The 110709-nt window shown below is 40.4% G+C and overlaps 1 protein-coding gene across 1 annotated transcript; it reads right to left on the bottom strand.

Annotated features, from left to right (window-relative positions):
• Positions 1-13325: 13325 nt before the first annotated feature.
• On the bottom strand, positions 13326-80924 carry ttpa (tocopherol (alpha) transfer protein). Its single transcript, XM_048246336.1, is given in 6 exon segments — positions 13326-14243; positions 14383-14397; positions 14399-14494; positions 79753-79946; positions 80079-80232; positions 80562-80924. Coding segments are annotated over 6 exon segments (873 nt in total). The 5' UTR covers positions 80784-80924; the 3' UTR covers positions 13326-14051.
• Between the last annotated feature and the right edge of the window lie 29785 nt (positions 80925-110709).

Here is a 110709-nt window from a genome sequence, read left to right as displayed (position 1 = left end):
TACAATTTAACTATTTTAAAACCTTTTGTAGAAATGTAGGCTAACCAACTCATTGTCAATCATTCAGAAGATAACTATTGACAATGAGATATTAATTAACACAGAACAACATTTTAGAGTACTCTAAAAGAAGACTACACACCTGCAGCAAGTTGTGCTTACAATTATTACAACTATGGTATGTGGGGTTGGTCCATATAGGCTTTGCATTGCACATAGATGTTATGAAAAACGTGCATTTTTCTTTCAGGCTGCACTCAAAATACCAGCCAGACAGCTCAGTCTCATAACTGTAATCATTATAAAGCTTGACAATCCGTTTGGTAAGTGAAGATAAAGATCAAATAAATGTGAATTACTGGCAATGTGGCCATATTCTGACCCTGACACACAGAGGGGATGAACAGGTATTTTACATGAGTGTCGCATCTCAAATTGAGGGTGGCGAGACTCTAGCCTTCAGTCTTGAATTCATTGTCACTAAGGTATCTCACAAATTACGAGTGCAAACAGTCATACAGTAGTTTCGGTCTGTAATTCTTTGCCCTCTGCTGCATCTTGAATAAATTATTGTGGACTGTGAAATCACTAACATTACTTTACTTTAGTGAGACATATCATAGAATCCTGTGTAGACAGCCGTTTCCATTCCAAGCTGTGACAATTGAAATGCAAGTTGGAATGGCACTAATACCCCATTCCCCACATTTATGTTAAAACAATCAAAATTCTTTTAAAAAACATATCTGGTATTGTTATCAACAACTAGGTCTATAACAACAGATGCATTAGCAGGTTAAAGATAACTTTCTGTGTGTAACATCTAACTGATTAACTGAAATATTGAGTAATTCATTCCTGTTTTGAAGTCAGTCACATTTCAAAGAAAACCACCATGTGACACACACACACACTAGGGTTGCCAACCGTTCCGTAAAATACGGAATCGTCCCGTATTTGCAAGGAAAAAGATGTGTTCCAGATTGAACTGATAATGAACACATTTTGTTCCAGATATTGAGAATCAACTCGTGCAAATCCATGACAGATCAGTATTATAAGTTAGACTATGAACGAAAAATACACGATTTGTATGAAATAACAAACCTCTCAGTTTGTCTGTCATCACTATCCCAACAGAGAATGCACTTTTCATTTGAGCCACTGCGAGTCACGTATATTACGCTGATAGCGTAGCGTGAGATGACATGTCTTGTCATGAATTTTACAGTGCATCTGTGCAAGATAAACAAATAGGCTAGCCTACTTGCTGCAGAGACAGAAAAAAGCCAGAAATAAAATAAGGCTTCACCAAATTCAGAGCTTTTGGAGCAGCTTGCTATGTTCAATATATTTTTTTCTATGACAGCATATCCACCAGTTCAGTTTTCAGAGTTATTTGGTTTGAGTATAATAGGCTACAAACAGTTATTTCTTTATCAAGTGTTTTTGCATCGAAATGATTCTTGTTTTGCACCAGATAGAAAATAAGTAGGCTAGTGGCTATAGAACGAAGGTACATTATATAAAGATTTTAGTAAATAATAGCTCACAATTTTGTAAAATGATGCACTATTTAGTACAATAATACATACATAATTTCAACCCCCACACTAACTGAAGTGGATGCCGGTGTACTGAAGTGTATTATCGAAACACCCCCACTAACCCCGTTCCTTATTTTCATATCAGAAAGTTGGCAACCCCTAACACACACACACACACATGCAATTACTCTGAACTTTTGTCATTTGATACAACTGTTATAAGCAATCACAAGCATTCTCAAATCATCTCTTCAGCATTTGGCAACCATAACCTCGGCATACCTTCAAAGCTGAACACAGGCTGGAAAATGATAATAAAAAAAGTATATTAAACAAACTTAGATCACTAACGGACATCTCAACACTGAAAATAAATATAATTTGTTTTAACAGTACAGTTTTTCCATGTTTAAGGTAACATATTTAAAAAAAGAAACACCTAGCCTACTATTTATTGTGTCCTAACTGATGTTTAACTAACTTATGTTACAAGTCAAAGGCTGCAATGTAGCCTAAACCTTCTCACAGTGTTAGCCATGCTACACACTGTACTCAAACAATTGAACATTGTGTTCCTGTCGACCATGCACCTTTCAATGTGGCCATTGGACCACAACGTAGCCTACGCTATAGCCTACGAGTTGGTCGTAATTGCTACATTTATGTAATAAAAACGTATGCCCACAGAGACTTAGGCCCATAGCTTAAACTAAGTTGAATAGTCTTTAGTAATCTTTATATTTTAACATCAACTCTCGTTCAATGGGACCAGGAAAAGGGGCGGGCGAGCTTCGGTAGAAAGTTATTTAATTAAGTCAACACCGTTCGATGTGGCCATTAATATAATAATAAACATGTAGGCCCACAGAGACAAGCTATTAACTTTTACACTAAGTTAAAGATATTGCCTAAACCAAATATTTTCAACGTCAACTTTGGTTAATAGGACAAGAAGGGGGCGGGGTGAGCTTCGTTGGAAAAGTTATCTAACTTGTAACCCAAATAAGTTCAATTTAACTTCTCGCCTACTAGGCCTCTACTCCTATAATTTCGTCAGATGATTTTTCGGAGGTTCTAGAGTTCTGCAATCGACCCTCGCTCCTACAAGCTGATCAAAGTTCCAATTACTGAGACTTCGTGTTTAGCCTATAGCCTACCGACTGAGTGATGACCACCTATGCTACTGCATAACTTGACTCCTTTCTTTGAATAGGTAAACCAGTTAGGCAACCCTGTTACAAAAACTAGCTGTGGGGGTCTTCCTCTGAAATCGAGACGATAACCAGCCACGTGTAACCCCTCCCCCGTTATCCCATTCATGACACGTGAGCATTCACGAAAACTGACAGAGTAATGTCTTGCATAGGAATCACGGAACTAGTAACTAAATAACAATTCGTCTTTCCACAAAGCAGCTGCAAAAGTTATCCCTATAGCATACAGGCGAACCGCCAAGGACGCGACATTGCAAATGCAATCATTTTCTACTTCTAAACTAACCCTGTTAAATATGGCCAAATCTCTTTAGTCATATCCCAGGTCTTAATCTTTTAAAGTCAACTGCAGATAAAATAGCGTAGGCCTGCTGCATTAACCACGGTAGAACAGCAACGTAAGGCTATATAGCCTACAAGTCATTTGCAAACAGACCTCTCGTCGCCTTAATGTTGACTACATGGAAGCAATGGTAAACCCTTTTTGTCTATAGCCAGTTAGAGTGATACGAAATCAGAAAGATTGTAGTTTAAGTAGGCTAACAGAAGTCAAGAAATTAGCCTTTTTTTCCTTGTGTAAAACGAAGGTGAAAATAGGCTAACAAATCTTTATTAAGTATTTAAGTTTCAGAGGCCTAACATTAGCACTGAATGTAGCTCATTGGAATAGGCCTAGGCCTAAAATAAATTGAAATACCAACCTTTTTTCAGACCGTGCCCTCGTGCATTTTTCTTCTGTGCCATGGTTTCGTAGTTTCGTTTGAAATTCGTGAATTTGTCAAATATAAGTGAGTGTAAATTCTTAAAAGAACGTAACCTCTAAAATCAAATCCCTCTGCCTTCATAAATCGATGCCCATAGCAACCCGTTCGGTTTTGAGTGACTCGGTCCACAGCCAGTGTTAATCTTACAAAAAATCTGTGGGTGGAGAAAAGTGAAAAGTCGTCCAATCCCAAAAAAGAGATAGTTGCCTTATTCAATCGTGTGGATACCCGCAGGATAAAACCGCCCCTTTATCTATAGCATTTCCAATACTAGAACGTGGCAAGATGGAAGTCATGTATCGCGAGAGTGGCCGATGTTTAAATTCCCAACAATCCTTCGAAGTTATTATGTAACATTCGCTGTTTACGGCTACTCGCCCAAGACGTTGAACATTTTGGATAATGAACTAGGCCTACATAATGTTCTGCATTCGTTTTTTTTACAAAATGGTGATATTGGACCACTAGGTTGATCAAGCAGTAGTCTATTATCCCCATTCCACACTGTCAGGGATTTTAACCGAGGTATGCATAGGCTAGGCTATATGTTGGTTACATGAACAATCACACAGTTAGCCCAGTAGGTTAACGTTAGCCTACTTGTGGACCACCGATGCCATTGTTAGGCTTTCGATATTCTCAGTCCGAGCTTCCTTCTTCTGCTTGGGTCGAAGGGTTGGTGGGAGTAAGAACCTTGCATTTTAGTACTTTATGTACAAAGAACAGAATGTTACAGAGTAGCCTAGGCTTTCTTGAATGCCCCTCCCCTTTCTCTTGTGGTTACAAGAGCGCCTTTCGAGCCAGACTTTTTAAAGTTATTCCTTTATGTTTGCAAAAGTCTCCTTTAACGAATGCATATCTAGGCCTGGTCTAAAATACCCAAACACGTATCTAGGCGAAACGATAGTCGCCCGCACGCACAGCCATAGCCTACAACAAGCCAACAGTTTAAACCCAGATTTATAGGCTTTGCTTAAGTCACGTTTACATGGACAGGTTTGTTTTTGTCATTCCGATTAAACTATTCCGATTGAAGTCTGAGTCGTCTGTTTGAAAACTTCAAATATTAAGTTAGAACGCAGAATGCACGATTCGTAGGCCTATTAGGCTAGATAAAGGGAAACTTTGCTGCTGTCATTTATCCCTCTCGGTTTGTCTGACATCACTCCCTAAAGAGAATGCACTTTTCGTTTGAGCCACTGTGAGTCACGTATAGGCTATTACCCTGATAGTAGCGTGAGATTACATTTCTTGCTCCGAGTTTTACAGTGCATATGTGCAAGATAAACAAATGCTCGCCTGCTTGCTGCCATGCGTCACTATGGTTGAAAGACGGGGGACTTATCCCCCGAGTTGTAGGCTGTAACGTGCGCGCCGAAACATCACACATTCAAAGGGCTCAAATGAATACTGGTAGGCCTACAATAGCATGAACAGGGACACCATGTCATTAGTTTTTACTCTCGCAATATTGCTGATTATAGTCTGCCATGACTGATATTGTTGCCAGTGGCGACCCCAGAACATGTTAACAGGGGTGGCCAAATGAGGCCATTGCTGTCGTCACCCCCCATGTCATGAACTGTTGTAAATTTACATTAGGTATTTAAATTAATGGTAAACACTGAGAAATATAACATAGGCCTATATTAGTCTTTTGAGAGTTAGGGTTAGGGTTTTCAGTGTATTTTTTACTATTAAGCTTTTATCTTGATCATTGTTGGCCATCTATGAAAAGATTCCAAAACTATCCTTCATTGTAAAGCATTTTTGTTCATCTTTTTTTATTATTATTTCGTTTTCCAAGTAATTTCAATGGGACAGTTCGGCGTGAATTCCCTGCTACAGTTAAGCTTTTTTTAAGTTGGCAAAAGTTTGAACTTCTAGCCAACTAGCTCCGCTGGTGGGAAAACGCATGGGACTCATGAGTCGTAGCTAGCCTGGGTGTTCCCATGCTGCCTTGCACGCAATTTGATTCACGCTGCTAAGGCAGCCTGGAGACCATGGAGCAAATTTTCGCCTCAGATAGGGAACCAATCACAGAACAGGGGGGAAAGCAAGACGATGATGAGCTATGCACAGACGCATTTGATAGACATCCGTGGCACCCAATAAACGGATCCGGGCATTTTTTTCAAATACGAGAAAATGAACGTTTGGTTCCCAGACCACGTCTCATTGAGAAGTGGTGGTGCTAGCCAGGCTAAGTTGTAGCGCTATCAGAGAGGATTAAAGCGGAGCTTGAGCTAGTAATCAAGGATCTTTGGCGCTATCCTATTGCAGTGCAGAGGGAATTTGAAAGACAACTGTTTATCCCGCCCCTCGGACTGTGCACTGCGTCTGCCACTGGTCTGGCTTGTCAGGCTAGGATTTGAGTACAGAAAATATTAAATTAATGCATGTTGGTTTAATAAACCGTACAGACACACTGTATATATATTTAATACACCTGATTCCTGATATCCCAGTGGTGGACATGCGCAGAACAAAATTATTCATACCCCTGGCAAATACTGATTTCATGTTGATTTTCTCTTGACCAATATGTTTGTTCTGACTGAAAATGACACTGTCACATGCCAAAAGATTGCAAGACAATGTGGGATAAAGATGGAATCCAAAAAAGAAGTGTTTTCATCTTTTTTATGAAAAATGGCATGTCCAAAATTATTCATACCATTTTGAAATAATCCATGGAAACATCTTTATTTGCATTCACAGCTTTCAAATGGTTCTTATAATAGGCTACCTACCAAGCCTCTCCATGGCTCCACGATGATTCTAGACTGCACCTTTTTAACAGCAATCCGGGTTTTGAGTCAGGAACAATTATTTGCCATCACTCTGGCCTTGTGCTCCCTTTTTTGACAGTCTGGACATGGCTCTGCCACTCTAAAATATTGATATTGGTCTCTGTTAACCATTTCTTGTCTTGTTTGGCTGTATGTTTTGGATCATTGTGTGGTTTAATGGTCCTATTGGGGCAGGTCTCTCGGCAGACTGCCTGATCTTTTCCTCCAAAACTCTCAATGTAGCCTTGTTTTAGTGTTACCGTTTACTCTGAGAAGGTCGCCAGGTTCCATTGTCTGAAAAATGAATACAGAGTAATGCTTCATATCCTCATGTGCTGTTTCAGCCCCCAAAAAAAAATAGGCCTAATGACGCCCCCACTTGCTGCTGAGACTGAAAAAAAGCCAGAGATAAGCCTTCACCAAATTTAGAGCTGGGTCATTCCATGTCAAATCAGATAAGGTTGTTGCTGCACTGTCTCAGATTTTGTTCAAACCTTAAGACCGTAAGAAAAACTAGGAAAGGTTTTCTCTTCTCTTGGATTGATGCAAAAGTCAGGTTTTTTCCCTATGCAAAATGGTAGAAAGGTTCACAAAAGTTCACAAGGGTTCAACCTATGCCTGCCCTCGGCATTCTTTGGAGTTCTCTCTCCTTTGTCCTGTCTGGGTGAACTGACAAACTCTCAAAAGATAAACTGTTTTCAATGCAAATTAATCTGGCTTCTATCTAGAAACCGGTCTGATAGCCTTTTGACCTATGTATATGATAATTGAGTTAACCTCACACCTTGGATGGTTTTCAATGGCTTACCCCCGAAACCCATTCTACGACCGTTGGTGTTTTACACCTCACCTGGTGCGAAACCGTCTGGCCTGCATCAGAACTTTATCTTTGTTGGAGATATCACTCATAAAATTCGGCAGGATTCATTTCTTACACCTTGTCTATATCATCAATGGGTCCTAAAACCAAGGCCTGGGAAACATTTCTGTGCAAATCTTCTGTCTTCATATCTTTTTCAGACCTTGAAATTCTTTCATTTTTACAGCTTGAAAAACACATACCATGTTTGGCCATCTAGACAAATATTTTCACTAGCCTCCCCAAATTTTCTAGGGTTTAGTAAAGTCTGTACTAAATGTCTCTAGACTTTCGAAATGGCCCTAGATTTCGGAAAAATGTACATTAAGTGTGATTTTGAGAGTATTAAAAAACAAGGTATTATTTGGTATCAGTCACTATTTTTTTATGTCAGTTTATGAATGTTTTCCCACAATTTGAAGTCTCCATAACAAATGACCATGACAATGTTTGTATTTTTGTGTAATTTTCATGCAACTGAAATGGTATATGGGATAGCTAGTAGGGCCATAAAAATCTATGTGGAAATAGCTCTGTGATGATGCATCATCAGTGATGATGCAGCAGCAGGGTCAAGCTTAACTCCTGTAAGATCAACCTATAGAGATGTCCACAGACTCTGTCAGGAGGCATATGTATGATACACAATCACTTGTGAAGTTCTGGATAAGTTGCCAGACAGAATTTCCAGAGCTTACGCTCGATGGTGTTGGCGACTTCAAGGCATCAAGGCACATAACCTAACCCTTGCCTAACCCTAGTGCCTTCCATGCAGCGCTGCCTGAAAGACAACGGTGGGGGCACACCAAGAGCTTAGAGTAAAAGCATACTGCTATGTACTGCTATCCATTCAACACTTAAATTTCTCACGCTAAATGAGTTTTGAGCTACAGGGACCAATTTCAGTGCAGAATAGCTTCAATCTACAATATAGCCCATTTTCTATGATGGAATTGCTCATGGTAGCATGCGGCTCTTTGATCTCTCTTATGCGGCTCAGCTTTTGAAAATAATTAATGAGTATTTAATTAAAATATTAAATTTTATTTTAGTTCTTTCATTTTCAAAATGTAATATTGTAGGTCTATCTGAGTAATGTAGCCTATATACATTTCCACCTCACTTGACTCCGTAACCGTAGCCTGCACAATATTGTTACATTCGTGGTTCGTTGCCATGTCAATATCAAACAAAATCACCGATTTCCCTCCATTTCAGTCAACGAGAACACTTTAATTGTTATTGTTGATGTGTGCGCTTGCTGTAGACTAGATAAAGAAAATGTCAAAAAGGAAACGTCAGCGACCACAGTTTGCGAGTGCGAACACAAGCGGGCTGAAATGGGAAAGTTTCCATCCGAAGACTGATTCTGAAAACGCGAAATGAACTGCCCGTTATATAGCACACTGCAACGAGTTAGTATTGCTGTGTTAACCCTGTTCGGTTCCACTTGCATGTGAAAAATCTTTCTCACATATGAAAAATATAAAGACAAACCTGCGCTCACGTTTATTAAGGGCAATTCCGCGCAAAACTGTCACATCCATAATGCCAACAATGGTATTTCGTTGCCGTTATGGATATGACAGTTTTGCGTGGACTTGCTCTTAATTGGTGACAGCCTCAATTCTTGCATGAAACTTCACCTCACTGAATATGAGCCAGGCAGACTCCTAGCCTGGGTGTTCCCATGCTGCCTTGCGCGCGATTTGATTCACGCTGCTAAGGCAGCCTGGAGACCATGGAGCAAATTTTCGCCTGAGATAGGGAACCAATCACAGAACAGGGGGGAAAGCAAGGCGATGATGAGCTATGCACAGGCGCATTTGATAGACATCCGTGGCACCCAATAAACGGATCTGGGCATTTTTTTCAAATACGAGAAAATGAACGTTTGGTTCCCAGACCACGTCTCATTGAGAAGTGGTGGCGCTAGCCAGGCTAGCAGACTCCAAGGCCATCACCAAATCTAATCTCTGGTAGGCCTAATGTTCAATTTCGCCAATGACATGTCAACGAAAATTGAGTGTTGTGTTGTTAACTATGATGTTAACACTGGAAAAATAGGGGGTGGTGTTTAGCCTACATGGGAAGCCTAAGGCCTATACTTCTGTCATTCCACTTAACATTTCAAGTTACTTGCACATTACTTTTAAAACGAGTAGAAAATGTATTTAAAAATCCTCTGTTGAATGAAAGTAATAGGGACAGGGACCAATTTTAGTGCTCAAAGGTTAAATCAGAAATATAGCCTATGGAATTTGAAATTAGAAAAAAAACGCCCATTTTCTACGATGGAATTGCTCATGGGGGGTGTCATGTGAAAGAGGGGAGACCCTATCCATATGTGGTGGAATTTCTCACGCCAAATGAGTTTTGAGCGTGGGGACCAATTTTAGTGCAGAAAACCTTAATAATCTGACCCCCCCCTCCTCCCCAAGTGCAATATATGCTGATTTATTTAATAGTCAAGTCAAGTCAACTTTATTTATATAGCACATTTCATACACAGAGGCCATTCAATGTGCTTTACATAAACAAAAGCAAACAGGAATAGCCGATAAAAGCATAGAAGGGCAATAATAGAATATAGAATAAGGTCAAAGAATAGTTTAAAAAGTAAAGAATAATAATTTAGAAATTATAATAGAACGTCCACAATTGAACGGCAGAGCCTACATACAAGCGGAGTTGAATGAAGTTAACTGATGACAACATTAAAAAGAACCAAACGTTTAGCGGTCATGAAATAATACCATACATGATAAGATGTCAACAAGCAGGGAGATAATGAAGATCAGTAGTTCTACTCAAACTACTTGTGCACATAGGCTATGGAAGATTGGTCAAATCTAGCAAGTAGGAAAGATGAATGATGTGAATGTGAAAGTAAGACATTCGAAAGGCCAACGAAAGTTAAGGTTGCTTTTGATACAGTACAAAGACACAAAACTGGTGCTCTAAATAGCGATTCTGTTGTCTTTGAAAGGTTCTCTTATTGATGCATTTAACTACAATTTGGATTAACACCTGCTTTTACAAGGCAGAAGTTTTTAGACACAGAATAGACGTGTGCTTTCACAAGCAGTTTTTGTACATACCGCGCAATGCATAATTAGGCACTCTTTATGCTTCCCCTCCCATTTCTTTACGCTAAACTCCCACTTTCTCCTGGATCCTCCCATGAATGCATGTGCATAACACGAAAAAGCGCAATTTGCCATTTTCAGCTCCCGCGAGACTGAGGCAGTCTACACTTTGACCTCATGCAGCCTAGCCTGTTTGTACATACCTTGCAATGTTTTTACACGCACATTGCGAAACAAATATGCCTGAAGTGGGCACAAAAGCGTTAGTACATCTGGGGCCGTACTCACAAAGAATTTTAAGGCTATAAGTAGCTCCTAACTGGCGAATTTAGGAGCAACTCCTAAAAATAATGGGCGTGTCACTCCTAACTTTAGGACTCCTAATTTGTTTCACTAAAAGTAATTCACAAAGCCTTTTAGACCTAAAAGTATCACCTAAGTCTAGGACGGCTTAAAAGAAGTTGAGAGGACTCCTAACTCACTAAGACCTATTCACAAACAGCTTTTTGTGGCAGTTCACGTTGCGATGTTTTGAAATCCTATGCGGCTACAGGAGCTTCCAATCGCGAGGGAACAATTTTGCATTGTAGGCATAACTAACTGATGCAATAAGGGCACCAACAACAACCAGAACTACTCATTGTCAACATGTAAATTAAATGTAACGTTTCATTGTGAATCAAATTAAAATGTTCTCCTCTTTGTAAACATAGGCATAGGCTATGGTGACAGATTAATTTAATAATGTTACAAAGATACTGCATCAATCCGTATGTTTCATTAGGCTTACTAGACTATTTGTTTTGCCTTACTCTTGATTCATTTAGGCTAGGCCTTTTTATTCAGTTATTCATCATCTTCCGTCCTTGTGTAGCGCATGCATTCTCAGACCTGTCACCTGTCACTCATCATTGTAATGGAGGTGTTTGGAATCATTCCCACGTTACAATCATCAGCCAATCAAGGTGGTCACTTCAGTCAAGCTCGTGCATGAGTAGTGACGTCATCCATAGCAACGAAGACTCACTCTTAGTTTAGGAGTTGTCATTTTTCCTTACTAAGAGTAGGTCTGAAATAACCTGACCCTAGCAAGATGAATGTCGTTTCGCTTAGCTCCGCCTAGCTTCACTCACATCCATCTGGGACCTCTAACATTGAGAGTGATTTCTCCAACCAACTTTATGGTTTAGCCAATCAGGACGCAGGGCGGGAGTTTCATAGATGTGACATAGCGTAGAAGCGACTGTGAGTCTGTTATTAGCGTCCGCGGGTTGGCTTCGATGTGAGTGGTTGAAGTAGCACGTCAATAGATGACGGACAAGTGGCTTATTCAATCATATGCAAGCATTTTTTGATTAGGCCCAGCCTTCTGAAGCAACACTTCAATGGATCGGTTCCAGATGGATGAGTAGAGCTAGGCGGAGCGAAATTCATCTGGCTATTGCCAGGTTAGGTCTGAAAGGCTTTGTGAATAACTTTTAAGAGAAAACTCCTAGCTAAAATCTTTTAGTGTGATTTAGGAGTACTCCTAGTGGTAAGATAAAAGGCTTTGTGAATATGGCCCCTGGCCCTCTGAATCTTATCCTTAAGTTCAGCCTTGTTATGTTTGGGCAGTTGCCAGACAAGATCCGCATTGTTTCATTAAATGTAGATGTTATTTTTATTGGACATAAAAGATCAAGCACAAGTTTATATTGTAACTAATAAGGCATACTATGAATCACAGCTCAGCATAGCACTTTTTTTTCTGCCTCTGCCACCTCCTATAACCAAAGGTATTGGTTATATTACATGTTTAGATAGCAATTGTAACAGGTCTATGCATATGAAACTTACATAATCTGATGACAGGGTAACGACGAGGCAACAAAAGGCTGGAAAGGTTATGCAGATTTGGGGGAAAAAACATTTGTTTGTTTTTAGTTCTACATACAACAATTATTAGCTGATTTTGTCCTTGAATGAAGGAGAAAGGCTCAATGACTGCCTATGTCTGTGCCGAATCATTTCAACAATAGTAAATGCAATACATGTAATACATTTCAGGACTTTTACTTTTTATACTTAAGTACATTTGAAGGCAAGTACTTTTGTACTTCCACTCAAGTGGAAATATAAAAGGAGGACTTTTACTTTTACTGGAGTAACATTTGACCATGTGTATCTCTACTTTCACTCAAGTACAGGATTTGTGTACTTCGTCCACCACTGCATACAGGTTTCAAGACCTGTCATTGTATGGGCTCAGGAAAACCTCTCATAACCATTGTCTATGTGCACAGTTTGATACTCAATTCAAAAACTGCAGCCAAAATTGTAACAGGCAAAATTGTATTGAGACATGATACAGAATATACCACCGTCTTATCTGGGCCTGAACTTGTTTAAAATGGACTGAGGTAACATGGTAAAAGATCCTAATTCTTTTTGGAAATCATGGACTCATCTGGGTTAAAGAGGAGAGGGCCTATCCAAGTATCCAACCTATCCAACTTGTTTTAGTGCTCTAAACCCATCGTCTATGACGGTGTGGAGGAGCATTAGTGCCTACAGCATAGGCATCTTGCACATTTGGTAAAGCACAATCAATTCTGAATGATGTATACAGGTTTTGAGCAACATATACAGCCATCCAGGCAATGTCACCTGTCATCACCCTGTCATCACTAGACCTGTGTGGTAAAAAATGACAGACTCCATTACTAGAGCATCCAAGAATTAGGCTACACAATTGAACTTGACCAACTGTATTACAAGAACGTAAACGATTAGTGGCTTGCAAAGGAGAAAGATGAGGTTCTTGGTGAGTGGTGCCATGACAATACTGCAACAGTTAGTCATTTTGCCTATCAGAGCACAGTGTAAAAATACATTTGCCTCTTGCTTTTGGGACAAACTGATGAGTGAGGCCCAGATATGGGTTTGACAACATCTTCAATGCCATGCAAGAAAAACAGTGCCCTCAATGTCGCAGCCAGTGGAGCAGGAACCCTGACATTTAATGTAAAACCTGGATGTTCCTCATTTCTGTTGCAAGTTTTTAAAACAGGTTTAGAACACTGATTGTTTGTTGGTTTTATTTTCACAGGTTGACAGGCCTCAATGAACAGTGGACAGTGATGGTCTACCTTTAGACTAGCATCAACCAGACATCACCAGACACCAACACTGAAACTTGATTTCTCTTAATTAATATTTTTTTACAGCATGTAAGCATGTACAACAAAAGCTGGATAGTCAGACTAAAATGTTTGAACCCAAGGCCGTTGGCAATGCCAGTGAAGTTAATGAATTAGAATTCCTACATTTTGCCTGTTTTTGTAATTTTGCAATAATCTTTGGCACATCTGTTAAAAGCTTGATATGGACAAATAGGAGTGGTGTATGAAACGGACAGAAAAGGGATCAATCTTAAGACTGATTGTTGATATGGAAACACATGAGAGCCGTTAAGAGGACAATATGGGGGTGATCTGACAGGACGCATTTGTTTCAGTGAAGTTGGCCTTTTTTATGTTGTTTTGTATTGGCATTTGTTGCAGTGAAGTTGGCCTTTTTTATGTTGTTTTGTATTGGCAGTAAACGTTTGGTGTGCTGCTTATGCACCCAGAGCGCCTTGTGTTTTCTGCGCCTGCTACGCCTCGCGTTTTTGCAGAGGCGCCCTGAGAGCCTTGAATTGAAAAAAGTTCAACTCAAAGTGGAAAAGCGCCCAACGTCATTTGCGTTTTTATGAAAACATAGTGCACCTCACGTTTTACATGGCAAAGCGCCCCTTATGCTTTTTTATTAGTTTTTTTCATGACTCCCGCCATTAATAGACAGTCTGTGGAGAAGTTCCTCTGATTCCATAATGAAGCGTACCCACTCCTGACACAACTCCTCTATGGCAGGCCCAGTACCACCATACTCTGGAGGCAAGATGGAAGGGGGAAAGACATCACATAGGTTCTGCATGAATGAGCTCCCATGCATGTGAATCTATGGGAGAGAGAAGGATGAGGGTGAGAAGCAATAGAGTAATCTTTGATTAGGCTATCATGATTTAGTATCCATTTCAAGGTATCAGTGTGACACTTTAAAATAAAGTTAATAGTAGTGAAATTATATGAGTCTTTACCCGTGCTTTGATTTTTTTCTGGAAGGAATGGTCTGATCATTGCGAACACTGGACGGAATAAGACAGGTTCATTTACTAAATGGATTCCACGCACTTTCAAAGGGAATGAGTCCTAGGGAGGAAAATGAGAGATTAACAGCATAACTTAAGTAGAGTGAACCTCCTTTGTTGGCTGTAGTGCATTTAAAATTGCCATAGAATTAAGGAGAGTTGAATGAACATAGCTGATGTTCTTCTGAGTACAGAATTTTCACTTCTAGTTTTAGTTTTAGTCTTAGTTTTAGTTAACTCTAATAACCCTGTCACTGACATCCACAAAAATGCATACCTTCCTTTTTGGATTTGACCAGTGGCGTAGTTGTGTAGTTGTGCTGCCCTCCTTTGTATGCTGATTTGAACATTTCTACTCGGAACACTATGAATTTGAGCACATCCAAACAACATGAAAATGGCCAGTGTTAGCTGGGCTATCCTGAGTTTGTTTATGTGTCTGGATAGCAGAAGCGAAAGAGGCTACAGCACTCGTAAAAAAGAAAGTTCAGTGTAATGTTTGCTGAAATTAAATTAATTAGATTGAAAATGAATCCCAGTCAACTTCAAATTCAGTATAATATATTGCAATTGAACTGATTTGCTCTGATACATAAATTATCCTTACTGAAAATTTTGCTCTGTGCACTCTCACTTTCAGTTATCTCAATTCAGTTTCAGACCGTGAAATTCAATTTCAGTCTACCGAGACAAAAACAGCTCGCTAAGGAAGAGCAATCGAGTGCAGATCAATTGTGATCACAGCATGGGAGGCCTCCGTCTCCGTCCGTGTATGACTAGAGTGTAGCGTGTAGCACTGTAGATCAGGGGCGTCACTAGGATTGAAAGACAGGGGGGGCTTAGCCCCCAGAGTTGTAGGTAATGTGCGCGCTGAAACATTTTCATCACACCTTTTAAAGGGATTCAATGAATTGAAGGATATACTGGTACAATAGCATTAACAGGGACACCATGTCATTAGTTTTCACTCTCGCAATATTGCTGATTAAATTGCTGATTAGGCCTACAACAACAGTCTGCCATGACTGATATTGTATGTTGCCAGTAGCGCCCCCAGAAAATTTTAACATACAATATCAGTCACGGCAGACTGTTGAAAAACACAACGGTGGTTCCTGCTTTGGTTATTAGTCAATATCAAAACTCATTGAGAGAGAACAGATACTCGGATCGCCCCCTATTACCACCAGTCCCGTGTTTCCGTCCTCTTACGTGTATGTGTCACTTACTATTCATTTCTATACAAACCAAGACGGCGGATTCCTAAAGAAACACAAGCACCCACACCATAAGTGTATCTAAATTAGCTATGTACCAAAAATTACATTTTACCGTGACTCGAAGAGCTATAAACAGTCTTGTAAGGCTGCGTGTACAAATCCGCTTGGAGCTCCAGTGGAATTTTGAAGTAGCAACGAGAATTCTCAGTCTAACCGTTCATGTGCCGTTGAAAGGGTGGAAGTAGACGACCCACCAGGCCAAAACTAACCTCTGAGCGCGGTAAACAAAATCGGATATTTCAGGCAGGAAAAGCCCCAGTAAGAAGTCTTTTTAGTCGTGGGTCATGCAAACAGTGACGTGAACAATATAAAAACCAATAGTGACCTCTCTCCAACACCAAACAGGAAGGGGCAAAGTAGGCGACAGCTGTAGCCTATGTTATTTCATTTCTTATAAATTATTAGTCGGCTATTCCACGTGACAGAACAACTTTATATCTGTTAGGAATGTCACACATGAAACAATGCTGCAGAAACACGAAAAAATGACTTTGATATGAGTAGGCTATCATATGAGTACCTGTTGATATGTAGTGCACAATGGAAATAATTTAGTGGGCCTAGCAGTCTTGTAAATAGTGACCCTGCATGATCCCTAGTTGTTGCAAAATCATAGTCTGTGACTAGTCTGTGACTCAACAACTCTATCACTTGTCTTTATGGCCACCTTACACCAAACAACTTTGACAAGATTTGGGAAAGATTCTTGAAAGATTGGAGTCTTTTGAGTAAAGCTTGAATGGGGGGCATTAGTTAAAAGACTAAATCTTGTCAAATCTTGTCAAAGTTGTTTGGTGTAAGGTGGCCATAAGATGTGAGAGGGTCTGAGACTAGTTTTTCAAAAATCTTTTCCAAATCTTTGCAAAGTCTTTCAGTGTAAGGAGGGCATCAATCTACAGTGGACTTATGGCCACCTTACACCAAACAACTTTGACAAGATTTGGGAAAAAGTTTTGAAAGATTGTAGTCTAATGCCCCCCATTCAAGCTTTACTCAAAAGACTCCAATCTTTCAAGAATCTTTCCCAAATCTTGTCAAAGTTGTTTGGTGTAAGGAGGCCATTAGTTGACTAAATGTTTCTCCAGAATTTCCGATCATTGGAAGTATCCATCAGTCTGTTATGGAATGGTATTAAGGTTTGAATATGCCATACAGACACAGGTTTAACAGTTGTAATACAAAACATGTATTTTATTTTATTCTTAATAGAGAGCCGAAGTCACACCCCTTCCGTTAGCCACTATGGGACCTATCTTTCAAAAAATTATGAACGGTAGTCAATGGGGAAAGATAAATTATGTTCTGGTCCCGATCGACTTGTGCCTCAAATTTTCATGTAGACATTTGCAGTTTTTTTCAACCGAGTTAGTTTGATATTTGATATTCGGATAATCGACAGATATTCTTTTTTTTTTAATGCGGCCGGTTTCACCCCGTGTTTGCAGACACGTAAACACTGTAAACAGATGACCTGTCTACTTGCTCCCAGCCGACCTACTTAGGGACCGTCTATAAAGTACCTTCTGAATTACCTTCATAGTCTTTTTTGTCAATAGCTTTGACATCATGTGACCTAGAGACTCCAAACCAATGCCGAATAGTTATCTTATATGGGACTAATAACACACACCTCTTCTTATAGTCACTGTATGCACACTGTATTTTACATTCATATTTTAAAGAAAATACATTATTTCCCATAAGAAACGGTCTCCTTTTTTTCAATACCTCACAAGCCATGTGACCTAGTGACTCTAAACCAATGCAGAATAGTTATCCTATATGGGACTAATCTGACACACCTCAAATTAATATGATTTTTGCACATACTATTTTATATTAATTTCTTAAAGAAAACCAAATTGTTTCCTATGGAAGCTGCTTTGTGCTCAATACCTTCAATATACTGGGTCCTAGACAACATAGATCAATACAGAACTGTTCTGCTATGGGGTACTTATCAGACACACCTCAATATGAAAAAATATTGGGTAAGGCTATTTGCACCCCTGGTATAATGCTATTCATGTTACGTGGTATGTATGCTATTCATACCCTGGTGCAATTAGACGTGAATTCTATTCGTACCCCGGTGCACACAGCAATGTGTCCTATTAGTACCCCGTCTGGTACAAATATCAATGTATGCTATTTGTACCCCGGTGCACACAGCAATTTGTTCTAGTAATACCCCGTCTGGTACAAATATCAGTGTATGCTATTTGCACCCCTGTGATTTATTCTGGCATATTGATCACACAATGTAATAATAAAAAAATAAAAAAACAAGCAACATGTTTTTTTGTTGTTACGTAACAGAGTGTGAATAGCTCAGCTGTGTAGGCCTAATAGACAGTCTGAATAAGGTGTGCTGTTTGCATCAATGTATAGTTAGAAGTGAATGCTGTTCGTACCCTGGTGTATATAGTACTGTATGCTATTTACACCCTGGTGCATGAACTAGCTAATTGTTGCAATCAAAACTTCCATTTGAGAACCGATTTCTTGTTCAAATTGCGCGCCTTCTCTCCAGAGACGTTGGTACACATGCACACTCACTCTACCAAAACACATCACACGGGAATCGAACCCAGGTCTCCCGCATGCTAGCCCATGTCTGTGACCACTGCACTATCCTCTTCCACAAGTAGATAGTGTTTGCGGGTAAACTTATAGTTTATAGGCCTTATATTCATTTGAGGTGTGTCTGCTTAGTCCCATAAAGGATATTCTGCATTGGTTTGGTGTCCCTACGTCACTTCCCTTGGGGGGGGGGTAGCCTCATGCTAACGTCGGCGCACATTGCCCGCCACTCAGTCCAGTGCGACAGTACCGCCAACTCAAGTGGGGTGCACGCCGCAGGAGCTCACTCAACGGGGAGACACGCTGCTAGCAATCCAGTACGGGCGTGCTAGCAGCCACGTGGCCGTCCCCGCTCGTCACCAGCTCCCTCTCAGCAGCCGCCCTCAGGCTGCACTTTCCGCGGCGTGTCACCGCGGCACTCCTCCCTCCCTCCTGGGCGGGGCCCTAGGTGGCCTTTTCAACCCGTCGACACTGTACCAAGCACCGGGTTCGGGGGGGTCAGATGAAGCTGCACCAACGCCACTCCGCTCCGTCGTTTCACCAACCAGGACAGACAGGCACCGACTCCGCAGCAACCGGACCGTGCTGAGCTCTCCCGCTGCAGCTACCGTCTTCGGCGTCCCTCCTTGTGTTGCCTCCTCGCAGAGCCGTCCTGCTCTGCTCCCGGCCCGTTCCACTCCCTTGCGGCCTCAGCGAAAAGGCACGACCCCCGAGATGGCCATGCTATCGAACTCCACACCACAAACTTTTTTCAAAAGGCGCCGGCCAACAGGCCAACTAGAACGGGCGCCCACACAGCACGGTGCCTCTCACACGCACCCAAACGTTTTAAAGTTCAGAGGGCCTTTCCGTCGAAGCTGCCCCACCTTCGTGAGTTCGCTGCCCCCAGCGGCTCCGCCAACCGTCCGTCGTCCAGGAACTTCTTCCTCGCCGCTCTCCCTCGGCTCTGCTCACGCGTCGCGGCTCGCAGCGGAGTCAGCGCCCAGGCCAGCGTCGTCTTCTCCCCGACCGCTTCTTCAAGCCCCTCTTCCGGCAAGATCTCCTCCCATGGCAGCAGGCAGGTCCAGGCGACAGCTCCTCTCCTCCGGCGGCAGTAACGATAGAAGGCCTCAAGCTCTTTAGCAGCCCTGACAAGGGCTCTCTCCCGATCCTCTTGCGTAGGCCTCCACCCAGTGGTGAAGTCTCCCGCTCTCAGCTTCTCTCGCTGAGCGGAGGCCATGTTCGAAAGTCGCTTTTGACACCAATGTAACGATTTGATAGCGACACACACAGTTGTCCAATCAAAAGGTTTATTAGCTGAGAACAAGAGCAGGGACACAGACACAGAACACAATACACACGGGGCAGGTCAAGTACACACACACGCTACACATACAGGGGAGGACGCAGCCCCACACACAAAAAGGATCACACACGAGGGAGAACTAAGAGGGACACATGTTACAATAAAGACGCTAACTTTACACTTATAACTTAGAAATACAGAAATAGGAGAAATACAGACATAAACCCCAATTGTTCGCTCCCGCATCCCAGCATGCCCTGCGTGGGAGAACGCTATGCAATGTCTTGTGCGCCGACGTTACAATATATTATGGGTCATCCTAAAGTTAGGAACGTTTATTTAGGATTTTGGTGACTTAAGACATTTCTGTTATACAGCTTTACTATCTGAAGTTAGGAAAAAACTGACTTTGGAGTGGCTGTTCTGTAATGACTTTCTAAACTAGTTACCATAGTTACCAAACAGATAAGGATTTGCGAGTTTCTCCATACGATACAGCGGCCACTGCCGCATCGTCTACCCACTCCGTAGGGGTGAATAGCCTTGGGTAGCGAAGTACAATATTGCAATCTGACCTCCTGATGGCATTTGTCGTTTTCCTCCCAAGTTAGCCTCTCTATCCTCTTCTGCCGTGTTATCCCAATGAAGCTAACTAGACGTAGCTAGCCGACCGGAAGTTTAAAGACGACGTGGAATTTAAAAAAATGGGTGAGGCTGAATAAGGTGTTTAACCTGTTGAGGAGTGAATTCTTTAAGACAATGCCGTTCCCCAGAGAGTGAATTATTTTCCTGGCTCCTTCTAGAATTCTATGCGAACATTCTATAGTTCCAGTGTTCTTTAATGCCAGAAAAGTCCCTGTGGGTAATTGTTGCGTCATGTTATAGAACCTTTTTCGAAAACGTTCTAATCACATATTTGTGATCGTACTCCCAGGGGCCCAGCTGCATCTGATTACATATTTGTGACCGTACTCCTCAACAGGTTAATTACGTTGGTGACAAACATCGTTCGAGACGAGAGATGTAGTCCACTGAGCCGATTCGCACAAAACCAACATAACTTTTTAAGTCTATCGAACAACAGTACTTTCTTGAGGTGAAAAATTATCTTTTAAATTCACACACATCATATGTGAAATTTGTGGCACAATACAAATGGGAACAAAAAATAATTGTTATCTCTCCATTAACTCCCGTTCATATTTTTTTTGAAAGATAGGTCCCATGGATCGGAAGTAAAAGGGCGTGACTTCGGCTCTCTATGTCAAAAACACTGACCGTGGCTTTTCACAAAACAATCTCACATAAAATAGGCCTTCTCTCCCTGAATAATATACATGCTCCCTGAAAAAAATATGCATTCTCCCTGAATGATATACAATGATTTGATATTCTTTCAAGATGAAGTACAATATTATTGAAGTTAGGGCTGTCGATCTATTTAAAAAAAAAATCTAATAGTTACATACTCTGTGATTAATTAATCTAAATTAATCTCATGCATCCATTTTTGCTATGAACATCTAAAAAACAAGTATGGCAGATGAGTGAATCAATGAAGAGCCAAACCAACATAGACTGAAGTGTAACGTCTCACTCTTTTATTATAATTTCCCCTTTGGCTCAGGCATCAGCATATGCCTGGTGTCAGATTTTTAGCATGATAAATACAAATGACTGAAGTTACCACTCACTGTCAATGACATGTGCAGAGTAGGCTACCCTAACACCAAGGTAATGTGTGGAATACCCCCTATGATTTATCATTTTTTGGCCATTTTGTGGCAGATTTTAATTCACATAATTACTAGGCTGTTGCCTTTTCTATACAGTAGGTGGCAGTTCAGGATAAGAAATAGATAAGTTCAAAACAGTAAATAGTAGGAAAACGAGACAAGCAGCATAGCCTACAAGTGCGAACGGAAACATAGTTTGTGAAGTTATTGGAATGGAAATAAATGTAACCACCTTCCACATACTTTTGAAGACATTTTGTTTCAAGTGTGCAACACATGTAGTCAATTCAGTTTGTCGGTTAGTTAGGATAGGCTCAGCAAAACGTTAGCAAAGTTAACTTTGACAAGGCTGGCGGCTAGCATTATTATCATCATGTAGGCCTACCCCCGGATTGTTTTGCATTGAGGTGCTACTTGACTGCTACGGTAGGCAACGGAAATTCTTTACTGCTGAAATAGTAGATTGATGCTCCTGTCAACAGTATTGGTCTGGGCGTTCTTTTTAAAACGTAGGCTAAATGTTTCATTCAAAGCAGTGCTTTCTCGTCTGCATGCTTCAGTCACGATAGCCAGACTGCACTGGGTCAAATGTCACTATGAAAAGCGATTAATCAGCGTTATTTTTTTTTGACAGCCCTAAAAATAACCTTAGCGTGTATGCTTACCTTTGCATGTATTTCTGGATGAGTCATCTGTAAATGTCTCTTCAAGTTGGTGGTGATTTTTTGCTCTACACCGTTTACAGGCGGTCATCCTTGTTGTGATATGTGAAATGTGACCAGTGGGGTATTCCACAAAGCCGGTTTTATCACAAAACCTATAGAGCTAAATTTGTCTCAATAATATTTGTATATGCGCAGAGGGGGATCCACAAATATTTCTTGATTTGCATGTGTGTTTTGATATCTACAAATAAAAAGATAATATTTGTAACTCGTATATTGACTTTTTACAAATATGATGTGCATTTGTAAATAAAATGCCATCTGTTAAACCTAAAATTTCATTTGTGAAATGTGATACTGCATTTGTGGATCACCAGCACACGCATTCTTCGCTTTCCAAAGTTACGTGTTTTTGAGACGTTCTTCGCATGAAAGTCACACAAATCCACACGTAAAAAAATCATATTTGTAACTTGTAAATTGGTTTTCACAATTGTAAATGTGTATTTGTAAATGAAATGGCATTTGTAAAACTGAAAATTGCCTTTGTGAAATCTAATTTTGCAGTTGTGCATCACCAGCACACACAGTTTTTGTTTTCACATCTGTGGATCAGCACACGTATTTTTGAGACAAACTTTGCGGCAGAGAAGCCACCCAGATCCACAAGTAGCCTGCTGACACTTTCTAATCCAGGGTAGATGGCAGTGTTGTTCTATGGGACTCATAACACACAGAGCTAGCGAACCTAGTTCTTAAATCTAACAAGTTATGCCTTTTACAACAAGCTTTTTGATGGAAAAGTGGTGTTTAATTTCCATAATCTTTGTTTAGTGAACCCATTTTACTTGTGGATTTGTGCGACTTTCATGCGAAGAACATCTCAAAAACATGTAACTTTGGAAAGGGAAGAATGTGTGTGCTGGTGATCCACAAATGCAGAATCACATTTCACAAATGAAATTTTAGGTTTTACAAATAGCATTTTATTTACAAATGCACATCTATATTTGTAAAAATCAATATACGAGTTACAAATATGATTTTTTTTATTTGTAGATATCAAAACACACATGCAAATCAATAAATATTTGTGGATCCCCCTCTGCGCATATACAAATATTATTGAGAGAAATTTAGCTCTATAAAAACCGGGTAAGTTAACCCAGGGTTTGCGGTAACCCTAGGTTTTCCGTTCCAAAATGAACACGGTATCTAAGTTACTATAGAAACATATGCTCTGAATCAAGCCTGGTCAGAGCAGGTTTTGCACAGGTCAAGTTTTTGGAAGATAACCCGGTTTTGCTCAGAATAGGCTATTTAAACCCGCGTTCACCGCAGCTTTCAAATGTTTGCAATGGCATGCCCTTTTGATGTAATAAATGAATGATGAAATAATTTGTGCAATCCACCGAGAGAGATTGATAAGACTGCTGGACATCTTGTCTTATCCTGATGACTTTTTGCTGGAGCAATATTGTTTTCGCATGAATCTTTAATATATTTAAATAGCCTTCTCCAGCCCTACATTGCCAATGTTACCAATCGTGGACCTGGCCTCATATTTGGGGCCCATTAGAGTAGGCTACATCTTTGTAGAATAAGGTTATGTGATAGGAACATTAAGAAAGCTATTAATGGATTCATAGTTCAAATATTTTGGATCGTGCTTTTGTCATGAAATTTCGTCACGTCTTTATAGGTGGACGCGCACAACCCTGTGTTAACCAACCCTGTGTTGATTGAACTAATTCATAACCGGTAGGCCTACGGTGGAACCGACAGCTCTGGTTTAGTCAGCGCAGGGTCAATCAACCTAGAGTTCAGCGTTAACTCTGTGTTTGTTAAACCTCCGTTATACCCCACAGATGTCAATTCTTCGTTTTCGTCCTAGACCTAGCTCTGACATTTCTGTGGTGCACTGCAAAACGTTAGCGTGTTGCTAACTAGCGAAGTCAACTGAATCAGCCAAAGCTGTGTAACTAAGACTGTGCATATAATGTAAACAACCTAACTGTTGTGAAAACGTCCTCGAAACTGTCCAAAGTTCTGCAAACTCGTCTTTGTTCTCCTCCTTTGTAACTGCTGCTGCATTTGTTTAGCTGCTGCGCCTGCATTTTTCACGGCTTTTTAAAATGGCTCTGCTGCTTCTGCATAGATCAACCTTCCCTCAATGATTCGCTCTGATTGAATTTCTTTCCAACTTGTCCCACAAAAAGAGTTGTTTTGATTGGATCTCTTCTCCATTCGTCACTCCCTAACATTTTCGTCTCATTTTTATTCGTTGACTAAAGTGTCAGTTATATTTCGTCATAGTCTTCGTAATCATATCTGACTTTTTATTTAGTTTTTATTTAATTTTCGTCCATAAAAAGGTTAGTTGACAAATATTTTTCATCATAGTCTTCGTCAATGTAATTAACACTGCCCTCCACCCCTCATGAATGCCTCTGTATCTTCCCGTCTGGGTTACACAAGGATGGCAATATCCTGACCCGTCATAAATGGTCTTGAAGTGGTGGTAAGAACCCATAGTAATGGAATATCCATGTTGTTATAATACGTTTGGTAGATGTAAAATCCAGCTTATACAAAACCAATGAACTAGAAACAATTTTCCGGTGAATCCCATCTGCTGGAAGCTGTTTGCCTTATCAAAAGTTAGGTTGACGCATGAGACTCATCCAGTTAATTGGTTCCATGTTGGTGGAATGAATTGCCCAGTGTTCTCCGTTCTTGTGATACTTTGGGGACTTTAAAGAGGGCTCTAAAGGCATATCTGTTCAACATGCAGTTTATTAATTGTGTTATGGTTTGTATATTATAGTATTTGTTTATTTTATTAGGCTATTGATTGAATTTACATTCTTGTTTATTATTGCTATTCTCCATCACCAACGTAAATTGTTTACTGTTAATTTTAACTGTTGTATTGCTGTTGTATCGGAACGTCACATATTACCAACCGTCCTGTATGTCCAACCTCTTACGTGTATGTCACTTATGACAGATTCCTAAAGAAATGCAAGCACCCGCACCATAAGTGCATCTAAATTAGCTATGTACCAAAAAGTACATTTTACCGTGACTCGAAGAGCTGTAAACAGTGTTGTAAGGCTGCGTGTACAAATCCACTTGGAGCTCCAGTGGAATTTTGAATTGCGACGAGAATTCTCGGGCTAACCGTTGATGTGCAGTGAGAAAGGTTGGGAATAGGCACCCACCAGCCCAGCACTAAACTCTGAGTGTGGTAAACAAAATCGGATATTTCAGGCAGTAAAAGTCCCGGTAAGAACCAATCTAGATTTTGTTCAAATCTACACACCAATGGCTACTAAAACATGCAAGGTTCATTTATCAAATGTTATTTTGAAGTATTAAAAAACATTGTTGTTTTAGAATTTTTGAACGAAATGGTTGGTAATTAGCACGTTTGTGATATGTTGCTTTGGACAAATCCCATAACCATTACCAATTAGAGCCCACCCATGTGTCTGAGTGACCTATGGTTCTCGAGATACCGAAAGGAATTGGGCAAACAAGTTGTCGATCAGGCATCCCAGCTTTGATTGACAATAACTCAAGCCTACAGCAAGCCTTGTATGATGTTCTTGTAACAAGGAGTAGACGGTTTCAGTGACATGCAATTCTACTATAAGAACCCTACAAAACACCCTTCAAAACTCATGCAAACACGTCACAAAGCAAGTTCTTCCATAGGATCCAAAAGGACCTTTTTACCTAAAATGCAACTGACAATAAAAATCTTAATAATAACCCTCTGGAGTTTCTTGTTTGTATTTAGATTGCATGGAAGTGACTGTTATAGAATCAAAGAAGCATTATTTCAAACATGTTTGATATTGTCGTAACAGCAAAACTAGAAAAGGACTGACTCCGACTGACTTAAAACCGCTAAGATTGGCACCTTACACTTAACGATCTAGTTGACAGGAGCGCGCTGCGATTCCAGTACAACTCCCATGATTTCTGTCCGACTTTGGAAATGTAGTCGCCGATTGTGAAAACAGACCAAAATCGTACAATGTAAGGCCGCCATTTGTCATGAAAAAAAAAGGTTGTTGACCAACATATTTAGTCTCCTCTCGTCTGACGAAATGAACACTACAAGGAACGAGCAGGAATCTATAAGTAGTTAGAGTAGAGAGTAATTATCCCTCCTATCTGTGCAAATTAATATAAGCTGGGTTAGTACATATTTATGGGCTATAAAAAGGTTTTTCGTTACCAAGGTGTCACACAAGTAACATTTCATGATGGGTAAAAGCAGAGCCATATAAAGGTAGAGTTGCTACAACTCTATTGACGCTAATGTTCCATTTTTTTCCAACAATGGCAGCTAATGGAAGCCTCAAATAGTTCCCGGAAGTTAACAATTAATAATAGCAGCAGTGCAGTTACAGCAGTATAGACTGTTTCAGACTCAGATTTACATTCACATTCCTTTGCCTCATCCGAATAATAATAATAATAATAGTAATAGTAGGCTATCAATAGCCTAATTATAATAATAAACGATTTATGTATCGACTATGACTTTTCTGCTGCTCAGTCTTTATCAGTTCCTCATCAAATAAATTAAAAGAGGCTAAAGCCCAATAAATGTGCCACACTTAATAGCCGAATATAAGATAACCCGCCTATCCCATTTCAATTAGGCAGCACTACACCACCACAAACAAGCTGTCATTAAGTTTTTGCATTTAGTAGGCCTACAACTTTTATGGCGTGATGTTTCTTGGGCATTTAGCTTCACCATCACGTCAAGTTGTAACGTATGCGCAATGCTCATCTAGGCTATGGACTTAAGTGGCTTAAAGGCAGCAAAAGTGGGATATGCAACTGCTTCCCCAAAACAATTCCTCCGTAACTGTGTATTTAATCGTTTGATATGTGGATAACTTTCAGTGGACTAAACAAAAGGTAAAGATTTTGTTATCACAAGGCTAGCTGGTTCGTTATATGGCGAAGCATATAGCAAACTTTGTTTGCAGTAGTGAGGCTGAGTTTGTGACATTGACATTGTTGGTAACTGTCAGGGAATTTAACCCCAACATATAGATACAAGAACCACGACATGTAGTATGGCTTTGCCCACAAACTCTGGTACCAAGAGGAGAGCCTGCTAATGTAAAGAAGAATTCCTCACATCATCAGAACCTATATAGATTTGAGGGAGCTGCAACACAGCAGGCACTAGCCCAGTGAAGGATCGTGTAATCCCCAGAAACCAGTTTCAAACCAAGCTTGCGCTGATATTGATCAAATGACTGATCAAATTGCTATTTTCTGACAGGATGAGCACAACCATGCAGGTTCTCTGAATCTCAATTCTTTAGCCTAGCATCTTAAGCACACTGCCCCCCCCCCCCCAATACACAGAACATTGTCTCATGAGGAAGCTTCTCCAACACACATATTGCACACTGCCCTCCCCCCACATTCACAGCACACTATCCCATCTCCCCTGTCATCCCACCAACACACACACCAAGACCCCTGACAGTTGGGTTAGCCCCTTGAGCCGTGGATCTGCCCAAGGTTTCTTCCTTGGTAAGGGAGTTTTTCCTTGCCCCTGTTGCTCTTGGGTGCTCCTTGTTGGTGCCCCCCGCCCCAATCCCAATCCTCCCCCACCTTTCTTATGCAGCCCTTGCCACTTAATCTACTAAACCCCTCTTCTACTGCCACTTAATCTACTAACCCCCCCCCCCCCATAAATGCACAAATAGGCTGACACCAGACATAATTTCACTGCATTTCTTACTTCCAGTAACTATATGCATGTGACAATAAACTTCCTTGTATCCTTGTATTAATGGGGCTGTTAAGCTCAACGATCTTGCTTTTTATGAAAGAAGCATGCAACTTTCAGGGTTTGTTCTTGATGACCTAAGCTTTGATTTAAGATCTGGAGGCATTCTCAGTTTGACCTCTGAGGTCAGATAGAGGATATGTTGTGACGCTACAGGTGAATGGGGGGAAAAAAAATAATAATAGATATCACCATGAAACTTTCTCAGTTGATTACTCATGTTGAACAAAAAAAAAATGTATTGAAAGTTTTTTATATTTTAATGTTTAAATATGCACATTTAGGCCTTATCTCGTTAAAAATGTGCTAATTTGCATATATTTTAGAAAATAAAATCAGATTGTCTGATAAAGCGAGGCTCAACATATTTTTTTCATTTTGTTGTCATATGAGATGGGGAAAAAATTACTGAGGTGTTTACGGACATCTACTTCTATTATCCTGTAATTCACCTGTACCACTGTGATATGAAATTTCAAGGCCCGAAATTAGAAATGGGTGTATCTTAGGATCTAAATGTGATAGACATAAAAACTAAATATGTTTTTCCATGTTTCTGGGCATGAGGAACTTATTTATAGCATTGATAGCACTCTAAGAGGTCAACATCATTACATGCAGTGAAGATCACTGGCAAAAGATCCAATGACTGGTCAAATCCAAGTACAAAATGTATCATTTCACCAAACAATTCCATATAAATATGGACATGACAAAAATGTAGCCCTGCTTGAACTTGAGCTCCTATCAAAAAGTCACAACTTGAACTCCTATCACAAATCCCCAATGTAACATTGAACAGGTAAAATATCAGCATTCTAAAATAGTACAGTGAAAGTTGTTGTAGAGGCCTTATCTTTTTGGGGTAAGAAAAAGGCCTACAAAACAGCTTTAGTCACTGCAATCACCATGTGCACATTAATGCTGCCTTTTTGCATTTACAGTGCCCGGTACAACCCTTTTTACAACCACAGTGCACAAGCTCATAGCATGCCTGTGATGCCTCAGGGAGTGTTGTCCAACGTGGCTGCCAGCCTGCATCTGTATCAATCCATCCCCAGTCTGAAGGACTTGGTAACTGTGGGCTAGGAACCAAGGCAAGGTTCCATATTTTTCTGGTGCATTGCTCTTCTGATGTGTTGCCTCAAAGCAGCTTGTGTAGGGGGGATGTTTTCCAGGGATCTTGACCTCTGGATAAAAAGTTGTTTCCTTGCCTCATTGACCTCTAAGCATGCACTTGTTCTGTCATAGAGTGGGAACCCTAGATCTAAGTCAAATGTAAAATTCCATGACTTTTCTCTGACTTTCCCTGACAAAAAACCTGAATTTCCATGATTTACTATATAATGAATAGTACAATATAGCGACCAATGATTTCAGAGTACCCGCATAGAGGTCAAGAATCGTTTTTAGAGCGGGAGATGAGGCATTGAATAAACACAGAGGGCTACTTAAAGAAGCCATACAGCTTACCAGATATACACCAATTCTGCCTGGACATGTATTTGTATTAATGTATTTTGGCAAGTATATTTTAAACTGCTACAACAAAATTCCCTGATATTCCATGACTGTGCTCCAAAAATGATCAAATTCCCTGACTTTCCATGTCTGGAATAGACTTTCTAAAATTCCATAATATTCCAGAAATTCCATGACCATTGGGGAACCCTGTAGATCAGCATACAAAAGCGTTCTAGTTGAGACAAGGAAAGATCGCTCAACTCTTGTGGCATATGCAACATTTTATGGAAAGCCTCTGTAACTTCTGGATATACATGCCATGTATCCCAGGCAGACTTTTTACCACAGCCACAGAATGCAGATGTTGTATCACAGCCATTGACACAATGCCACAGCATTGTGACATGTTGGTCTCTCGTTTGTTTTGAATCTCTGATTGGCCACCTGTTTGCTCGAAGTGTTCATGTCACCCTTCCCCTGCTGTTTTTATCATTATTGCCCCGAATAAATACCCTGCTATATATATATGCAGGATAACAGAAGTAGATGTTTTGCCAGTGATCTTCACTGCACTTAATGATGTTGACCTCTTAGAGTGCTATCAATGCTATAAATACGTTCCTCATGCCCAGAAACATGGAAAAACATATTTAGTTTACATTTCTATCACATTTAGATCCTAAGATACACCCATTTCTAATTTCAGGCCTAGAAATTTCATATCACAGTGGTACAGGTGAATTAGAAGTAGATGTCCATAAACCCTCAGTAATTATTTTCCCCATCTCATATGACTACAAAATGAAAAAAATATTTTGAGCCTGGCTTTATCAGACAATCTAATTTTGTTTTTTAAAATGTATACACATTAGCACATTTTTATGAGATAAGGCCTAATTTGCATATTTAAACATTAAATATATAAAAAAACTTTCAATACATTTTTTTCTTAGCTTAACATGAGTAATCAACTGAGAAAGTTTCATGGTGATATCTATTATTATCCCCCCCCCCCCCATTCACCTGTTCAGTCATTAACATATTACAGAGGTCAGTGACCTCTATCTGACCTCAGAGGTCAAACTGAGAATGCCTCCAGATCTTAAATCAAAGCTTAGGTCATCAAGAACAAACCCTGAAAGTTTCATGCTTCTTTCATAAAAAGCAAGATCGTCCCTATTTTAAGAGCTTAACAGCCCCACTATATCCTTGTATCCTTGTAATGCTGTATTCACAGCACGGTGAATGACAAACGGTGACAAAATGCTGTTGTTTATGAGTTCATATTATTTGTCAAGGACTATATCACGTTTTATATGTTATTATGATCACTCGCATCACATTACCATGAGGTTACTGTGTAGGTAATGCTACGGTTAACTTAACATGCCCACCATTACACTGGAGAGATGTTAGAAAACGTTTAAACTTTTTTTTTATTCTCCCGAGACGCTAGCTACTTAAGGTAGTTCGCTCATTATCTCAGATCAGTGAAGAACAGAAAACTTTGGGGAGAAAACTCAAACAAGTTAATGTTAGACTAGCTTACAGTTTCTCGTTGCAAAATTAAAATCTCCATGCGCTTTTGTAGGCTACACGCAGTCTCAAAAACACTGTTTACAGCTCTTGAGTCACGTACTAGGTCATTTTTTATAACGATAATTTAGATAGGCCTAGGCTACACTTATAGGGTGGGTGCTATTATGTGTTTTCTAACGAATCTCCCGTCTTGGTTTTGTACAGAAATTAATATTAAGTGACACATACGTAAAAGCGAGAAAAAAAGGTCACCTTCCGATATTTAGCAGGCTACGGTCTGGAATTTAATTTAATATTGTTGTAATGGTAGGATAACTACACAGTTTGCACAATAATTACACTGTGTTATAAATATTGTATATCAATGCATTTATTGTCTGTCAATTACCCAAAATTGTGGCTCTGTCTCTCATTGAACAGTAGCTTATTTAATGCATTCTAATCCATTGTCAATCACTTCCGGGAACTTTTTGAAGTTTACATGAACCACGTGACCTTTAACGAACACCCATTGTCGCAACTCTACCTTTATATGGCTCTGGGTAAAAGCAAAGAGCTCTCCCAAGACCTTTGCAACCTTATTGTTGCAAAACATATCAATGGAACTGGTTACAGATGCATTTCAAAACTGGAGTCATCCAGTAAGCAGTATTTGAGACATTATCTGCAAGTGGAAGGAACATCACTGTATCATCAACCGGCCATGCACAGGTATCCTCGTGAGACCATCCTGATCTTGCAAGCTTTCAAGGTTTCACTCGCAGATCAGTCTGGCAACTTTTCGTGAAAGAGAATTTGGAGCAGTTCACCAAACGAACGTCCAATCAGCGTTGGCTTTGAGGCGGGTTGAGGTGTGACGCAACGAACAACATGACGGCATCCACAGATGAGATGAGCATAGCTATTATATTCTGCAAGATTTATTCAAATTAGAAAGTATTCCTGGGTAAGCTGTGAAGCTATGAGTCTCAGCCATGCAGCTGGGAGGAATGAACGACACAGACATTCTCCACGGCCGATTCCAGTTCATAATGGAGGAATATACTTTCTTCAGAAGTGTAGGGCCTACTGTGAAAACTTGATGGGAATTGTCGTTGATTAGGTTCATGTCACATACAAATGGTAAGTTAAAACATCTTAACGTTAGTTACGTTACCTAACTTAATTGTATGTTAAACGAAGGCATTAGAAGAACACTTTGTTCATCTAATTGGTTGATTTGGTCCGTCGATAACCACCAAAGGTGGTGATAGACAGATGGTTTATCTAATCAGCTAACCAGTATTTCCGCCCCTTCCCAAAAGTTCTTAAATGAAAAGTTCCCAGATGGATATGCGGAGCAAATCCATCTGGCGGAGTCAGGTTAATGCACAGGATCTCCTCGCAAGATTTCTGACCAAGAAGACAGAAGGATAGTCAGAAGAGTAGCCCAAGTGCCAAAGACCACTTGGAAAGACTTGGTGATATTTGGCTGACTTCTGCAGACGCGCAAAAAACACTGCCACTTCCCTTCCCATATTCCACTGATCACACATCAGACATCAGGGGTGCGTTTCCCAAAAGCTACGCTTAATCCAGATTCGAACTCTTGGACAGGGGACTGATAACTGCTGCGTAACGGCCTTAACGCACTGCGCCACAGAATTGACGGCGTGGGTGAATAGGGGATAAATAACAATAGAGTACACAACTGTTTCACCAGCACATTTAAATGACTTGACTTAAACCGTGCATAACTGGAGGTACACCTGTTATCTGAGCAGTCTGTATGTCCTCATTTTGCGAATGCGAGGACGATATGAGCAGGGACGTGCAGAGACCTTTGAAGGGGCAGGGGCTCAAATTTAAAAAAAGGGCACATGGGGAACACAATTTTCAGAAAACGTGTTAACTTTATTTAAAACTTAATTTTGATTACATCCCAATAGAGAATACAGTCTCCTTGGTTCTGAAAATTCAATAGGAGTGCATGTACTGTAGGCCTACTGTAGCCAGGGCACAGACAGATAGGTCTTTTTTTAGTTTTCATTAGGCTATTGTCTACACAGAGATCATAGGCTATAAGGCTACATCTTATTGATTAAATTCAAAGCTAATTTTAATAGCCTAGAAATCTAGACGCACCCTAGCGGCAGCAAATATGTTATTGTCTGGCTTGTCAGGCTATTATTGTTTATCACAGTGAACTACCACCATTAGCAAGCTGGTGTTGTCGTGGGCTTTATTGAAATATATCCTTTAGTTTATATATCATTTATGTAGTATCTTTATTCTGCGTAATATCATTGTTTTGTGAAACTGAAGTCTGTAGTATGTTCAGTGTGTGGCAAAGGAAGACTGGTTTAAGGGCAGGAAGAGCAGACCTTTCAGAAAATGTCATAAATAAGGTTTGGTGCCAGGAAATGTAAGCAAAACCTAAAGAATGTATGAATAACAGGATGAGAGGGCAAAGGTGAAGTACTTGGTCAGTTATCTGTAAACAAAGAGTGTCTTGTCTGGGATGACTTGAAGGGGTATAAAGGCTGGACAACAGCCAGAGGATGTTAGCTCACTTTGCTTAGCTTAGCTTTCACTTACTTGCTTGCTTCACTAATGCTCCGGAGTGCATTAAAGCCATCATCTGCAGTATACATCCACAGTATGCAGACTTCGTTTGATGTTGTATTATTTAATTTGGATTTGACACCACATAATTGGCGAGCCAGCCAGGAGTTGGAAAGGACAATATTTAGGCATCATCTCAGAGTCTGGGTTTGGTCAGGGGAGAGGCTGATGCGCAACTTAAACTAAGGTGAGCAACTTTTGCTTAATAGCAGCTAGACTCCTCTGATCAGGCTGTACACTGAGTTATGAATACTTGTCTAAAACGTCCTCCAGTCAAAGAATCTTGCTAAAACAAAGACCAAGGGATTAATACTGCAGATTATGGTAATCATTTGTGTGTACACTAATGGAAATGATTTTGCATGTGTAAAATCAAAAGTTCTGCATGTGGAGAACTACTAAATTCCTGCATGTGAAGGAATGCTATAACCATATGAAAAAGTTTTGCATGGGGAGAACTAACTCAATTCCTGCATGAGAAGGAATGAGAGAGCTAAAAGTAACAGTTTTGCATGTGAAAAACTGAAAGGTCTGCATGTGAAGACCTCATTTCCTGCATGTGGAGGAAATAATACTAACAAGTTGAGTACAGCTGATATCTGATATCAGGTCTGAATAAGTTGAAGTTGAAACACTCCCAAGAGCGAGTGGATGGCCAAGTAAGGCACCTGGTGCCTGGAATAATGTTTAATAATGTTGTGTAAAAGTTGTGGATGTAAAGCTAAAAGAGAATACAAAGAAGTGTTGAATGGAAGTATAATAGATTTTTAGTATATGTTGCTGGTAGAATTAGAAGTCCATGGCAGAGAATTGGTAAAAGACGTCATATACTTGCATAACTTGTGATTAAGGAGAAGAGGCTGTGTGTGTGTGTGTGTGATACCAGGCAGAGGTATCACACACACACACACACACACATCAAAGGCAGAGGAAAAGGTGGGGGCTTGTGTAAACAGAGCAAAGGTATGCTGGGGACAAAGGATGTAGGTCTGAGATGGTTAAGGCATGTTGACCTGGGAAATATTGGAAAATATTTCACTTTAAAAAAGATTTTTGGGGAATGTTTAATACTGCAAAGTGTTGGGTTGAATGTCTTGGTCTTCCATGATCAAAATATTAGAAATGGTTGATAATGAGAATGTGGTAGTGGGAAAATGGTTTTGAAAGGTTGGTAACGCCAGAACAGAATGGTTCTGAATTACAGTGGGCAGTTGTCTGCAGAAGTGGAGTGCTGCTTGCTGGGAAAAGGTATTGACATTGTGAAAGTACAGAACAGGCTGAGGAAAAAGAATAGGGACTGGAGATATTTAAGTAACTCTTTAACTTTAGAGTTAGGAGAAGTATAAGTAACATAATAAACAAAATAAGATAAAATAATATAGCAGTAACAATATAATATTGCCATAATAGATAGGCAAGGCAAAAGAGGAATAGCTTCATTGCTTGACACTGGGGCTGTCATAGTCACTTTGACCTTTTAAAAATTGAATTTGCAATAATGAGAGATAGATACAGTTCAGTTAGATTTTCTTTAAAAGACTCTACAGTTCCATGTTAAAAGATTTTCATGATACTCTATAAAAGGCAATGATATTAGTGTTTACATACTTTAGTCATATAGCTTACGTGCATAAATAATTCACTAATGTAGTAGTCAAATAGTGTATAGGTTGGTTAGGCTAGTCTCTTTAGGTTTCTGTTATGTTTAAAAGGTCATTTCAAGTTAGCCTTTTTTATAATAAGATTATTATTACAAGTTAACAAGAGTTAGTGGAAAAATCACATCTGTGCTTTGATGTGGATGAGTAGGCCTACTGACAGATGCATAAGTAGGCCCATCATGGTTAAATATAGAGTTTTAAAATCCAGGATTTGGGGTGAACGCTGATGGCGGTTCCAGGTGTTGGAAAGTGGTGTTGTGTCCAGTGTTGACTAAGATATATTATGTAATAGTAGTAGTAGTATGTTGACAATTGATAGGTTATATTAGTGGTAGCCTACTAATGATATACAGTATATTAGCTTATCAGTAGGTGGTAGGTTCAACTGTTAAATTAGCATTGTTAAGGATATGATAATTATGATAGCAGTATTAATAATAGGTCTAAATTAAATAGCTTAGCTATTAGCATGACTAGGCTAGGTTTGCATAGTATTATTAGGCTCAGATAGCTGTTGGCATTATGAGGCTAAAGCTGGGTCAGCAACTGGCATTACTACACTGGATAGCAGTATTGAAGTTAATTTGATTCATGGTAACATTGTTGAAGCTTAGGTATGCTTTAGAAAGATTTTGTGATGGATTATAGTTCATGGAGGACCACAGTGTTATTGGGGAAAATAATTGAATTTAAGCATCCTTTGGATAATGTTCTAGACATATATAGGAACTCAATAAGGTTTATCAATAACTCACATTGCAGTTATATGTCTGGTGTATTGTGGTATGTGTGTCATGAGTATGTGTGTTATGAGTAACATCCTACCTTGTGGTGTTATGGGTGTTAATATACAATAAGATCAGGTATTGTTTCCATGTACATTTACAGTTAAAGGTACAGGTGACTGTTTAGCTCTGAAGAGGTGGTTTGGGCAAGGTCATTTGGTTTTAGAGCTGTCCTGCTATGTGGAAAAGGTTTATGGCTATAGGCTATGGTTATAGCCTTCCCACATAGTCCTTTTTTGTTAAGAGTTGGAAAAGGGGTTTTGTATTTGTATCCACATCACTGGTTGCATAAGCCAAGATCAACTGACATATGATAATAATCAAAAAATGGTTAATATTTGAAATAACGGCGACACTGAAAAAGACTGACTCTGACTGACTTAAAACGTTTTGGATTACTACTTTATATTTAACAATCTAGATGATGGGGATAGTGATGGTTTCAGAAGATCTCTGGGGATATTTAGTTTCTACCTGTCAAATGGTTTGAAGAATCATATGGTATAAGGCAGCAATTGTTGTTAGCATTGTGGGGTTATTTGATGGAAAGTGGTGCTAAGCTGCTTGGCCCTAGAGTATCATTTGTTATTTGCATAGCTATATTATAATTTAGATAATACTGTTATAATTAAGTGGTTATAGGGTTATATGGGGTGTTAGTTAATTTGCTGTTGGGGTTTTATGGGGGCTCAGTACAGAGGGAACTGAGTAGTGACTCCCTTAGCAAAATTAGTTTGTGAAATGTACTGTGGGTCTATTTATTTCTAACTAAGAATATGCATAGCTTAAACTTTTTGTGTAAAAATCATAGAAATGGTAAATTGATTTATACTTGGTATACATAAGGGTTTTAAGTATATCTAGCCTACACTTATACTTAGATTTATACTTAGAGACTGTATATGTAGTATAGTATATGTATACTGAAGGAAAGGTTTAAGGATATTTATTTACCTATAGATAGAGGTTGGATAGATAGATGGATGCTTTATTGATCCCAAAGGGGAAATTCAAGAATGAATGTTGAATGTTGAGAGGAGGTATGATAAGGTATGATAAAGTTAATTTCATAAAATTAATTTAGTAAATTTTAATATTACACTTTTGATAAAGTTACAGTGCTAAAGGATTTTAAAATACATGGGGACAATTAACTGGAAGTATGTTTTGGTGGTGAGGAATGGCATAATATATTAGACCATTCACTGTGGAATGCAGCATATGGACAGTAAGAGCCTCAAAGGTATAGAATTATATAAGATAATTACTACAGTAATGTTTAGATAAACTGGGTAAGCTGACTAATGGTAAAGGGAATGCCATGGTCAACCAAGTAAGTATGGAAATTTGATAGTCACCTATAAGGTAATAAGTAGTGTTACAGAAACCCCAGGCTAAAGTAAAAGGGATCAGTTGGTAAACAGTACAATGAAAAAGTGTTGCAGAAAAGTGGTTGAGAGAATGAGGAAATATACAGATGTATGGCCTATACAAGAATTAATGGATTTAGCACTGTTACAAAGGTCAGGGATTACATGAAAATTGACACAATAGTAGAGCTATAAGAAGAATAGGTAAGTCACAGTGGAAATAGTAGGAGAAAGAGGTATTTAAAATGCTCAAAAACATCTTGACATCTTGATAGATTAATACAATAGGAGATAAGAGGCAGAAGTAAGGAGATGACTTGGGAGTGAGTGACCATAACTGTAGGAATAATAATAGATGCAGATGTTATAGGAAGATATAAGGGATAAAATGTACAGTTAATGGTAAATTACAAAAGGGCAAGGTAAAGTAGATGATAGATAGAGAGTAATTTAATAAATACTACAATTTGCCTGCAGCATGATTTCCTCATCCCCTCCAGCTAAACAGTAAATATAATGCTGCCTCTTATATCTAAGGGGGGAAAGGCTCATTACCAGCCGTGTGAGGACATGCTGATGTGCAGGGGTTAATCCAAGTACTCCCTGTCCTGACTGAGTTCTGAGCAAGTTCAGCACAACAGTGCTGAGCGACAAACTGAAAGGAGATAAGGACTCTGAGGCCTTTGTTAAGGCAACAGTGGCAAGCTGGAGAGCAAAGAGGGAACTTGGAAGTGCAATGGAAGCGCTTGCAGCATCAAAAAGACAATACAGGCACCTATGGTGACCTAAGGCTTCAAGTCTGGGGAAACCAGTAGCAGCACCACCCTCAACACTATGGCAGTAGGAGCAACCATCCCAGGTGTTCCCAAACCTGTCAGTCTACTGGCCTATGGATACCTATTATAGTGGGCACAGTCAAGCCCATGACAGCCACAATCTCCACGTCAGTGGGGGTGGAGACTCAGACAAGATGGGAATAACTAAGGCAGAGTGAGAGGAAATTACAGAGGAGGCATCATGTGAGAATGGACATCTGAAGCAAGACAATCATCAGTTTGTTTTGACTGTCAAAGAAGTGGACAAAAGAAACAGGACAGGGAGAGGGAGGAGACAACCAGGCACTGAAGGATGAGCCCAACGAGCATACCTTCCTCTTCCCTTGTGAAATAGCATAGTTTTAAGGAGGCCTAGATAATTCTACAGGAGAAGGTGTATACCAGTACTATCAAAGGGAGTTGATGAGGAAACCATGATGAGGGACTATCTTATGGGTGAGCCCACCTGATACCCAACGATGCCCTGACTAGGTACAGAGAAGGTAGTTAAGACATCTCAGGGTAAGTAGGTAAAAACTTTGTTAAGCAAATTTAAAGTATGATTTACTGTTATTCTTACCTTTATTATATTTTGATTGTTATTTTGAATAGAAGTGACTACTGTTTAATTAATTGTAAATGCAAATGTTTTAATCAAATTAAGTGACAAAGTGATAACACTGTTATTTCTAATGTCAAATGACACTCCATTCATTTTTCAGGATAGGTGGTGGTGTAAGTAGGTAAGACTAACTTGACTATGTCCTAGGGACTGTTACACATTACAATATTACCTCTAGATCATGGGAGTTCCCTAGTGGTCACTCACACTCAACAAGTCTAAGGAATAGAATTATTTAGCTTTAATGGGAAAAATAAAGTTTGTAGAAATATTGAAATGATGTAATATCTGCTTTACATGTAATTAATGTGAAGCCAAAAGATCTTACGTACTATACTATAACATTTGATAAAGAAAGCAATAGATAAAATAAAGAAAGCAGAGAAATAGGATTGATAGAATAAGAAAATAGAACTAGGATTTACTAATAGTTTAGATAGCCTAGATAAAGTAGTATAGGGTTAGAATAATTAGGAATAGAGGTAAGCTTAGTTTTTGAAGAATAAAACATTATAAAAGTCTATGACATGCAGAAAATTGGAGTAAGGTATGTTGAAGAAATGATGAGATTACTGTATGTCCTAGAACGTCTAATTAATATAGCTTACATAATAACCAGTCTTAAAGTAGTATCCCAAATTGACAATAAGTAAAATAACAATGCTTATAGGGAAATTTGTTTAGTCTTTATGCAAAAAGAGAATAGATGGAATTAGGATCATCATAAGTCATTGTCAGAAGATTAAAATGTTTTATTATTTCGGAAATAGAAAAGCTGGTGGAAAGATGCTGGTCTTCATGAAAGGAATGGAGGTCCACCAACTCTATTCTGTTAATCACAGTAACAAAGGGGGGCGAACCCCTGGTAGAAAGTTAAATTGTATGATTTGTTACATTTGTTACCTTGGGTTACAGATGTTTTATACATTTTATTATTTGATTAATGTTTTATTTGAACGTCCCTTTGGAAAAAAAAAGACTCTGCTGAATACCATTACTGTAACTTTAATGGTTAGTGGCATTTACATGATACTAACCAGATACTTTCCCAACAGATACAGTACTTGATATGGTGCTTTCCTTTGCGCATATTTGGGATCTATGCGCAAGGGGGGAGTAGTAAAGAAGAATATTTTTATTGAAGGATTTTTTGATTTTTTGAAGTTATTGATGATAGTCTAACAGATGTCATGTGTATAGTCATAATAACAGGAAAGTGATAGTGTTGTCTAAACCATTAGGTCCCAGAAGGATCATGAAAACACTTAGTGATTGATTACATTGATATGATAAAAATAAGAAACTTTGGTAGTGGTTTGTAGGGGTTTTCAGGTGATAAGGGCAAATGACATGTTAAAAGGGAGAATTGCTAAAATATGTGCCTCAACAGATTTAAACTGGTTTGATGCCTTATGCATTGCTTCGATGCAAATAAGGTCACAATAAAACCAGAGTAATCACTTTTTGCATTAAAGATAAAAGCTGAGAGGTCCACCAGAGGCCCACCTTTGGATCAGCTCCAAGGATAAATGAGAAATTATATGGAATAATTGTCATTAATTCACAAAACAATTTATAAGCAGGAAAAGGACTTTCAGAAGGACCTACAGGAAAAGAGTCAACAACCTACAGTATACTGCCTGGGGACAGAAATGATCCTGGCAGTGGTGGGTATAGTGTTTCTGGCATGTATGCTCCTGTTCCCCTGTTGATTGTAGACTTTCAGGCAAGGAATCCAGTGAGGAAGGGGGGACATTGTCCCAGCAACATCTGCCTAATAACAAACAGGGAATGGACAGAAAACGGCAGAGATCCCAGTCCATGACATACCACCAAACCACCAGGAAATGAGCCATTCAACTGTTTTTTCACAAGTGAGGCCGACAAAGAAGACTCAGGTAACACAAAAATTATTGACTGACCAAATCTTATCAACCACCAGGAATCTGGAATATTGGTGAATCTTCCAATATGAATGCAGTCTGTTATGTGCTTGAAGCACTAAGAGAACAGGTGGCTGCAACCTCCTGGGTAGCTATGCACCACTGGATGATGTTGGATCAGATATTAGCCAAAGAAAGTGGAGTGTGTGTCAACATAGGAGTATATTGCAGTACTTTTATTCCCATAACATAGCTATAGCAAAACTAATAATGATAGAAAGATTTAAGGGGGCATTAGGAGGATTAGAAATATGGCTAGCACAAATAGGAATAGTTGTAGGAATAGGTTTGCTTGTATTTGTGCTTGTTTTCTCTTTGTTTCTTCCTTGTTTGAGATCCATAGTGCTTAAAACAGTGGCTGGGAGAAATGGATCACAAATGCCTCTGCTGTTGATGAATGAAGCAAATGGCAACCCTAGTGGAAGGAGATACTAGTGCCAGGACAGAGGACAAGGAAATGGAAACATGACAGTGATGCCAGTGATGCCAGAACTGATGTTCCTCATAGAGGATTGGAGAAAGGAGGAAAATTAGGATACAGTATGCTGGTTGGAAGCAAAACCAGCTCTTTCATTGATGAAGTGGGATTGGGTGTAGACTCCACTCCACGTCCAACAGCCAAGCCACCAATGTTCTCAGAGCATATGAGATGGAGTGCAGAACTAAGACAATGGCTTTTGTTTTTGTGAATTGCAACATTCGTAACATACCTCACACTTGAAGCGCAGCATCCAACATTTGTTAATACATCTGCGATTGCATTTACACTCTGCCATCTCCGAGGAACAAGCAATGGACTAGAAACTGTGTGTAATGAGAATGTATTATTAATAGTTTGGTGTTACTTTGTTTTCAGAGAAGAGGGTAATTATAGCATGTAACCTATCTTCATGTAGAAGCTTAGAATATTATAGGACTAGCCCTATCTGAAAACACCCATCAGGAATTCTTATGTGATCTGATTGCTCATTTGATGAATTTTTGGGGATGGAAAAGCATATGTGTAGTTGAAGGAAAGTTTCTCCTCTCGCTTGTTGTAAACAAGTGTTGCTGTAATAACAGGACAGTAGAAGAGTTTCCCGTATGAAGGTTTTTTCCTCTAAAAACAAGAAAAAAAGAGGTTTTCCCTTAAGGGTTTTCGCTTCCACCGAGAGGATTTGAAACTTGCCATTCTATTTGATAATAACACTACACTATTGGATTTGATTTAAGTGAGGGTTGGTTCAAGGGTGTAATAACAGTACTAATATAAGTGTTTTATGTTTAGCAGTGGTATTGGGGACAATTGCTTAATGTCATAGTTGCTGCTGTGTTAACTGGTTTGTTTAGCTGACTGATTGTAGTGTGACTCAGCTTAGCAGCTGTATTTTCTTGATAGTAGGGGATGTGTTAAAATAGTGATAAATGTTTGATCTTGCTGCATAAGTGAGCACAGGTTTTGCAGCTCAAAGGGGAATGTAAGTGGGCTTTATTGAAATATATCCTTTAGTTTATATATCATTTATGTAGTATCTTTATTCTGTGTAATATCATTGTTTTGTGAAACTGAAGTCTGTAGTATGTTCAGTGTGTGGCAAAGGAAGACTGGTTTAAGGGCAGGAAGAGCAGACCTTTCAGAAAATGTCATAAATAAGGTTTGGTGCCAGGAAATGTAAGCAAAACCTAAAGAATGGCAAAACCTAAAGAATGTATGAATAACAGGATGAGAGGGCAAAGGTGAAGTACCATACATTACTTGGTCAGTTATCTGTAAACAAAGAGTGTCTTGTCCAGTGTTGGGAGTAATGCGTTACAAAGTAACGTGTTACTGTAATTCCACTACTTTTAGTGGTAACGAGCATGTAACGAAGTAACGCAATTACAATTACTGAAATTTCAAAGAGTTCGTTATTTTCGTTACTTTGTTGATCTTGAATGAACGACTGCAGACAAGATGACAGATGCACATTTGCTGCTTCTGATCTAACGTCTCCCGACATTAGCTGTGTTTCCAGCGATTGTGTACAATGTTTAGATTGCAGATGCATTCTTTACAGTTAATAGTAGCCTCCTCACATTCCTCCTTATTTCGTATTTATGCTAAAACACACACGAGTGCATTAGGCTACAATTGAAATGGGCATCTTAGAAGCCTTTTCCCTTTCGTTTCCATCTCGTAAGCTCCAGTACAGTAAAAGCGCATTGTTGTTTATTTTATCTCTGCTCTTTTTCGCCTATTGCGCAAAAGCCTCGTTATATCAATTTCTCATTCTTACAACATAGCCACTCCACAACACCAATAGACCTACATACAGTAGCCTATATATACCCTTGGCACAAGCAAGCACACGTTTAACTCGAGAGGAAAATGCAGATTTCACTTACCAGATAAAGAAACCTCCAAATAGCCTACCGTACATACTACAGCGACTTGAGTTATTTGCACAGTATGTTTACATCGGAATTGACGTCCGTGGTGTTATGGATTCATTTGTCTGCGACAGAACATGCAACTTCTCTCTGGAACACCTTATCAGCCGAAGAGTAACCTTTTGCATAGTGCGCGACAACCCCAAACCCTCGGATGTGCATTAGAACTTATTTCGGTAGGTCAGCACTTGTGAAGCGCAGGCTTTTCCCAAACTGGTGGTGCTTAAAATGCTATATAATACAACTGTGTTCAAAGCAGGATGAGGATAACCTAAGGTTGTATGTGTGTGTGAGCAGACAATAACTGCTTTGAAAACAAGCCATTTAACATTGTTTCACATTACATCCCATTATACTCATTCCATGTAGCCTACAGAAGGATTGCAATAATAATGATAATAATAACTTACTATATTGCAGAATTCAGTGTCAGTGCACCACCATGCATACTAGTAGTAGTAGAAGGCAAGCAGTAGGCAGTGTGCTGTACATATCTATCAAACCACCTAGATGGTGAGGGTGGCACAAAACAAGGTCAGGGAAGCCTTCATGCATTGTAGAATGTTTTGTGGTCGGAAAAAGTTTGAGAACTCATGCACAAGGCTATTGATTTGAAGGCCCGTTGAAACTACAATAAATAGGTCTAAAAATTAGGTTTATTGTGTGTGTGACTTCAGTACTGTTCATATTGATATTTTAAAAGCAGACTTAAAAGTAACTCAAAAGTTACTTTCTCTAGTAACTAATTACTTTTGATATACAGTAATTGGTAAGGTAATTCAATTACTTTTGAAAGAAGTAACTAGTAACTGTAACTAATTACTAATTTTCAGTAACTTTCCCAACACTGGTCTTGTCTGGGATGACTTGAAGGGGTATAAAGGCTGGACAACAGCCAGAGGATGTTAGCTCACTTTGCTTAGCTTAGCTTTCACTTACTTGCTTGCTTCACTAATGCTCCGGAGTGCATTAAAGCCATCATCTGCAGTATACATCCACAGTGTGCGGACTTCGTTTGATGTTGTATTATTTAATTTGGATTCGACACCACAGTGTCTTGCAGATTCACGTGCTGTGCGTGTGGCCACTGAGTGAAATGACGCGTAATGTAGCCTACTGTAAACAGAGAACGACGTGTGGAGTTGGGTTAGTTAAACAACAGTAGCCTATGTCGTCGGCTTATGACGATTTAGAAAAGGTTTGCCTACTAGTTGGGTCATCTATAGCAGTTCCGTGACCGTGGAGAGCGAAGGTTCGTTTCTCACTAGATTTGTCATCTATAACGGTTAAAGAAAAAAATTAGCCGGGGTGCCACTTACAAAAATGTGGGGAAATTTTGTGAGAGCTCTATATCCAAAATGGCTGCCGTAAGCCAAGCTGGATATTAACTTTTTAATGGTTTTGCCCACAGTGCTGCATAACACATGGTTTCTGAGACTATTTGGGTCAAGAAATTCATAAATGATGTAGATTTATTGATTTGACCTATTTCTGACCTTCAAATTCAAGATGGCCGCCAATTTTTGGCTCTTTAAATGTCAATTTTTCAAAATCGTCATAGAGCTGTAATATTAGGCTAAAATGGAAGCTCTGCTCAAACTAATTATTTATTTGAATTAACTAAAAACACTCTCCATCTGAATCTGTTGAGTCTCCACATTGACTCATTACATTACATTTGGCAGCCGCTTTTTTACCCAAAGCGCCTTACAACATGGTATACAGTTTAAAGCTTTAGAACAATTTAAAAGAATGTAAAAAGGTAGAGCACAATAAGAAAAAGTGCATCAGTGAGTACTGTTTTTATACAGTTAAGTGTCACTTCTAGTCCAGTGGTAAGTGCTATAATTAGTTAGTTGTAAGTAGTGCTACGAGAGGAGATATTCTCTGAAGAGCTGGGTCTTCAGGAGTTTTTTAAAGATGGAGAGGGATGTCCCTGTTCTTGTAGGAACTGGTAGAGCGTTCCACCAACAAGGAACAACAAATGAAAAAAGTTTGGATTGACCTGAGCGTACTGGTGGCAGAGCTAGACATCGTAAGTCTGAGGAGTGCAGCGGTCGGGAGGTAGCATATGCCTATATGAGGGCATTCAAGTAGGTGGAAGCAGAACCGGAGACTACTTTGTAGGCAAGCGTTAGAAACGAATTTAATGTGGGCGGTCATAGGTAGCCAGTGTAGCTGGATGAGCAGCGGGGTAACATGTGCCCTTTTGGGTTGTTTGTAGACCAGGCGCGCCGCCGCATTCTGGATCATCTGAAGGGGTTTCACTGTGCAGGCTGGGAGACCTGTCAGGAGGGCGTTACAGTAGTCGAGTCGTGAGATGACTAGCTACCCAACGAGAGTTGGGTAGCATCTTGAGTCAAGTAAGTCTTGACTTTCCGTATGTTGTAGAGTGCGAAACGGCTAATTGGTTGTTGAGAACGACTCCCATATTTCTTGCAGCCCTGGTAGGTGTAACAGACAGGGGGCCAGATGTACGTACATTTGCGAATGTAGCGTTATCAGCGCCATGGACATACCGCAGATTGCGAGCGCTGTCAGACCCAAGTTTCCGTCGTATTTATCAATCGTTCAACCCTTAGTGTAAACTGCGCCTTTCTCTGCCCTTCTCCGCCCATAAACGCACCAATTTCTAACGTCCACAACTGAATGGCAGCCCTACGGCGCAGTTGAATGAAGTTAACTGATGACAACATTAAAAAAGAATCAAACGTTTAGCGATCATGAAATAATACCATTAAGATGTCAACAAGCAGGGAGATAATGAAGATCAGTAGTTCTACTCAAACTACTTGTGCACGTAGGCTATGGGAGATTGGTCAAATCTAGCAAGTATGAAAGTTTAAGTGAATGACGTGAAAGTGAAAGTAAGACATCGCGAAAAGGCCAACGAAAGTTAAGGTTGCTTTTGGTAGTACAAATACTTTCACCACAAAAACTGGTGTTCTAAATAGCGATTCTGTTGTCTTTGAATGGTTCTCTTGTTGACGATTGAACTGCAATGTGGATTAACACCTGCTTTACAAGGCGGAAGTATTTAGGGCCAGAATAGACGTGCGCTTTCAGGAGCAGTCTTTGTACATACCGCTGAATACATAACTAGGCTCTTTACTTTTCCCCTCCCATCTTTTACGCTAAACTCCCACTTTCCCCTGGATCCTCCCATGAATGCATATGCATGACATGACAATCGCAATCTGCCACTTTCAGCTCCCGCGACAGGCAGTTTGCGCTTTTACATCACTGCGGCCTGTTTGTACATACCTCGCAATGATTTTACACGCACATTGCGAAACAAATACGCCTGAAATGGGCGCAAAAGCGTTTTGTTTCTGGCCCAGGGAGTCAATTTTGATGTTGATGCCATGGTTTAGCTGGGAGGACCAGTAGTTTGGTTTTTGAGAGGTTTAGCTGGAGGTGGTTTGCCTTCATCCATGTAGATATGTCTGAGAGGCAATCCAAGATCCATGCCGAGACCAAGGGGTCATATGGTGGAAAGGACAGATAGAGCTGTGTGTCGTCTGCATAGCAGTGGTATGGGAAGCCATGCGAACAGATAATCTGTCCCAAAGAGGTGGTGTAGATAGCAAAGAGAAGAGGGCCATCACTGAGCCCTGGGGGACCACTGTGGGGAGATAGTGAGGTGCGGACAGCTGTCCAAGCCATGATACGTTAAACGAGCATTCTGTGAGGTAGGATTCAAACCAGGACAGAGCAGAACTGGAGATTCCCATGTAAGAGAGTATAGATAGAAGGATGCAGTGATTAACAGTGTCAAAGGCAGCCGTTAAGTCAAGCAGAATGAGTTCTGATGACCGAGCGGTCGCCTTGGCTTCCTTTAATGCTTCTATTACAGACAGCAGAGCCGTTTCGGTTGAGTGGCCCCTCTTGAACCCAGATTGATTTAGATCCAGAAGGTTGTTCTGTGAGAGGAATTCAGAGACCTGTTTGGAGACTACTCGTTCGATACCTTTGGATAGAAAAGGTAGGAGTAAAGCAGGACGGTAGTTCTCAACTTGAGCAGAGGTTAGCGAAGCATTGATCACGTGTGATAGCTGGTGTGATAGTCGGGCTGATGGACTGAAGTAGGCTCCTAGGTAGGGGTCCAATGAGCATGTGGTTGGACGACTACCTGTCAGGAATCTATCTCACTCTCGGAGAGACTCCTCTTATCATCACTGCTACTCTCATCTGAGCAGTCATGAGGTGTGACTCAGAGTCATCATCAGGTGGGAGACGGATTGTACTCTTATTCTTCAGTTTGTGCCATTTGGAAACTCTGGCCTGGCCTGCTGAATAAGTGTACAATCCATGTCCCATCTGATGATGACTCTTTGAATCTTCATATGGAAAGGACAAACTACCTTACATTTCCAGCTCCATTACAACCTGCAAGAGCATCCTCCTCCCATTGGTCACGGCTGGGATCTAGTGAACGGAAAGTGTCGACCAGTGCGTCACACCCCCTTGCCCCAGCAGCTCACACCTCATGAAAGCTCAGATGAGAGTAGCAGTGATTATGAGAGGAGTCAGTGTGGAGATTCAACAGATTCAGATGGAGAGTGTTTTTAGTTAATTCAATAAATAAATCATAATAAATAAATAATACAAAAATGACAGACATCTGATGACCTATGTGTATGTTGTAATTTTGCTGCCCATAACTGAACTCTGTTTGAGCAGAGCTTCCATTTGAGCCTAATATTACAACTCTATGACGATTTTGAAACATCAACATTTAAAGAGCCAAAAATTGGTCAGAAATAGGTCAAATCAATAAATTTACATAATTTATGAATTTCTTGACCCAAATAGTCTCAGAAACCATGTGTTATGCAGCACTGTGGGCAAAACCATTAAAAAGTTAATATCCAGCTTGGCTTACGGCAGCCATTTTGGATATAGGGCTCTCACAAAATTTCCCCACATTTTTGTAAGGGGCACCCCGGCTAATTTTTTTCTTTAACCTTTATAAATGACAAATCTAGTGAGAAACGAACCTTCGCTCTCCACGGTCACGGAACTGCTATAGATGACCCAACTATACTACTGAAAACTTATATTTTTAATAGGGTAGACTACCGTCGGAGATGCTGACTTGCAAAGGCCTTGGGATAACACGTTATCTCCACTATCATCAGTCAATGCCCCCTTGATCAAAGTGGGGAATGAAAGAAAAAGTTTGAGAACCACTGGCTTAACAAGTTACCTGCAGTCCAGAACACACAGAATATTGCAACAGAAAGTTGCCTTTATAATCAACTACTATTTGTTCGAACAGCATTCAAACAAAGCCTTTATAAAAGTGAAAAAAATATTCCATAAGAAGTAAAATAACTGGAGTAAGTGTATCCCTTCAGCTCAGCTCCCCACGTCTGTGACAGGCAGTGACACCGCTAAATTCTCAGCTTGTTTACCCCACACTGAACACGTAAGACCGCTAGGCCCATCACTGTGAGGTGCGGTAGCCTATAGGCCTACTCTCTGGGATCTAAGTCAAGCAATATTACCATACAAATGTTTCAAAATGAGTAATTTCGGCTTTGTCTGAACTGGCCATTGTAGGCTACGTTGAAAAATAAACAAGTAGGCCTATCCCCTATCCAATGATATCGGCATTTGTCGGACTTTGTTTTCCAAAGTAAGAATTTCACTTCACCATGCACCTTCGACAATGAATAGCTCATTACACTTATGTTACTGTTGAACGTAGGTCTAACTGGTATCATTACAAACATTATTCTGTGTCCCATTGTGTCATGTAAGGTCGTTGCAAAATCTAGAGAAATGTGTGAGGTGGTCAGCGGGGGACAATTGAGACACACATTGGATTGTATTATTACTTGAACATTCCACACTATCCACAGCTGTGGTATCGGGGGCAGGAGGATTACTGTTAGCGCAGGCTTTACATTAAATTCTTCAACAGAAGGCCTGCCTCGAATGCAGGCTTGCCCAAAATAAAGGCCTGTGGTTTGCGCAGCCTACAGTAAGTAGGTTAAATAACAGACCTACCCGGCGGTATGATGATTTTTACGAGCAAGATGTTTTTGGTGCCCTACGCGCACTGCATGTTCTTGAATAACAATGATCATCAGTAGCCTAATATTCGACCATTATTTAAATGGGCTATGCATTGGGTTAGACACCAGGGGCCATATTCACGAAGCCTTCTTATCTTACCACTAGGGCTGTCACTTTTGTGAAAAAATCCTGTTCAATTTTTGAGACATAAGTGTTCATTGAATCGATTGTAAAATCGATTTTTTATGTCTAAAGACGTTTCCATTTTCAACGCCAAATATAGGCCAATCCACAAACAACTGCATTAGGATCGAACGTAAAGAGGGCTTTGTAGACGCAAGCCAGCAATATTTCTGATGATTTATTGGCGTGAAGTTTCGTGCACAATGACAAACAGAAGTGCAACATTCTCGAAAACCAGTAAGCCAAGTGGACTGCCATTACATCAGTGACATGACTGCAGGCTTCAACGTAGCTGTGTCTGTGTTTACGATTAGAAATGTCAAACAAATTTAAGCCTCAATGAGAACTTCGATTGCACAGTTTGCGTAGCCTACCGCTTTGTTCTTCTCCATAGTTTGATATACCAAAAATCAGAAGTACTTCCACATCGAACTCCTCAAGTTATTAGGGCCTATCACTCGTCTCTCTACATGTCGATCGCGTTGTCCTCCATTTTTTGGCAAAACACGAGCAGCACAGCAGCTGATTGAAACAGCTGTTCCCGGTGCGTAAAATTGGTGGGAATTTTCTTTTTAGCTTTCGCAATGCTTTCTGCACTTCGGAATTCTTTTATATTTGGTTAAAATCGATTCCCTATTTTAGTTTTCGAAACTTGTGTTGTTTGGTCCAATCGATTGTGCAATCGATTTTCGAACGTAAAGTGACAGCCCTACTTACCACTAGGAGTAGGCTACTCCTAAATAGCAATAAAATATTTTAGCTAGGAGTTTCTCTTATTAAGTTATTCACAAAGCCTTTCAGAACTACTCTTAGTAAGGGAAAATGACAACTCCTGAACAGATTCTGGAGCTGAGCGCTCTAGAATCTTGAAGAGTGAGTGAGTCTTCGTTGCTATGGATGACGTTATTACTCATGCACAAGCTTCACTGAAGTGACCACTTTGATTGGCTGATGATTGTAACGCGGGAATGATTCCAAACACCTCCCTTACCATAAGTGGCAGGTGACAGGTCTGAGAATGCATGCGCTACACAAGGACGGAAGATGATGAATAACTGAATAAAAAGGCCTTGCCTAAATGAATCAAGAGTAAGGCAAAACAAATAGCCTATAGTAGCCTAATGAAAAATACGGATTGATGTAGTATCTTTGTAACATTATTAAATTATTCTGTTACTATGCCTACGTTTGCAAAAGAGAACATTTTAATTTGATTCACAATAATGTTACATTTAATTTACATGTTGACAATAAGTAGCCTAGTTTTGGTTGTTGTTGGTGGCGTTATTGCATGTCAGTTATGTCTACAATGCAAAATTGCTTCCTCACGGTTGGAAGCTCCTGTAGCCGCATAGGATTTCAAAACAGGCGAAATGCCACAAAACCGGTTTGTGAATAGGTCTGTGAGTTAGGATACCTCTCGACTTTTTTTAAGCTGTCACAGCTGGTGGGAAGGTGTGATTTGTTGGGGGCAGGGCCGGATTAACTGGGCACAAATGTCTGATGGCCCCAGCCAACGTGAATCGGGTGGTCAGTTAATAGGCCTATATCGTGAAGATTTTTCTTGCCATCTAAGGCACGAGCGCATCTGTGAGGCCAAGCCTCACCAAGTAGCCCATTTGTTTACAACTAACGTTACATTTAATTAAACTGCTTAATAGGCTATGCCGAAATAGTTTTCAACATTTTGAATATTAGTGTTGGGTGAATTAGGAAATGTTCTCAAAGTAGCCTTATATATATAAGTATAAGTATATATACTCTTTTGATCCCGGGAGGGAAATTTGGTCTCTGCATTTATCCCAATCCGTGAATTAGTGAAACACACTCAGCACACAGTGAAAACACAGCTAATGTTATGAGAGTATTAAAATATGGGATATTCTACAGGAAAACATTAAAACGGCAAGACAGCGGGGGAAAGTTAAAATATGTGATAAACACGGAAAAAGTTGGCATGCATTGTTTTGGTCCCCGTGCACAGGGATTATTTGTCATATTATTAACCACATATGATTATTTGTGAAATTGTGCAAACAGGTGCAACACATTTGAAAAGGAAGGACTGGTAGTATGCAAGCTCCCGGGAAAGATTGATTTAAGAACGTTATCACAGTGTGTCTTAGGTGGCATGAAAAGCTTGGTGAGGAAGACAGCGACAATTGGCAGGGGAGGGTCATGTCTTTTTTGACAATTCTGTCGGAGGGTCATTGAACAATTTCTAGCAGGCAAGGGAGGGTCATGCAACTTTTGACTGAAGCACTCAAAATTCCTCCGGTGGCCCCTTCGATAAATAACGAACAGTCCCTAGATTGCTGCTGGGCTATATGTCTTGGTTCATGTCTGTTAACAACTCATTGCCCGTCAAACGCAGTATCTGCGGTTGCATCCATTACAAACAAACATGCAATGTGAACGTCTGGGATTGGGGAGAGCACTAAATACTCTACTGAATAAGCACAAAGTCAAACCTTTAAATGAAAAACACTCTTTAATAATCAAAAAAATAAACTTGGGACCATCAAAAATCGTTTATTGCCTGTAACTCTGTGATAACAGGACATTACAGGAAGGCATTTGGCTGAGCAACGGAGGTTAATATGCTCTATATTTTGTCCAAATGATGTCTGTCTATCATCGTTACACTCGGAGAAAACCAGAATGTTTAATTTGTCCATGTTTCTTCTACTGGGCTGCAAACGGGATTCACTCGCAGTTAACCAAATATTTCTTTATTAGGGCAGGGCAGGCATATTTCTGGCTATTAAATTATTTCTAAACCAGTCTGTAGTTAAGTCTGTGTAGGGGTTTCCAGGCTCCATTTCTTTCTACGAGGCACCCTGCTCACTTGAGACATCTGCCAGTTGTTTGGGTTGTTGCAGCGTCGTTGCAGCGTCACTGGAAAAATACAAATTAAAGTCGCGTGATAGCACGTGATCCAGCGCGCGGACCGCGAGGGAAGCTGGCCAAGTCGAAGCACTGCCCACTGTATAAGGGTTAGTCTGCCTGCAAACTCTCACTGAAAAGTGGAAGAAGATGGCTCAATGGTTAGAGTTACATACTGAGACGTGGGAATCCGGGGTTCAATTCCTGTATGAAGCGTTTTGGCAGAGATAATATTCAGAGGCGTTGCAAGCGGCAGTGTGATAGGCCTACTGTAAGCCATTGGTTCCCAAAGGAGATTTTATTTGGGTCGCCAGCATAGCCTATAGTGACAATTTATCAGGGGTGGGTAGTAACGCGTTACTGAACAACTCAACGCAACTGAACAACTTTACTCAACGCACATGAGTAAAAAAGTATTTTTTGAGGAAGGCAACTTTCCATATTCCTTTTTAACCCCAGTGCTGGAGCCTACCATCCCCCCTCATATGATGCTGACTTCTGCGCTTCAGAAGACACTAGCTCCCCTCCACCAGCTTATTTCCATGACAGTAGCCAGCAGAGACAGGCCAGCAAAATTCCCGACACTTAGGGGCCATCCACACGGAGACGCTTTTTGGTTTAAACGCACATGTTTTGCATCGTCTTGGCCGATCGTCCAAACAAATCCTGTAAACGCACTGCCTGAAACCGCACTTTTTTGAAACCTGGTCCCAGGGTGAAAAAATTCAAAACCCTAGCCCTTGCGAGTTCATTTGGACGGCGAAACCACATACATGCGTATCGATGATGTCATCGCCACACCTCAGCTGCCCTGGACTTGACACTTATAGCCTAGTATTGCCTAACAAGTTTTCATACATGGCATTACCTATGATTACACTCAGTAGGATAAATATCACAGCTGGTGCTGCTATCATGGCTTGGTGGACCAGTATTTTTCCCATGTGTTTTCTTGATGCATTCTAACAACTGTCCGTGACTGACGCGAGAGAACTAGCGGTGTAAAGTTTAAATTAATTTATGTGTAGTGTCGGTGTCATTCATTTATTTTACATGTCTTACAACATAAATAAATGCATTCATAGTCTAGTGAAGTCAAATATGAGCCTACAAGTCGCTTAGAACTCACGTTAAGCCTAGTAGATGGGAATGCACAATTTGATGCAGGCAAAAATATTGACTGTTAATAACGAAGGTATTATAGCAATATTATAAATGTGGCGACGGAATAGCCTAGAACTTGGGTAGGCCTAGCATTTAATAGCCTATGCACTTGCGGTAATAGCCAAAACTAATGTGAACTGCGGACTATACAACCAAAGAAAGTAAAGATTATTTGCGCCTGCGTTAGCCAAATAAAGGACGTGACTACACCCTTCACAAACCGTAAAAATGAAGTTTATTAGTTTTACAGTTGACTACAGTTGACAGTTCACTATCAGTCCACATAAACGATTCTGGTTTCCTTGCACTAGCCATTTTCGCCGTAGCCTATTCTGTCTGTTTGCAAGCTTTGGGGAATTTCTGTAACAGAAACAGTGCCACCTATAGGCCTGGAATATGAAATAATGTGTTGAGGCAAAAAACACTTAAAGTGTCTTGAATATTTTCCTTTCCATATTAAAAATCCTAGGGGACACGAATCAATCAGAAGGAGATAGTAGGCTATACAATATAAAAGTAGCCTACTGGTACCTTATTATAAATATTCGCTAAAACGAATAGCAATTGGAATAGAAACATAGGAAAAGAAATACACGCAGACGACACCCCCCCCCCCAACTCGAACTCAAGCATGATCTTCCGACAAAAATTTGCATTTCTAGGAGAGAGGGAGATAGAGAGCGCACGCGTAAGTGATGATTATTTCTGGTGGTAGAGTAATGGATACCTACAGTACAAGAATTGTTTCGAATAAGACAAAGAAAAGATGTAGGCAACGAATGAAATGTTAGGTATCCGCGCGCAGGGGGTGAAATACATCAACCCAGGGGCGCAGGAGATATTTTGAAAGTGAGGGGGACCAAATTGTGAACACAAACCATAGTGAGATCAGATTTCCCGATATCGGATCGCCACCTCTGGCCCACTTTCGACCATCATATTTTAAACTTGCCAGAATATTAAGATAATACCATTGATTGTTTTTGATTGTTTTCAAAATATTTTTTGATTAAAATTGTCAAAACTGTGAGATGAGCCAGATCTGCCCTCAGACCAGCTTCTTGCTATGTGCAATTCTACTTTTATTTAATTTTTTTAGATTTATTTTACACTACTTGGGCCAATGGTAGAATACTCTAAAAGCAACATGATGTTGATATTTTATGAAGCCATGAATGAATCATCATGTCTATGATCCAAACATAGACTACATGATCAAATAGCCTAATTAGGCCTACAGTACCTAAATTGTCTGGTATAAACCAAATCAACTCTCCACTATGTGTCTGCCAGTCCAGAACACACAGAAAATTGCAACAGAAAGTTGCCTTTATAATCAACTACTATTTGTTCCAACATCATTTAAACAAAGCATTTATAAAATTGAAAAAAAATATATATTACATAAGAAGTAAAATAAAATACTGTTACTGTAGTAACTGTACCACATTATCCCAAGCTTCAAAGTAGTGTTAATTTCGTCAGACGAGACGAGAGGAAAAATGTTAGTCAACAACCTTTTTTTCCATGACTAAGACGAGACGATGACGAGACTGCACTAATGTCCTGAAACACTGACTAAGACTATCTTAAGATGCATTATTGTTGTGAAAAAAGGCGAGACTAAAATGTTTTGCTTGAAATAAAAACTAAGATAAAATTTCTCTTCCATTTTTGTCTACAAAATGAGAAGACAGAATAGCTGTTACCTTTTCAAAATATTACGAATGAGTTCATGGTTCATGCGCAGCAGCTTTCCTGTAGGCTAGTCTACGTGCTGTTGCTGCAACCCTGTGGCTGCAGCAGGAAACTACACAGAGATTTCTGCCAGAGTTAGGCTTTATGCCACAATGCTACATACCCAGAAGTTGAAGCTTCTCTCATATACAAATTAACATCCCCAGAATGTCAATCTGAAAAGTTTCAGCAAGTAATGTCAACTATTTAACTAGTTACACTGATGATGCAAAGTTTGCTAGCAAGTAAGCTAAGATGGAAAGTTAGCTAGCAAGTTAGCTAAGATTGAGAGTTTGTGTTCGCGTTTGGGCGCATATCGCCATCTAGCGTGGCATGGAGTAAAACATTCATACTTGGGTCCAAGACAGTGTTTCTCAAACTTTTTTTCAGATGAAGGATCACTTAACTAATCAATAAAAAAGAAACGCACGGACCACCTAGCTAAAAAGAAAAAAAATTGACCTAGCAGTATATTAGCCTACACAATACTCACTGAACCACCTTGCTTATTGTCTTTGCACTTTGTTTAATTGTGTCAGAGGATTCATATGATTTAAACTGGCATATCTGACATAGACAGTGTTGTAGAACAGTTTGAATTTACATACAAGTTGGTTCAATATTGCAAACAACTCATCTATATTATATTTTACCACGTCTGCTCGTGGACCACTTGGGATAGCTTGCGGACACTAAAACACTGGTCTATGAAGATCATGACAGTGGTCCAGTCAAATCTTTTACTGTCTATGGCCAAATCCCAGCCGAGCTATAACTGTAGCTTGACTTACCTGTGCATGTACTGACTGACAAAAAAAATCAGAATGAGTAATTATAACAGTCGAGTAGCCCTGTGGACACACAATATTGTTAGAAAATTGAGATGTGTGAAACACTATTTGACTAAAATGGTAATCAGAAATAATTTGTTATAAAAAAAGACTAAAATGTTTTGACTAAAACTGACTAAGACTAAGATAGCTTTAGTTTTCTTTTGACTAAAACTAGACTAAAATGACGAGACTTTTAGTTGACTAAAACTTGACTAACAAAAATGATATTTGAATGACTAAATATGACAAAGACTAAAAAGGACATTTCGTCACAAGACTAAGACTAAGACTAAATTAAAAATAGGTGACAAAATTAACACTACTTCAAAGAGCTCCCCATGTCTGTGACAGCCAGACGTGACACCGCTAAATTCTCAGCTTGTTTATACCCCACACTGAACGCGTAAGAAAGGCCCATCACTCTGGGGTGTGGTAGCCTACTCTCTGGGATTTATGCACCAAGGTAACTGAAGTATCCAATTTGTGTCTTGAAATTATGTTTGAAATAAATGTCTTAGAACAAAAACTTTGGATAGGCCTATATACTTCTATTTTATAGTTAGGCTATTGAAAATGAGTTGATCAGTAGGCTAGTTGAGTTTGTTATCAATAAACATAACAGCTAATGTCATGTTGAGCAGGAGATAGGCTACCATAAATCCTCAAATTATGCCCGGGATTGATTCTATTTATAGCCGGACAAATAAAGGCAGGTTCCCATATTTGCCTATACCATACCAACAATTGCCATCAGTCCACCAGCACTAGAAGACATTGCTTCGATTTAAGTCAATGAAATAACACCTCTTCTTAATATTTTATTATATTGTTGGTTGGATTAATAAAGTCGTTTTCCTACCATGGGTCTCCAACACACATTCTCAAGCTCATTGTCTTGCCGCCCCTTTCGAGCTAATTGCCAGAGGCTGAAGCTAGGCTGCCAGAGGCTGAGGCTACATTTAACACAATTGTTGCGTGACTCAAGGCATAATTAAACAATAACTCAATTTAGGCTACTTGGCTACGCAAAAAGGTTTCTATTACAGCACAACCCCTATTCAATGAATGGCTGCCTTGTCTCGCAATAAATAGAGATGGAAATCCCGACACTTTTTCAACTGCATGAAACATAACAGTGAACCATCAAATATCTCCCAGAGTTCAGTGCCCATCAGTCCCAACATTTAGCAATATAATCAAACAGTCCAAAAGTAAATTAGATCCCAAACCAAACCGAAAATGTTATGCTTTTGATGGCCTACCAGTATGCCGCTCCAAACGAAAAGCATCTCTAATGATGGTTGTTAGTAGACAAACTGGCTTCAGATATCCAACAGAGTAAATATAGGATTGTGCACTCTTACAGTACTGTAGATGGCTGTGGTTAGTGATGTGATGCTGTTAATGGAGAGTTTTACATAGTTAGCGCAAACCCTATAGGTTATTATTTATTTAGCTTATATAAGGCTTTTTTTCCTTATCAAAAGTGAGGGGGACGACGGCCGTCTCTTCAGCACTGCGTGGGACATATCCCCCACGTCCCCCGTGCCTCCTGCGCCCCTGCATCAACCTATTCTGTTCTTGCTGTTTGTCTCACGATACAGCCTGTAGCCTACTGAAACTATAGAAAGCCCCAGACGAATAGGCAAGATGTTTTGTGGTGCGTCGGGAAATGAGACATTTTATTTTTTATTTTTTTCCCGAAAAGTGGGGTAGCCACTGGCCTCGTGACCCACTGATGTTGGACCCCTAAAGCGCACTAAGACACTTGTCATTTTCCTTATAGCCCATAACCCATGGCTACACTAGACAGGCAACTGTGTTCTGTTCCCAGAGCATGCTTTTTCTGATCTTCAGGCTTAGGGCCTCCTCGACGAGGAGATTGCCCGCGGATAATTTGCGGCACAATTGAATGGTAGCCTATTATCGAACCGCGGACTGAAAGAAAAAGAAACATTCTCCTGATTAGAACCATATTTCTTAATTTAGTGTTAAATCAAATAAAGAGACATGCAATTAGGGGTAGTGGTGTCAGCGCTCATATAATGTAGGCTATGCGTAAAACTGAACCTGAGATGATGTCTAATCAAAAAATGGAAATAACAGGTCTTTGAATTGCCATGCGAAATTAGACTGTTATAGGCTTATAGTAGCAAATAGTCTGGTGATGACACAGCTTTTAAAACATGTATTTCACTCTCGCTGGAGAACGGGCTGTTGCACAAACAAATTAATTAGGGTGATGATCTGCCTCTCGTTTGGTTTTGCTAACCCATTCGCACAATAAATAATTTCTGAAAGGTTCTCTCCATTGTTAACGTGCAACATTTCTCCATGTGGGGTAGTGTTAAGCAGTGAAGTGATGGCCTACTGCAGGTAGGCAATATTCAGACAGAAGACGGGGACTGTTTTCTCTGTTGGTATTTCTGTCCTGTTCTGTTTCTGAAAACTGTGTTAAAATGGTGTTAAAAAACTGTGTTAAAATTTTCATGAGCTTAACCATTAATGAAAGTAAAACAAACATAAACAAAACAGCCAGATGCCTCCTCATAAAATAACAAAGACACCTTCAAAAACAATAACAAGTTCTATCGTGAGACTGCATGTCGTTTGGAGCAGCGTATCGGTAGGCTACCCTATATTAACAGAAGATTTTCCGTTGGCTTCGGGATATAGGCCTACCGGTAATTCACTTTTGGATTGTTTGATTATAGTGCTAACTGTTGTGTGTCTGTTGTGTGTTGCGGAACCATCTGAAAAGAGATGATGTATAGCCCATGTTCCCTTCCCTGATTCGTTGTGCTCGTTTCACGTGATGATGGCCATGCTGTTTTTCGCGAAGTAGGCTACATTTATTCATTTGACAGCCATACAGTGAATGGCAGCGGACTATATGCAACTTTACGCTGTAGGTATTAAGTAAGTATAAGTATATACTTTACGCTGTAGGTATAAGTAGGTATAAGTATATATACTCTTTTGATCCCGTGAGGGAAATTTGGTCTCTGCATTTATCCCAATCTGTGAATTAGTGAAACACACTCAGCACACAGTGAACACACAGTGAGGTGAAGCACACACTAATCCCGGCGCAGTGAGCTGCCTGCAACAACAGCGGCACTCGGGGAGCAGTGAGGGGTTAGGTGCCTTGCTCAAGGGCACTTCAGTCGTGCCTACTGGTCGGGGTACGAACCGGCAACCCTCCGGTTACAATTCCAAAGCGCTAACCAGTAGGCCACGGCTGCCCCACATTATAGCCTACTGTAACTGTGTATGTGACAAATAAATTAATCTTGATCATTAGAAGCACTGTGTAGGCTATGTTCCAGTGTTTCCCCTAGACATTTTTCCAGCAGCGGTGCTGTTGATCGTAGGAAGCCCCCCCCCCAAAAAAAAAAGAAAATGTTGGAAACAATGACTCCTTAAATGGTGACTTGGTGGATTTTGTGAAAGAAATGGACAGATTGATTGTTACAAATTATGACATAACCATCAACACAAGCATTTACAAAGCATGATTATTGCAGTCCTTGAACAGGATTATTCATGTTTTTCTTTCACCTTCGTCATTTACATTATTAGTAATTAGCCACTGTACAACTGTACACTGTAGGCCACTGTACAAACTATTACTATTTAGAACTAGATGTACCGCATAGTGGTACAAAATATGACCGCCACTCAGTCCTGTACATCCGTTCCGCGAAAATAAATCACACTTCAATTTGTCTCCATATTTTACTCCATCCCCCACTCTTGAAACTTTTGTGTATGCTTGTTTGGCATGCCTGAGTGTGTGTGTGCGGCTGCACAGAAAGTAGCTTACTGGTACTGAAAAGGTGAATAGATTGTAGAATAGCCAAAGAAGATGTAGCATTGTTATAAAACCTTTAAAATCTCTAAACAATCACAAGTAGGGCAGTTCATCACAGTTCATCCATTGCAACTGGATTGATGAAAGGTCACTTACACCTGTAGGCTACATTGTATTTGGGAAAAGCAAAAGGTATCAGCATAATGTTATTTATTTATTTATTTATTTATTTATTTATTTTTTATGTATTTATAAACAAAAACATCTCTGTCAGTTCCATGCCGTTTTTCAACAGCTATCAAAAACAAAGGTCATTTTTGGATGGATGGATTTTTTGTGAATGTTTCTTCTTCTACATAAGATTTTAGTCATCTTTAGTTCATGTAATACTTTATTGTCAATGCACAAATTAAGTAACAGTAGTCTGAAACGTTATTGTTAATGCACAAATTAAGTAACAGTAGCCTAGTCTGAAACGAAATGCTGTTTTACATCTAACCAGTGGTGCAAATAACTGACATGTCCAAATGGGCCTTGATGAAATGCGTAAGCTAGACTGTTCATACACATTTTAACGGGCCAAAGTTGAAGAGCTTTTTGTCCGTTATTGTTCGTGCAAATATAGGCTGATTCATGTTCCCTTGCATTGTTTAACTGAGGTCCATGGCTAGTCTGGCTTTCATCAGACCAAGCTCAATCTTTTAAGAAATCAAAAAATAAATAGCGGGCAGATCAGGCTGGGTTCACCCAGCCTAGTCCATAGGCACCCGATATTGTTTAATTTTCCGATTGAGATATACACGCTCTGGCTATTCTAAATGCAAAAATGCATCAGGGAGTTATGACAAAACGGTAACTAACAAACTAGATGCTAATGGAAAGCTGTTAGCTTCCCTAAGCTACAGGTAGGATTATAAGGTAGGCCTATTTACAACATAAATTGTCAATAGGCTATGCTGGCGACACAAATAAAATCTCCTTTTGAAACCAATGGCTTACGCCTTACAGTATCAAGCCGGACTTAAACTGTCATATCGCGGGCTTAAAAGTTGTAATAACATTCACGCAGCTCCATGAGTCACTTCTAAATGGGACCCACTACACAGTAGCTTAAGGTGTTTTGCTAAAGCAGCCATAATGAAATGAAGGTGTCATTGTTTGGATACTTCACACACACGTGCTTTTTAATTTCACAGACTACAACTACCAAGCTGTAATCAAAGCACATCGATTCCCCTCTCACACCCTGCACGCACTTAAAAACAAAATAAACAGGCGCCTCAGTCTCACGCATGTATAGGCAAAACTGTATCAGACCGATTGTAACGTTGGTAAATCTTCCATTGCACAGAATGATTTTGTAGCCGCGTGCAATAAATGACAGTCGAAAGATACAAACAGTGCTGCTATACATTTGCTTGGTATAACCGCATTTATAGTTTTCTACAAATGCAATCAATCAAATGCCTCCATCACTCAACCAACGCTAACGGTAACATTACCTAGGTCCTTATTGATATTACAAGATTAACGTACCTGCAGTAAAAACCAAGCATGTCCGATAAATAAAGGTGGTCCCCGGGGACGAAATGAAATTTTTCCGTAAAAGTCTAGTGGGGCTACATACCCACCAAATTTCATGTACCCCGGTGGTTCGGTGTCCCGGGTATCAATGACCAAATGTTTATGTGTGTGGGTGTGTGTGTGTGTGTGTGTATGTGCGTGCTTGTGTGTTTGCCTGCGTATGTGTGTTTGTGCATGTGCATGCATGCGTACATATGTCTACTGTGTGAGTATGTGTCATACGTATGATTACTGTAAATGTATGTGTGTGCGTGTGTATCTGTTTATGCACATGTGTGCACATGGAATGGGTTAACATGACCCCTGGAGGCAAACATACGGAAAAAATTGGTCATCCTAGGCCCTACAGTTCTCAAGATATTCACAGAGAACTGTGTCTGCCCTACCCTCCTTTCGGGGGGGTCCAGTCCAGCGGGGAGGGCTACAGATCAAAACGAAGAATGACGGTTCCATGCTATCCATGTGGGGGTACATGCCCACCAAGTTTTGTGTACCCCGGTCTTTCAGTGTCCCGGGAATCCTTGTTGGTGTACATCACTAAATGTACACATAAATTATTTTATTGTAAGGCCCCCATGAACGAAAGTACACAAAACTTGGCATGCATTCGGAGGGTGTCATAATGATCCTACACTTTTAATTTCGTGCAGTTTTGACCTTGTCAGCCAGAGATATTGTGATTGTGATACTGTGAAAGCTTTTTAATTTTTAACTAGGTGGCGCTATACATGAAATAAGTGGTAATGGGATGGGTTGACATGCCCCCTTAAGACCAAAATACATAAAAAAGGTCCCTACGGTTCTCGAGATATTCACAGAAAACTGTCTCCGGCCACCTACAGGCCAGTTGGTGTATAGTAACATAAATTAATTTATTGTGTGGCCCCCCATGAACGGAATTCCACAAAACTTGGCGTGCATACAGAGGGTGTCATAATGATCCTACACTTCCAATTTCGTGCAGTTTTGACTATGTTAGGTCACAGATACCTTCAATTACAACACCTCATTTTTACTTTTTTGTGTTTAACTAGGTGGCGCTATACATGAAATGAGTGGTTATGGAATGGGTTGACATGGCCCCTTGAGATCAACATAATAAAAAATGGTCCTCCTAAACCCCACGGTTTTCGAGATATTCACAGAAAACTGTGTTCGCCCTACCCTCCTTTTCGGGGGTCCAGTCCAGCGGGGAGGGCTACAGATCAAAACGAAAACGATGGTTCCATGCTATCCATGTGGGGTTACATGCCCACCAAGTTTCGTGTACCCCGGACTTTCAGTGTCCCGGGAATCATTGACGGAAATTTGGGCATGCGAAAAAGAAAAAAAAAAAAAAAAAAAAATAATCTTATTAAACCTATATGACCGCCGCTTCGCTGCGCGGCGGTCATAATTATTTACGATACATGATACATTAAAATATAATTGATGTCCTATTTTTTTTTTTAATTAAGGCATTAAGACAAAAGGCAAAATATGTTTTTTATTCCTCCCTTTAGTCAATTTCAGCATGGGTGTCTTAACTTTTGCACAGCACTGTATAAACTATATAGACTTCTCTTTCATGTCATTACACTGTATTGGGGCAATGGAAGTCGAATTGAGTGCCTGTCACTTTAAGGCTGTGACGGCCCGTGGGGCTTGCTTGATTCTCACGGTTTTAAGCTAACTTGGTAGCGTTGTGCATGGTGCATATGAAAATGTGGATGAAATTAATTATGTTTTCCATGTCATTTGGTAAAATAAATGCTCAAAAACTCAAAGAAAATCTATCTTTGATTATAGGAGATAAGTGTCTTGTATCATTTCTATAATTTTGGTGAGCTCTACAGCAATTACAAACTATCTCCAGATGTAAATGGTTACATATCCTATTACTCAAATTCAATTAAACCCACCAATAGGCTAGCTAGATTTTAGTTTCACAGCCTAGGTATTTTAGCAACACAGGGCTTGAAAGCATTGCCTGTATCACAAACAAAAACGAAACAATGCGTGGAATTTATCTGGGAATAGGCTACTGAAGGTAGGGGCGAGCTACCTCGCTGGCGTGTTTAATTTGGTTCCTTCCTTATCATGCGTTGAGTGCCAAAAACTTAATATTACGTTTTTTTATATTATTTTTTATATTATTTTTTATATTATTTTTTTTAATTACGAAACTAGACACTCTAACACACCTTATATGTGATTTTGGGAACTCTGTGATGAATGGAAATGAAATATATGACGATCGTGAAACTCATGAAAACGCACAATCTGGACATTTTATCTGGACGTTTTATCATAACTCGGTTGCCGCTTTGGGTCGAATCAGTGACGCATGCACGTCAGGTCAAAACCAGGCCATTTTCGTGGGTCTATCACTAGGTAGCAGTCTCGCCAGGTCTCGCTGATCACTTCCCGGAAAGTTCACACAAGTAAGTAACAGGCAACACTTCATATTTCATGAAAGACGTTATATCTCAATTTCTAGAAAAAAAAAGTGATTTTGGTGAAAACTAGCCACTGTTTAGCTTGGGATTTCTCAGGAACAGAGGCGTGTAGAAATACACAGTTTGCACCCACCGAGAGCTTAAAGTCTCACCTTTTAATCGAGCTATTGTATGTGTTCATAGCTATAACACAGAATATGCTGTGGCTGTACAAAAATCATCAACAATGGTAACAAAGCTCCCGAAAACAGCTTGGCATTCAATGAGTTAACATAATGTAGGCTACGTTTTTTTTGCACAAAATTGCATCTGCTAATAAACTTAAACATAAACACAAACAAGCATGATCTCCTGTGGAATCCCTGACTGCGCCTTCAACGTTAGCCTACTATTATTTGTTGACATCAAACCTGAACGAACGGCAGCTGTTCCTGAAGTTCACTTGCGTGTTTTTTTTTTTTTTTTTTAATTAGGCAACTTTTTTTGCAGTGGCGCTTGAATTCCAGGAGCGGCGCTGCGCCGCTGATGAATACATTGTAGGGGAAACACTGTGTTCTATAATGTCAATAACGAGGTAGGCTATTTTATTCGTTTGTCGTTCATCTACAAAGCTACCTGGCATTCTGTGTAAACTGGAGTAGGCCTAATCCACTGCAATAGCGATCAATCCACTGCAATAGTGATCAATAGGCGCAATCAATAGAAGCAATCAAAGAAAAACGTATCTAAATGTCTAAGTTGATTTCGTTGTTGCATGATCTTCATACAATGACTAAAAAACTCATGTGAAAAGAATGTGGGCATGATGATAGCCTGCTGGAAACAGTGGCTGTTGACATGCAAACAATCAATACGATGAAGTGGGAGCAATAACTTATTATAACACAGTAATATGTTCCTGCAGCGTGGTCACATGAAAATCGCAATCAACCCAATTATCCTACAGATTATAATACTATGCCTAGCTGACTGGGGTTAGGGTTGCAAAGGGGTGGAAAATTTCCGGTAAATTTCCGGAAACTTACCGGAAACTTTCCATGGGAAGTTAAGCTGGGGAATTTTGGAAATATTCCAAATGGGAAACTTTCATGGAATTAAAGGAAATTATGGGAATTAATGGGAATTTTTGGTAACTCCTACTGTTTCATATACAGACATTAACAATTTGGTTCGTAGTAAGCAATATGATTTGTTTGTTCGTATTTTCGCTTAGCTTAGCATACAAAGATAGCTAACATGCTAGCGGGAATCCCATTCTCTGCCTATGGTTTACTAGCGTGCTAAGCTAACAACACTGAAACCACTGAACTGCCCAAGATACACCACGCTACTCAACAACAAAATCCAATTGGTTGGAACATTGACTGACAATCAGTTTGTTCAGTTAGAATTCCAGAAAAAGGTAAAACAAATAAAAATATAATGACACAACATACCACCCCAACCAAACCTTATAGATTATGTAAATATAAATATAAATAATAATATAAATTATATATAAATTGTCAAGCTTAATCAGACAGATTAATCGTCCCATTACAGTTTATGCAAAATGACGTACACCCATTTGAATGAGGACAAAAGTGACGACAAGCCCATAACTGGGCAACTCTGTTTGCAAACTTCCCCCAGTTTCACACCAGTTATTCCCACATGAGATGACATTTTCACTGGGAGTTTATTTTCCCCATGCACATGAACGCATCATAGGTTTCCTTTATGTCTAGTAGCCTATGCTGATTGCTGTGTGCATGGGATTGACATATGTGCAGGGTAGAAATTTGACTGAAATTGCATTAAATCAGGTTATTTTAACTAATATTATGCTGCAAGATGGGGTTTTGTCCACTACATTTAAGTTCCCTGTTATAGACTAACTTGCCATATTAACAATTCCCAGTTTATTCCCATTAATTCCCGTTTATTCCCGTTAATTTCCGTATATTCCCGGTAATTCCCATGAAAAGTTTCCAACTTTGAAAATTCCCGAAATTTTGCAACCCTACTGGGGTACATTCAATGTAGCCTCACCGAAAACACTGTTGTCCAAACTCTCTGTAGATGTAGCCTATGAACAGCGGGACTATGCGTCCATACATAGCCACTTGGTGGTTGTTTGGGTCATTGCAGCTTCACTGGAGAAATACAAATAAAAGACATGTGAGGTCACGTGAGAATCACGCGTGAAGCCAGACAATTGAATGTAGTACCCACTGTAGTTTCCTGTGGCGGCAGGTGTGTTTGAACCTGCTGCTTTTGTGAATGTAATTAGTGTCTACACATCCTTTATCGTAACGTGCTGATTCACTAGGTGCAACACCCAACTGGGTCGGTGTAGACAGTAAGCATGTTTCCATCCAACTCATGCAAATTAGTGATGTGCATCCGTGGTAATGCGCATAAATAAAATGTGCATTGGTCACCGTTTCCAACACCTATTGATTCTAATTATTTGGGGACACTTTGCCTAAGTTGAGTGGAATAGCCTAGCCTAATTCATTCTGTCATTTTGAAAATATTTTGTTTAATATCGATTAGAAGGAGAAGGTGGAGAATGTTTATATCGCGCACTCGGGTGTTGGCAACTTCCTATCGCAGGAGACCGCCATACACTTGAGAACGACCAAGGTCTCGGCAGTTTTTTATATTTGGTGAAAGTCGCACTTCACTGACCAACAGTGGGTGGAGAGCTTAGATTCAACAAGTCCGGGTTTGAATAATTATGCCGAATGATAGGCCCAGCTGTTGCCCCGAGCACTCTATCTATCTATCTATCTATCCATAAATTGCAGGAACGTCTGTCTGTCTGCGTGTCATTTATGCGTTCGATTTCAAACTTGGCAGGTGTCTTGCTACTGGCATGAGTAAGTGCAGTGCATAGTTTGACATTATTTGGATAAGAAAAGCAAAATATATTGTTATATATCGGTAAGAAGCCACCCCTCTCACACAGCACAGCGCAGGACCAGAGAGAGAGGATAAGCGGAGATTTGGCAGCATTGAATCACGGTTAAAATGCAATATGTTTGGATGATTATCATGTCTGACCTCAACAATAAAAGACTCCCTGTATGCAGTTTACTTGCATAAAATGATTACGCGGATTTTGCAACAAGATGTCAACAAACATGGGTATAGTGGCTATTCAAAATTACATAAAAAGTATGTGCAATAAACTGACGCTTCCAATAGTCCAGGCTACATTGGACTTAAGACTTTGAATAAACAAACAACAATTCCGACTGCAAGGTCCCAAATTGAAACAAGCGATAGGCTAATGGTCCCGAATTTAACGTCTCAGAAGACGTGCCACACAGCTAGACAAGAGCAGACAGAGCGACGTCACTTATGCTACCAAAGACTGCTTTTGAGTCACATTTTTGCAAATGTCAAACGATGATGCATCATTCCACAAAATGGCTTGTCTTCACTATCAGGAAGTTATTCAATAAGCTTAACTATAGCCTTAACTCAAAACAGTTGTTAGGCTTATGTCATTCTGATCTGTAGAAATGTCACATGCAGCCATGCCTAAATTCTGCTTACTGCACATTAATTATAGGCTAATATGTTATGATATTCAGTATTCATTATTGAATGCTAAGCTGGAATGATGTTTTTCCCAATCATCCTATTGTTAAAGCTGCAGTTGGCAAGATTTTTTTTATCATATTCACTGAAACCGACACTATGCTCCAACAGAACAACATAAATCAGCTGGTTTTATAAAAAACCTGCACTTCTACCTCCACCTAGAGCCTGTTATTTGTTTTGCAAAAATCCACAGCTCCCGGTTCTTCTGGTCCAATCAGAGCAGGGCTGTGTGAGATCTGACTGTTAATCACAGTCTGGTGCAGTCTGGTGTGCACTGACGGGCACAAACTCGATGAGAGGGTGCTCGGTGGTAGTGTGGGAGGGGCATGAGAGTCCCCTCAATCTGTCAGACTTGCCAACTGCAGCTTTAAAGCAGGCATACCTGCGGGCATGTAATTAGGCTACAGGTTTTCTACAGGAATAGCATGTTTGAACGGGCACTGCACTAGTTGTATAAACTTGCGACATGTGCCTAATACAGAGTTGTTGGCGAAAACTTTGGCGTCAGCAAAACAACTGTGCACCGATGTGTGTATTCAGTTTGTTTTATTCTACCGGAACAAGCAAGAGTTGAAGAAGAGATGAAGTTGCCTAATGTTGGGGAAACGCCAAAGATTGCTGAGATTCTCTGAAGGTTACGTCACACGATGCGAATAAACCGTTTCCATCAACTTTATTCGCATTATACCTTATGCGCATCGAGAGTTAATCCATCCCCCTGTAGCGAATCAAATATAGATGCGCATTTCACGTGTTTCCAACCGGGATTTCTTATGCCCTCCTTACACTGAAAGACTTTGCAAAGATTTGGAAAAGATTTTTGAAAGACTACAGTCTCAGAGCCTCTCACATCTAGAGACAAGTGATAGAGTTGAGTCACAGACTAGTCACAGACTATGATTTTGCAACAACTAGGGATCATGCAGGGTCACTATTTACAAGACTGCTACTAGATTCCTTTAAATTATATCCATCGTGCACTACATATCAACAGGAACTCATATGATACCCTACATCAAAGTAATCTTTTCGTGGTTCTGCAGCATTGTTTCATGTGTGGAGAAGCGCACTTTGTCAACAGGCAAGGCAGACAACTGCTTGGAGCCCCGAGCCGCTGGGGGGCCCCGAGACCTGGTCTCAGCGTGTTTTCCCGTGCGACAAGCGAGAATTTCGTCCATAGAGATGGAATGATGGATTATGTGATTGCGTGCTCCTGTTCTGTTGTACAAACAGTACATCTGAAAAGAGTTCAAATAATCAGCACATATTTTGGCTACTGTGGTAAAGGTCAATCGAGGGTGTAAAGTGATGACGGATCAACATCGGAGTTTGGCATTGATTTAATGAAGTTATAGTAATGCTAATTGGCAGAAAGATTGAACATGGTTTGCAAATGACAATATACTTGAGCTAGCTAGCGATAGTTACAACTAGTTAAGCAAGGAGATGGTTAACATCATGTTTACATTTCTGCGCAATGCGATAAGGACCAAGCACGCATTCATTTTTTAAATCGCATTAATCGTGTTCTGCCAAAGATTTTTAATTTTACATCGTCACTTGTTCTGTTATCAACGATTCTCTTTGGCTTCTAATATTTTACCCTTTGATGCACTGTTTCTTGTCCTTAAACTGACACAGACACTTGCTAGAAGATAATAAACATTAACGCACGAACTCCCGGTAGGCTGAATGGGTGTTTTACTTGGGTCGGCAACAGGCAAATTATGGCTCGGCCCAGCCAAATTATTGTGGCAGTCCAATTTTTAAAAACATTTTATTTTACAATATCGATTTACAAAATAGCCTATTCACCAATTAGACTGCAAGTGGTAGAAAGAACACCAGAACGCACTGGATCCTGTTAGCCTACTCTGTGCATAGCCCTCGGCCAGCGCTTCAATGTTGCGCTTTTGTGCCTCTGTTTGGAGCAGATAGACCACCAAGGTGCCGCTGCGTTTCGTAGTGCGGTATGATCGGCTATTCTTTTTAAACAGCAACAGCGTTGTTGCATATCAGATAGGCCTACACAGGCTTTGCATTTGTGAATCCAGGTAGGATGGACATTTTCTTTCCATTCCTCTTTATATAAGAATAAAAGTATTATAGACTTTATCCAAAGAAGTAATTAGAATTAGTCAGGCTCCGTGCTAAACTGTCCATCAATGCCAAACTTATAGTAGCCTAGTGCCTAGTGTCACAATATTGAAAGGGGAGATAAAATAGAGTTCATTAAGAGAAATTAATTACTAATTTTGGGTATAGGACCCCAATAAAACTATTTCATTTCTATACTTTATATTTTGTACAAAGTTTATATTGGAGTTTTAAAGTAATTTTTAGTTATTTATTAACTTTTTTATTCTTCACATTTATTTTTTCAAAATAACAAGGTTTTTCATGTTTGGAACATTTGGAATAAAGAAAGGCTTTATTTCATAAATTTTTCGTTGGTGTCAGATTATTTATAGCCTAACATAATGGTGATGAACACTGGTCGATAGGGCCCCCTAGGAATTTTTGCTTAGGGCCCCCACAGACCTTAGAATCGCCTCTGAATGTGTGACATCCCTAATAGATATAGAGTTGTTCTGTCACGTGATAATAGCCGACTAATAATTTATAAGAAATTAAATAACAAATAATCATATAGGCTACAGCTGTCGCCTACTTAGCCCCTTCCTGTTTGGTGTTGGAGAGAGGTCACTATTGGTTTTTATATTGTTCACGTCACTATTTGCATGAGCCAGGACTAAAAAGTAGAGATGCACCGATATGGAATTTTAGGGCCGATAACGATAACCGATATTTATTGGTTTGTTGTGGCCAATACCGATACGATAACCGATAATATTACTCTTGAAAAAAAATTGTGAAAAGTGATTTGGGGAAAGCATTTAATAAGCATAATTTTATTGCAGTAATTTTACCTACCACCAAATGATGGACAGAACTCATAATAGTCCTCAATAGTATGGCAGTCAACAACATAACAGTAGCCTAGCCCTACAGTATGTGTGGCTCCTTTAAGTGAACCTGACGTCAGTGAATTGCGAGTGAGTGGCTAGAGAGTTTGAATCGTTTTCATTTAGGACTAAACGCTCATAAACGGCTCAGCTTGGAATAAGCTACAGTATAGCGACCAAATCAGAGTTTGTGAGGGAAACTTAGGTTTAGTTTCAACTGCGGGTAACTGAATAAAGCTGCAACTCCTCAGACTGTATCTTATCTCCGTCTACTCTGTTGTGCACAACCTGCTGCAGCAAAAATGGAAGGCGTTAGCCCCGAAGGTTTTAATAACATATTATGATGACCTGTCTGGAACTGAAGCACGAATGGTTAGCATGTTTCTAGGTAATAATACAAAACCCAAGCTAAAGTAATGCAAATAATATACTAAAACACAACTTAGAACTAGGCCTACTTATGTACTTTCGTCCCACTACTTGAGTTTGTTTATTTGTTTCCCCGACCAGCTGTGGTAAAAGTGTAAACACACCAGCACAAGACGGCTCTAGATAGGGCTGAGCTCCGCTCTGTTAAGGTTAAATGGCGGATCATTCACGAGAGGATTTTGAGATGCACAGATTCCCAAATGAACGCATATCCACAGATTTTGTTAGAGTGGTGAAATACATTCACACCGCTGACATTATATTGAGGAAAAAGTATAGCCAACCAAGCTCAAGTAGGTTAGCTCAGTGTAGCCAGACGGACCTTACGTAGGCCTAAATTAGGACTTTAAAAAATATCGGCGCAAATTATCGGCCAGAATTCTGTTATAATAATATTTTCATTTTTTCACTTATCGGCTAATAATATATCGGTCGCCGATATATCGTGCATCCCTACTAAAAAGACTTGCAATAATATCAAACATGTTTGATATTGTCGTAACGGCAAAACTAGAAAAAGACTGACTCCGACTGACTTAAAACTGATTAAAAAAAGATTGGCACCTTACACTAAATGACAGGAGTGCGCCACGATTCCAGTACAACTCCCATGATTTCTGTCCAACTTTGGAAATGTAGTCGCCGACTGTGAAAACAGACCAAAATCGTACAATGTAAGGCCGCCATTATTGGAATAGATAAAATGCGCATTAGGAAGTTGGATGGAGACACGGTAACTAATTACATTCAGAATAGCGGCAGGTTCAAACACTCCTGGCTCCACAGGAAACAAACGAGCTCACCGAGAGCCTTTCGTGCAACTAGTCAATAGTACTACTCACTTCGCAACACTCTACACACTCCTGTAAAGTAGGTGGCGTATGCAACAAATGAACGATGAATCAGCCAATAAACTGAAGAAGACTAGGCTACTCACTTCAAGATCTGCTTATCTTATGAACCAAAGCCAGTTTTGCGTACATGATTGAGACAGAATTGGAGAAGGGATCACATACTGAGGAAAGAATCAGTCCCTCAAAGATTGGAATTAAATGTTTCTGACTGTCAAGCTATTTTATCCAGTCTATGCTGTCAAGTATTGTACTTTTGTAGGTCTACATTTTCTCTACTGGCCCAGCCTAGGCACAAAGCATAACCTGTCGTGAAAGAAAAACACGTAAAATGTCCAACAACCTGTGCCTCTCATAAATGAGGTTGTAATGAATTGGGTGCTGTTTCAAACTTCAATATCAACTTATTCAGCCAAAGCAACGCACGCTTTGACCTAAAGCCTAATTACGCTGAAGCCTAATTACTCTCACATTCTTAAAGTGACAGGCACTCAATTTGACCTACACACTGTAGCCTACTGTAATGACATTAAAGTTAAATCTAAGTCAATATGATAATGTGTAAAATGTAAGTCAAAATAAAAATCAATATGACATATTCAACCTACTGTAGGCTAATATGTATTTTAGCTGGTAATTACGCAGATCATAAATAATACATTTCAAAATGTATGAAATACCAACATATGATATGAAGCCACCTTTTCAGTGAGTGTGTTGGGGAGTCTATGTCGTGTAATGTCTATGATCTCCACTGGTGTGGTGGGGGCTCCCAAATCAAATCAAGAAAGTATCAAAATTCTTGATTTATTATCAGTATCAAAACAAAAATTGTGACACACTAAAATTCTTATAATGTATTTTTCATTGGCTATGGCTCCTGACTGATGCTTAAGATAAATAGATAGCCTACAGAACATCTATGATTTTGTAAATAACTATTATTGTATTGGATTTGAGTTGTATCGGTCTACAACACTACAAATGGCACTGGGAAACCATACATACTGTTATATTTTATTCACCTGGTTTAACAACTACCACTATATAGCCTATGTAGTCTAGGCTATGGGCCCCGTGTGTCTGCCAAGGGCCCTGCACTAAAAGATTGTGCTGATACCTTTTGCGCCCATTTATTATTGCCCCCCCAAATAAGCCAAATGCCCCCCAAAGATGACATCCTGGTAACCCCTCTGGCTATTTCACTGGTTTAGCTTCACTATTTTGAGATGTTTCATCAGATTCACTTCAAGCTTGGTGTCCTGATTTTATATTGTGTGTGTAGGTAGGTTGAAATGGATGAAAACTCACAAAATGTGGCACTCACATCATCCCTGTCTCTACTCAGGGACAGAGGTTTGGCCCCAGATGTGGCCCAGGGACTCCATAGCGCCCTCTTATGTCACTGAATCTTCTTGCTGGCAATGCCGGCAGTATAAAACGTGCTTCCAATGTATAAAACTCACAAAACAAATGTATTACACACATCAGGTGAGTGCATTTCACACACACACCACATTGGAGTGCATTGTTGGATTACAAAGTGTCCATACACAGAGTTTTGTGTGTGTGTGTGTGTGTGTGTGGGGGGATGATAGGTAATAAACCTGAATTCATAAGATTGCTCATAAGACATAAGATTATTTTTTGAGAGCTGGCGTCATGTGATATGAGTTGTAACATTCCACACTATTCCCTCTTGTGCAGTGATTCAGCTATCAGGTAGGTAGTCCTGTAGTTAACTAGTCATTACACACACAATGGACGTTAGAAGATTTTTAAGTTGTGCTATTTCAAATGAGTGTAACAGCCAGCCATCGGGATCTGACCTGGATACTGTACAGCAACTCAAATAATGACAGATAAACAGACACAGACATGGAGGCAACTACGAACAGCTCTGAAGGAAGGCAAATCAAGCTAACTGTAACCCCAGAGATAAGCAACCTCTAGGTAATGTTAAGGATGATCTTGAGGAAAAACATGGTTGCCTGTGTAATGGTAGCCAGCTGATAGGCTACGTAGCTATACATATGCAGCCGATGTTGTGTAAACCTCCCTCCCAATGTTGAGAGGCTAATATAGGCTGCTTTATACTGGGGTTTTTAGCTCACTTGCTTTTGCACTCAATTCCTGATCTGAAATGCTGCGAGTTGCTTGTTTGGGTCCAGGCGAGTGCAGTAGTTTTGTCAAAATACCAAAATTATTGTTTCGATATCAATAACAAGTCAGGAATTGCAACATTTTTTTTTTACTTTTTTGAGACTTTATAAAAATTTGATTTGATTTTGGGGGCCCCCACCACCTTGACGTCATCAGAAATATTGATTATAGTGTGATCATTCAAAACCAGTGGCCATCCTAGATTCTGCTCAACCCTCCACACATGGAAAATGATGGCTTAAGTCATGTGTTTCTATTTCATATATTTTGGAATTCATATATATAGTATAGAGTATATAATTATTATGACCGCCGCGCAGCGAAGCGGCGGTCATATAGGTTTAGTCAGATTTTTTTTTCTTTTTTTTTTTTTTTCGCATGCCCAAATTTCCGTCAATGATTCCCGGGACACTGAAAGGCCGGGGTACACGAAACTTGGTGGGCATGTAACCCCACATGGATAGCATGGAACCATCGTTTTTCGTTTTGATCTGTAGCCCCCCCGCTGGACTGGACCCCCCGAAAGGAGGGTAGGGCAGACACAGTTTTCTGTGAATATCTTGAAAACCGTAGGGTTTAGGAGGACCATTTTTTTTTTTGTATGTTGATCTCAAGGGGCCATGTCAACCCATTCCATAACCACTCATTTCATGTATAGCGCCACCTAGTTAAACACAAAAAAGTAAAAATGAGGTGTTGTAATTGAAGGTATCTGTGACCTAACATAGTCAAAACTGCACGAAATTGGAATTGTAGGATCATTATGACACCCTCTGTATGCACGCCAAGTTTTGTGGAATTCCGTTCATGGGGGGCCACACAATAAATTAATTTATGTTACTATACACCAACTGGCCTGTAGGTGGCCGGAGACTGTTTTCTGTGAATATCTCGAGAACCGTAGGGCCTAGGAGGTCCACCTTTTTTATGTATGTTGGTCTTAAGGGGGCATGTCAACCCATCCCATTACCACTTATTTAATGTATAGCGCCACCTAGTTAAAAAAATTAAAAAGAAAAAAATTAGGTGTTTTCATCACAATATCTCTGGCTGACAAGGTCAAAACTGCACGAAATTAAAAGTGTAGGATCATTATGACACCCTCCGAATGCATGCCAAGTTTTGTGTACTTTCGTTCATGGGGGGCCTTACAATAAAATAATTTATGTGTACATTTAGTGGCATTACACCAACAAGGATTCCCGGGACACTGAAAGACCGGGTACACAAAACTTGGTGGGCATGTACCCCACATGGATAGCATGGAACCGTCATTCTTCGTTTTGATCTGTAGCCCTCCCCGCTGGACTGGACCCCGAAGAAAGGAGGGTGGGGCAGACACAGTTCTCTGTGAATATCTTGAGAACTGTAGGGCCTAGGATGACCAATTTTTCCATTATGTTTGCCTCAGGGGTCATGTTAACCCATTCCATGTGCACACATGTGCATAAACAGATACACACGCACACACATACATTTACAGTAATCATAATGTATGACACATACTCACACAGTAGACATATGTACGCATGCATGCACATGCACAAACACACACACACAGAGGCAAACACACAAGCACATACACACACACACACACACCCACACACATAAACAAAAATTTGTACACGCACACATGCACATAATTCAAGAATTTTTCCCGTCATCTACTCCCTGAATTTTTGGTAATTGATACCCGGGACACCGAACCACCGGAGTACATGAAATTTGGTGGGTATGTAGCCCCACTAGACTTTTACGGAAAAATTTCATTTTGTACCCGGGGACCACCACCAAAATCATCATCATCATGGCTGTATTTTCAGTATTGGCGATAAGTAGTCGTTTGTCCACTAGATGGCGCATCGTTGCAGTGAGACGTAATTTTGTTGGACGTAATTTCCGTTAGCGTTAGTTGAGTGATGGAGGCATTTGATTGATTGCATTTGTAGAAAACTATAAATGCGGTTATACCAAGCAAATTGATAGCAGCACTGTTTGTATCTTTCGACTGTCATTTATTGCACGTGCTACAAAATCATTCTGTGCAATGGAAGATTTACCAACGTTACACCGGTCTGATACAGTTTTGCCTATACATGCGTGAGACTGAGACGCCTGTTTATTTTGTTTTAAGTGCGTACATGGTGTGAGAGGGGAATCGATGTGCTTTGATTACAGCTTGGTAGTTGTAGTCTTGTGAAATTAAAAAGCACGTGTGTGTGAAGTATCCAAACAATGACACCTTCATTTCATTATGGCTGCTTTAGCAACACACCTTAAGCTACTGTGTAGTGGGTCCCATCTAGAAGTGGCTACTTCATTCGCGCTTTCCTTGACTCATGGAGCTGCTTGAATGTTATTACAATTTTTTCGCCACGATATGGCAGTTTAAGTCCGCTTGATACTGTAAGGCGTAAGCCATTGGTTTTCAAAGGAGATTTTATTAGTGTCGCCAGCATAGCCTATTGACAATTTATGTTGTAAATAGGCCTACCTTATAATCCTACCTGTAGCTTAGGGAAGCTAACAGCTTTCTATTAGGATCTAGTTTGTTAGTTACCGTTTTGTCATAACTCCCAGATGCATTTTTGCATTTAGAATAGCCAGAGCGTGTATATCTCAATCGGAAAATTAAACAATATCGGGTGCCTATGGACTAGGCTGGGTGAACCCAGCCTGATCTGCCCGCTATTTATTTTTTGATTTCTTAAAAGATTGAGCTTGGTCTGATGAAAGCCAGACTAGCCATGGACCTCAGTTACACAATGCAAGGGAACATGAATCAGCCTATATTTGCACGAACAATAACGGACAAAAGCTCTTCAACTTTGGCCCGTTAAAATGTGTATGAACAGTCTAGCGACACATTTCATCAAGGCCTATTTGGACATGTCAGTTATTTGCACCACTGGTTAGATGTAAAACAGCATTTCGTTTCAGACTAGGCTACTGTTACTTAATTTGTGCATTAACAATAACGTTTCAGACTACTGTTACTTAATTTGTGCATTGACAATAAAGTATTACATGAACTAAAGATGACTAAAATCTTATGTAGAAGAAGAAACATTCACAAAAAATCCATCCATCCAAAAAAAAATGACCTTTGTTTTTGATAGCTGTTGAAAACGGCATGGAACTGACAGAGATGTTTTTGTTTATAAATACACAAAAAATAAATAAATAAATAAATAAATAACATTATGCTGATACCTTTTGCTTTTCCCAAATACAATGTAGCCTACAGGTGTAAGTGACCTTTCATCAATCCAGTTGCAATGGATGAACTGTGATGAACTGCCCTACTTGTGATTGTTTAGAGATTTTAAAGGTTTTATAACAATGCTACATCTTCTTTGGCTATTCTACAATCTATTCACCTTTTCAGCACCAGTAGGCTACTTTCTGTGCAGCCGCACACACACACTCAGGCATGCCAAACAAGCATACACAAAAGTTTCAAGAGTGGGGGATGGAGTAAAATATGGAGACAAATTGAAGTGTGCTTTATTTTCGTGGAACGGATGTACAAGACTGAGCGGCGGTCATATTTTGTACCGCTATGCGGTACATCTAGTTTTGTTAATAATGTATAGTATTTTATAATCTGCTTATTACACGGCTCTTCACAAGGCAAGTAGAACGCTCCATTGGCTTGAATGGGATTTCCCAAAGTTCTACGGTAAAAGATATAATAACCGCTGTCAATGGCAACAGGTTTTGTGCTTCTGATACGTCTTGCATTTCACTATGCAAGGACGAACTTCATTCAAAAGTGAAAGCAGATGGTTGATCAGCTGAAGAAGAAGAATGTTTGATTCAAGTTCAGCGTGTGTTGTTGCAAACTATTTGTTTCTCAGCAAATGCCACGATGAACGGTAACATATAGGCTAGGCTATGTAGGCTAAAGTCATGTCGTGGGGAGTTATTATTTCGTTTTGGCAAGTAGCCGTGTAATAAGCGGGATAATGTATAGAACGCCGGTCATTATTGGGAAAATAAGTCCCTTCAGGACGGAACAAAACCCCTCCGCTGTGCGTCGGGGGCCGGTTCGTCCTGTCGGGACTTATTTTCCCAATAATGACCGGCGTTCTATACATTATCCCTTACATCCCAGACAGCACACATACATCTGCTCGATGTCGGTTTCAGATCAGCATGGAATCCTCCCATATAATAATGTCGCAGGGGTATCGGCCTGAAGTCGCTTCCCGCAATCTGTTTTTTTAACCCCAGCTTCCATGTATGTTGGCTTTTGATCGTTCCTACTACCCAAAGCAGATCCCGCCATCTGTTCTTTTTTTTGCGTGTGTAGCAGGCAGCCAGGCACGTCAGATCAGCCTCCTGGAGCAGCGATTTTCAGGTTGGTAAATTCACTCATGTAAATTGTCAGAAAATAGGCATTGTGTCAATTGTATGACTGTTTATATATTTGCCTGCTATAGGCTAAGCCATAACTTGGTGTACATTACTTTATAAAGAGCTGTTTTGGGGTAATTACAACTTCGTTGTGAACTAATTCATGTTAGCTAGTTGAGCTAACACTGGAAAATATGTTAAACCTAGCTAGCGGCTATGGCGAAATGTTAACACTACAGCATCCATGGTTACCGGTACAAGGACAGCAATATGCTTGGGTGTAAGAATAGCAAGTTATCATTTGACCGTGAGGCTGTCGTTTTTGTATGGAGAGGAGTGGGAGCTAGGCTATTAGCTAACGTTACTGTCTTGGCTGAGCTAACCTGCTGGTCGTGTCATCATAACGCCTTTGCACAGAGGAAATGCACAGATATATGCATCAGCCGAAGTTCCCAAAGCAAATGTAGGCTACGTTTCAGTCCCAACTTTCTCTAGTCACTTCCAGAGGTCGTGTTTTGGCCGGCGTTAGCGCGCTAGCAAAGTAACGGCATTAGCTCTGCTTGATTGAAATATCAGCTGAGGTAATTCTAATGGGTTTGAAATCTATTTCTCCGAGCTCGGTAGTGGTTCTCTACATCTATGAAAATTCATTAACAGCAATCGGTAAGGGTAGACTTTAAAGATGAAAGTGTTGCGGTGAATTAATTGTTATTTTTGTCTCTTGCAGGAGAAGAAGCTGATTTTTGGGGGAACATTTTCTAACAGCATTTTTTCATCATTCAGACTTTTTTAAACATTCAATAAAATGAATTGAAAATATTTCTGGCCTCTTTCTTGTGTCTTAATAGATCTAATCATTTATAGCCTAGTGTAAAATGTGCAATCTCAAGTTCCGACCTAAATAAATAAAGGTTGTATAAGCCGGGGGTGGGCATAGCTTTGATGAGTCATTGAAACATTGGCTCATTGTCGTTTTCGATGATTTGCAGACATCCCGGCAATGTCTTGCCAATGAGCAAACGCTTCCTATGCGATGTCTTCTAGACTCTAACGGCATTCATCGGCCCGACATCGGTAAGATTTATGTGTGCCGTCTGGGATAATTATTATGCTAAAAACATGTAGTCATTTGAATACTTCATATTGATTTTTAAACTATTACACTTAGGCATATCTTTAATGTTGTGTGAAGGTCTATTTGAGTGCAAATTGGTGGTGTGTGTAATTGAATGCCTGTCACTTTAAGAAATATGTGAGAATAATTATAACCGCCACTAGCATAGCGGTCATATAGATTGTCAAAGATTCAACGATTCCCAGGACACCGAAACACCGGGGCACACGAAACTTGGTGGTCATGTAGCACCTTATGGAAAAATGTTGTTTGGTCCCCGGAGACCACTTACACTTATGTTGTCAGCATTACAAGGAAGATTTCAGAAATAAAATCAGTCATTGGACAGCTGAGATATTAGACAATTGGTCATTGTTACAATTGTAACGAAATTAGAACGGTCGGGGACGTAAGGGTTAATCGTTTGACAGCCCTATATAATACCTTTAGCGGACGTCCTGCATCAATATTCACTCTCATAATTCAATGTCAATAGGCTTTGTTTTCAGCCTGTGTCACGGGTTGGGGAACCTATGTGCTCGGGCTCGTCATCACCGCTTGCGGTTTCATTATTACGTGAACCTACCGTGAGTACAGATGATATATGTTTAGCCAAAGAGGGGTTTATCTGAAGAGCGTGTGAAAAGCACCATCCTTGAAGATCAAAAATAGCTTTGAGTCCATGTCTTTGCGTTTCCGTCTCCCGTACTATCAGTTCTGATGTGATGAGGCTGACTCGGAATACCTCATATGCAGTGAAATGCTTGGGATTCCAACGCCCTAAGTAAATGTACAAAGACAAATCACCTCGGTAATTTAATCAGAGGCTATGACAGGCATAACAGACCTAACGTCTCTGCTACAAAGACGTGACCCATTTGAATGTAATTGAGATCGACAGAACAAACTCACCTATTCGATAAATTAGAACCCTGCTTCCCGTAGGGTCCCGAGATCGAAGTACGCCATGGTAGTTGTTTTGCAGAAGACCCAACACTGACGATGGGTGAAGATTTAATGCTATTTCGGGACACTCTTTTCTCCATTTAACGTAGTTCACCAATAACTGTGGAAGACAGCACGAATGCGTTTTCGTCCTTTTAGCCTACATTTGCAAAAACCTGAATAGCCTTTCTCAATATTGCAGTGGCAGACTAGGCTACCAATCTAATTTACTATCCAAATGCAAAGGACCAATCCCGATTACAAGGTTGTTTACATTCAGCAACTTACAAATATGATCTAAATAAATAGCCTACAGTAGGCCTTGACCTATAGGCCTACGTTCACAAGTTCGAACAGCTAACATTGTTTCGCTATGGAAACTGCAGTAAATGCCCGAGTGTTAAGCCTAGGCTAGAACTTTTTTTAGACAGGGAAAGAGCTCATACTAACCTTAAATGATAAGTCAACATCAAAATCTCTCGCCCTTAGAAACCTAACTAAAAAGTGATCTGAAAGATGCAGTTCACATGAAATGTTTGCCTCTTGCTCTGCTCTATCCCTTAACTTAGAAACATACACTTTCAGCGAGTCATCAGTTAAATCGTTCACATTTTCTAAAGGTAGGCCTATGTCGCGTTCCTCTCCAAACTTCACGTCATGCCTTGACCACATTTGAAAAACTCGAATGTGGCTTAAAGGCTACCATATAACCTACAGCCTGAATTCCTACTTCGCGCACACATGTATGTCCAAGTTTAGCCTTTGCCCATATTAAACTCTGACTGAAAACGTTATGTGGCAAAGGTGTTTACCCTTTCCTATCCAAACAGCAGCAGGCTATGGCTGACTAGAATAGGTAACATATTGTTACCGATTTGACCAGCAGACCACTGACCCTGGTCCTATAGGCTAGGCTATAGGCCTAACCCAGATAGCAAACTCATTATGGCCCAAATTTGGCCCAAACTTGCCATTTTGACAGAGTTTTGGAAGGATGTAGGCCTACACCCCATATATGGCTCAAGTTTGGCATGCCAGAATCAAAACAAAAGGAGGCCAAAACTCACCCAAAACCAATTGTGGCATTCCAAAATATGACCATAACTGTCCCCAAAAGAGTCCAAAATCCCCCAAATCCAGCCAAAAAGTAGCCAAAACTGACCCAAAGTGAGGCCATAATTATGCCAAATGATTGCTTCTACATTGAATCTTTACATTTATTTAATTTTGAATTTTGCAATATGTCTACATTAGTTTATAATGAATTGTTATGTCCTAGTATATCCATCCTAGGCTCATATTGTTAAATTAGCCTATTAATATGTCAATATAGATTTTTTACAAAAAAAAAAAACAACACGAAGATTAAATGCATTTCATTGTTATTTGTATTTATTAAGTCATAACAGCATTTGCATTAACTTATTACTGAACACTGGCTGACTGTCGGCAGAGCAAACAGGATTTCTTCTCACAGCATCTGAAATTGACACAATTACTAAATATACTCTTTAAATAGCCTTGGAAATTGGTTTAAGTTTAAGGCAGACAAGGGGGGGGGGGGGGTGATATAAGCTGTAGCTTCTTACCCTACCCTTTGGTCACGGGGGTGTTCATATAGTCAGCAATGTGCACGGGTGTCCATAATCAACAATATTATTTACACCCGGGTACCCTGTCAATGCGTGTATTTACCAGCTGTACAGTAATTTAGTTTTTAACAGTTGAACAGCTCACTGATTCTTGAAAATTTGGATAAAACAGTTTTTAATTTTGAAAATAAAAAGTTAGTTAAATTACAAAATCTGAAGGTATATCATTATAGACCAACTTCTTGGCTGTTCAGCAATGTACCGGTGCAACCTCCACATTTTGTATTTTGTAAACATAGATGTTTTTCCAGTTATTACTTTGTCAATAAGAAGCAAATTATTTTTTATTTATTTGGTCTAATATGTATTTACAGTTTTCTTTAAATCATTATATGGCATTCTTTGTACACATATATGTTGTTAAGTAAGGGATAATGTATAGAACGCCGGTCATTATCGGTAAATAGGTCCTGACAGGACGAACTGGACCCCGACGCGCAGTGGAGGGACCTATTTCCCGATAATGACCTACGTTCTATACATTATCCCGCTTATTACACGGCTACTTGCCAAAACGAAACAATAAACTCCCCACGATATGACTCTTTATAATAATAATAATAATAATAATAATAACAACAAGCTTTATTTGTATAGCACCTTTCATACACAGAATGCAGCTCAAAGTGCTTTACATTTGGAGCATGTATAATAGTAATAGTCAGTCAGTCATTATCAATCACTTTCACTTTTCTTCATTGCTGTGGCCGTTTATGATCCAATCAGCAACATATCAGAAATATAGAAAATAACACAGTTACACAGTAACACAGTTTTCTTTTTTTTTCTTTTTTTCTTTTTCGCATGCCCAAATTTCCGTCAATGATTCCCGGGACACTGAAAGACCGGGTACATTTAAACTTGGTGGGCATGTAACCCCACATGGATAGCATGTTTTGATCTGTAGCCCCCGGCTGGACTGGACCCCCGAAGGAGGGTAGGGCAGACACAGTTTTCTGTGAATATCTCAAAACCGTAGGGTTTAGGAGGACCTTTTTTTTTTTTTGTATGTTGATCTCAAGGGGCCATGTCAACCCATTCCATAACCACTCATTTCATGTATAGCGCCACCTAGTTAAACACAAAAAGTAAAAATGAGGTGTTGTAATTGAAGGTATCTGTGACCTAACATAGTCAAAACTGCACGAAATTGGAAGTGTAGGATCATTATGACACCCTCTGTATGCACGCCAAGTTTTGTGGAATTCCGTTCATGGGGGGCCACACAATAAATTAATTTAGGTTTCTATACACCAACTGGCCTGTAGGTAGCCGGAGACAGTTTTCTGTGAATATCTCGAGAACCGTAGGGCCTAGGAGGTCCACCTTTTTTGTATGTTGGTCTTAAGGGGCATGTCAACCCATCCCATTACCACTTATTTCATGTATAGCGCCACCTAGTTAAAAAAAATTAAAAGCCAAAAAAATTAGGTGTTTTCATCACAATATCTCTGGCTGACAAGGTCAAAACTGCACGAAATTAAAAGTGTAGGATCATTATGACACCCTCCGAATGCATGCCAAGTTTTGTGTACTTTTGTTCATGGGGGGCCTTACAATAAAATAATTTATGTGTACATTTAGTGATGTACACCAACAAGGATTCCCGGGACACTGAAAGACCGGGGTACACAAAACTTGGTGGGCATGTACCCCCACATGGATAGCATGGAACCGTCATTTTTCGTTTTGATCTGTAGCCCCCCCGCTGGACTGGACCCCCCGAAAGGAGGGTAGGGCAGACACAGTTCTCTGTGAATATCTTGAGAACTGTAGGGCCAAGGATGACAAATTTTTTTCCGTATGTTTGCCTCCAGGGGTCATGTTAACCCATTCAATGTGCACACGTGTGCATAAACAGATACACACGCACACACATACATTTACAGTAATCATAAGTATGACACATACTCACACAGTAGACATATGTACGCATGCATGCACATGCACAAACACACATACGCAGGCAAACACACAAGCACGCACATACACACACACACACACACCCACACACATAAACATAAACTTGTACAAGCACACATGCACACAATTCAAGAATTTTTCCCGTCATCTACTTCCTGAATTTTTGGTCATTGATACCCGGGACACCGAACCACCGGGGTACATGAAATTTGGTGGGTATGTAGCCCCACTAGACTTTTACCGAAAAATTTCATTTCGACCACCCCCCCCCCCCCCAGTGCTGGGCCCCCCGAACTGCAAAAAAAACAGTTTTTCCTAAATAACTACCTGAACCGTGGCACTGAGGATGAAGAATCTTTTATGGTATGTTGGTCTCAAGGGCCCACATCAACCTGGCTCATAATCACTCATTTGTGATTTGCACCCCCACCCCCCCGGTAAAAAATGAAAATGCAATATTATTCTGCTTTAATCACCCCTATCTTCAGTTAAGATGTTCAGAACTGCACCAATTTTTATGTGTATGATTGACCTGGCATTCTCTGTGGGTATGCCAAGTTTCGTAGAATTTCATCCATGGGGGGGTCTAAAAAATTAGGTTATGTGTACATTTAGTGACTGTACACTCATTGGCCTGTAAATGGCGGTGAACACATATACACATGCACACACACAGGCACCCACATACTATCGGTATTAGAACGGCCGATACATAATTTCAAATTCAGTAGGATTAAAAGAAAGCCAAAATAAATATTCATCATCATCATCATCATGGCTGCATTTTCAGTATTGGCGATAAGTAGTCGTTTGTCCACTAGATGGCGCATCGTTGCAGTGAGACGTAATTTTGTTGGAAGTTAAAAGTGGGTTGGAAAAACGATGGACGCTTCCTATAAGGACTGTAATTTACCGCCGCAGCTTAACATCTAATAAGGATAGGACGATGTTCACATGAAGTGTAATTCCCATTTCTTCTTGAAGCCGAAATAAATCTGAGGATGTTTATCGGACATGCTTGGTTTTTACTGCAGGTACGTTAATCTTGTAAGAGGGGAATCGATGTGCTTTGATTCCAGTTTGGTAGTTGGTAGTAGTCTGTGAAATTAAAAAGCACGTGTGTGTGAAGTATCCAAACAATGACACTTTCATTTCATTATGGCTGCTTTAGCAACACACCTTAAGCTACTGTGTAGTGGGTCCCATTTAGTAGTGGCTACTTCATTCGCGCTTTCCTTGACTCATGGAGCTGCGTGAATGTTTCTACAACTTTTCGCCACGATATGGCAGTTTAAGTCCGCTTGATACTGTAAGGCGTAAGCCATTGGTTTCCAAAGGAGATTTTATTTGTGTCGCCAGCATAGCCTATTGACAATTTATGTTGTAAATAGGCCTACCTTATAATCCTACCTGTAGCTTAAGGAAGTAGGATCTAGTTTACCTGTAGCTTTCTATTAGGATCTAGTCTGTTAGTTACCGTTTTGTCATAACTCCCTGATGCATTTTTGCATTTAGAATAGCCAGAGCGTGTATATATCTCAATCGAAAAATTAAACAATATCGGGTGCCTATGGACTAGGCTGGGTGAACCCAGCCTGATCTGCCCACTATTTATTTTTTGATTACTTAAAAGATTGAGCTTGGTCTGATGAAAGCCAGACTAGCCATGGACATCAGTTACACAATGCAAGGGAACATGAATCAGCCTATATTTGCACGAACAATAACGGACAAAAGCTCTTCAACTTTGGCCCGTTAAAATGTGTATGAACAGTCTAGCGACGCATTTCATCAAGGCCCATTTGGACATGTCAGTTATTTGCACCACTGGTTAGATGTAAAACAGCATTTCGTTTCAGACTACTGTTACTTAATTTGTGCATTAACAATAACGTTTCAGACTACTGTTACTTAATTTGTGCATTGACAATAAAGTATTACATGAACTAAAATGACTAAAATCTTATGTAGAAGAAGAAACATTCACAAAAAATCCATCCATCCAAAAATGACCTTTGTTTTTGATAGCTGTTGAAAACGGCATGGAACTGACAGAGATGTTTTTGTTTATAAATACATAAAAAATAAATAAATAAATAAATAACATTATGCTGATACCTTTTGCTTTTCCCAAATACAATGTAGCCTACAGGTGTAAATGACCTTTCATCAATCCAGTTGCAATGGATGAACTGTGATGAACTGCCCTACTTGTGATTGTTTAGAGATTTTAAAGGTATTATAACAATGCTACATCTTCTTTGGCTATTCTACAATCTATTCACCTTTTCAGCACCAGTGGGCTACTTTCTGTGCAGCCGCACACACACACTCAGGCATGCCAAACAAGCATACACAAAAGTTTCAAGAGTGGGGGATGGAGTAAAATATGGAGACAAATTGAAGTTTGATTTATTTTCGCGGAACGGATGTACAGGACTGAGCGGCGGTCATATTTTGTACTGCTATGCGGTACATCTAGTTAGAGAAGAGTCAGTCATTCCCCTTTGTTGCTGTGGCCGTTTATGATCCAATCAGCAACATATCAGAAATACTATTATACTACTATAAAGGCTTTGCTGACAAATGCCTAGGCTAACAAATGCTTAGGCCCCGTTGAACAGCATTCAACGGGGCCTAAGCATTTCAAGCAGCCAGTCTTAGCTTGTTCTTAGCATATGTCGCAATTATTTGACTTTATACTTTAGCCTAGATAGCCTAGGCTATTCACCATATTCACACGGCGGCCATCTTGTTTTGACGTCATGCTCAGGGTGGGAAGTTCGAGTTCTGTACGGTTGTGTGTGTTGTGGATTGTATCAGTTACGAATATGTCTGCTGTGTGCCTGGGTGTAATTCCTACTACAAAAGACGGGAAAAAGACAAAACACGTTCGTTCCACCGGTTCCTGACAGACAGCAGATTGAAGAGAGAGTGGATTTCAAAAATTAGAAGAGACATCGGTACATTTTTCCAGGTAAGTGCATAATTATCTAGCTAGCCAACCGGTTAGCTTAACCCCAGGCTAATGTTAAAGATAGCCACTGTGTAACGTTGCCACTGTGTCCTGTTCGCTTGGACAAAAACGACTCATAAAAGACCAATGCGAAATAGAGGGAGAGAGGTCAGTTAGTGAAAATTGTTTCACACGTCTCCTAATGTCATGTTTAACCTAGGTCTGTCACAAAGAGTTGATTTATTCAGTTGTGCAAGAACTAATGTTTTATTATTACATACACAGCAATGAACCTGCTGGAGAGACAGAAGATGCCAGTGTAAGCTTAGACCTGGCTGGAGTTGACACTGGGTAAGACACTTATAAAGTATTTCCTATGTCCATCTTGCAAAATATCACACAGCTGCTGCATAAGACATAGGCTATGTGTAGCAACAGGGTATAACATGTAATCTCCATTAATGAAACAAATTCACTGTAGTAGGTTACATGGTATACTATACAACTTACGTGATACACATGAAGTTGGAACTGAACGTTTTTGATTTGTTATTGTCTCCTATACTGCAGACCAAGTTGTTAAGCCAGCACCCCACTCTGACCATGACTATGCTGAACTCTCGGTCACTGGAAGAGCAGCTAGAAGCAGCACGGAAGGAGATCTCCTGCGTAAGGCGGGCAAATACCATCCTCAAGGCATCCTGTTTCAGCTTGAAGGAAAAATGATTCAAAGTTCTTGACATTCTACACTGGATTTCGGGTGAATAATTATCCAACATGAAGTCTTTTTCTACAGTGTTGTTACTATAGTACTTTCTACAGTATTAGCAATACTTTGGACACAAACTCATACAGTAATTTATTTTCCTTGTGCATTAACATTGTGCTGATCTCTATTGTACAGTAAAAAATAAAAGGCGTCGATTTTCTATTTTCTTCTATTCTATACTTATATATATTTTTATAGGACTATGAGACACAGATCATTGTTCTTGTCCCTTCAGCCAATGGCAGAGGGCATGTTTTTTGCATCTTTTAGGCATGGAGTTATGTCAGTCATGACATTTCACATTCTTAACTGGAAATTAAATAAACTGAATAGATTCTAAAGCAACACAATGTAGTTATTTTACTTGTAATGCATTTAAACTTTGGCTTTAATGTTGATGCTACATTAGCTTACAACATGGACATCAATAAGGTGAACACAGTAGCTACAGATGAAGAAATACATTTTTAATGATAAAGTTGCACTCTCTCCAGATAGTAATCCTCCTGGCACATTACAAAAAAAAAAATTAAACCATTTTGCTCCTGTAAGAGCCATCGGTCCCATGACTTGTGAGTGATATTCATGGTCATGCTTGAAGGAAAAGGTTCTATCCACTGTTCTTCTCAGGTATGAGCAGTTTGACTCTTGATTTGGGCATTTGATTTCAAGTATCATGACCATAATCTTTTTTTACTTAAGTGTGACAACTTTAGGTCTTGTTGGATTTGACCTTGTTAATTTTTAAGAGTGACAGGTTTGGGCCCTAGGCCTAATTCTCAAGAAGGGATGTGCCAAGTTTGGGGTAAGGAGGTCTTACATTTGGTTAGGGGGACTGATTTGTATCCTAATTTAGAGTAATGAGCAAGAGTATACAGGAGGCCAACAAGGTGTGAGCAGTGCCCGAGACGTGCTTCACAGGCACAGCTGGTTTGTTGAATCCGCTGATCAATTCAACCTGAAAAAAAAAAGAAAATATATTTAAAACTAGGTCATGACTAAGTATTTATGCAAAGCCTGTTGCTCAGACCGCACACAAAGTGTTAAGTTCATCTTGGGAAAAAATATATAGTATGCTAATGACATCATTAGCCTGTACCCTGTAAGCTGGCTCATTTTTAAACATACTGGGGTATGCCTTCGCCCTGACCCTGACAATATTGGCATTAGTCCCACCCTCCTTAACCCTGACTGAAAGCAGAACATAACTTGCATTAGTAGACAACTTTGACTTTGTTAAATCTCCGCGAAAATAAGCCAATAAAATGAAAGGATAAACAGGGAGATAAATAAGCTACGACGTGGGTTGCACACAAAAAAACATAAACTATAGCCTAGTTTGGTTAGGAAGACAGCCTGACCGGCTAACAGAGTATTCTACTGTGATACAAGAAGTTTACATCTTGAATCTGTCGGCAGTTTAAGGCTAACGATAACACTTAGAAGCTACGTTACCTAGAGCTCAAAATTCAATAGTATATCCACGTGAAACGGTCTCATGGCTACTAAAATCAGGCTGGTTTAAATGCAAGCCTGAGTTGTTCTGAACAGAAATGATAGACAAGGCCGTGCCTTTATACAGGTTTATCGGTGCAACCCAGTTAATAAAGTGGTATTAAGTTAGCAGTTAGCCATATCGTCTTACCTTTAACATCGTGGATATAACGTTCAATCCAGTTGCTGTATCCTTTTTTCTTAATTCATTTAGAGGTGCTGACCTGTTCATCTGTCCATGTTTCGATTTCTTGGCATGTCAAGACTGGTAGATAGGTTACGTTTTTGGACCATCTTCCCATACGTAATTGGGCTAATCACAAACACCGGACAGCTGACAGTTTTTGAGCTATTATGTTTGGACTTCCCCAGAGGATTCCCACCCTGAGCATGACGTCATAGAAAGATGGCCGCCGTGTGAATATGGTGAATAGCCTATTTGTTACTGTTCATCGTGTTGCTGAGAAACAAATAGTTCACAACAACACACGCTGAACTTGAATCAAACATTCTTTAGAACACAGCTGATCAACTGTCTGCTTTCACTTTTGAATGAAGTACCAGTACTTGCGGAGTGATATGAAAGACGTGAATTAGAAGCACAAAACTCATTTTCCTTGACAGCGGTCTGTTATACTTAGCAACGGTCTGTTATTGAGAAATATCAGGCCACCGAACGTTGTGAAGGCCCATTCAAGTGAATGGAGCATTCTTCAGCATTATGAAGAGCCGTGTGATAAATGTTGAATTCATTCACTTTTGTTCATTTCTTATACTGTTTCACATGTACTCCTTTAAAAGATCTAACTTTATACAATGTTTACCTTAAGTCTAAATAGAAAAAGCAATGTTTTTTATAGGTAGTTTTACGGTAAAACGGTAAAATCGAACTTTCTCAAAACACATCCGAATGACATGATTTTGATGTCAACTCAACATATGTACTCCCAATCATCCGGAAATTGATCTAAAGTGCATTTTACTCTGGATAATTCCTTTAAGGGATTCCACCGTGGGAAAACCACACCCCGTCTTACTGTACCCCAAGAGAGAAAAGATACTATGTACATGAACTTGACCTGAAGTGGGGGAGAATTCAGTGAAACACACTCAACCCTGCTACACTCACCCTCACTGACTTCACTGAATTTCACCTATGAAGAAAACAAACTAAACAAATAAACAAAAAAATACAAAACATGCAGGACAGTGAACCCATAATAAGGACAGAAAGTCCACCAGCACATGAATGCTATCCAGTGACAGACTAGAGAAGTAAGAAGCCAGCTAGAGGGGCTAGCTTAGCTCTAACTTATCACAGGAAAAAGGTGCCATATACACCTTGCTAACTGGGGTACATCCACCTACAACCATAGCCTAATGCAATAGGGAAAAAATGATGACATTCTTTCCCCACAAGGGGAGATACACAGTATGGAGAAAAAAAATACAGTATTTCACAAAAAAAAAAAAAAAAACTTCCCTACAGAGCTCCTCTGCACCCTCTGGAGAGCCATAGTCTGTATTAGCCTCTTCACCGGCCTACCCTCCCACTTATCCGCCAGCTTCTTCTTGCCCCGCTCCCCCTTATTGGCCAGCAGGACCCTATCACCAACTACAACAGGTTGGCCCTTAGCTCTCCTATTACAGCGCTGCAGCTTCTCAGTGTTAGACTGAGCTAAAGCCATAGCCTCCCTCAGGTCCTTACCCAGTGATGCCACATAAGTGTCAGTGTCTACTGTGTCCCCATCCAACAGAACATTTTTAAACATCAAAGTCAAAGTCAGCTTTATTGTCAATTTCTTCACATGTTCCAGACATACAAAGAGATCGAAATTACGTTTCTCACTATCCCACGGTGAAGACAAGACATATTTTACCAATTTTAAGTCCACAGACAAACATAACATTCAAGTAAACAAAAAAGTAAGTAAATAAGTAAATAAGAGGGCACATATAATAATGAAAAAATAAGAGCAGCAAAATTTTGTTGAAATTGTGCATAGACAGTCAATAAAAAACTAGTGCAAAGTCAGGCCAATAAGAGGCTTGGGTAGTTCTGTTTGACCTGAGTAATAAAGAAAGTGGCATAGTGGTGCAAGTTATGTAAGAGCAGCAGAAGTGTTGTGTTTTCAGGACAACAACACCAAGTTGTAAAGTGTACAAGTGTGCAAGTGTTCAAGTGTGCAAGTGGAGTAGTGCAGGCGGCCATTGTGGGTCCAATGTCCAGGATGTTATGTAGCTGAGGGTGGAGGGGGGAGGAGGGAGAGAGTTCAGCATCCTTACAGCTTGGTGTATGAAGCTGTTGGTGAGTCTGGTAAAAGGGAGGCGCAGGCTTCTGTACCTCTTCCCAGAGGGCAGTAGATCAAACAGATTGTGAGCGGGGTGACTTGCATCACTCACAATTTTGGTGCCTATGCGGGTGAGGTGGGTGGTGTAAATGTCCTTCAGGGAGGGGAGTGAAGCACCAATGATCCTTCCAGCTGTGTTCACTATGCGCTGCAGGGCTTTCCTGTTGTATTCAGTGCAGCTTCCGCCCCACACAGCGATACAGCTGGAGAGGATGCTCTCAATGGTGCCTCGGTAGAATGTGGTCATGATGGCTGGTGGAGCACTTGCTCGCCTGAGTTTCCATGAGGAAGTACAGGCGGGCTGAGCTCTCTTCGCCAGTGATGCAGTGTTGGTGGTCCAGGAGAGGTCTTCACTGATGTGCACCCCAGGAATTTGGTGCTGCTCGCTCTCTCCACCACAGCACCGTCGATGGTCAGTGGCAGGTGTTGGGTGTGACCTCTCCGGAAGTCAACAACAATCTCTCTTTGGTCTTGCTGACGTTCAGCAGGAGGTTGTTGTCCCTGCACCACGTGGTCAGATGGTCGACCTCCAACCTGTATTGAGTCTCGTAAGCCCTTGGTGATGAGACCCACCAGAGTTGTGTCGTCAGCAAATTTCACTATGTGATTGTTGCTGTAGGTTGCAGTGCAGTCATCGCCAGCAGGGTGAAGAGCAGCGGACTGAGCACGCAGCAGCCTTGGGGCCCCTGTGCTCAGTGTGATGCTGCTTGAGGTATTGTTGCCAACACGTACTACTTGGGGCCTCTGACAGAGGAAGTCCAGTAGCCAGTTGCAGAGGTAGGTACTGAGTCCCAGTTTGTCGAGTTTGCAGATGAGTTGTTGTGGTATTATGGTGTTGAATGCAGAACTGAAGTCTATAAACAGCAATCTCACATATGAGTCTCTTTTTTTTTTTTTGTTGAGGGCTGGGTGGAGGGCAGAGCAGATTGCATCCTCTGTAGACCGCTTGGCTCGGTATGCAAACTGGAAGGGGTCCAGGGTGGGGGGGAGAATGGCTTTGATATGTGACATGACAAGCCGCTCAAAGCACTTCATGATGATGGGTGTCAGTGCCACAGGGCGGTAGTCATTGAAGCAGGATGGAGCAGTTTTCTTCGGCACAGGTATGATGGTGGCAGCTTTGAAACATGATGGGACGATGGCTTGCTTCAGGGAAGTGTTAAAGATGTCTGTGAAGACATCCTTAAGCTCCCCTGCGCAGTCCTTCAGCGCACGACAAAGACCTGGGATGTTGTCTGGACCTGTTGCCTTACTGGTGTTGATAGCAGCAAGTGTCCTCTTCACGCTGTCGGCAGAGAGGCACAGGGGCTGCTCATGTAGAGGGGATGGGTCTTCTGTGGGCAGGTGCTGTTTTGTGCTTCCAAAGCGAAAGCAAAGAAGCGGTTCAGGTTGTTGAGCAGAGGGATGTTGCTCTCACAGCTCTGTGGCGGGCTTGTAGTCCGTGAGGGCCTGAATGCCCTGCCATAGGCTTTGTGAGTTCCTGCTGTCTTTGAAGTGGGTGGTTATCTTGTGAGTGTATTCCTTTTTTGCTTCCTTGATGCCACGGGACAGGTTGGCTCTCGCTGTTTTCATGCCAGCTTCATCCCCAGCTCTGTAGGCTTTGTCTCTGGCCCTCAGCAGCCTGAGGACATCCCCTGTCAGCCATGGCTTCCAGTTAGCCCCAGTGATGATGTCTTTTGTGTGGGTCACATCATCGATGCACTTGGTGATGTAAGAGGTTACAGTGTCTGTATACTCCTTTATGTCTGTCGGTTGTTGTAAGTGGCTGCCTGCTTAAACATTTCCCAGTCTGTTGTGTCAAAGCAGTCTTGAAGAGCATCGGAGGCCCTCAGGCCACACTTTTACCTGCTTACGAACCGGTTTGTTCGCTTTACCCTTTGTCTGTATCGCGGGCATTAGCAGAACAGTGATATGGTCTGAAAGTCCAATGTGGGGGAGGGGGGTGGCTTTGTATGCTCCTTTGTGTGTAGTGTAGACCAGGTCCAGGATGTTATCTCCTCTTGTTGGAAAATCAACATGCTGGTGTAGCTTTGGAAGTACAGTTTTTAGATCAGCATGGTTAAAATCTCCAGTGAAGATGGTGAAACCGTCTGGGTGTGCTCGGGTCTGTTGTTCACTGACAGCCTGGTACAGTTCACTAAGAGCCAGCGTTCTTATCGCTGTTGTTGTTGGTAGGCGGGATGTATACCGCGACTAGCAGAATCGCAGTAATTTCCCTTGGCAGGTAAAAGGACGGCACTTTATGATCATAAACTCTGCCAGTGGTGAGCAGTGTTTGCATACTACTACAGTGTCCCGCACCATTCGTCACGGATGTAAACACAGATTCCTCCTCCTCGTGATTTACCTCCCTTTACAATGGCCCTGTCTGCTCGATAGCATGCTAGCTGCTCCAGTTGTACAGCAGAGTCCGAATGTTGTCATTTAACCAAGTCTCAGTGAAGACGAGCACACAGCAGTTACTTACTGTCGGTTCGTTGATCTCAGCAGTCGTATGTGATCCATTTTGTTGTCCAGTGATCGTACATTTGCCAGGAGAATGGATGGTATGGCTGGGCGAGTTGGCTGGCCGCTAGCCTGGCCCGGACGCCTCAGCGCTTGCCCCTCTTCTGCTTCCTCGCACACCGCTTCCGGCGCTTTCTTTTCGGGGAGGAGTAGCAGGCGAGTCCGGTGTTGTTGCAGGCGGAGTAGTCCGAGTTCCTTTAGCGTCTCTGTTGCAAAGTCCAGAACGCTGCAAAACTTGCTTTTGCAGATGTCAATTAAAAACTGCCTGCTGTACTTGTAGTACGACGTAGTAAGACAAGACGAACACGTAAAACTTTCGGACAAACAGTTTTTAAACGAACAAAACACCGTACGGTTGGGACAGAGAGAAGTCGCTGCGTGTGTACGCGCCGCCATCTTGGACTTGGTTTCCAATGTATGGACAACAGGCAAGTCAACAGGCAACCTAGTAGTGCGGCCAAAAGAAAGGAGGGAAACCTGTGGTCTCATGAATAGTACAGTTGTACGCGAAGGTGAGATTATTAAGAAGCTGGGGCCACTTGACCTTTGACCTAGGGGGTAGAGCCCTTATCATGTTCACTAGAATGCTGTTCATCCTCTCTGCTTGACCATTCCCCATGGGGTGATATGGGGTGGTGTGAGACTTGTCCACCCCAGATAACAGAAGCAGCTCCACGATTAAAGCTCTTTCAAAATTAGCCCCCTGATCTAAGTGAATGCAAGCAGGAAAACCATACACACAGAAGAACTTATTCCATAGCACCCGAACTACAGACTTAGCAGACTGATTAGGGCAGGGATAGGCACACGCCAGCTTAGTGAAGTGATCTGTCACCATGAAGACATCAATGGACTTATTATTAGAATCTTCTGCAGACCAAAAATCAATGCAGACTAATTCCAAAGGAGCTGAGGTAGCAATGGAAACGATAGGAGCCCTAGCCTCAGGTTCCGGAGCCTTGCTAACTACACACCTCTTGCACCTGTGAACATAAACCCTGACGTCTCTTTCAAACGTGTCCCAGTAAAACCTTTGTCTTGCCAGCCACAGAGTACGTTGCTGGCCCTGGTGACCTGCCTCGTCATGAACCCCTTTTAGAACCATGGACCTCAGTGCTTCGGGCACCACATACACATATTGTTGTATAAGAGACTATTACTTTAATAACTCAACAGCACTGAAGAAACATATTGTAAGCATATCCATTTAAAACAAATAAAACTCCCTCTGACGGTGGTGACTTTAGAACTGACGGTGGTGACAGTGGCCTCATAACAACATATAATTCCAAAATGTATACCACTCAAGTCAATGCTTCTTGCTTGACCACTTTATTTAACTATTTGGTCCAAAAATAACAACCCTGAGCACTGTGATAAACATTTTTCAAGGAATAAAAGGTAGAATTAAGCAATAAAGCTGCCCTGGGACATGTATTTTTCTCCACTATGGATTTAACGTCTGGCTCACATTAAAATGTGCCAGTGCATGAGGATGATAAGAAATATACAGCCTTTTCGTCTCCATTAGAATTGCACGAATACAACAGGCTTCCTGGGGCCCTTTGTAATAGCCCAGCTACCTTCATGAGGATGATGCTGTCCATCTTTGGTGATCAGAAAGTCTTTTGTGCTACCTTGATGATATGCTTGTATTTGCCAGGTCTGAGGCAGAGAGTTTGCAACGCTTGCGCATGGTGTTTGAGCAGTTGAAGGAGCACAACCTGAAGCTGTCTCCTACTAAGTGTCATTTTTTAGATAGATAGATAGATAGATACTTTGTTGATCCCCAGGGGAAATTCAAGTTTTTTAGGAGATCGGTGAAATTTTTAGGTTATATCATTTCTCAGGAGGGTGTTGCTAGCGATCCAGATAAGGTTTAGGCCATTGGGAATGTTTTGCAGTCAGACCTGATGGATGCTGATGGCGTCACACCTTCAGCGAGTAAGACCCGCTCTTTTCTTGGCGTGGTGGTTTACTACCGGCATTTTATTGAAAACTGCTCTGTGCTTGTAAGGCCGTTGTTTGTGCTTACACGTAGTGTGCTTCCATCCATGCCGCATCCAGACTTTTCTGTTGTCTGTTGATGCATCTACCAGTGGTCTTGAAGCTGTTCTGTCTCAGGTGCAGCCCAGTGAGGACAAAGCTCGGCCTATTGCTTTAGAAAGCAAGTCATTGAATCATGCACAGTCTAAATATCCTGCTCATCGGCTCGAGTTTTTCGCTATGATGTGGGCTATTTGTGATACATTTAGTCACTGGTTGTGGGGTCACAGGTTCACTGTGGGGACTGTCAATAACCCCCTTAAGTATGTGTAACAGGATGGACTGAGGGCATGGGGTGTAGTATTGTGACCAGTGCTTTGGGGGGAGCCAGTGCACTCAGACAGGAAGTGCCTAAGCCATTAGGGGAGAAGAAGATAGCCCTGCCCCTTCTTTTTTTTTTTAAAGTATATTTTTTTGGCCTTTTTATGCCTTTAATGACAGGACAGTGAAGAATGACAGGAATCGAGTGGGAGAGAGAGTCGGGGTGGGATCTGGAAAGGACCACGGGGCGGGAATCGAACCCGGGTCGCCGGCGTAGCCCCGCCCCTTCTTGTTGGTCTCCTATGTGTCCTGTGGGTAACGTGGATGGCGTGCAGTTGATTTTGTTTGTTTGTTAAGCTGTGTTGTTTGGTTGCTGTTGTACCATGTGTTGTGCTGTCAATGTGTGACTTTATGGTTGACGTCAAGAAATAGAGCAAGTTCACAACAATAGTCTGTTAACTGTGGATGTTTGGTGTTTGCTCAGAGTTAACTTTAAGTAGATGTGGTTGCCAAATGTAACAGTCTTAATTGGTTCTTGACTCTTGACTTTGTTTGTGCTAAGAATACTTCCCAGTCAGGGCGACCAACCTGTGCTGAGACTCTCCATCTACCTCTCCCACGTGGCTTAGCCAGCGGTCTAGCATAAACGCATGCATTAGACTTGTGGTAACACTGATTTTTATTCATTCAATTTAAAAGTAAAAACTTGTTGTAATATAGGAATAAAGAATTATCCTATTTATTAAACAAAACCTGAGCTAATTGTTTAAGGACCACTGGCTGTAGCAGGGGCTGACTGCTTGCTTCCAGGCCTGTTTTGAGTTGCTCTGATTAGAGTGGGTTTGCATCTTGATCACCTGAGTCTTTTAATGCTGGTAGTGTCATTGTATTCACTGTGTGCTCAAGTTTGAGTGTGCTTTAAACCCTGGGTGGTGGCTACACCCAAATCTCCTTTGATTCTGATAACTGATAACTTCAATAAAATTGTAACTGATTCACCTTCCCCTCTGACTCTCCTTTGGTGTCTGGCAGCTGGTTGGTCTGTAAGAACTTGGTGTTAAATATGTCCTGACAAAGTTGGATGCTTGCGAAAAGCGATGGATAGCTAAGTAAGCTCCTTTTGACTTTGACATCTTGTATATTCCAGAATGTGGTGGCAGATGCTCTGACCAGAGAGCCGTTTGTGAGGCGAGCTTGAGTGATCTTGAAGCATGCAGTAGAGCTGAAGGTTTAAAAATGGGGTCCTCAGGAATGTAGGTGACCTTGTAGTTGCCTGATTTTATTGCTTTTTATAAATATATCACGGTGGTGACTCATATGCGGGACACATTTTGAGCAACACATTTTGAGCAACCCAAAAAATAATACTAAATATTGTTCAAAACTCACTGTAGTTTTTAAAACATATTACAATGTACTCTTTCATGTAGTAAAGATATTATTTAATTGGGGGCCAAGCAGCGAAGCTGCGAAGGCTCCCATTGTGTTTCTATGTTTTCTTCCCTATTATTATTACGCTTCTGTCATTGAAGTCAATGGCAGCCCATAGAACCGTCTGGTAAAAAGTTATGAAATTTGGCACAGTAATTAGGCACAGTCCCATGATTAATTTCACCAAGTGTCAAGTTGGCACCTCGAGTGCTCTAGCGCCACCAAAAGGCCAAAGTTGGACGTGCGTTCACGCACATAACTTCTGACCCGTTGGCCCGATTTTAAAAAAATCTTTGGAATCCTTGGACCAAGCCGAGTTCAACGCACCCTATGACGTCAATTTCCGCCATGATGGATTTTCCGCCATTTTGGATTTTAGTGAAAGTGAAACAAATTTTTCACAGGTCACAAATTTTGTCTGATCGTCACCAAACTTGACACACATGATCTTCAGACCAGGCCTCACAAAAGTTGTGGTGTTTTGTCTCCGGAACTAAAACTGTTCACCCGTAATATCCAATCGAAATTTGCGGCGAAGCCGCCAAACAGGAAGTGAGCTCATATCTCAGCAACCCTTGCATGTATCAAAGCCAAACTTAGTGCCTGTACTCAGGATCCAATCAGGGGGACGCGCAAAAAATATGGTGACCTTTGACCTCTAGGGGGCGCTGCAATTAAGAAACATGCCTTTTGGCCTGTAGCTGCTGTTGTGTTTAGAATTAAAATGCACTAGTCGTGTCTGGTAATACTGTTGGAGGTCCTTAATCAACTTGTGATGTCATCGTAATTGATTCGGCCGCCATATTGGATTTAATAAAAAACACAAAAAAGTTTTCGCAGGTCACAGATTTCAGCTGATCCTCACCAAAATTGGCAGAGACCATCTTCAGAGCATGCCTGATGAGTGCATTACTTTCTGGAACAATTGACAGAAGCATTGGCCTGTAACAGCCAATTGAAATTTGCAGCAAAGCCGCCAGAGCCCATCGGGAGGACGCTCAAGACCTCTAGGGGGCTCTGTAATTGACAAAAATGCATTTTGGCCAGTAGTTGCTGATGTGCATTATTCTGCAATGGAAGTCAATGGCAGCCCATAGAACCGTCATGTAAAAAGTTATACAATTTTGCACACTGATTGGAGACAGTCCAATAATTAATTTCACAAAGTTTCATGCCGGCACCTTAAGCGCTCTAGCGCCACCAACAGGCCAAAGTTGGACGTGTGTTCACGGACGTAACTTTTGACCCGTTGACCCGAATGTCAAAATGAGGTATCATTGGATTCCTCGTGCCAAGCTGAGTTCAACACACCCTATGATGTCAATTTTTGACCTCTATGTTTAAATCACAGCAAGTGTGATCATACATGTATCTCAGTCGATCTTTTATTTTTGATGTGAAAATGATGACAGCAAGTTCCATCCAGTTCATTCTAATGCGTGTGTGCAAGGGTGTGGCGGGGTGGGACGGGCAGGGGCGATTGCGGCGGTGGGCTGGCTGAGGGAGGGGGCGGCGACACTCAGCCCTGGTTCAGCCCCACAAAATCAGTTATGTTTTGATGTGAAACTTGACCTTGTAACTCAGCCAATCTTGGGTTGTTTGGCATGGAACTTGCTGTGACTGCTAAATGCTATATGTCTGATGCAACTAAGTTCAGTTTCGTGGCAAATCTGGCCTGCTGAACTGTCTGCTTGGCCCCCTCATTGCTGCTTGCAGCTAAATTTGGGGGCCAAGCAGCGAAGCTGCGAAGGCACCCATTGTGTTACTATTTGTTCTTATTGGGGGCCAAGCAGTGAAGCTGCGAAGGCACCCATTGTGTTTCTATTTGTTCTTATTATTGGGGGCCAAGCAGCGAAGCTGCGAAGGCACCCATTGTGTTTCTATTTGTTCTTCTTGGGGGCTAAGCAGCGAAGCTGCGAGGCAACCCATAGTGATTCTACGTATTCTTATTATTGGGGGCCAAGCAGCGAAGCTGCGCGGCAACCCATAGTGTTTGTACCGTTTCTTATTGGGGGCCAAGCAGCGAAGCTGCGAGGCAACCCATAGTGATTCTATGTGTTCTTCTTAGTATTATTATAACGAAACACTCATTTGCCATTGAACCATACAGTACAAAGTTGGGAAATTTGGCACATTGATTCGGTATAGTCATATGATTAATTTCACTAAGTTTCATGTCATGTGCTCTAGCGCCCCCAATGTGTCAGATTTTGCATTACATCTATGCGCTTAAAGTTTCAACCATACAAATTGAGGTATACTTGGAATCCTTGGATGAGACCGAACTCAACGCACCCCATGACGTCAATTTCCGCCACGTTGGATTTTCCGCCATATTGGATTTAATCAAAAACACTTAAAAGGAATCAAAGGTCATAAAGTTTGTCCGATTTTGACAAAACTTGGCGCAGATGATCGTCAGACCATGACTCACAAACGCATTGCTTTTTGGAGCCATATTCAAAACCTGTTGCCTGTCACGACCAATCAAGTTTGGCGGCAAAGCCGCCAAACAGGAAGTGAAGTAATATTTCAGTAAAGCTTTAATGTATCAAAACCAAACTCAGTAAATGGGCTCAAGACCCAATAAGGAGGAGGCTCAATAAATTTGATGACTTTTGACCTATAGGTGGCGCTATAATGAGCAAAATTACATTTTGGCCTGTAACGGGTAATGTGTTTGAAATTAAAACTTGCTATTGGTGTCTGTTAATGTTAACGTTAATGTACTAGTGGTGTCTGTGGGAGATCCTAAGGCCGACAGATGTGAATTTGTGATGTCAACGTAATTGATCCGGCTGCCATATTGGATTTAATCAAAAACACCTAAAAGTTTTCAAAGGTCACAAAGTTTATCCGATTTTCACGAAACTTGACGCAGATGATCGTCAGACCATGACTCACAAACGCATTCCTTTTTGGAGCCATATTCAAAACCTGTCGCCCGTCACGACCAATCAAGTTTGGCGGCGAAGCAAGGCTTTTGCGTGTCAACACCAAACTCAGTACATGGTCTCAGGACCCAATTAGGAGAAGGCTCAAGAAATTTGGTGCATTTTGACCACTGTGTGTCGCTATAATCACAGGAAGTATAGTCATATTTCAGCAACGCTTTGACATAGATAAACCAAAGTCTGTACATGGGGTCAGGACCCAATAAGTAATAATAATAATTTAGTGACCTTTGACCACTAGAGGCGCTATAATTATCAACACTTTCTCATATCAACACCAAACTTGGTATGTGGACTCGTGACTACAACCTGAGGACGCACAATCAACTTGGTGATGTTTGAGGTGTGCTTATGTGTGGGGAGCTATTGGGTTGTGTGGGGGAGGAAGTTTATCTGTGTACATGTCTGTGTGTGGGATGGGGGGTTAATTGGGTGTGTGTATAATGTAGCAAAATTGGGTTGTCATGACAACTCCTGCTCAACTGCTTGGCCCCCTCATTGCTGCTTGCAGCTATATTTGGGGGCCAAGCAGCGAAGCTGCGAGGCAACCCATAGTGATTCTATTTGTTCTTATTAGGGGTCCAAGCAGCGTAGCTGCAGGACCCCTATTGTTTCTGTACCGTTCATTTTTTGCCAAAATTCTGTAAAAGTCATACTGCAGCCTAAACCGTAACTCCAAAACTCTTGAAATTTTCAGGTATGGTTACCAGTACCCCCCTCTACCCATAAACCACAATTTGGGGTACTGCACCCAAAGGTGGTGCTATTGGAAAAAAAAGTTAATTATGCTTATTTCTCCTTACCAGATTGACCTAGACTCAAAATTCTTTCATAATATTAATCTCTAAATGCTCTAGATGCATCTTTTTCACCCTGGTCTTATGCTCTAAAAATGTTTACTTTTGCCACAATTTCAGAGAAAAGCCAAACATCATAAAAAAGTTTCACAGGCTTCAAAAATTATCAAATCTTCACCAAAATTCGCACAATGTTTAGACAAAGCCTCACAAAAGTTATTAAAATAATTTGGATATGTTGTTCCATTTCAGAGATATAGGCCAATAAAGTTCGACCACTCAGCACATTTATCCTATATCACCTATATTCCTATATGAGTACATTTTTTTCTTGGATAACAACCATACAACCATCATTAGGTGGATACCATTAACAATGCACATTTTCAGATCTGTACTCTTTTTTATAAAGCCCTTAATTCTATTGTCAAATGTATGCTAGGAATTTTCTTGATGTTGTGTGTTTGCCGACACACATTTTCACCATGTGAATGTGACTACCCAATATGTAGGATTGTCAGTGGCTCAGTGGGATAATGCCTAGTGCTGGTGTTTGTTAGGTTGAGAGTTCAAATCATGGTAGAGCTTTAGGCTCAACCTGCATATGCTATTGGTTATTGAAGATTCATACCATTGAACAGCACCTGAATGACATCAGGCAATCAACATACACAGTCATTAGTTGCCAAGAATCAGAATGCCGAGACACTCACTGACATTTAGGGGAACTTCTTTGTTTACTATTTTTCCTTCATCAAGTCTATCATATTTTTATTTCATCCATTAGTGTTCTTCTCTACAAATGTCTAATTGCCCCAGAATTTCAAACAGTTTTCAGGTGTACTCTTTCAGGAAAGCCCTTCATTTTATTGTCAAATGTATGCTTGGAGTTTTTCTTGCGTGTTTATCAACACACATTTTCACCATGTGAAAGTGACTGCCCAATGTGTATCATTGTCAGTGGCTCAGTGGGATAATTTCTTGTACTGGTGTGTCTTGAGAGTTCAAATCCCTATTACAGCTTTAGGAGCAATGTGCACATGCTATTGGTCATTTAAGATTCACACCATTGAACAGCACCTGAATGACATCAGCCAATCAACATTCACTCATCAGTTGCCAAGAATCAGAATGCCGGGACTATCTATTACATTTAGGGGAACTTCTTTGTTTACTATTTTCCCTTCATCATTACGTCTATCATATTTATATTTCATCCATTAGTGTTCATCTCTACAAATGTCTAATTGCCCCAGAATTTCAAAAAGTTTTCAGGTGTACTCTTTTAGGAAAGCCCTTCATTTTATTGTCAAATGTATGCTTGGAGTTTTTCTTGATGTTGTGTGTTTACCAAAACACATTTTCACCATGTGAATATGACTGCCCAGTATGCAGGACTGTCAGTGGCTCAGTGGGATAATGCCTTGTACTGCTGTTTCTTAGGATGAGAGTTCGAATCCCTGCTGGTTATTTAATATTCACATTGAATAGCACCTGAATGATATCAGGCAATCAACGTTCACACTCATCAATTTCCAAGAATCAGAATGGCAAGACACTCAATGGCATAAAGGGGAACTTCTTTGTTTACTATTTTTTCTTCATCATTAAGTCTATCTTTTATATGTCATCCATTAGTGTTCTTCTTTACAAATGTCTAATTGCCCCAGAATTTCAAAAAGTTTTCAGGTGTACTCTTTCAGGAAAGCCCTTCATTTTATTGTCAAATGTATGCTTGGAGTTTTTCTTGTGTGTTTACCAACACACATTTTCACCATGTGAATGTGACTGCCCATTATTTAGGATTGTCAGTGGTCCAATGGGATAATGCCTAGTGCTGGTGTTTGTTAGGTTGAGAGTTCAAATCTCCGGTAGTGCTTTAGGCTATAGCTCAAATACTATTGGTTATTGAAGATTCACACCATTGAACAGCACCTGAATGACATCAGGCAATCAACATATACAGTCATTAGTTGCCAAGAATCAGAATGCTGAGACACTCTGACATTTAGGGGAACTTCTTTGTTTACTATTTTTCCTTCATCATTAAGTCTATCATATTTATATTTCATCCATTAGTGTTCTTCTCTACAAATGTCTAATTTCTCCAGAATTTAAAAAAGTTTTCAGGTGTACTCTTTCAGGAAAGCCCTTCATTTTATTGTCAAATGTATGCTTGGAGTTTTTCTTGTGTGTTTACCAACACACATTTTCACCATGTGAATGTGATTGCCCAATTTGTATGATTGTCAGTGGCTCAGTGGGCTAATGCCTTGAACTGATGTTTCTTAGGTTGAGTGTTCGAATCCCCGTTAGAGCTTTAGGATTTGTCATTTAAGATTCACACCATTGAACAGCACCTGAATGACATCAGCCAATCAACATTCACACTCATCAGTTGCCAAGAATCAGAATGCCGGGACTCTCTATTACATTTAGGGCAACTTCTTTGTTTACTATTTTTCCTTCATCATTAAGTCTATCATATTTATATTTCTTCCATTAGTGTTCATCTCTACAAATGTCTAATTGCCCCAGAATTTCAAAAAGTTTTCAGGTGTACTCTTTTAGGAAAGCCCTTCATTTTATTGTAAAAATGTATGCTTGGAGTTTTTCTTGTTGTGTGTTTACCAATACACATTTTCACCATGTGAATGTGACTGGCCAACATGTAGGATTGACAGTGGCTCTGTGAGATAATGCCTTGTGCTGGTGATCCTTAGGTTGAGAGTTCAAATCCCACTTGAAGCATTAGTGTTTGAATGCTGTTGGGTTGTGGAGGTTAGCATACTAGAATAGAATGCTGTTGGGTTCTGCAGGTTAGCACACTATAACATTACAGCTACTTGTCAATATGGACTTGTAGTGCAAGGCAAGTAGGCTGTTTATCTTATTGACTCCGACACAGCTGTAGCCTATAATTATTTGTTATTCTTATAATATTTGTCATTTCTTATACATATTTAGTCGGCTCTTCCACTTGACAGAACAACTCTATATCGGTTAAGGATGTCACGCATGAAACAATGCTGCAGAAACACCTAAAAATCGACTTTGAGTTTAGTAGGCTATAATTTTCAGTTCCTGTTTATCTATTGCACAATGGGTAATAATTTAAAGGAATCATGTTGCAGTCTTGTAAATAGTGACCCTGCAAGATCCCTAGTCATTGCAAAATCATAGTCTGTGACTTAAAACTCTACTACTTGTCTTTAGATGTGAGAGGGTCTGAGACTGTAGTCTTTCAAAAATCTTTTCCAAATCTTTGCAAATCTTTCCAAAGTATGTCAGTGTAAGGAGGGCTTGAGGTGAAAGTGCTGTGGAGAAATTGCAGGATTATTTGGCTCTGCCACCTAACCACACCCAGTTTACCTGCTGGGAAACCCTGTAGCTCCGGAGCAGGGGCTCAGACCAGGATAAATTGTTTGCTCGCCCTCAGATCACTCTTTTGTTCATCTCAACCCAGCACTCCAGTGTGTCCTGCTCTGTGTGCGTCTTTGAGTTAACGTAAGTCATCACTTTAATGACCCTCACTATGACTTTTGTGATGTTTATCAGTTTAGAGTAGTATCAGAGTAGCTCTGCCATCATGTATAAAGTTAAGGTCTTTGTTTGTTGGTTTGGTGTGTTGGAGTCCCATGTGAGAGATGATTAGGTGATGTTGGTTGACTTGGGATGTCAAGTATATATATATATAAGTATATACTCTTTTGATCCTGTGAGGGAAATTTGGTCTCTGCATTTAACCCAATCCGTGAATTAGTGAAACACAGCACACAGTGAGGTGAAGCACACATTGATCCCGGCGCAGTGAGCTGCCTGCAACCACAGCGGCGCTCGGGGAGCAGTGAGGGGTTAGGTGCCTTGCTCAAGGGCACTTCAGCCGTGGCCCACTGGTCGGGGTTCGAACCGGCAACCCTCTGGTTACAAGTCCAGAGTGCTAACCAGTGGGCCATGGCTGTTTGTTTGTGAATTGGGATCTGTACTGATTTACCCCATTTCACTGATTACTCCATTTTCTGTTTGTTTCCTCTTTGATGCAGCACACATACAAGTAAAGAACAAAAGAACAGATGAATTGAAACTCAAATAAAGTTCACTTGTGTTGCACCAAAACCTGCCATCTCCGTGTCATCACTCCATACCATTGAGCCTTCTGACCGAGGCTCTGCCTGCTCGCCACACACTCACTCTACCTCGACCCACATCGCCCCCTACAGTTCCTTCAGTTGGGTTGTGGAGGTTAGCATACTAGAATAGAATACTGTTAAGAATACTGTTGGGTTGTGGAGGTTAGCACACTATAACGTTACAGCTACTTGTCAGGACTTGTCGTGGCAAGTATAACTGCATAATTATAGGCTATTCATCTTATTGACTCCAACACAGAACCCACCCCCACCCCCTTCACCTACCACCACAAATACAATTTCATTCTGTGGGAAACACTGCCTTCCATTATCAGACCCTTCATCTTATCCATGACAAATGCATAGTCCTGTAGAATAGAGTATTGTTAGAATACTATTGAGTTGTGGAGATTAGCGCACTAGAATACTACTGTTAGAATACTGTTGGGTTGTGGAGGTTAGCACACTAGAATAGGGTATTGTTAGAATACTATTAGGTTGTGGAGGTTAGCACACTATAATGTTACAGCACAGGGTAATCCTAATTTTATGCATCAAATTTATTCCAATCTAACTCAAAAGTTTTGAACAACACAAAGTGAAGGTTTTATCCAGATCAAAACCAAGAATAGATTATGTGATCTAATCCAATTTCAGGATCCTTGTTTCCCTTTGAACAACCCATTTTCAAGATTTGATCCAATCCGACAGGCGAAATCCGGTAACTGAAATCCGATAACCGAAATCCGATCACGTTTCTTTTGAACAATTGGGCCCAAACAATCAAAGCATATGTAAAACTAAAAAGCTATGCTACCTCATGTTCGTTTTGCTCGGACCCCGTAAATCACCGTTTGCGGTTATATTTGGGGGCCAAGCAGCGAAGCTGCGAGGCAACCCATAGTGATTCTATTTGTTCTTATTGGGGGCCAAGCAGCGAAGCTGCGAGGCAACCAATAGTGATTCTATTTGTTCTTATTAGACACTCTGACATTTAGGGGAACTTCTTTGTTTACTATTTTTCCTTCATCATTAAGTCTATCATATTTATATTTCATCCATTAGTGTTCTTCTCTACAAATGTCTAATTTCTCCAGAATTTAAAAAAGTTTTCAGGTGTACTCTTTCAGGAAAGCCCTTCATTTTATTGTCAAATGTATGCTTGGAGTTTTTCTTGTGTGTTTACCAACACACATTTTCACATGTGAATGTGACTGCCCAATGTGTATGATTGTTAGTGGCTCAGTGGGATAATGCCTTGTACTGGTGTTTCTTAGGTTGAGTGTTCGAATCCCCGTTAGAACTTCAAGGATCAAGCTGCACATGCTATTGGTCATTTAAGATTCACACCATTGAACAGCACCTGAATGACATCAGCCAATCAACATTCACACTCATCAGTTGCCAAGAATCACAATGCCGAGACACTCTATGACATTCAGGGGAACTTCTTTGTTTACTATTTTTCCTTCATCATAAAGTCTATCATATTTATATTTCATCCATTAGTATTCTTCTCTACAAATGTCTTATTGCCCCAGAATTTCAAAAAGTTTTCAGGTGTACTCTTTTAGGAAAGCCCTTCATTTTATTGTCAAATGTATGCTTAGAGTTTTTCTTATTGTGTGTTTACCAATACACATTTTCACCATGTGATTGTGACTGGCCAAAATGTAGGATTGACAGTGGCTCAGTGGGATAATGCCTTGTACTGGTGATCCTTAGGTTGCGAGTTCAAATCCCGCTTGAAGCATTAGTGTTAGAATACTGTTGGGTTGTGGATGTTAGCATACTACAATAGAATGCTGTTGGGTTGTGGAGGTTAACACACTATAACATTACAGCTACTTGTCAATATGGACTTGTAGTGTAACTGTGTAACTTCAATTTCCCCTGAGGATCAATAAAGTATCTATCTGTATAATTATTGGCTGTTTATCTTATTGACTCCGACACAGCTGTAGCCTATAATTATTTGTTATTCTTATAATATTTGTCATTTCTTATACATATTTAGTCGGCTCTTCCACTTGACAGAACAACTCTGTATCGGTTAAGGATGTCACGCATGAAACAATGCTGCAGAAACACGAAAATACGACTTTGAGTTTAGTAGGCTATAATTTTCAGTTCCTGTTTATCTATTGCACGATGGGTAATGATTTAAAGGAATCGTGTTGCAGTCTTGTAAATAGTGACCCTGCAAGATCCCTAGTCATTGCAAAATCATAGTCTGTGACTTAAAACTCTACTACTTGTCTTTAGATGTGAGAGGGTCTGAGACTGTAGTCTTTCAGAAATCTTTTCCAAATCTTTGCAAATCTTTCCAAAGTCTGTCAGTGTAAGGAGGGCTTGAGGTGAAAGTGCTGTGGAGAAATTGCAGGATTGTTTGGCTCTGCCACCTAACCACACCCAGTTTACCTGCTGGGAAACCCTGTAGCTCCGGAGCAGGGGCTCAGACCAGGATAAATTGTTTGCTCGCCCTCAGTTAACTCTTTTGTTCATCTCAACCCAGCACTCCAGTGTGTCCTGCTTTGTGTGCGTCTTTGAGTTAACGTAAGTCATCACTTTAATGACCCTCACTATGACTTTTGTGATGTTTATCAGTTTGTAGAGTAGCTCTGCCATCATGTGTAAAGTTAAGGTCTTTGTTGGTTTGGTGTGTTGGAGTCCCATGTGAGAGATGATTAGGTGATGTTGGTTGACTTGGGATGTCAAGTATTGTTTAGTTGTACCTTATATAGCCATATGATTTCAGTTTATTGTTCAAATGTCAATTGGTTTGTTTGTGAGTTGGGATCTGTACTGATTTACTCCATTTCACTGATTACTCCATTTTCTGTTTGTTTGCACTTTGATGCAGCACACATACAAGTAAAGAACAAAAGAACAGATGAATTGAAACTCAAATAAAGTTCACTTGTGTTGCACCGAAACCTGCCATCTCCGTGTCATCACTTCATACCATTAAGCCTTCTGACCGAGGCTCTGCCTGCTCGCCACACACTCACTCTACCTCGACCCACATCGCCCCCTACAGTTCCTTCAGCTGGGTTGTGGAGGTTAGCATACTAGAATAGAATACTGTTAAGGATACTGTTGGGTTGTGGAGGTTAGCACACTATAACGTTACAGCTATGTGTCAGGACTTGTCATGCAATGCAAGTATAACTGCATAATTATAGGCTGTTAATCTTATTGACTCCAACACAGAACCCACCCCCACTCCCTTTCACCTACCACCACAAATACAATTCCATTCTGTGGGAAACACTGCCTTCCATTAACAGACGCTTCATCTTATCCATGACAAATGCATAGTCCTGTAGAATAGAGTATTGTTAGAATACTATTGAGTTGTGGAGATTAGCGCACTAGAATAGTACTGTTAGAATACTGTTGGGTTGTGGAGGTTAGCACACTAGAATAGGGTATTGTTAGAATACTATTAGGTTGTGGAGGTTAGCACACTATAACGTTACAGCACAGGGTAATCCTAATTTTATGCATCAAATTTATTCCAATCCAACTCAAAAGTTTTGAACAACACAAAGTGAAGGTTTTATCCAGATCAAAACCAAGAATAGATTATGTGATCTAATCCAATTTCAGGATCCTTGTTTCCCTTTGAACAACCCATTTTCAAGATTTGATCCAATCCGATAGCCGAAATCCGGTAACTGAAATCCGATAACCGAAATCCAATCACGTTTCTTTTGAACAATTGGGCCCAAACAATCAAAGCATATGTAAAACTAAAAAGCTATGCTACCTCATGTTCGTTTTGCTCGGACCCCGTAAATCACCGCTTGCGGTTATATTTGGGGGCCAAGCAGCGAAGCTGCGAGGCAACCCATAGTGATTCTATGTGTTCTTCTTCTTATTATAATAACGAAACGCTCATTTGCCATTGAACCATACAGTAAAAAGTTGGGAAATTTGGCACATTGATTCGGTATAGTCATATGATTAATTTAACTAAGTTTCATGTCAAGTGCTCTAAGCCCCCAATGTGTCAGATTTTGCATTACATCTATGCGCTTAAAGTTTCAACCATACAAATTGAGGTATACTTGGAATCCTTGGATGAGGCCGAACTCAACGCACCCCATGACGTCAATTTCCGCCACGTTGGATCTTCTGCCATATTGGATTTAATCAAAAACACTTAAAAGGAATCAAAGGTCATAAAGTTTGTCCGATTTTGACGAAACTTGTTGCAGATGATTGTCAGACCATGACTCACAAACGCATTGCTTTTTGGAGCCATATTCAAAACCTGTCGCCTGTCATGACCAATCAAGTTTGGCGGCGAAGCCAAAACAGAAAGTGAAGTGATATCTCAGCAAAGCTTTCGCGTATCAACACCAAACTCAGTACATGGTCTCAGGACCCAATTAGGAAGAAGCTCAATAAATTTGATGACCTTTGACCACTATGTGGCGCTATTATCACAGAAAGGGGGCTCATATTTCAGCAATGCTTTCACGTATTGAAACCAAACTTAGTATATGGACTTGGGACCTTATCCTGAGGACACAAAATAAATTTGGTGACCTTCAACCACTAGGGCGGCGCTAGAGTAACACAAGATTAGGTCATATCTCAGCAATGCTTTGACGTATCAAAACCAAAACTTGGTTCATGGACTTGTGACCACATCCTGAGGATGCACAATCAATTTTACGACCTTTGACCACTAGGGGTGCTATAATTTGCAACACTTTCTCGTATCGACACCAAACTTGGTACATGGACTCGGGACACATCCCGAAGACGCTCAATAGATTTAGTGACCTTTGAACACTAGGGGCGCTATAATTATCAACACTTTCTCTTATCGACACCAAACTTGGTATGTGGACTCGTGACTACAACCTGAGGACGCACAATACATTTGGTGATGTTTGAGGTATGTGTATGTGTGGGGGGCTGTTGGGGTGTGTGGGAGAGGAGGTTTATCTGTGTATATGTGTGTGTGTGTGGGATGGGGGGTTAATTGGGTGTGTGTATAATGTAACAACATTGGGTTGCCATGACAACTCGAAGGTCACCGAATTTATTGTACTAAGTCCACATACCAAGTTTGGTTTAAATTGGTGAAAATGTTGATAATTATAGCACCCCTAGTGGTGAAAGCACACCAAATTAATTGTGCATCCTCAGCATTGCAGAAATATGAGCCCACTTCCTGTGATTATAGCGCCACATAGTGGTCAAAATGTACCATATTTCTTGAGCGTCCTCCTGATTGGGTCCTGAGTCCATATACCTAGTTTGGTTTTGATACGTGAAATCATAGCTGAGATATTACTTCACTTCCTTTTTG

This window comes from Alosa alosa, chromosome 1 (genome assembly GCF_017589495.1).
Source record: "Alosa alosa isolate M-15738 ecotype Scorff River chromosome 1, AALO_Geno_1.1, whole genome shotgun sequence".
NCBI classification, from domain to species: domain Eukaryota; kingdom Metazoa; phylum Chordata; class Actinopteri; order Clupeiformes; family Clupeidae; genus Alosa; species Alosa alosa.
Note: the sequence above shows the minus strand (reverse complement) of the source record. Positions and strands in the feature narration are given on the sequence as shown.